Source organism: Leptidea sinapis, chromosome 3 (assembly GCF_905404315.1).
Source record: "Leptidea sinapis chromosome 3, ilLepSina1.1, whole genome shotgun sequence".
NCBI lineage: Eukaryota > Metazoa > Arthropoda > Insecta > Lepidoptera > Pieridae > Leptidea > Leptidea sinapis.
In genome coordinates, this window is record NC_066267.1 from 1,875,912 (window position 1) to 2,020,090 (window position 144,179).

At 36.1% G+C, this 144,179-nt stretch overlaps 3 protein-coding genes across 3 annotated transcripts in view; 1 reads left to right on the top strand and 2 right to left on the bottom strand.

Annotated features, from left to right (window-relative positions):
- The first annotated feature begins 19,428 nt into the window (after positions 1 to 19,428).
- Positions 19,429 to 73,638, top strand: LOC126979430 (ichor). The gene is made up of 3 exons (XM_050828734.1): positions 19,429 to 19,587; positions 19,923 to 20,089; positions 70,510 to 73,638. The coding sequence occupies exon 3, from the start codon at positions 70,589 to 70,591 to the stop codon at positions 71,969 to 71,971; it is 1,383 nt and encodes a 460-aa protein (XP_050684691.1). The 5' UTR covers positions 19,429 to 19,587; positions 19,923 to 20,089; positions 70,510 to 70,588; the 3' UTR covers positions 71,972 to 73,638.
- A 31,186-nt stretch (positions 73,639 to 104,824) lies between these two features.
- On the bottom strand, positions 104,825 to 121,610 carry LOC126979440 (uncharacterized). Its single transcript, XM_050828746.1, has 9 exons — positions 121,545 to 121,610; positions 116,080 to 116,167; positions 115,506 to 115,607; positions 114,549 to 114,746; positions 113,833 to 113,964; positions 111,597 to 111,710; positions 109,977 to 110,122; positions 108,363 to 108,543; positions 104,825 to 106,400 (listed from the first exon to the last, which is right to left on the bottom strand). Exons 1-9 carry the CDS (start codon positions 121,596 to 121,598, stop codon positions 106,195 to 106,197), a joined length of 1,221 nt encoding a protein of 406 aa, XP_050684703.1. The 5' UTR covers positions 121,599 to 121,610; the 3' UTR covers positions 104,825 to 106,194.
- Positions 121,611 to 130,000: 8,390 nt separating this feature from the next.
- LOC126979477 (peroxiredoxin 1) overlaps positions 130,001 to 144,179 on the bottom strand; it is a 20,641-nt gene continuing 6,462 nt past the window's right edge. The window contains exons 2-5 of the mRNA XM_050828802.1: positions 137,923 to 138,063; positions 134,722 to 134,861; positions 131,333 to 131,501; positions 130,001 to 130,439 (exon numbers count right to left, since the gene is read on the bottom strand). Coding sequence (XP_050684759.1) covers positions 130,292 to 130,439; positions 131,333 to 131,501; positions 134,722 to 134,861; positions 137,923 to 138,053 — 588 coding nt within the window. The 5' untranslated portion in view covers positions 138,054 to 138,063 and the 3' untranslated portion in view covers positions 130,001 to 130,291. The remainder of the gene's footprint in view (positions 130,440 to 131,332; positions 131,502 to 134,721; positions 134,862 to 137,922; positions 138,064 to 144,179) is intronic.

The window sequence follows — 144,179 nt, forward strand, 5'->3', positions numbered from 1 at the left end:
AAAGAAAAAAAAACACTCATTAAATTTTATGAGTGAATTTTTTTCTCACTTAAGGTACAATTTTCACTGCTAGGTTTCTTAAAAATATTGTCAGTCACGCGTCCGGCTTACATAATTAATACGTCTACATATATATTCCACCTTCGCACGACACGCCACAAGTTAGGATATCATCCATAGCATACCATCTGGATGTGTGGCGGTCCTCCATAGTGCGGTTTTCAAGGAGCTTTCTTCCTCGTACTACGAAGCTGTGGAACGAGATTCCTTGTGCGGTGTTTCCGGGACGATACGACATGGGTACCTTCAAAAGAAGCGCGTACACCTTCCTTAAATGCCGGCAATGCTCTTCTTCCTCTGGTGTTGCAAGAAAATGTGGGCGGCGGTGATCACTTAGCACCAGGTGACCCGTACGCTCGTTTGTCCTCCTTTACTATAAAAAAAAATTATATAGTATCTTGCTTGTTAGACAACCGATAAGAACAGGCCAGGAATATTAGTTTAGTGAGCGTGACAAGCTATGTCTTACATTCGCGATTTGTATGACACTTGTTGTTTGTAGGCGTTGCTCAAAATAGAAAATAGCTCTTAACTAAATTTTTTTTGACGTTTTTGACAGCTGTCATAGTCTATCTCGACATATTAATGATCATCTTAATGTTAGTACTCCACAGATTTAAGATTATCGTTATCTCAGAAGAAGAATTATTAATACAATTAGAATGTTTTTGTGAAGTAGAATCATGATTGACTGAGCGTCTAAAATCATTATTTACAGTCTTTAACATATTGAGTGTAAGTATAAAACACTGTTCAAGAAATGTTTTTAATATTAATCACTTTAGCCAATAAATGAACGCCGTTCAAATCGTAAAAATGAGCATATTTTCAATAATCGTTAAAATATACCTGGAGTATAAAAGTGAACGCAATATTTTTTAAAACCATCCTAGTTAATCCATACCAGTGGGAGGCTCCTTTGCACAGGATGCCGGCTAGATTATGGGTACCACAACGACGCCTATTTGTGCCAAGTAATGGGTAAGCATTATTGTGTTTCGGTCAGAAGGGCGCCGTAGCAAGTGAAATTACTGGGCAAATGAGACTTAACATCTTATGTCTCAAGGTAAGGAGTGCAAATGTAGTGCCGCTCAGAATTTTTGAGTTTCCCGTTGTGGTACCCATAATCTAGCTGGCATTCTGTGCAAAGGAGCCTCCCACTAGTATATATTCATTATTTTTATTGGTTTAATTCTAAATTAATTAGTCTAATGAACAAAGCAACGTCTGTCGAGACAGTAGTTATTAATAATATCGGAAGCCCCAACGTATTGGATGATAACCCGTGACTAAGAAGCAATATTTGAGATGTTACTCTATCACACAAAATTATTTTTAACGTGCCAAGTCTACTTGAGCCGACTGGTATTGCAAGTGACGATGGCAAGAGACCTGACGGTATGAGTTTGATTCCATGAAGATGGGACGCGTGCTGGTATGGGATGCGACCTGTTCAGACACGCTGACCCCTTCCCATCTACATGGAACCAACAACAGAGCTGGTGCGGCTTGTGAAGTGGCTGAAAAAGCTAAAGCATGCAAATACAGGAGTCTAGGCTCCAAATATGATTTTGTCCCATTCGGGGTCGAGACCCTTGGTGGTTGGGGTCCTAGCGCTATAAGGCTTTTTAATGATATCACATTTTTAATTGATATCACAGGAGACCGAAGAGCTGGCAGCTACCACGGACAAAGAAATAGTATAGCTATTCAAAGGGGGAACGCAGCCAGTATCTTCGGAAACTAAAGGAACTCCTTTCGTTTTAGGTTCATCGTTCTTGTAGATTTTTTTTTATTTCTATATTAATAAATGCATTATTAATTATTAAATATGCTACGGTGCGTCGTAGTGAGTATATTATTTGCATCCGCTCATGTGCCGGGGCGAGGGACGCGGGGTGCAACACGCGCGTTCTGCTCGACCAACCGCGTGATATTCTCGCGCATCTTGCAGCGGTGCAGCGCTGCACACTTACCCGCGTCCAACCATAGTGTGAGGCCCAGCGCTGCACCGCAACTACATATCAATCGCTACGTGCTATTAATCTGTAAATATCATTTCATTAATGCAGTATCGTGCATTAGCGATGTTAAGCTATGTTATGTGCCAAGCAAAGAATAACCGTAGCAATATAACATAAATGGGTTTTGTATTAACAATTCTTCGTAATTATTGTATTTTGCGGGTAGAAGATGAACGTAGCATTTAGAGACATGACACATTACTTGTACCAGATAGAAGATGTGTATTAGAGGCTTAAGTAAGAAATTGCTTTTTTCACATGACAGTTAAAAAATTCTGGACTTAAAAGATGTTCAAATTTCAATTTTAATTTCATTCGGTTTTAAAAGAAAAAATTGACACACTTTGACACACTTGACACACTTTTTACACAAATTATCTTGCCCCAAGTTATGCATTTATAGCCTGTGTTATGGGTTACAAGACAATGATATATTTAATACAACATACTTACTTAAACATACATAAATTCATATAAACATACATAAATACATATAAACATCCATGACTCGGAAACAAACATCCATATTCACATATATAAATGCTTGCACCTACCGGGATTCGAACCCGGGACCTCTAGCTTAGTAGGTAGGGTCGCTAACCACTCGGCTATACAGGTCTTTATTTTTGTCTCTCAATTTGCTCTTTTTTTCTCAGTTTTTTTCTCGTTTGCGTCTCAATAAAATATTTTAAAAACGGCCTCGTGCGTTGTGAAAAAGTGTAAAATCGATATTGATAAGTATTTGTGGCCATATATGATTATTTAAGGGAAAAAAAAAATGTGTAAGTAGTATCCTCCGTAACCGCACATACACTAGCATAACGGTGCTTTACTTGCTAATATCACGGCGCGGAGTCCTTCTTCTTTTACTCGCCCGTGGCAAAATACCCCTAACTTTTATAGTTGCAGCCATATTAATCTTTCGATCTGTATAAAAATTGTATGAAAAATTGTTTACTTTTTACCAATACTATTTATTATGACGTAGTTTTATTATTTTTGTAAAGAAAATTGTATTAAATTTGTAATAAATAAAAAATGATTCTAATTATGAGTTAAAACTATGGCGATCTTGTGCGAGAGAGGTAACCTAGCTCCGCTCGATTCCTCAAGGCTGTTGGCTCGGTACCCAGCATTAATTTCTTCCGTAGAGCTTCAATTTCATAGTTGAACCCTGACGCAAGTCAGCTATTAAGGTAGGCAACTAGAAGCCGATTCCTGAAGTACCTACTGTGAGAGAGATGAATGTCTGAATTAATAAAGAATTGTCTGTAAGTAATGTAATTGGTGTTAACCGTTGTAATTAAAGTAAGTAAATAAATTTACCGGGTTCGAATCCCGGTAGGTCCAAACATTTATATGATGAATGTTTATAGGTATTTATTTTGTTTAAGTAAGTATATTGTATTAAATATATCGTAGTCTTGTACCCATAGTACATAGATGGGTCAAGATAATATGTGTAAAAGTGTGTCAATATTATTATTATTAAATAAATAAAAGAGTGAAGGTTGTCTTAATTCACTATTGAGACCTCTTTCAACAGTATTATCCTGTGAATAGTGCAGCAAAATACGCAAATGTGGTTGATGTCGGACAGCGAAACCTTTCTTCTGAGACCTGGTCAGTGAGATGTTCTATTATTTTAAATAATAGTTTGTATAAACAAAAACAACATTGGCGTCAACATGTGTTTCAGTTTTGCCAACAAATAGCCTCATAATTCACAATCATAGAAGAAAGAGAGTTAATGATTGTAAATCGTAACCAACTTCAAGTATTTTGAACATAGTTTAACAAAAAACATGTGTTCCGGTTGACAATGGAAGAATGTGTTTGTTGAGATACTTCTTTTAATTATTTCTGCAAAATATTATTCTTTTACGGCCGTTCCCAATATTCAGTCTATCTCTTACTTGAGATAAAAGTCGTAACTATTGTTGATTTTCGTTCCAATAGAATTATCGATGGTAACTCACCTTTTACGTTCACGCTGTCTGTCAATGGGACAACGTATAGCTTACCAGCGATAGAAGTTTGTGTGGAAATTGCAATTCACGCGTCCCATTATAAGGCGATAGAATGACTTATCAGGTATATTGGGACAGCTTCAGATTATTGACAGCTAATTACTGACAGTAAAAGGTAGTAATTTATCTCTATCTGTAGAAAGTATATTGAGAACGGCCGTAAGTCATTAGTAGAACACATTAGCACTGTTATATAACAATCTGTCAACATTGGTTTGCGCTAAAGTTAACAACTTAACAAAAGACATCAACGCGCCTGTTTTTAGCCGTGGAGCAGTAATCTATAAATTTACTGTGTATCAATCTGAAGGACGCCGTAGCTAGTGAAATTACTGGTCAAATGAGACTTTTCAGAGATATCCTTCTATTGTGGCACTTAATTCTTGTAAGTAATCTATAACATAAAATCACTCGATACCAATATATTTTGGTTTTATTTTCAGTAATAAGAACATGTACATACTAAAACGGACAGATTTTGGGATTTACCAGTGGGAGGCTCCTTTTTACTGAATGCCAGCTAAATGGTGGGTACCAAAACGGCCCGCACCTATTGCTGCTGTGAAGCAGTAATGTGTAAGCAATACTGTGTTTCGGTCTGCATGGCGCCGTTACTGAGCAATGATACTTAACATCATATGTCTCTAGGTGACGAGCGCAGTTGTATTACCGCTCAGAGTTTTTGGGTTTTTCAAGAATTCTGAGCAGGGGCTTGCATTGGTTTTCTAGCAATGTAGGCACTGTAGAGTGTAGATCGGTTAAGTGTAAGGTAAACTTACTGGATAGGTATTCAATAGAACTTTGGTTAAAGAATGATAGAACTACATTAACTTTAATACTAGTGGTACTATATGGATTACACACCTCATACATTGTAATGGGCTGGGCGTTTCAATTTCCATCAGCTGAACGCCTTGCTCGTGTCGTCCCTTATTTACGTAAAAAGAAACGCGCCTCAACACATATTAAGTTTAATATTTGTTTTTTAGGACATTCAGGCTGAGATTGACGGTAAAGGACCCTTCTGAAAACCAGTGAAAAAATTGCTCATGGAGTCCTTTTCGTCATAACACTACTACACACTAGAGTTAAGTCCGAAATTGTATCATATTTGTGATTATGTCGGATAAACTATGTCTATGTGTATTTATGCATCAGATTATCAACGAAATAATATTTTATAAATTGGTTCTTGAATTTTACAATCTAATCTATGCTTTAAATAAAAGGAATTTTAAAAATTTTAAAATTGTGATAAAATTTTCTATGGCTATAAATACTGACACAAAACTGACATAGTTCATGCACGTGGACTGTCTGTCTAAGTTAACATCAAGTCAATAAACACACCGTTATTAATAATTTATTCGTAAAACAAGTTTTTGCTGTAAAAATGTTGTTTATTTTGTATTCAATGGATTTATATTGAATTAATGGGCTTTATAAATATTCAATTTGAATAATCGAGAGCTTTACTTAGTCTGTGTCATGACATGAAAAGCTAAGCGATTAGGCTTATTTGCTAATATCATTAACAATTTATCAATGTAGATATTCAATTCTAGATTAACCCACTTTTTTGTATTTAAACTTAATGCAAAAAATCTGCAGATAATTATAAAGATTCGAGTTAATATTATGTTGACCTGTTTTTTTATTTTATGCATCGTTTCCAACATTAAATTTTTTCAGAGATATCCTTCTATTATGCCACTCAGTTCTTGTAAGTAATTTTTAACATAATTTCACTCGATTCCAATATTTTTGCTTTTATTTTCAGTAATAAGAACATATACATACGAAAACGGACATATTTTGGGATTCATCAGTGGGAGGCTCCTTTGCACAGGTTGCCGGCTAGATTATAGGTACCACAACTGCGCCTATTTCTGCTGTGAAACAGTAATGATTAAGCATTACTATGTTTCCATCTGAAGGGCGGCGTAGCTAGTGAAATTACTAGGCAAATTAAACTTGACATCTTATGTGTCAAGGTGACGAGCGCAGTTGTAGTGCCGCTCAGAATTTTTGGGTTTTCAGTAATCCTGACCGGCACTACATTATAATCATATCAATTGCCATCTGGACTCCTCCTGAGCTGAACGTCCTGCTCGTCTCATCCCTAATTTTCATAAAAAATAAATTCACCCGTACCGTAACTAAATTTATAATTATTGTTGTGTTATACTACACATTTCAGCAGCATTGTATTATTAAGACATATATTTCCAAACATTGATTCAGTATCACATCTTTCATAGTTGTAACAGTTTTTATTCACACAGGAAACCTGAATCAAATTCTCCTTGCAGAGGACTAGCATTGTATGGAGCTTGGGCCACGTACAATAAATTTGTGTCTCGATAAATGTTAGCATAAAAAAAGTTTGATAATACTTTTTTCATTTGTAAAAATTATATTCTGGTTGGAATCCCAGATTCAGAGCATAGCATATACGGAGGAAATATAATTCGTATATTAACTCAACGTAACAAAAACACAAAAGAACGGCGTGGGATTGAAATAAAATTCAAATATCCTTTGCTGTTACGAATTTCTTGTTGGTATTTAGTGTCAAGTATAAACAAAAGTACTCTGTGGTATTTAGTACGCAAAAAATACATTCAATGAAACCATAGACTCACCACATGACAAGCTTTTTTGATTTAACTTTAATAGGCAAACGAGATACTATAGTCCTAAAAAAACCGATTTTATGATAAATGTACTATGAAGATGCCACTCTCAATCGATTATGATTCCATTAATAGCAATCGATTTTATTATGATTTATTTATATATTGATTATGATCTTATTATTTAAATCATATAAAGTACCTTTAAATAAAACCGGAATATGGAGCAATTTATTTTTACTCCCAAACTGAATGTAAAAATATCATTTTAATTATAAAATATGTTATTGTCTGACACAACCATGGCCCATGTATGGTCAATCTGCTTTTATCCCATAAAATTCTACTTAGCTTCCGTTTGGTGGTGCTTTTCAATTGCGTGTGACAACTAACTAATAAATATGTCTTCAATGTTTTATTACAAAGAGAACCAACAATGTCATAACTTGCCCACAATTCGTCTCGCCTCTACCTTACAGGTGCAATAAATACCTTACTTACCTACCTGTCTTTGCTCGTCTCGGCTCTCGACGCGAGGACAGCGATAGAGACGAACATTTCGGCACATTTTATTGAGACCTCTATTGTAATTGTTTGTAACTGTCGGTAAATAATACAAATGACAAAGGCTGGATAGAAATATTTTGACTAACGGTGTAACTAATTTTATTTATTGCAGTTTGGGGCCGTCTTACAAAAAACACTCTTTAGAATGTTTTTCGGTGAATGTTACAAACTTACTTTGGTCATTTTAAATCGCAATTATAACTCAACTAGATCTCGTATACTAATTAATAATAATTAAGTTATGTTTTAGGTTCATTCATTAAAATAACTATTCACCTAAAATCGATTATATATAAATATTAACCTTTTTGATAATTAATTGAACATATCGATTTAAAAATATCACTTTATTGGTATTCATTCAAAGTTTATGTAATACAAAAAAATACCTATGTCAGTATGTTTAGGTGGTGTAGTATATTTATATTTGATGAAATTTTATTTACTATATGCTATTACAGCGTGATAAAATTATTAATTAAATAAAAACAAATTAAAACTAAGACTAATATTTGTTAGTGGTCCAGTAGAGTTCAAAGTTTTCATCCATGGAGACATCTCACGTGCGTTATTTTTTTGATTCATTTGCTCTAGGGTAAGATAACCTCCTTACATACATATATTATTTGATTTTTATTGTGAATGTGAGATAAACAGCAAATAGTGGTAGAGTGGTCGAGATAAATTGTCGCAGAATGACTTTTTGGAAGAATTTTATGTATTTAACTAAGGTAACTTGCGTCCACACTGGCTCCTTCTCATGTCCAAGTTACGTCAGTTGGTGCTGGGGCTGCTGCTTCGATTGCCGAAGACAGCAAACGTCGTAAATATGTAGGTCTCAGTGAGTCAATCATCTTTGTGCCGTTTGTTGTTGAGACACTGGAGCCCAAGAGTACGGAGAATGTTATAGTGTTATCTACGGGCCTCAATGGGGCTACTGGTAATCCAAGCGCTGGCAGCTATTTCGGTCAACGGATCAGTCTAGCTATCCAATGCGGAAATGATACCAGTATTCTTAGTACCCTTCCCCGTAATGATAGATTTAATTTAATGTTATCATAGTATTGTAAATTTAGAAGATTTGTATTTATTTATTTATTTAATCGATCAACAACATAAGAAACAGTAATAATAATTACATTGCATTAACTGTAAAATTTAACTTTTCCTACGATTATACGATATTAACCTATACTATTACGAGTTATTTATATTAATTACAGTTCTGTGAGTGCAATATTCCGAGCAATTTATTATTTAAGACTACCTGAATATTACATTCTGAGGCTGTGGATATGTCACTCTTAATGAGCTTTAATTTCAAGTTATTAAGACTATCAAAATTAATGTCAATATTTTTACTTTTCTTTGTATAGTCATTATAGCGACGGGTGTTGTGTTGTTTGACTAACGGCCGTTTTCAACCAATCTATCCTTAGTTTAACTTACGGATACATTGCTGTCACCGTTTAATAACGAGATCTTATCCATCCATAGTTATGTCCAATATAGTTATAGTCTAATGCTATCGGTCAATAGGTTATTGAAAAGTATTGTAAGCGTAAAATGATAGATTTGTCTACCTCTAGTAAGTTAAACTACGGATAGCTAGGTTATTGAAAACGGCCGTAAGAAAAGATGAGGGTTTATTTTTATGATGGCTATTTCTGATAAGTCTTACCATAAGACTCAACCAACTTGAGTTCAAGACACCTCACAGATCCCGATACACATTTCGCATGTCACTCGTGCAGCTCGTCACGTAAACTAAGCCCTTTATACATCAGCTAACTGTGAATCTATAAATGCTTAAAAATACGGACATTGCTGCTCAAATAAACAGTATATTAAAATGTCGGATTAATTTCTACCGAAATAAATAAATAGACGCTTTGACAAGCTCAGGTAATAATACATATTAATACGTTGCTTTATATACTGTATTGGAAAAAAACCAGAGAGTCGAATTAATAATTTATATGAGCTAAATATAAATGTATCTATGAATAACATATGAGTTGAATATAATAAGATGAATAGGAGCGTTATCGAGGCCAAGAAGCCTCACAAGCGAATGCTCACACCTCGAGTACGAATTTTGTAAAATAACAGAAATGTGGGTCAGTTTTTGTGGATTCTAAGAAGAGTTAAGTTGTGTTGTGCAATCAGGTCCGAGTCATAACGGGAAATGGACTGCCGTGAGAGAAGCAGTCGGATGCTGTGATAAATTATAAGTTTTATTATTTAATTTAGACAACTGTATTGGATGGATCTATTCACGCTTTTTAATTGGCTTCCACTCTTGCGGCTGCGAAATACTATGCCACAATTACTTACTGATAATATTGTTATAATGGTGGAAGAATAGGAGACGTAAAAAAACGTTAATTATTTTTTTATGATAATAAGGGAAAAGATGAGCAGGACGTTCAGCTGATGGTAATTGATACGCCCTGTCGATAACAATGCAATGCCGCTCAGGATTCTTGCAAAAATCCCAAAAATTCTGAACGGGACCACAATTGCGCTCGTCACCTAGAGACATAAGATGTTAAGTCTCATATGCCCAGTAATTTCTCTAGCTACGACGTCCTTCAGACCGAAACACAGTAATGTTTACACATTACTGCTTCACGGCAGAAATAGGCGCCGTTACCGAACTGGTAGATTTTTTAAGAATACCGAAATAAAATGTTTCATGGTAGAAATCGCTCTGGTTCATATCTAGGATATGATCACCAAAACTCACAAAAAAATAAAAGAATGCTGGAAGAGTTTCTCGCGCCTCGTCATCTCTCTCAGAGCGCCATTTGTTTCCGAAGCGGTAGTAGTATCTAGTATATTAAAAATGACATGAGAAAGAATTCTAAAGGAATCAATTTTGAGAAAATAAATGCCTTTTATGCCTTTTTTACGCATTGTTGGTAGGCCCCCATAAGATGGACCGACGATCTGGAGTACGTTGGACGAGTGCAGCGCAGGACCGGTCGTCATGGAAATCTTTGGGAGAGGCCTTTGTCCAGCAGTGGACGTCTTCCGGCTGATGATGATGATGAGGATGCCTTTTTATGCTTTTTATACCTTTTGTGATTTTTCACTTGGAAAGGTAAATGAATACCGCCGTCCACTACTCTTCCGTCTAGTACCAGAGGAGTTTTTTGGCGAAAGGTCAACTGGTGTTAAGTGATCACCATCGCAAATACTCTCTCATACTCAAACAACAGACAAATTACACGGACTTTTCAGGTAGCTGTAACAATTTCATTACCGAAACGGTGGTAATAATGATTTAATTGATGTATAATCAAAAGCAATGAATTTGCGAAAAAAAAAATGCAAATTAAGCTTATTTCACAGTTATGTTGTATCTTAGAGAGTTCCTTGAAAACCTCGTTGTGTAAAGACAAGGAGGAAAAATCCAGGTTTTGGTTTTTATCATTACAATTTGTTATGGTTTTAAAGTGATATCCCTCACTTCTAGGATTAATACACAAATAAAATTTGAAAACAAAATTTTATGAACGATGCGGGACTCAAACCCACGACCTCTGGCGTTCCGTGCCAGTGCTCTGCCAACTGAGTTAACCGTTCGAGTGACGTATCGTCATAAAATCTTGTATGCTTTGTTCGACTCTCAAGTGCATACACAACGCCAAGTGATCAAGTGGTTCACAGAGCACTGGATGATTGGAGCAACGTATTTAATTCTGAGCCCAACTGATCTAAGCTGAGAGGTAAGAGTAATATGTACAACAAACTGTGGCCGGATCTGCGCTTTGCAGAGCGCTAGAATATGGGTCGGCCTTGGTTTAATTATGACCCCCCGATTAATCAAAGCCAATTCATCTGTGTGTACCAGTGAGATGCCCCTTTGCACAGGATGCAAGCTAGATTATGGGTAACACAACGACGCCTATTTCTTTCATGAAGCAGTTATGTGTAAACAATACTGTATTTCGGTCTGAAGGGCGGTGTCGCTAGTGAAATAACTGGGCAAATGAGACCTAACATCTTATGTTTCAAAGTGACGAGCGCAACTGTAGTGCCGCTCAGAATTTTTGGGTTTTTCAAAAATCCTGAGCGGCACTGCTTTGTAATAGACATGGCGTATCAATAACTATCAGCTGAATGTCCTGCTCGTCTCGTCCCGTATTTTCATAAAAAAAAATCTTAGTTAATAGCTTAGAATCAAAAGTTCAATAAAAATCTTGGCTTGACGAATTTGTCTAACAAAGTTCTTTTAGAGTGAAATTTATTTTTCTACTAGTAATTTACATTTAAGGTAATTTAAAGAGAAGAACATCTTAACGTTTTATGGACTTGCTCAGGCATTCCAACCACATGTGGTAAAAATGTAATTACAACAAATATCGACACGCCAGTCCTAAAGTAGGCTGTGGAATCTCACTGATATCCCTCTCGCGTAGTTATTATAATTTCAAATTTATTGCGAAGAAAAATAATGCTAATTTATTGAAACGTCATTTCAGCAATGATTTAAAGAAAAAAAAACAATATGTTGTTTCAGAAGAGACGCGAGTCGAGCTCGGCTGCTGCGGAAGATGGTGGTCGCGGCGGCCGAGCACAAAGCCGGCCGATGTGTGTCAGTAGGTCACCGCCCGACCGCCGCGCGTCTATCGTAGAACGCACCGAATTCATTGCTAACCTGACTACCGATGGTGCAAGCCACGCGCCGTAGCGAGTGTTAAAAGAGCTTAGCCATCTGATCGCGACATGTACTGCCCATAACAGTGCCAATACTGGACTTACGACTCTCTTACACCTAATATAAGTATAATAACAACAAGGAAACCTATTTTTCTGCTAATATTAAGTGTTATTTCATCACGGTGCTGCCAGCGCAGATATGTTTTATGTATGTAGAGATATGTATTTTTATTAACTTATTATTATTATTATAGTATATATGTATTTTGTATAAACTACTTGACCGACTTTAATAGATTTTTCAATTGTAGAATGGTTTTTTATTACTCAGTATCATGGGCTTTGAAAATTGAGTTCGAATCGTAAATAGGAAAACTGTAAAAAAGTTATAATATGACATTATGCCTGAATAAAATCGTAGCACGATTACTCTGTCTTACACAAGGTGCCTATCTTTACATTTGTTACCAAATTAGTAATTTAAGCACCTAGGTATTTTTGCCTGTCTGGACAAGACAGGATTAAAGTATGAAGAGAAAATGGATCATACTTCATACATGGGTAAAAAATAGCTCCATCATTGTTAAGTACAGTAAATGTAAGTACCTATTCAGTGTTGATAGATCAGTACGTACGACCGCCCGATGTCCATGCCTTTCGTAATTATGAACTTACCTTTCAGTGAGATTTACTAAGTATTTAATTAACTTTTATTTTCTCTTTCTCTTCTCTCCCTCCACACAATTCGGCTCCCTTGTTCTGCTTGAGATTAGTACTGATGAAGTACAAAGTGAAACGCATAATCTGTGGACTGCATGAACACCAGGTGACCCGTACGCTCGTAAAAAAATAACTAATATGCAATTATTGTACTGTTATAGGAGGTCTGTCTATAATACCATTTTTAGTAAATATTCACTCAAAGAAAACACGACATTAGTCAAGCTCAATTTATGTTATATAAAAAGGCTACATAACCAGCGGTGGATTTACACTAGGGGCAGTTGGGGCAAGTACCCAGGGCGGCAATATTTTGAAAGTGAAATATTTTTTTTTAGTCTTATCAATGTTGCTCAATATAATTAATTAATTCTGTTAATTAATAATTGATGGTTTAATTGATAATTCAAGAAATTCAATTTATCCATTATTTGTAAATTATAATTAAATCACGTTCAGTAAAAATTAAAAATAAAACGATTTAATCAATTTATTCCCTTGGAGATTTAAAATAATAATCGATATTTTTATTATCTGGAATTACAAAAAAATTAATTAGTATGTGTTTTGATAAAGTTTCCGCAACAAATTAGGTATTTTAGTTTTGAATAATAAAATATATAAACTACAAGTTTAAGCAAAATTATTGGGGCGTTTTTTTTCCGGTGCCCAGGGGCGGCATTAAGTTTAAATCCGGCCCTGTACATAACAGTTTGTTTTTTAACACAATTTATATTACTTATTAGCGAAATTAAACACAATATTTAAGCTCTCGTTTCATTAATAGTTCTGCCCGACCTCAATCCAACCCGCGAGATCCTGTGACTTGGGACACGCAGTGTGCGAATCAGCGATCAACGAGCCTCATCCATCATGGTAATGACCGTCAGTCGGTTCTACCTGACGTGAGCTCACACGGCTGCGGGGCGCGGGGGTGACCATCTCTAGTAATTACTCGCTAAATATTACTAGAACACACTGCAAACCAATACCATCCCATACACTTTATATTGTATCAATCTAATTTAGCACTTAAGTCGAGTTGAACAAGACAAAAATTCCGGCAAACTGATTTCAGATTGCTCTCGAGTATAATAGTGAATTGATTTTAGGTGTGTAGCACGATGAATATTCAAATTAATATATGATTGTTCATTATACGATATAGGTTGATATATTTATTATATTTTCCACTTAATTACACATCACATAGATATAGAATGTTTCTGTTGACAGTCAATTTATTTTAATTATGAATGATTGGAGTTTTTGCAAATCCTGTTATAATAATGCCACGTCATATGTCAATTTACTGATTCAACGACGACTTACAGTTTGAATAAACTGTAAGTTGAATAAACCGATAGAATTATCGGAATTAATACTCAATTTAACCTAAATTTTCTCACTGCAAAACCATAATTTTGATAGTTTTCGAATTGCTTTATTTCCTGTAAATCATAATTTTTATAACTTTTTTCTTTTGTTATAAATATTGTTTCAAATTTCTAGTAAAATTTTTCAATGAGAAATATTCAAGTTAAAGTTATTTATATATTTTTTGTTAAGTTATTTAAAATGTTAATACATACTAATTAATAAGTAATTACCATTATATTGTAAAAATTACTAGTAATGTCATGGCTTGTACTGCAATGATTAAAATCGAATCAATGTGACGTTATAATAATAATTATATTAAGGTGGTTAATGCAGAGCTCGAATGAACAGAGTTTTAATCGCTCTTTTAGATAGAAAATTATCAAGAAAATTGTACGTAACCTAATTTACAATTTCTGTTAAGGTTATTATAAAAAATTGGGTTTCACCTCAGTATAATGCAGATCATAGGTAATATGATCGGCGCCTAAGGAAAATACATGCAATCAAGTATTGCTATACAATTAAACAGAAACATGGAAACAAAAAGATATAAGATTTCGTGAACGGACCTAAACCCAACAAAAGTTATAATAATTAATAAAAAGTGTTTATATAAATAACATTTGCTAATTCTTCTTAAATTAAGAATCAATCCGACTGAGTATAAAATAAGCTTTTTTAAGGAACTCGCGATGGTTACAATATATATTTTGTAACAAAGAGTTCTTATCCGTATATAAGAACTCAATGTTAAAATATATAAGGTTGGCCGTCAAGATTTGAAATATAATATTTAAAAGAGATTCAAGTGAAGCGAAGAAGAACATAATCGAATAAGAGAGATTAGAGAATGAAGTAAATTAAGAAAGGTCGGCTTTCGGCCCAATATAAGATGTATTAAGTTATTAAATTAATTTAATGAATTATAAAGTATTAGATTGTTTATAGATCCCGCGTGTGAGGAAGGACTCACGCGTTACAATATATTATACCTAGGTAACACTGAAAATGTTTAGAAAATGAAAAACGGCTTAATGTAGATAGTTGCCAATACTTTTATTGTTTTTCGAAGTAATCTCCGTTCCTCTCTACACATCGTCGCATTCGATGGAACCACTGAGAAAAGCAGTGGGGCATTCTTACTTAGTGGTCTCTTCTATGGCTTTTTTGTAGGCTTTCACCGCACCTTCAGTGCTCGTAAAGCGAATACCTCGAATTTTATCTCTAGTTCTTGGGAATAAATAAAAGTAGCAGGGCACCTGGTCAGGACTGTATGGCGGATGACTTGTTATCTCGACACCTGCCATAGTCAAATAGTCAACAGTCCGTTTTGCGGAGTGCGCTTAAGCATTGTCGTGGTGAAGGAGGATCCTGCTTCGAGGGCGCTGCTGTCGAATTTTTTCCAAGACAACAGGCAATCAGCGATTGACATACCAGTCTGCAGTAACTGTCCTTCCATCTTCTAGCACAACTGTCGCGAAATGACCTTTCCGACTAAAGAATGAGGCAATCATCTTTTTTCCTTGACTTTTTCCTTTCTTTACCTTAGTTGACCGATCCTCTAAAGGAAACACCCACTGAGCTGATTGTCTTTTGGTTTCCGGTTCGTAGCAATATATCCAGCTTTCATCACCTGTGACAATGTCAAATACAGCATTTGAGTCACCGCCGTAGAACTTATCTAACATTTGGCGACACCAGTCCATGCGAAGGTGGTGTTTCTGGTCGTCGCGTCGGTTAAAGTATGGGGAATCCATCTGGTACCAAGCTTCCTGACGCCTAAATGTTCGTGTAATATTTTTTGAACTTGACTCATACCAATGCATAGGCTTACCCGTATCGGCTGATAGGTCACTCTCTTATCTTCCTCTATCATGCGTCGCACAGCACTGATATTATCTTCAGTAGTCGCTGTTTAAGGACGTCCCTCACGCGGATCATCATTGAGATTGCTACGTCCACGCTTAAACTCATTAAAAATATTGTAAATAGTGGCACGAGATGGGGCTTTATTAAGAAATGCTAATCGCAGCCTTTCATAGTTTTGTTGTTGAGTAAGCGTACAACGAAAGTCATAATAAATCATTGACCGAAAATTTTCTCGCGTTAGGTTCATTTTAACGTGTAACAAGAGTTTTAGATTTGCCGCCAATTCACAAAAACAAACGACAAATGAATGCAATATACTACATTAGGTTACCAAAGAGTTCTTAAATTTAAATTCAAAAAAGTTTTCATTAGCAACGTTTCAAACTGGCCAGTTCTAAACATTTTCAGTGTTACCCATGTATAATTATTTTCATAAGTAGGACTAGTTTCATGTAAAAATAGAGATTTTTTTTATTATTACCGAAGAAATGCTTTAAGAGAGAGCGATAGTCTTTTTTTATGGGAGCGGAGGACAAAGGAGCGTACTGGTCATCTGGTGTTTAGTGGTCCCCGCCGCCCACATTCTCTTGCAACACCAGAGGAATCACAGGAGCGTTGACGGCCTTTAAGGAAGATGTACGCGCTTTCTTTGAAGGTACCCATGTCATATCGTCCCGGAAACATGGCACTAGGAAGCTCACTCTGCAGCTTTGTAGTACGTGGAAGAAAGCTCCTTGAAAATCGCATTGTGGAGGAACGCCACACATCCAGATGGTAGAGATGATATCCTAATTTGTGGATAGTAGTGCGAAGGTGGAATTCCGCGGCAGGAATCAGGTGAGCAGCTCTTCGGAACACTCCCCGTGATAAATGCGGTAAAAGACATACACTGACGTCTCTACGCCACGCCAAGTGATCCAGCCGTTCACAGAGCACTGGTACAATTCGAGTCACTTTGCGTTGCACGCGCGCAATTGGATCGAGCTGATACTGGCGTGCGCCAATCTACCTCGATAGTGTTGTCATCGAACATCATTAGATTTTTACGCAAAAAATACATTATATTTTTATTTTATTTAACCCGACGTTTCAAGACCTTTCCAGATCTCGATTTTCAAAACGTAATCGTTTATAAGTATTTTATTTAAATGTGTAACATTCGCGATAATCATAAAAAATACTACATACAAGATTTATCAACCATACGTCAATCGAACGGATGGCTCAGTGAAAGAGCGATCTCACGGAACGCGAGAGGTCACGGATTCGAGTCCCGCATCGTTCATAAATTTTGTTTTCATATTTAATTTGTGTAATTTATCAATTGAGGGTTATCACTTTAAAAAATAACAAAATGCTCAGATTTTTTTTATAAAAAAAAGTAGTAAGTATATACTATAGCAATAATAATGTTAAAGCAACCTAGATGAACAAAATCAAACCGCGTCAAGTGCTGGTTAACCATAATATGTGCTATATCCATCAAGCCCAGAATAACTTTCTAATGGTACATTGTTGTTAGAGCATCCTCGTCTCATGTCGCGTCTCTCATTATGTATGAGTGCAATTGTAAGCCTACCCATTAGTTTTACTGACCTCACATCAAGACATCATGAAATACAAAATGATATCTGTATTCTCTTAATGTTTTAGGAGAAAAGACATTGAGTTAGAAAAACAGATTAAAACAACGCACGAACCGGGAGGAGATAGCCGCAGCAGCGGCCAGCGAATGCCAGAACCGAATTGTAGTCGTTTCCCGCCATTTCCCTTTCTTTTCTCAACCACTTAAAAATTTGGTATGGGGGGTACCTTCCCAATCCTTCAAAATATCATAATTGGAGGTTAGGTTATGCTGATTAGGCTGATTTTTTTCTTGAATGATGAATTACCAAGTAATGGGAGTAGTATCAGGGGTGAGGAGGCGCCCCCCCCCCACTGCCACTTCCCCACCTAATGCTTCCACCCCTCATGGTTTGCACATGCTCATGCACAAGTTTGTATGTCTATACATTGTCTATGAGTCGACACTAGTTGGAGGTTGTATCATGGTATTAAATAGAGCTATGATTAACAATAATCCATTTAAGTTGGCAGTCATCATTTGGCATTTCCATGACAGATTTTGAAGATACTCTTAAATAACAACTGAATATAAACTCTACAATAATTTATTTACGAAAACGCGATTTCCATCACAATTTTCATATATCATCGAAATAGTTTATATTCCAAATTTCCTCGTACAATAAATGAACCTCGACTTATCATTGAATCTTGAAGATCAGACAGTTGATAAACATTTAGAATTAAATCGATTAATAACAGTAAAAAATCACACCTAGCGATTAATCAAAGCACTAACAGATAGGCCTGCGAGGGCCACGAGAGCCTACAAAGAAATCATTGGTGTTCTACTTACTAACTTGATCGCAACCACAGCCGTACATCCGCCGCAAGCGATAATCGCCTCTATTTGTAAGGTGGTAGTGTTGTGGGAGGTCGTAATATATTTTGTAGGTCTTTAGGCCTGCTGGTTTGTGAGTGTGTCCGTATTGCGTGAAGGAGTGTGTGTGTGCGTGAACGCATCGGAGATAGCTGCGACAGGGGTGTTCAACTTTAAGAGAAATGCGCTCCTTTGAAGAATATATTTAACACAATTTTATGGCATCTTATACAGAATGTACTTAGGATCACTTAACAACAGGTGACCCGTACGCTCGTTTGTCCTCCTATTCCATAAAAAAAGGATTAATATTATTGTATGTTTATACGTATTAGTATTAAAATCAAGATTGAATTCTATATGACGATATAGCTAAATAACTTCTTTCCTGATAAATATGGACTCCTTAGCCTTATTTATAAGCTATAAACCATCTAGGATAAATTTCGCATCAAATGGTGGTAGTTTCATGTTGATACGATCAGTGGTTTCGGCGTGATTGAGCCACAAACAATTACCATTTTCATATTCATATATATATATATATATATATAAAACAAAAAATTAATTGGACGAGTTAGCCCAGAAATTAGTGCGTTTTTTTTTAGCTGTATAAAATATATATTTTTTTAATATAACACATACGTTAGACACAATATGATAGATAGGTTCCCATTTCGAGTGTTAATTAGTTATTAGTAAATGAGATTTAATTCAACAATACCATAATTAAACCGGTACTGATAAAGCGATGATAATTTTTATTTGCATGTGAAATTAAATTGATAAATTAAAAAATAGATTCATAGTCTCCAAATAACGAGCATTTGTAATTAATTACGTAATTGACTGTAAATAACTTCATAACGACGGCTCCTTTGTTCGCAGATCCCTCCACAGTCAATGCTCATGGTATTGAACAGTGTAGCAAGCGGGCCGCGGTTTAGAAGCAGCGTGGTGGTAGAAATTTTGGTGGGAAGTGAGTGGGGTGCGCGTGCGCAGCCAGTCAGTCGACGATCGCGCGGCCGGTGCCCGCTTACCTCTCGCGCTGCGACCGTTTTTCCCGTGCCCGCAGTGAACCCGCGCCCCGTGCCCAGTGTGCGACCACCTTAATGCTGAATGTAATTGGCATTAATAAAGTGACGAGTGTTTAGTGCTGTATGGATTGTCGCCCCCAACTTGAGGTGTATCTTTTATTTTTGCCAATCACATTATTACCTCCTGAACCTTCTAAGTGCATGCATTTAATTAACGGGTAACATGGTTTCCTATTTTCATTTCTGTAAAAATTTAAATCGTCCTGTTAGACGGCCCAGCTAAACGTCTGAACTCTGAAGGTCACTCAACATGTTTTGGATAGGTTCAATGTTCTCTACGCTAAAAACATCACAAACATTAAAAATATAAACTTGGAAATATTTTTTTTCTAATCTGTTTCTTTCCTTCAACTCTTTTATTTACTAACATATACTTCTTAAGATATATTTGCATTTCCTACAGTATTCTGTCTTATTTCTAGTCTGTGTCCGACCCTTGTGTGGCTGCTGGCTCGTAGCTCTGCCCTGGCACTGGGCACCAGGCACTGCTCCGAACGCTAAGTGACGTTGTGCCAGTGGATGTAGTGTATCATGAATTGGATTTGACACCAAACCCACCGCTGCCCACAATCTTTCTCCAGCATTGCAAGTGAGTACCTTCTTTGCTTCAATCTACAGCCAATCCCCATGCATGGACCCGTTTGATATAATTTAACAAATATTAGCAAATCAATTAAAAGACACATTAATTATTGTGAAATAAAAACTTGATTTTTTTTATAAATTTATGTGATGAACAAAATTTTACTTTATTTTAATTCTACAATCTATATATTAATGTAATAAAAATATTGAAATATTGTAGTTTCGAATAAATAATGCAATATCTTAATATAAATCTATGAACGGATTTTAATGGGGATTACTTCATGGAGTGGCATTTAGTCCAACTTGAGAGATAGGATGGTTTTTATTTCGATTTGGGACCCATAATTATTTTTATTTGCAATATTTGTTTTGTATGGACATATTTTCTATAAGAGAATTTATTGACGCACGGTTGGACACATCTGCTGTGAATTTTCATTATAAAAGGGGCATATTTTACGAAATAATTCTTAATGCTATGAAATATTGTTGGCGCATAAAAAACAGTATTTTCTTTATTATGTACAGAACAACTTTAGTCGGGTCAGCTAGTATATACTTATATAGTATGTAAATTGCCAAATTTGTGAAAGAATTTGAACGGTATCGTTGTGTCGTTGTCGACGAGCGCGCGGTGCCACGGCCGGCCGGGCCTCGTCTCCGAAATCGACGTTAGGTGGCCCACTTACAAACGTGTTTCAATTTACAATTGACACCACAAAGGGACTTAGCCCACATTATAATATATTTCACCTTATTTCGGCTCTCAATCCGCTACTTGATTACGAGCGAAAAACTACCGTAAGCGTACGGTACCCACAATGGAACTACGACCTTGAACATCGCGAATTGTTTCGTCATATTTATCTAGATTTATGATAAAGTCAAGCCCACTTATTCATAAAGGTCCGCTAACTTTAAACAGCCGCTTAGGAGTGTTTTTTCTCATTCTGAATTAGGTCAATAGAAGAAGACAGAGTGAGAATTAGCAATGCTTTAAGTTAGTAGACTATTATGAATAAGGGGTAATATGATTTGAAGTTTAATATAACTACTAGCTGACGATGTTCTGTATATAATAGATAAAATGCTGTTTTTATGAATTTGTCAATAATATTTCAAAAAATCAAGAATTATTCCGAAAATGAGCATCCCTGTTGTTATAATGAAATTGTTTCACAGCAGAATAAATTCTTTCATAGAAAATTTGTCCATACAAAACAAATATTGGAAATAAAAATAATTATGGGTCCCAGATCGAAATAAAAACTATCCTATCTCTCAAGTTGGACTAAACTGCACTTCATGAAGTAATCTTCATGAAAATCCGTTCACTAGTTTAGGAGTTCACTTGAAACAAACATTAGAACACTGTAGTTATATATATTAAATGTCTTTAAAAAACGAAAAAACTTGATAATGAAGAAAGAACTAGGCCAATTTAAGCAAAGCACTATATTTACCAATAATTGTAAATTTACTAGAACATAACATTAATTGTTTCATAAATTATAAATAAAAGGGAGACGTAAATATATCTATTTTGAATCAGAATTAGCAACCATAAAAGTCGTCAAGAACGCTTTCTCAATTCATTTAGTTATTACCATATATTTATTGAACATTATCCGGTAGACAAAGTCACCAAAAAATATTTTTAGTCGGATTCTTTTCGTAACCAATGTGAACTGTGATGTTAAATTCGAACATATAATTTTATACACAGTTTTTCATACTGCAATGTTTTTTTACTTATATATTGTAGTATATATTCATGTAGCGCCTATTTCTGCCGTGAAGCAGTAATGTGTAACATTCTGTATGTGTTTCGGTCTGAAGTGCGCCGTAGCTAGTGAAATTACTGGGCAATTGTGACTTAACATCTTAATATGTCTCAAGGAGACGAGCGCAATTGTAGTGCCGCTCAGAGTTTTTGGGTTTTTCAATAATCCTTAGTGGCACTACATTGTAATGAGCTGGGCGTATGAAATTATCATTAAAAGTGTTAATATATCCGTAGTTGGAGATGGTCAGAATATAATAAAGAGGAATTTTGAAGGTAATTTGGAATTAGAAAGAGTTAGGTAGAGTGGGCGAAGTGAGACGACACGCGCGGCCGCGGGGTGAGTGACCTACAAGATCGCGTAATATCGGAACCTGTTAGGGTGTATGAATTAATTAGATAACGCGACCAATTAACAAGGCATGTTCGAATTTAGTGCAAACAGGTAGTTACTGCGAGTCACATCAGCCAACACCTTGTGTATTGTATTGTTTATTTGTTAACAATAGCTTACGTACTCGACTTTGATCGCTTGGATTCATTATCCAAACATCAGGCCAAGTTCCTTATCGACAACAATTTCGCAATTATTAAATTCGCAATCACATATTATTATAGGATATCATCCCCACCATCTGGATGTATGGCGGTCCTCCACAGTGCGGTTTTCAAGGAGCTTTCTTCCACGTACTACAAATGTACACTGTGGAATGAACTTCCTTGTGGGCTGTTTTCGGGACGATACGACATGGGTACCTTCAAAAAAAGCGCGTACACCTTCCTTCAAGGCCGGCAACGCTCCTGTGATTCCTCTGGTGTTGCAAGAGAATGTGGGCGACGGTGATCACTTAACACCGTACGCTCGTTTGTCCTCCTTTTCCATAAAAAAAATATAACGTCTTATAAATCTTATGAATAAGAATATTATCTAAAAGAAGACGGGGATTTCTGGGCCAAAATGTAATAAGTTGAGATATGGTTTAAGAAAACTGTCATATTTTTCTATTACGAAATATAGAAAATTAGCCTAATTCGCAATCTAGCACACAAGAAATCTTAAAGTTAAGTTTTCATTATCTTAAGATTCACGAATAAAATGGGATATCGATTACTATAATCGATTGATGTGAATACTCATTTTTTAAACTCTTAAACATTGTTTAAACTCATAATTGAACCCAAAACCACTTGCATCTGACAATTGATTCAATAAAAGTGCCTAAATTTATACATTTCAATTAAAATTATGTCTTCAGTTTAAAAAATTAAACATAAACTCGATCGAAATAAAGTCGATTCTGAATCACGTTCTGTATTTTTAATCTATGCTGACAGTAACAGTAACAGAAAACTTTAAGACTGGTATAGGATGTCAGTTATTGTCAATCACTCGTTTTGTAGTATCGTTTGTGCGTACGTAGCTTATAAAAATGTTTTAAACACAGTATCCAAATGAATTGTTTGTCTTAAAACAATTCAAATATACAAATATTGGCGGAATTAACACTAAGGAAAACTCAAAACATTTGGATAATTATGGATTTCCGCAAAGTAATGCCTACTTCAATAAATTTTCTTAAACATAGCAGCTTGTAGTGCATTTGCAGAGTGGAAACAAAAATTAAAAAATGCTGCCCAAAGTAAATATTGCACCCGCACGAAGTCGTGTTAAGTTAATTCCATAAAATCAATGAAATTCTTTTGCTAGACCAATAATAATAAGATTGACACACTTTTTACACAAATTATCTTGCCCCAAGTTAAGCATATATAGCCTGTGTTATGGGTTACAAGACAATGATATATTTAATACGATATACTTACTTAAACTACATAAACAACATACATAAATACATTTAAACATCCATGACTCGGAAACAAACATCCATATTCATCATATAAATGCTTGCACCTACCGGGATTCGAACTCGGGACCTCTAGCTTAGTAGGTAGGACAAAGTTACTTACCAATATGTAACTAATTCAATTGAAGCTGTGTTCAGATGACACAAGGCGTGTGGTGAGTCAGTGCTATGTGGCAAGCGATGGTAGGTGTTAAGGCGCAGTTGTTCATCATAACTATTATTGTTTTGTACCGTTATAGCTTATTTACAATTAATGTAATGTAATAATTACACAGTAATGTGTAAACATTACTGTGTTTCGGTCTGAAGGGTGCCGTAGCTAGTGAAATTACTGGGCAAATGAGACTTAACATCTTATGTTTCAAGGTGACGAGCACAATTGTAGTGCCGCTCAGAATTTTTGTTTTTCAAGAATACTGAGCGGCACTGCATTATAATGGGTAGGGCGTATTAATTACCATCAGCTGAATTTCCTGCTCGTCTCGTCCCGTATTTTCATTAAAAAAAAATTCAAAGCCATTCCTAAATTTGCTATGCTAAATATACGGAAAAACAAATTAAATATCTATAGAATAACAAAATTACACCGGAATAAGCACATTTTGGTCCAAAAATAAACATGACATAAATAAAATCATTCGATTATATATTTATTTATTTATTCAAGGTCCACCAACACAGAATACACATGTCAATTCATAAAATTGTGACACAAAGTCCAAAAATATTGTTCTTTCAATTACAGTTGTACACATCTTGCACATAAACATACAAACAATTTAGTTCATAATTATATAAAAGTAAATTGAAGTTCTATACTCTAACATCTAAGAACAATATAAAAAGATAGATTAATTCAACAAATCATTACAAGCTACAGTCACTTCAATATGATCACTAAAATACAATAAACAATATATTTTGTAAATGAGTTTTTCATTAAAAATTAGGTTCGGTTAGGTTGTGTCTAGAATAGAGTAAGACAGCTGTGGAAACGTCGAAAAAAAATATGTTTACAACTAACCTCTATTTTGAGCAATTCACGCACATTAACAAAAGTGTCATACAAACCGCGAGTTAGCTTGTCACGCACACTAAAGTAATATTCCTGGCCTGTTTTTATCAATTGTCTAACAGCAACAGACTCTATCTAGAAGTATATATCATATTAGCATTTAATATTTAATTACTATGTCAATAAACTAGTCATTTTATCTTCAAAATATGTAAAAAGTCGTTCATAGCTCAAACTGTAAAGGCGAAAACAGTTATCTGTAATATATAAAACAAAAACGTAACAAAGTAACTGTACACTGAGGACTTAAAAAAAAATACTTGCTGTGTGAACTACTGATAAAGTAATTTATAGATTTTTTGTTTTTTTGTTTGTACTAACTATAGAATAGATTTTATTTAATTTTTTTTTGTTAGCCTATAAGTTGTTCCAACAACATATAGGCTAACGAATTATCACTCTAGGTTCAGTTGGCAGGGAGCAGGTAGAGCAGTAAATAATAACAAACCCTCTCCATCTCTCATATCCTGATACAAAATAGATAAGTACTATCTCTCTTATGAGTTCTATTAATCTTAATCTATACATATAAATAAAATTGGAGTGTCTGTTTGTAATATTAAACTAACCGTTTTTTACTATATGTACTTATATGAATATATATACATTTACTATAGGTACATACACCAAAATAATATTTTTTACAATTTTTGTCTGTCTGTTTGTTCCGGCTAATCTCTCAAATGGCTTGACCGATTTTGACGGGACTATTATTGGCAGGTAGCTAATGTAGTAAGGAGTAACTTAGGTACGTTTATATACAAAAACTTTATTTATTTTAGAAAAATAAAGTAATGTTGCAATGTCCAAGACACGGTCTAACTCTAAAAATAATTTATACAATAGATTTATAGAATAGTATTTATTTCGAATTAAGACCCATAATAATTTATGTTTCCAATATTTATTTTGTATGGACATGTTTTCTATGAGAGAAGGCTAGGCCAGTAATATTATTATAGTGTGCGTGATAAGCTATATCTTACACACGCGATTTGTATGACATTTTGTGTTAGTGTGCGTGAATTGCTCAAAATAGAGGGTAGTTTTAAATTCATTTTTCACGTTTCGACGTTTTCACAGCTGTCATAGTCCATCTAGACGTATAAATGTCTGAGATTAAATGTATAGCTGTAGTTGACGCAGAGCATGTGGGGATTGACATGATGAATAATTCTCTAGGATGCCATTATGCTCGTCACAATATATCTCTGCACACGTAGCCTAGCCTAGTACGTAGTGACACACATACCCCGCGGGGGGACACCAACAGGAGGGGGGGAGGTAACTTTCACTCGACGCGTCTCGCCTCCGCTCGCCAATGACGGTGCGAATGTCAAATACGATTTATTTTCACCCATTTCTTTGGCTACAAGTCATTGAGTTTAATTGGAATAAAAAACCTTCTAGATTTAATTGCGACACATTTTAATTGTGACTAATTCAATTAAAACAGTTACTCTCTCGAGTTCCGTTTAAATCACATATTGTATATGAACTAGATGCATCAATACTTATACATCCTGCTTGATCTAGGAGCAATGATAACTTTAAATTTAGTTTGAATTACATATAAGAAATACTTCTAACATATTATATATACATGCACTCATATTTAACTCATACAAGCCTTTTCCCGTGACTTCGTACGCGTTGAATAGTTACTTTGGGCATTTTTTTATCTTTTAGGATACTTTTCAATTAATTTACATACAAACTGCTCCTTTGCAGAAGTTTAGTTTTACTTTTCTATAATACAGTACATATCCCTTGTCATTGTGGACAGTCTCTTTAATAGTATTTCCCTTTGAACTATAATCTCCTATTTCATCACCATGTAGGTCAAAGTTTCAAAACTGCTCGAACAAATGTTTATAAATTATTTCTTATCAAGTGCCTAAATACAAAGTTGCATGGTTTTTTTTCGATAATGACGAATTTCCATAGAAACTGCCATCCCCTATTTTAACCCCTCCATTTATTTTTTTGCAATGAAAGGAAATCTATGTCCTTTAAATTTTTTCAAAATCGGTTTGGTGGTTTATGTATGAAATCGTAACAAACAAACTTACATTAACATATTTTATAATATTAATAGGGATATATCTCTTGATAATCACAGGCACGGTTTAATGATTATTTTAAATGCTTTTAATAATTGACGGGTGTTAGTTCTTTTGTAAATACAATATAATAATGTATCAGTTTAGATGGGTTCTCTCTCTGAAAGTTTTAAAATAATGATAATATTTGTAAAGTCTAAAAATCTGAGTAAGTATATCAAATAATAGTTGTTGTCCATAATTTCTCTATTCAGAGATACTAACATGATATATAATAAAGTAATATTATTTTAACGTATTTTAAAGTGAAACTCTTATTACATCGTCTCAAACTTTTTCGTCTGTGTGTTGCATGTCGCGTGACGGTCGGGCAGCGCCTATAGTTCGCAGCAGCTGACCGTGTAGTGTATACTCATTGTGTCAATTTTACCGTGGTTTCATAAAACCACACAATCCTTTTTTTGTGATACCTAACTAAAAAATTTCACCTATCCTGCAGAGGAATCTAATTATTTTTCCTATAAATAACTAAGTATCTTTATTAACTCTTACTTAACTCATGATTTTGTTGTTGTGATACTTTGATGAAAAAAGGATTACAAAACGTTCACCTTGAGCACAGATATCTTAGCAGCGCTAAAGAAACTTACGAAATGATTAGTAACAGCCTTAGGGTTTGTGTCATAATTAAGAAATAGGTTTATTTTTTAAAATACTAAAGCTATTTATTATAGCGTTTTTTTAACTACCCTCTTAACGTGAAGTCCTTTGTAAAATTAACTATAGAACTCCGTTTTTTGGCTTAGGATTTAGGTCATTCGTTGGAAATTGTGGAAAAGCGTCGACTTTGCAAATAATTAAAACAAATCGTTTATTTTACCAGTGGGAGGATCCTTTACACAGGATGCCGGCTACATTATGGGTACCACAACGGCGCCTATTTCTGCCGTAAAGCAGTTTCTGTCTGTTTCGGTCTGAAGGGCGCCGTAGCTATTTAAATTACTGGGCAAACGAGACTTAACATCTTATGTCTCAAGGTGACGAGAGCATCCGTAGTTCTCTCAGGATTATTGGGTTTTTTGAAGGACCCTGATTGGCACTGCATTGTAATTGGCAGGGCGTAATCAATAACCATCAGCTGAACGTCCTGCAAATAAAAGTCCTGCTAAAATAATTTGTTTATTTTGTGTCAAAAGAAACGTAGTATGTAACAAAACCATGTATTATGTGGTAAAAAAATGTTTCAGTAGTAAATAATGACAAAGAAGTTACAATATTTCGGATTTATTTACATAATTGTACGTGAAATATGTGTTCATAATATCAGAACAAACGTTGTAATTGGATGTTGTACCAGATGGATATATGAGGTTACTGCTGGTGAGTTGCTATGTGTCATAAAAACATTGATAATTAGTTTTGTTAGCAGCGCGTGCGCACGCAGACACTGCTGAGGTTGATAACCACCACGCACCACACACGCTGCTGGTGAAAGCGACTCAGCTGACCACCGGCCACTGTCCTCTGACCAGCTACGACCACCTTCTCACACCAATTTTGGAACTACAAATGAGACTTAACATCTTATGTCTCAAGGTGACGAGCGCAGTTGTAGTGCCGCTCAGAATTATTGGGGATTTTCAAAAATCCTGAGTGGCACTGCATTGTAATTAATTGGGCAGGGCGAATCAATTACCATCAGCTGAACGTCCTGCTCGTCTCATCCCTTATTTTCATAAAAAATAATATACCACCAATTTTATTTATTTATTTATATTTTAGGACTACCAAAAATTGTAACCTCAAAAAAATACTTGAATCTATACAGTAACAAATTATTAGATGTACAACATATTATAGGAGTCTATCATTTAAAAAAAAATAACTTTATACAATTTTTTTTTGAAAATGGATATCATACGAAGTACATCTAATAATGTGTAATTGAACCAAAACGAAATAGTAACTCCTGTATTTATTTTTTATTTTTCTAAAGGTCATCTGAAATCTATCAGTGATCACTTTTTTTACTTTTAATTGAGTTCTCCTTACAACTGGGATGCTCCTTGGGCTAAGAGCGAAGTCTATAAATTATGGTATAAATAATAATAATACTTCTTTAAAATTTTTTTACACACTCGGCAAATAACTTTAATTACTTAATGTACAATATTTATTACATAATACTAATTATATACATATTTTTATTGTTAATTGTAACGATAATAACATTGAAAAACGGGTTTTGCAGTGATATTAAAAACCTCTGATCCCGAAACTATATCTTCGGGGTCAGTGATGCCATGATGAAATATGAGGACGCTCCTTTGCACAGGATGCCGACTAGATTATGGGTACCACAAAGGCGCCTATACCTGCAGTGAAGCAGTAATGTGTTTCGGTCTGAAGGGCGTCGTAGCTAGTGAAATTACTGGGCAAATGAAACTTAATATCTTATGTATCAAGGTGACGAGCGCAATTATGGTCCCGCTCAGAATTTTTGGGTTTTACCAAAATCCTGAGCGGTACTGTATTGTAATGGGCATGGCGTTTCAATTAACATCAGCTGAACGTCCTGCTCGTCTTATTTTCTTATTATTACGTCCCTTATTTTCATAAAAAAATATATCTGTTTATTTATCGGTCCAATATTATTCATTTCCTTAAAATAATAACTCCCCCTTGATCAGTCACAGTTTTTGAATGCATTACGGATATTTATTTTCTCAAAATTGATTCTTATAGAATTCCTTTTGATGTCATTTCTAATATACTAGATACTACTACCGCTTCGGAAACAAATGGTGCTCTGAGAGTGAAGAAGCGCCGCAAGAAGCTCTGCCAGCATTCTTTTTTTGCGCTCTTTTTTATAAATATACATATACAATATTGTACTGTCATTGATATTGCTTATTATAAAAATTAGTTAATTTAATTAGTTATAAAAATTCAATCCGATGGATCATATAATTCATCTACATACAGTCAACAGCTGAACTGTTTACGAAAGCGCATTACTTCACGCCAGTGAGCAATATAAGCGATCTATGAGTGTTTATTTAAAGCCGTTCACTTGAGCTGAGTATTTTAACTTAACTTGACAAAAACCAATGCAATACCCAGTTATGTACATTTACATAAAACACTACATGAAAAAAGTACTAAAACTTTGGTACCTATATACACTAGAAAAATCACAAATAAATTGAACAAAAAAACAACCCACTTCAAAAACACTATTCCAAAACAAAAGATATAATATGCAAAAAAGTATAAAAATAATTGCGTAATTTTATGCAATCTAATTTTAGTTAAGATTATTATTATTTTTGAAATTGGTACCAAAATTGCCATGGGACCACACGGGAAACACCAGCTTTCAAATAAAAAATAATTATCAAAATCTGTGCACCCAGTCGAAAGTTCTGAGGTAACAAATAAAAAAAAAACATACTGACGAATTGAGAACCTCCTCCTTTTTTGAAGTCGGTTAAATACAATTGCACTTATATAAGAAATGTACGGGCCGAGTTACTAAGCCCGTTATAAAAGACGTAATAATAAATAGAACACCAAAATAAATTTAAATCTACCCTCCGCACTAGTTTTAAAAACTATATTGCGGTAGTAGTAAGTAAAAATTTAACCGTATCCATTAGATATAAGGGATTGCTTGGAAATAATTCTAGTAGGCTTCAGGTAGGTTCTGTAGGTAAATGTATACACTTTTATTCTAAAGTCCCAGCCACTGTTCAGGCATTATTAAATATAAATTTAAATGTTTGATTGAAAAATCGCTCCGTCGTAAATCCCATTACCCACAGCCGAATATCTAAGTTATCGGACAGTCTGGGACTGAATGACAGTACATTATTGTATATTTTATTAAAAAGAGCGCAAAAAAAGAATGTTGGGAGAGTTTTTCTGCCGCTTCTTCTCTCTCAGAGCGCCATTTGTTTCGGAAGCGGTGGTAGTGTTAGAAATGACATCAAAAAGAATTCTAAAGGAATCAATTTTGAGAAAATTAATGCCTTTTGTGTCTTTAGAAAAAGAAATAAGTTTTCATTAATTTTCAACAATTCATGTAAAATGTCAAAGTCACCGGCGATGCTTACCCACTGGCCTAGTAGAGGCGGCAATGGTACTAGTTACCGCGGCCAATCTGATGTGGATTCTATGACCAGGTCGTAAGGCACACTTCAGCTTGAAAGTGAAGTGAAGGAGAAAGCTATCTGACTTGTATGCGCTCTTATAACCTAATACCGCAAGAGAAAAATGTGATCTAGTCACTGAAATACCTCGCATGGTGCTTATTATGGTATACGAGCGCAATTGTGGTGCCACTCAGAGTTTTTAGGTTTTTTCAAGAATCAAAATCGAATCGAATCAAAATCAAATCAAATAAAAATCACTTTATTCATGTAGGTCACGGAAATGACACTTATGACACAATTTTTTTTCTTATTGAATCTACCTCTACTTCGTAAAGGGTTGAGCTAATGAGAAGTAGTAGCAAGAAACTCATTGCCACTCTTTTATATCAAGATTTACATTTCCATCGATTTACAAATCATTTCAATTATAATATAATATGTAAAATGATGCGACAAACTTACTGAATCTTGAGCGGCACTGCATTGTAATGGACAGGGTGTATCAATAACCATCACTTGAACGTCCTGTTCGTCTCATCCCGTTTTGGCATAAAAAATATACTACAAGAGAAAAATGTGATGTAGTCACTGAAATACCTCGCATGGTGCATGGATTGTGGAAATAGACCTATACTTACAGATATATAGGTATGTAAATAAATTTTAAAATAATTGAGTGCCTACACTAGAATTGCGAAATTTTTGTGGAAGAAATGAGTATTAAATTAAAATTACATTTCAGGGAGAATAAATAGAATACAAATTTATAAAACAGCGACAATTATTAGCATGATTAAAACGGTTTTTTTTTCTTCAACAACTTGCCACTGAGACATTACAAAATTGGTTTGATTTGATTTATAGTACCTACTAGTATATTTAGTTCAGTAAATAGAAATTATATATTGTGAATATGCCTAAAATGTTCTCAAATGTAAAAAAGTTTTTTAGCGTAGCACTCTATTAGGGTATTAAGATAATTAAATACCTGAAAATATAGATTACAATAATCTATTTTAAAGTACAGAAGCAAGCCTAGCCTAGACATCCCTAAAACAATTACAATACAATTTCTTATTAACTAACATAGATATTTTTTAAGTGATGACACAATAATAGGTGCAAATTGAAGGTAGGCTTTGAAAGGGCCATAAACATAGGTATCAGCAAATAAACACAAAAGTATTATTGATGAAGAAAATGATTGAACAAGAGATAATATATTGGCGAGTATAACAACAACATTTTTTTTTTAATTTTAAATTACATTTCATGAGCCACTGTAACTATTAAGTATTTAAATTTTCTTTGAACAATATGTATGTCTATATAACTAATATGGCAGTACACATTGTTGCGAATTATGCATTTTTTTATTTTTCTTAATTCAAAGGAGAATGGCAAGGTTTCATATCTTTTGGGACCCACTGATAGAGATAGCGTACATGTTGGAAAAGTTTCCATCTAAGTAGTTATAGTTGTAGAACGGAATAGAAGTAACAAAAAAGCAAATGGTAAGTTTGGTGCTTCCATAAAAATAAAACAAACTGTTATTATTAATTATACCAAGACGTGTGAGTAGAGATTATTGATACCGATAACAAATTATTTTAAACCTTTTTAGTTACGAATGCTATATTAATGTTACGTCCCGGGATAACTATAATAATCTGTATATATTATGTCAGTAAACGATACATAAAAATAAAAAAATAATTATTATTAAAGGTTCATACTGAGACAGTCCGAGGAAATTCATGTACAAAATTATCATCATAATATTATGTAGTGATAAATTCAGGTTCTTCCTTATCCATTCAACTAAAGAGATATAACTTAAAACATTTAAAACCTAAAGTAAAAAATAAATTAGTATATTGATAAAATTTCATAAAAGCCCACATGTCATACGCGAACAATAAGGTTCTTCAAGATGCACATGTTACCCAAAATAAGGCCTTTCCCATGGTGGCTTTCTCCTGAGGGCCCGTGACAGATGTCCCAACCCTTCAATCAGTCAATATTTGAATATACGAAAAAAAGGCATGTGTTATTGTGTGGGAATGTTTTGTGTACCTGAGCTTGTAATTATAACCTTACGAATCGATATTATATTTGTAAACTTGCGCTTAGCTTCCGTCTCTAAATATTGGTTTAAACCTTTCATCATATTATCTCTGTCAATTAAGTATTTATTATATAAACGTCATATAGTAAATAGGGTCGCCAAAATAGGGTATTTATTATAATTAAGGAAAAATATATAGTTGAAATTGCTTCGCCTATAAGTTGTCTAAAAGTGTTAGTTTCAGTTCATGAAATACTAAATTAAATTGCATGATTAATTCACGGACTAGTAAAAAGGAAGTAATCCGCCCCGTGACATTAGCATGTGAAGCACCTTTATGCTAGCCTGTGTGCGGTTACGGGGTAAACCAGTTACATAATTTTTTCTCCCTTAGATAATCATATATCCACAAATAATTTTATAATATTGTTTTTACACTTTTTCACAATGCACAACGGCATTTTTAAAATATTTTATTGCGACGCAAACTGATCTGTCACAGACGATGGCAAATGTCATAATGGCGGCCGATCGGCTTGTTTCAGTGTAAGTGTATGCGTGGGGCTATGTATTTACACGTTTACCGGCTTGTTTACGTGCCTCACTGTTATGTAAGGTGACACAGAGTCCTTATTTTTATACTCATCCGTGGATTAATTGCTAAGTTCTCACTTTTTTCTATTTCTTGCTAAGCGAAGTTGTAGCCACCAGACTGTGAACTCGTCAAGTGAAAAAGTCATGAGACGACCAAGACAAAATTTACAATTCGTATCGCTCAGAATCAAGAGATTGAACCAAAACTCTCGCTAACTTCGAGACATAGTATGATGTTGTCAATGGCCAAGTATTCAGAAGCTACGGCGCTCTTAAAACCAATTCACAATAATGTTTACTCGTAACTGACTATCTTCAAAATTCTTTAACAATACATTTATTTTACAGGTCAAACTGACGTCATAAGTGTATAACAACGCAAAAGCAACATAAGAATTTAATTGAACCTTTTTTTTTTAATTGGTGGAATACTCTATTGAATTTCTACCCTTTTGTGATATTAAAATATCACAATATGATTAGTATCACTGTATTTCTAAATTAATAATAATTAAAAGCCTTCATTATTGTCTGTTTGTACAACATAAACTCAAAAACGATTTAAATATTTAAAAAAAAAATGATTTCATCTATAGCTACATTGTCGTTGAAAATTGCAATACCGTAACAAAAGATATCCAGAAATCGCTCGAAATAATATATTTTTTTTGTAAACCAAAAAGTAATCATCCATTTATCTAAATATATCTTTTAAATAATATTTATTCGAGCATTGTATTGACAAAAGTTTTGGATAAAGATTTTGCACTTATAATATATAATAATTATTTTGTATTATTAAAGGGACGAACCTTATTCCCACCGCTAACCTTCACCTATATTTATCCGGACATAACCCGATACGCGCCGGAAATCAGTTTAATAGACAGGAAGTGAACACGTGTTCTATCCTTCACTGTGTTACGGGGCTGTTAAGATAACCCCTAATCTATCATTACATCTATTTACCTGTAGTAGTTAACGAGAAGTTTTGCGTGGTATTAAGTTCAGTTTAAGTTAACCCGACGTTAGTTGTACATTACTCAAAGAGTAGCCATTATTTTGTCACATTAATATGTTTTACCATCTAAAAATCATGGAATCACAAAAAATAATAAAGCTTTAGTGGGGTCCACATATTGCCTAACTAGCAGATAGACTCAGCTCTGCGGCATACAACGTTAGAAAGGTATAATTAAAAAAGAATAATTATTATCTAAAACTTAATTTAAAAAAATATATTAAAAAATGGCTCCGTCGTAAATCCTACTACTCCACAGCTGAATATCTAAGTGATCGGACAGCCTGGAACTAGATTGGGATTATTTTATAGCAATAACAATGAAAGCGTTATATATTTTACTTAAAAGAGCACAATAAAAGAATGCTGGGAGTGTTTCTTGCGGTACTTCTTCTCTCTTTGAGCGTCATTTGTTTCCAAAATGGTAGTATTAGAATAGTAGCATTAGAAAAAGTAGCATCATAACGAATTCTAAGGGAATCAATATTGAAAAATATTTTTTTAACTTAGTTTTAAACCTTTGGCTCGAGGTGGATGTCCACAGGCAAACTATTGAGTAAATATGGTAAGTGTTTTCTTAAAGTTCTATCGCCATAATAATTTGCAACTCTGGGTACTTCTAGTTTACCAGATGACACCGACCTCGTGTTTTAGCTATGACTAGACTGCAATTGATTATGTTCCTGATTGTCATGGTTATTAACTGCCAAAAGGTACTTGTGTTTAAGATTAATAAACTACAATAGTTTTATAAAGACTAGGGCCTTCCAGAACCTTTTAACATGAATTAAGCGTTACAGTGAATGTTACCACGACATAAGGAGCAGGAGATTTATAACAATTAATGATGGATTTAAAAGTGTTTTGACAGCTCCAAGTGGTTTTCTATAACAATATATTGACGTTATCTGTTTAGAAGAGAGTTGCCGGGGAGCGGTTCATAAAAACAGTTCCTGTTGTTCAAAATAATAGTTCGGTTCTCGTGAGGGGTTCACAGTCATTAGACATACAATGTGATCATATCTTGCAAGTTTTCTTCCTTGTGGAATTTGTTGTGTGGCACTAAAGAATTTGTGTTGTTATTTCTTCTCAAAACTCACAAATTATATTTAAATTAAATGTTATTTAAATTAAAATTCATTTCATCTGCAGTACTGTTCAAAATGAGATCTAGAAAGGTCTTGAAACGTTAGGGTAACTAAAATAATAATAAAAATGTAACATAATGCAAAATTCTAATGTAAAAACATAATTCAAATTACACGCAGTTTAATCCTTTAAAAACTGTTATATTTAAATGTAACACCCGCGTTAAGCAAAGAAAATATTAAATGTTATATAATGCTATTAGCGCCAGTAACACAAATAAAAATACCTTTCAAAGTAGCTTAGTGTATGTAAATGTTCTAGTGGGTTTGCAACTCTATGGAAAAGGATGACATAAAACGGAGAAAAAAATAAAGCTTTACCCGAAGAGAGAGAAATAACTGAAAGAAGATCTCTATACAGTCAATTTCATACAAACCGTTAACATCATTACCGAATAAAAATGTACACGAATCGCTCTTTCCTTCTTTGCAGTAAATATTATTGCTCTTACAGGCAATGGCGAAATACAAATAATTTTAAAATTTACATTCAAATTATGCAACATATGCAATACTAAATATTTTACTAAAATAAAGTAAAATAGAAATTTATTATATTTGAATAACATATATTTTAAGTGTTAACAATAAAACAAAACATTTTAGTTGAAAATTGTCGAGAACCTATTCATAAGATTAGGGAAGGGAAAAAAATAAAGTTATCATAATGAAGTACATTAACCATTTATTATAAATTAAGTCATATAGATATATTAAATCATATATAAATAAGTCAAACAGATACCAAGGAAGCATGGCTGTATAGGTTAGAATAGGATGGTATTGTGTGCGAGCGAGATGGCACTATAGCAATGTCCTGTTTAGACAATAAACTTGACCTACTTTTCATTGAGATCCCGACGATCGCTAGCTGTACATAAGGCAGGACATATACAGGCATGTAACAACTCAATTGTCAAACTTAAACTGGAGAATTATAAAATTACATAAATCACTCCAAGTATTAATGTACATTAAGCAATACATTAAAATAAACCTTTGGGAAATGAAGAATATCTTAAGGAGTTTTTTTCCTTTCAGGCGAGATATCTATGTATAAGATACATTTTAATTTTTAAAGAAAGAATGGATCATATGAATCTTGAGACTACTAAGAGCGAATAATTCTTATTTTCACATTAAAAACGATGTTACTTGCGCAAGATTGTTTCAACTTCATTTTTCATACAATGGTATTATATTAATAAGAAATAACAATTCCAGAGACAATAAATAATATATAATAATAATTTGTTTGAAGAATAATTTTGCCTTTATATTTTAGACAGGTGTTGTTGAAACAGTTTGAGTTTCAAAAATCATTTACTAGTGTGCGTTGAGCCTTAACAAAGGTCCTTACACGGGGCATTGGCCGCGACACATAGAGCCTTGAGAAGCCTTCGTGCGTACGCGCAACCACGTGCTCGCATTCTGTTCCGTACTCGCTATATTTGTACGCCATTTATAGACACGGATGTATTTATTATACAAAAACCAAAGTATATTTTTTTCTATGTTTATACTTCATTAGCACATTGAAAAGAAGATTACGTTATAGAATACATTTATTTGCATTATACTTTTTATTCTTATGCTGAATAGGTATAGAGAAATTTTAATTTCGGTTAGACAAACAATTTTTTGATTTAAATAGAAGTCTAATCACGAGATGAATTTATTAGGAGTGCAAATACCTATAAGAGTTTAAGTATATTACCGATTATGTATTATCGCGCTTAAATAATTAACATATAATTATATATTTACAATAACATAATTATAAGAAATAAAAAATCACTATGAGTAATTAGTTCCATAGTTAAAAATAAAACTGGCAGTTATTTACTCTTCTCAGGAAATATTTGGAGAGAGTGTAAGTGGATATATTTTGCACCTATGAATACCAGAACCCTCGACTGAGGTGGAGTGGACTTAAAAACCGGAAAACCGTCTTAGAATACAAATGCAACTTAATCGAGGATCGCATTACGATATGCTTTAGGTCGTTTTGTATTGTGTTCCAACTCAGCGCATACCAACAGTGGCAGGCTCCTTTGCACAGGATGCCGGCTAGATTATTCGTACCACAACTGCGCCTATTTCTGCCGTGAAGCAGTAATGTGTAAGCATTATTGTGTTTCTTCAGAAATTTGCCGTAGCTAGTGAAAATACTGGGCAAATGAGCCTTAACATCTTATGTCTCAAGGTGACGAGCGCGATTATAGAGCCGCTCAAAATTTGTGGATTTTTCAATCATCCTGAGCGGTACTGCATTGTAATGGGCAGGGCGTATCAATTACCATCAACACAACGTCCTGCTCGTCTTGTCCCATATTTTCATTAAAAAAACCGTCTATGAGAAAATAATTTCGCTGCACATCATCAGGAATTCTTAGAAACCGCTAGGGCCTCATTTCTTGCGTTTAAGTTCTTTGACTTAAAACAAATCTAAAACGAATAGGTACAGCAAACATTTTTAGGAAGAGCAGTTTAGAATACGTTGTAGCTATCTCTTGCCTGTGTAACAACCCTCGTAATGTTCAAGGATGTCTATGGCTGCGTGTGGCAGCCCTGTCCTCGGCCGTGCGTGGCGCCCCGTGCTCGCTGCGAGCCACTGAACGACCTTGTTAGCGCTACGTCACCTAACTGTACAGACCTGGTGACGTCACGCGCGCGCGTCCACTCCCTAATGCAACCTTCTTATGATCTTGTACATCTATCATACATATAAATCGATTGCTTTTCGATGGAAAATTTAATAAATTAGGTGTTATTTTGTAGAAATACGCAATTTTCCATATGTTTATGAGTTGTCATTAACTAATTGGAGACGTGTTTCACCTCTACACGAGGCATACTCAGAAGATGCTTACTCACCGAATTCTGGAACGAGAGAGTTCAAACTCGCGTGCAAATCTTGACAAATCAGAAACGGCCTTACCGATTTGAATATTTCTTATATTTAACTCGAGTGATGTGGTTGAAGAATGTAAAAACTTAAAAAAAAAACTTAAGACTCCAAGATCAAAAAATCTAAAATAATTATGTTCGTCCGAAACTGTTTCTAAACTAGCGTTTGACATTAGTCTTACACATCTGCGGTCACTTCGTGTTTCCATAACAACTATAATTCCGTTGATATTTTCCAATAAAAATAAAATTATGAGATATTCCCGCATACGTTGAATCTTTTATTTGGACCAGATAAAGTCTTTCGGTTCCATTAGTTGGGGTAGATAATGTGAATAATCCATAATTGTTACGATTCACAGATCAATAATAGATATGGTTTTGAGAAGCTGTGAAATACAAATTGAATTATATTATCTCATATACCACTAACGTCAATAACGTGGCATCAGTCGGTATTGAACGCTGCAATGATTCTCAACAACGGGTCTGGAACACGCAATTAAAATTTAAAACTTTAGTAACAAATAATGGATCCCGATATTATTTACAGTGACCATACTGCACGCCGTATTTTAATAACTTTATGTAAAGATACAGGTGTATATTCAGGTTTTTCTTGTTGCAATATTTTGTGGGAAGTATTCTTATTATTATCAATCATTAAATTGAGTTTTTATGGTTTGATACGAAGAAATTGAATATTTTATGACTTTTCTTTGGATTATTTTCCTTTGAGTTCATTTAAAATAAAATTTTCCAAATTAACTTTAATTACATGACAATTATAAAACTATTTCCAATGACAGAAATTGACAGAAATTAGATTTTTAATTTCATATATTTTAACATATAATTATTTAATAATTATTAAAGCTCGTTGATGTCTTTTCCTTTGAGTTTTGACCGCAATCCGCACTTAGCTTAATAAGGTGGAGACACGGGGCAAGCGAATATTTGACTTATTTACGAATATATTTATGTAATTAATAAGTATTGTCGCATATTAATTGCTTGTAAATCATACAGAGCTAAGAATTTTCCTTACATTTTTTTCCAAAAAATAACGACCGTTTATTCATACTTAATAGTAGTTTTGCAAATTGAAAGTAAGTTGAAGTTTTTTGTGAAACACACGTTTGTGTGTTTCCTGTGCTGTGAAAGAGGAGGGATGGCGGTGATCACTTCTCAGGGTAATATGATTGTCAGGATGGTTCGTCCCCGGTTTCATCGCTGTCAGGTGTTAACCAGTGGAAGGTTTTCCACTGGTAAAACCTGACGAGGAAAGGAACCCCTTTGCACAGGAGGTCGGCTAGATTATGGGTACCACAAGAGCGCCTATTTCTGCAGTGAAGCAGTAATGTGTAAACATTACTGTGTTTCGGTCTGAAGGGCGCCGTAGCCAGTGAAATGACTGGGCAAATGAGATTTAACATCTTATGTCTCAAGGTGACGAGTACAATTGTCGAAAGCTGAACGTCCTGCTATTCTCGTCCCTTATTTTGATTAAAAAAAAGAACGTATGTCAGGATGGTTCGACCCCAGTATCATCGCTGTCAGTTGTTCGTCAGGCAAGAGCATCAACAATGCGTCTGCTCGTCGCGTATGGCCAGTGACCAGCTTGTCCGGCCGAGCGTGGAGTCAGTTATCCACGTCACAGGCCGACTGCACGCCTCACGGCGTCTAACTGTTGCTCCGCACCGCACGTGCACCGCACCACGCGGCCTTTGAGTCGATTTTGATTCAATCCAATTATGAATGTAATGTTATGTTGTACTTTTAAATCAATTATATAATTAACAAAAGAAATGGCACTTATGTAATGAAATGGACGTAGTTCCTGAAAAACGTTCCAAGCCACAAGCGTCACATTTTAGGGAATTCGGGCTGGGCTACTAAGTCATTATGTCATTTAAAGAGTGACAGTAGGGCTGCCATTTTTTGTCAGTCCGTTAATATGAATCACGTGACCAGTTTTGTGTTCTTAACTCAATTTCAACATGACTGTGGTTTGGAACGTTTTTCTGAAATTACGTCTAAATGTCAAAGTCATAAATTATTTATTTATCAATTATTGTAAAGAAGCATGACATAATACCGAAGTGGTGATTTACCACTTAGTATTTTCTTTGATTAACGCGAGTGTTACACATTTAAATAAAAAACCTTTTTAAAGGATTAAAACGCGTGTAATTGTTACTGTGTTTTTACATTAGATTATTCCGCAAAAGTTACATTATAATTATTATTAAGTTAAGATCTCGTTTTCAGGGAGACTGCCACATGTTAAAGTTGAACTTTAATGACAAACGTTAACAAACTCATTAGCGCTGATTTATTACCATTTCAGCATTTTTTATAACATTAATATAATCGTTGCAAAGAGCTGGACTAACAGGATCGGTGAGAAAAAACAGTAATAAAATCACACAAATTAAATTTGAAAACAAAATTAACGAACGATGTGGGACTCGGAATCGCGATCTCTCGCGTTTCGTGTGAGCGCTCTCTCTAAGCCCCAGCACTCTTTCCATCTTAGCCATCCGTCGAGTGACGCACGATCCGTAAAATATTCGTATAGTTTGTTAAACTCTCGAGATGTATATGAATTACCAAAAGTTCCATGCGGTCTAATTCAACACCTAGGCTAAGCAAATATAATATAACTTTACATCAGCAACTGCAATTAAAAATAGCAATCTCCTGTGTCCTGATGTTTATTTCCAGTGAACTCTTATCTAATGAACGGATTTTAATGGGGATTGCTTCATGAAGTGCTGTTTAGTCCAACTTGAGAGATAGGATAGTTTTTTGATTTATATCGATTTGGAATCCAAAATTATTAATTATTATTAATTAATTCTTTTCTATGAGAGAATTAATGATGCATGGTTTGACAGTTCTGCTGTGAAACAATTTAATTATAACAATAGGGAGCATATTTTACGAAGTAACTATTAATTACAAATTCATAAAAATCAGTATTCTATTTATTATGTACAGAACAACGTCTGTCGAGTCAGCTAATTGTTTATATATTGTTTAAACATGTGGTTGATCAACCGTAGTTTGAAGCTCATCCCTACCTATAATTACATCTCTGGTCTTCGCTCCAACGATAATTAATTATTATTCAGTTATACCATGTTACAGACTTGGTTTAATTATTAACTACAGATCTCGAATGGCGGGAGAACGATACTAGAGCTCATTATGGTTTTACCGCATTATTTTAGACATGAACGTAAAAATGCTAATTTAAATCATATAACTGGACTTGTTGCTGAGCATCTAGAGTATGTACACAGTTTAAAAAAAAATAACGGATAGCACTAATAAGTGAAAACTTGAACATTAACGTTGTGCATTTTGAAATATTAATATATATATATGGAATAATTTTGCACGAATTTTATTTATCAGTATAAAACTTCTAGAATTTATGTGGTTAAATACAATATTCATTTATTGCGCTATCATACACAAAAATGACAATTTATGTTACATATAAAAATTTACACTTCAGAACTATTACAATTTTTTTACATTAAATAGTTTATCGCTCAGAAAAATAAACTTTTATCCATAATTTGAACGACTGTCTTACGAATTCTCGGTCAGGACACATGTCCTGACGCGAGTTTCACATTTTATACCCACCCTAATAAAACTTTTCAACGCCGCTAAAGAAGTTTTCACTTCAAAAATATGGCATGATATGAGTATAAATATGTCTTCCAGCTAAAACTTACAAAAGTTTAAATATGAACACTGTTATTAATTAAAAAAAGTCTTATAAATGTTAAAATTATTATCATATACTAATACTTTTAACAGAAAATGAAAACAAAGTGTATTGCAGGCTTAATTGATAATAAAATTATGTTAATATTTTCGCATTAGCAAACGGAAATGTTATTTAATACTTAATTCAAAGAATCGGCGCGAACTGTCACCGACGTGTAACAGGAAGCATGTGTTCTTTGCAGTTTTATGCAAATTATTCATTGACAAATATTGCGACATGAATAGGTAGCCTTAATGTTAATTTGAATAGATATAAAAAGAAACTTTAAGCTTGGAATTAGTTTTGAGATAAGTTAGACCGTTACGTGCGTGATTGTAAGAGAAACATAAAGATTCTGATATATTTTAAATTAATACAAATAAAAAAGCGTAATTTTTTTTTTACATTTCCAAAGTAAAGTTGATGAAAAGTGTTAAGATTTCAAACATGTTAGTCGCCTTAGCCTGAAGGATCCTTTATTCTTTCTAGTGATCTGGACGAAAAATATGAATCCGCGACATGATGACCTTAAGTTTGTATTATATATATCTACGAGTATGTTATAAAAATGTCTTTCAGAAACTTGTACATGTTATATAGAACATTTCACATCATATCAACAATATATTTTCCTTGAAATTCTATAATATTTCTTTAAATAAAATAGTGAAATATTGAAACTCGTACTGGTATTAATTAATTTTTAAAATGGATTACCGAGGATTACCTCTGAAGCAAAATTCCAGAAAATATTGACACGGGAGTGGGTCAGGGATTGGAAATAATACTCCGCTTATAGGAACGAGTCTTTATTTGCGTTCACTTTTTCTGAACTTGCACTTCGCCGGTCTGCCGCTGTTCCTCTTATGGGTGGCGGTACCTTCAACGCGTCACACCGCACCGAACACTAAGTCTCTTCTATCTTCTTCCTCTTGGAACACTTCCACTTTTCACTACTTCTTCTTTTCTGCTTCTTCTTCTTTACACTTTCGAGTCAGAACCAGAACTGCCGTAGGCCACGCTTAGTACGGCTTATATACCCCCGGATCCGTTCTATTTTCAAAATGATTCTCCCATTCCATCTTTAAATTTAAATTGTACTAGAAAATTCTTTTAACTATTTTTATCCTGCTTACACATTTTCCATCCCTTTTTTTCTGTTCGATTTGATCCTGAATGAACTAGAAATTTACTTTAACTTTACAAAACCCAAAAAAATCCATACACTGGTAGGTGTATCGAACCCGGGTCTACAGCGTCTAAAGTAAACACTTTTCCGCTGAGCTACGAGTATTGCTGACGGAGCTGTTGAAATTAACAATGTATTGAAGTTTGACAACTCTCGTCATATACTTCGAAGGGTTGCTACGCAACAATATGATAAATGGGGCGGGCCTACGAAATAAAATATTTTTGATTTGATATGATTTATGAGTCAAAACTAGTAGTGAATCCAGACCACGATAACAGTAAGTATTTGAGCGAGGTTTAACATTAAACACTCGCTAAGTCGAACGAGCAATTATATTAAGCTGTCGTGTGAATCGCTTCTAAGAGACGTTTCACTTTTAGCTCCCCCCCCCCTCACGGCCCCTCCGGCGGCCCCGCGCGCCCGCACTCCCGGCGCGACCGCGAAACCTCCTTTCAAAGTCAAGAGCAACTTAGCGTTGACCTACACTCGCATAAGGCTTTATTCATGGTGATAATGTAAATTGTTAATTTCATTTTAATTAATGATAATTTGACATAGTCTTAATTTAATAATAGACGGTTATTTCTTAAATTTTTTTGTGGTTACTTTCTTTTTTTATGATAATGCTATTATTAAGCCTATATTAAATTAAAGGTTTTTAGACTTACAGTGGGCGGTATTTACTATCAAAAGAATATTAAGTTAATTTATAAGTCTGAATATATGTTTGATTTATTAAGATTTAAATTAATTTTGTCTATAAAATATACCAAGAAGAAAAAGTTAAATCCAGTTATGAAAAATATATGATTTTTTAAATAGTAGGTGTAACCAAACTTAACCATTAATAATAATAATTAACTATAAATATAGCTGTTGTAATAAAAGGAATTTCGTAAAATTATGAAACAATAAAAAAAGGGATTGCTTGTAACTAATTCTAATAGGCTTCATAAGATACATAATATGTTTAAGGGTAAATGTATACACTTTTGTAATAAAGTCCCAGCCACTGTGCAGACAGTATCTATATATAAATTTAAATGTTTTATTAAAAAATGGCTCTGTCGTTAATCTTACTACTCCACAGCTGAATATATAAGTGATCGGACGGCCTGGGACTAGATTATGATAATTCTATAGCAATAGCAATGACAGTACAATATTGTCTATTTTAATAAAAAGAGCGCAATAATGCAATGCAAAGAATGCTGGGACAGTTTCTTGCGCCGCTTCTTCTCTCTCAGAGTGCCATTTGTTTCCGAAGCGGTAGTAGTGTCTAGTGTATTAGAAATAACAACAACGATAATTCTAAAGGAATCAATTTTATGAAAATAAACGCCTTTATGACTTTAAGACAAATTCAGAATTTTATTATAGTGAAATATTCTTTGGCATATTTGAATGAATCATGGCATTATTGGCAGCAATTTAAAAATATACAAAATTTATAAAATTTGTTGGGTTGCGTCACGAACATCCGTATAGAACAAGATTGTGAGTTGTTTGACCTAAATTCAGTAAATTCCAAGAGATGCCCAATAAGTGAGAGCATTCTGATAATATTTGGAGGGAAAGACCACCTGTCACGTGTGATGCGTAATTTCCTGCCGGCATTTATTATTTATTATCTTATATTGACACATTTTTAGGTTTATAAATTATCATGCCCCAAACTAGGCAGAGCCAGCAACGATGTGTGTAAGAAAACGATGCATCTAATACGATATACAAACTTAAACTTTTATGCTGTCATAAAAGTTAAAGTTTGTATATCTATCTATATATAAAAGAACGAGACGAGTGGTAATTGATACGCCATGTCCATTACAATACAGGGCCGCTGAGGATTCTTGAAAAATCTACAAATTCTGAGCGGCACTACAATTGCGCTCGTCACCTTGAGACAAGATGTTAAGTCTCATTTGCCCAGTAATTTCACTAGCTACGGCGCCCTTCAGATCGAAACACAGTAATGTTTACACATACTTATTACATACATTATATATGCCCTAACGCAGTTGCTTTACGGCAAAAATAGGTGCCATTGTGGTACCCATAATTTAGCCAGCATCCTGTGCAAAGGAGCATCCCACTGGTAAATACCGACACCTCTAAGTATTCTACTATTGTGACTGAGATATAATTTAGTGAGTTAATGCTTATTATTTTTTACTTTTAATGTTTCCTTCCTTCGATAAAAGCTTTAAAAATAATCAAAAAAATATTATTGTTATACAGAAAAGTCTAAATATATTTATAATGCACTCGACACTAATAAAAATATGAAGACTGCGTCAGAAAGGCCAGCTACAAAAAAGCATTTTTGAAGCAGTACGCTAAGAAATTTTATATATAATATTTAACTTACTAAGGAAAAAATATTTATAATCGAGCAACATTGTTACAAGCTGAGTAACCGAGTTAAGGCTCTATAGAAGCTTCCCAATTAGTCAGCGGAGTGGGTAACGTAGGCGTTACCCGACTTCAGAGATGGTTTGGTGTAGTGTTATTTATAAAGAATTAATAATGTATGTTCATAGAAACATGAGTGAATTTGCTAGAAACTGTCATAACCATAATGTTAACACCAGGAACAGATATACGCTTATAATGCCTACTACTCGGCTATCTCGAGTTAGTAAGTCTTTTGTGTGGCGATGTATATGCCTTTACAACAAGATCCCAGAAAATGTTCAAAAGTATAACGTTATTCAAAAGAATTGTTAAAAAAGTTTATGTGGTAAAGGTTACAATAACATAAATTACTTTCTTAATGATACCACAAATTGGGAATGGAGCGATCGCCCTCAGGCTATTAAATAATAAGTTTAATTGTACAATGTTACTTTGTAAACATATTTTTTGATGAAAAAAAAAGCCCGCTGAGTTTGCTGCGCCCGTTCTTCTGAGGCCTGAGGCATTCATTTTGGAATGGGTGGTAGTTTTTTGACTTTCAATAAGTGATTTCACATCCTATTTTGTATAAAAATAATTAAATTTGAATTTGAAAGCCACATAAAAAAGGTGTCTAAGCATCGACACAGTAGCTAATAAATAAATGATTGAAAGTAGATACGGTTATTGAAAAGCCTGGGACTAGATTATGATTTTTTTCTAGCAATAGCAATGACAGTACAATATTGTACATTTTAATTAAAAAGAGCGTAAAAAAAAAGGCTGGGAAAGTTTCTTGCGCCGCTTCTTCTTTTTCAGAGCGCTATTTGTTTCCGAAGCGGCAGTAGTATCTAGTATATTAGAAATGACATCAAAAAGAATTCTAAATTCTAATTTTGAGAAAAATAAATGCTGTTTAAAAGGCGGTTAAGTCTCTTAGCAACACTTTATCCCAAAACCATGTACAGTCCTCTCAGCAAGACTCACCACCGAGTTATAAAGAAATCACACTTACTAGATTCAGAGAAGCGTGTTTAGAAGACTGGCCGTCATCTCTCTTCTTCTTCGCATTCTTCATTTCTGAAGGTCGCGTCCGTACTTCAAAGTTTCATATTGATCACTAAAGCCTTCCACACCTTGCGGTTCTCGGCTTTCCTTATTGCGGTCGTAAGTGGTAGGCCAGTGAGTGTCTTGATCTGGTCCGACCAGCGGGTAGGTGGTCCTCCCCGTGGTCTTTTGTCCTCCACCTTGCCTATGACTATCAGTTTGTCTAAATAACTGGGAAGGCGTCGGTCAATGTGGCCAAGATCTTCTATATACCCCAAGGATCTATTATCATCAGTCGCCATCTAGTCTCATAGTTATTTATCGTAAGTTTTAGAGAATATGGCATGCTCGAAGTGAAGAATTTTCCAAAGGAGAAACTACGTTTTTTAATTGATAACTAGGACTGGACGTTTTAAATATTTAAGACCAATGAAATGAACCTCTTTTTTTCAGGTAATAATAAATAAATATGTGTGCATGTGTGTGTATATAAACTAACGGACAAAACAGTAATAAATATTATAACAAAGATTTTTCACTTCTTAACGCTTAATAACGTTTATATTTTGCTCTTAGAAAATAATATTTTGTAGTTACGGCTTTTTTATTTAATAACCTTAATTAGAATTTGTTTATTGTAGAAATAAAATCTTTGTATGTATAAATGCTGATATTGACGATAATAAATTAAAGGTTATCTATAAGGTGCCCTAAGAAATAAATGTCAAATTTATATATATTTAATGTTGGTAATGTCACGATATATATGTTTTAAGAAACATTTGTTTCGGGTGCCTTTAAGTATAAAATCAAAATCAACTTAGTAAGATTCTATATATTTATATCACACTAAATACGGAATCGAATCGTTTCAAAATAATTTAGAATAAAAAAGAATTGATTAAATATTTAAACCGATCTCCTTAAATCTGCGTTATCATATTGTCATCTTATGATAATGTAGATGACAATAAGTTTAAAAAATTTACAAGCCTTGCTTTAGTTTGTAAGTGGATTCCCTCACTAGTCGGAGACTATATCATATATATTGAAAATGATAGCCGAGATGAAAAAATAATATCAGAAAAGATAAAATGGCATCAAAATACCAAGACACTAGCTGCTACAGTAGTATTAAAGTGTACATTTAAAGCGAGCAGGAATCTTGTCAAGATTGTCAGCTTCCAAAAACCGTATTGAGGTCAAATGGTCCCGTTACTAAACCTGTTTCGATCCACAGGACACTGGCCCTTAGATCATTGTGTGGTATGTTATTGTAGCATTACTAAAACTTATATTTCACTATTAATAATAAATGATTACCGTTCTTTTAAATTTACTTTTAGTGTATATCGAGTTATTAATTACACATTTTTAAATTATTGTCATATAAGTATATTATACTGTTAATAACATACATCAAACGGTGTTTTGCTTTTAATCTTAAATAAAAATCTTTCGCTGCTTGACAATTCAAAATTCAATTTAAATTCTATTTTTATTATGACAGTTTCTAGCAAATTCACTTATGTACCGAATATATTGAGAGACAACAGTCAAGATGTTTATTGCTTTAAATATTGCTCTCAATGATTCTTTAGGACCTAGGTTATAAATAGCGCGAATAGCCCTCTTCTGCAGTACAAAGATGGTATTGATATCAGCAGCATTGCCCCATAGCAATGCACCATAGGACATAATACTATGAAAATAACTAAAGTATACTAGAAGCGCCGTATCTATGTCAGTTATTTGTCTAATCTTTATAAGCGCGTATGCTGCAGAACTAACGGCCGTTCCCAATATTCAATATATCTCTTACTTGAGATAAGAATCGTAACTATCCCGTGTTGTATACTTACGGCCGTTCCCAATATTCAGTCTATCTCCGGTTGTGGCCTACTTGAGATAAAAATCGTAACTGTCAATGACTTTTCTGTCCCAATAAACTTATCGACGGTAACTTACCTTATCTGTACACGCTGTCAATGGGACGACGTATAGCTTACCAGCGATAGAAGTTTGTATGAAAATTTCAATTCACGCGTCCCAATATAAGGCGGTAAGATTGACTTATCGGGTATATTGGGACAGCTTCAGATTATTGACTGCTAATAACTGACAGTAGTTGGTAGTAATTTATCTCTATCTGTAGATAGTATACTAGGAACGGCCGTTAGTCTATTAGCCAATCCTTCAATATGGGGGCCCCATTGTAATTTGGACAATTTGGAATTGACAATCTACATTATGATTATAGTGTAGATTAGATCGTTCAGTATTTAATACTCTAGACTTCTATCCCGTGAATGAAACTTCATATTTTCTGGGATATCTCTTTGTACGAGTTGTTAACTGTACATAATGTTGTTGTAAACATTTTTGTTGTCATTTGCCGCGATTCATAAACGCGTGCATTTAATATTCCTAATGAAATAAAGAAAGTTATCATTCATCACTCAATAGGAACGGTTTTATTTATCATAACTCATCGTTCCACTTTATCATTTACCATTTTATACCAAATGTATGTTAAAGCATTAGCCCCTACACTCTTTATATCATTTGGAAACTCGCAGATTTCTCTCATTGTTTGTTATATTATTTTCATTTCCGCCGTAAAACTAATTTTCTTGAACAGTTACTCTGGAGTAAAAATAAATCACATATTTATATAGAGTTCACATGAATATGCTGCGACTTCCACCTATTTCGTTCAATCAGCATCATTAAATATTAAATTTTTATACTGAATATATTATTTTACCGACTAACTAGCTATATTTGAACTGAACTAACCAACAAATATTGAAAATTTTCACTAATCACTGATAATTATCTCCTCTAATTTCTGCACCAGAATTGAGCTGATCATATCATCTGGGGACATTTTTTTCTTAAGTTTTTTTTCAACCTAATTATTCTCACAATTTTTCATAAAGCTCTTTTACCAGTGGGAGGCTCCTTTGCACAGGAAGCCGGCTAGATTATGGGTACCACAACGGTGCCTATTTCTGCCGTGAAGCAGTAATGTGTAAGCATTACTGTGTTTCGGTCTGAAGGGCGCCGTAGCTAGTGAAATTACTGGGCAAATGAGGCTTAATATCTTATGTCTCAAGGTGACTAGCGCAATTGTAGTGCCGCTCAGAAATTTTGGGTTTTTTGAGAATCCTGAGCGGCACTGCATTGTAATTGGCATGGCGTATCAATCACCATCAGCTGAACGGCCTGCTCGTCTCGTCCTTTATTATCATAAAAATAAAAATAAATAAAATATAAAGTCTAGTAGGCTACATCAAAACATGTGTAGTTTTTATATATGGTAAAAGAAAATGGAACTATATATTGGCCAAAATTGTAAATGACTTGCCACATTCTATTAGAGACACCAGTAAAACAAAATCTTTGTTTTTAGGTCGATTTAAGAGACATTTCTTGGAAATGAGTGATGCTGATCAAGGCCATATACTCTAGGAAATGCCTATTACTAATAAGTATAGTTTGGGTGTCTCATTGTCTAATTTTTTCATAATTTCTATTGGTTTTCTTTGTTTTTATTTTGCTTTGTCGCCTTTGCTATTTAATTCAGTCATGTTATAATTTGTAATTTTTTTTTTCCACTTTAATTGGATATTTTTAGATTAATAATTATTTAATATTAAAATGTTTTAAGTTTAGAATAAGTGGACTCGCTATTCCTCACATAAACACTTAAGTTTCATGAGGATGGCTTAAATTGTTTAGTAGTTTGTTTCTTGTATATTTTGAACAATAAAAAAAAACACGTAAGCACGTTTATAAGTGCTTGTATAGTTTCCCGTGATTTGTGCACTTACCATAGTAAATATAATGTGCCCACAAGTGAAACATCGTAAACCTACATTAAGTGAGGTTTACAACACAACGGTATACCGTTCATTACCCATTCTACTCGGAGTCTCTTGAAATTAGCAAATTTTGTGTGGCACTGGTTTGAAAAAGATAGTAATCATATAAAATATGAAACAGAGAAGTAACCGTTAACTAGGACGTAGTATAAATGATTTAGCAATGAAAAACAAAACGTGTAAAAAAGAACCAAGTCTCGCAACTCAGTTCTTCTACGGTAAGAAACAATTATCAAAATCGGTTTCCCCAGTCCGGTTCTGAGGTAAGTAACGTAAAAAAACATACTGACGAATTGAGAAACTCCTCTTTTTTTGAAGTTGGTAAAAAAGTTGTGAGATCCATGTAATACCAAGTCGGTTAATTTATTCAGTCCCTACTAAAGCGTCCTTCTGTATTCAGCTATTACGTAATTAACTAACCTAACAACATCTTATAGTGACCATATCAATATTAAAAGTCTTTTATGTTAAAAATAAAGAGATTAATTTAAAGTTAAACACTTAGTATAACCCACAGTCTTGAGCTGAATCAAAGAAATACAAAATTTACAAATTCATTGGAAGAAGAAATTAGAATAAATAAATTAAATTTGAAAACAAAATTTATGAACAATGAGGGACTCGAACCCATGACCTTTCGTGTTCCGTCCGAGCGCTCTTCCACTGAGCCAACCATTCGAGTTATGTAACGTTCGTAAATCTTGGTGTATCTTTTTCAACTCTCAGGTTGTGGCTCCATCTACAGGATCTACTTTACCTGCTTAACCCCAAAAATTGCATACTACGAAATCGAATTGAGATGTCACTTATTTTTTTGTCGCGAATTTCATAAAATTAAGGTTACAAAAATTTTATTAATCCCAGACGTTCGGTAAATCACTTTAAAAAAAACTAAATGTTTAGAAGATATTTTGTAAAATCATATCTATTTTTAATAATAATATTATAAAAGTTTGAATATATTTAGGTTTTAAAAAATATTTGCTTTTTACACTTAAATATTGATAGTGGGTCAATTTTCATTATTGAGATCAATCATGCCTTTTCGATTAAAGAACCTAGATAGCTTGATTTCAAGTGAGAGAGCGTGAAATAATAACTTATACAACTGTTATTACAGTACTAGGGTAACATAAGTATAGCTTTACTTATTGTTCCGCTGATACTACATCAAGTATCAACTGCAAGTCTCAGGCGGCGTGACACTAAAATAAACGCGCAGCCTCAGCCGTGAACTCAATTGAAAGATTTATCGACAGATAGGAGCGGGCGAGGAGTGCCCACTCAGAGGTGACTCGCTGCACTCAGGGCTGCTCACCGTAAATAAAAGATTTATCATATTATACGTAATTTCTTTTTTCACTTCAGATTAAAACAAAGTAGATTAAATCTTATATCTATAAAAGAGTAATTCTTGTATATATAATCTGAATCTCGGAATCGGCTCTAACGATTTTCATAAAATTTAGTATGCAGGTGATTTCAAGAACAATAAATCGATCTAGCTAGGTTTCAATTTAATAAAATGTAGCTTTATCCGTGTTTTAATGAGAAACAGCTACAATAACATTCCAATACAAAGGTAAATTTCGCAACTATATACAAGACTATAATAGCTCAGATTATGATTGGGTGATCCGGAAAGCAGAAGACCCCGGTCCGAATCCAGATGTCCTATTAGTTTTTTTTATTCTAATTTTGTACATTCTTAAAAATCCGAGCAAGGCTCGGTCGTCCGTATATTGTTACCCTAAGCGGGTCAATTATTATTAATTAAATATTTTTATGCTCTTTCTTTCCATGTGATCTAGTCGTTCACAGAACATTGGAATTCCTTCGATTCGAGCAGCGTTGCAGGAGGTCAAATAGTTCGAACTGATACTGGGTTGCACGCGTGAGAGATGACAGCAATACTCCATATGCGCTTTGTAGAATTATTATTTTATGCATACGTGACAACCCTGAAATTTGCCGATATCTCTCGATCTATTCCGCTAGCAACTTACCGCTTTGTCTAATGGCTTATAAACTTACCAGAAATCTATAAAATTTGTTTACGTCTATTTTTGGCAATAAACAAATATAGTGTATATTTGTTCATTCAATTTATACATTGAGGCTTAATAATTAAATATTTTATAGTTTATTTTTATTTCTCTATTAGGTTTATTTAAAATCAATAAGTGATAATACACACAAATATTATGAGAAGAACTAAAAACTAGGAACTAAGTACACCGATTTTTTTTATGTTCTATGGACCTGCAACTTGAAAGCTCGTCATTATAGAAGATTAAGTTTATCGATGTTGGTTTTAAGCAACGTTACTTATCTTAAATATATTGTTTGCTTGATCTTAAGAATATTAAGCAAATATAACTAGTACATCAATAAATTATACCATTGTTAAGGACTTTAAGGATAATACATGAAGGATGTCCACTGAATTATTGATCAATGAATGGTTGAGTGGCTACGCCGTAGGCATAGCGTAGTAATTGTTACAGTCTATACGACTTGAATATTTGTTTTGTAACGTTTAAGAGTATTTAACGTAATACAATAACTAGGTATACATATGTCAATTTAGTATACTAGATTTAAATGTATCCAAAGAGCGATGACATCGTTGGTACTCGGTATTACTGTGGACTATCGAAGAATGCGAGAAATACCAAAAATATTATATCAATGCTAGTATTGTATTTATATTTATTAAATTTAAATAATAATAGCAATTGATTAAAAAATGTACAGGTATATGTGAGCCAAATTCTTTTTTTTGTTAACGTGTTTTTCTTGGACTACTAATTTTCGCTATGAAATGTAACAAAAACTTTAATAGCAATTATTTTCGAAATATTTATAACTCAGTCAATATGTGAGCTCCTCACTGATCTCAATCTAGCTCTTTCCAGAAGTTCAGACCTGCGATGTTCATAGACTTCTCGAAGCGATCTGTTATTTTCGAATATTTTGCCCATTGTTTTGCTACTCCAACAAATTATAAAACCTTTTCATCATCGAATAGACAGCCTCTGTACTAAGAGGTGCCCTCTATGCCGGTCGTTAAAAATGTTTATTGAGTGGTATATGTCTTCATTATCATCTTCGTCATCATCAGCCGGAAGACGTCCACTGCTGGACAAAGGCCTCCCCCAAAGATTTCCACGCCGATTGGTCCTGCACTGCCCTCATCCAACATATTCCGGCGTTCTTGACCATATCGTAGGTCCATCTTGTGCCTACCATCACTTCGTCTTCCGGTACGTGGTCGTCATTCGAGAACTTTACTACCCCAACGGCCATCTGTCCGTCGAAATATATGCCCTGCCCACTGCCACTTCAGTTTCGCAATCATTTGGGCTATTTTGGTAACATTGGTTCTCCTACGGATCTCCTCATTTCTGATTCGATCTCGCAGGGAAACTCCCAGCATAGTCCTCACCATTGCCCTCTGAGCGAGCATGAGCTTTCTCATAAGGTATGTGATTTGCTAGGGTACAATTTAGAGAGACTACAACACAAACTATGGTTTCAGAAGCAGTTTTAGCTCTAATGATCACGGACCACCAGTGGAGCATTGACGGCTTTTAATTAGGCAGGTGTGCACGTGTATTGTTGCAGATACTGAGATAGTAATACCTGGCAACACCTCGCAACATAGTTGATCCCAACGTTTTGAATGTGGAAGGAAATTCTTTGGAAAACAATCACTGTGGAAGCAGCAGTTTAGGACGTTCTTAGAAACCATCCCCGTGAATCGACTCAATGAAGCGACGTCTCTACGTAACGCCCCATGTGTCTTTTTTTATGATAATAAGGGACGAGAAGAGCAAGGCGTTCAGCTGATGGTAATTGATACGCCCTGCCCATTACAATGCAGTGCCGTTCAAGATTATTGAAAAACCCAAAAATTCTGAGTGGCACTACAATTGCGCTCGTCACCTTGAGACATAAGATGTGAAGTCTCATTTTCCCAGTAATTTCACTAACTACGGCGCTCTTCAGACTGAAACACAGTAATGTTTACACATTACTGCTTTACGACAGAAATAGGCGCTGTTGTTGACCCATAATCTAGCCGGCATCTTGTGCAAAGGAGCCTCCCACTGCTAAAAGATATCTGATACACTTGCTATGTTTATTAAATTGCACTTGTCTGAATTTGTGTAAAAGTGAGCACAAGATCGTGTTATCACGTGTCTGTGAGATGTAAAAGTTGCCAAACAACTCAATTGTTATGTCGCTACGAACCATATGTGCTGCCACTTGTATTTACGCGCGGAATTTCTATTTGCTGAGTAAAAGTTGTTGAAATATGAGATTAGGAACCGAGTGGCACTGCGATGATGACTGGCGGATTATATACAGCTGTGTCGTACATTAATTCTCGTTGTCACATCTTCGCATATGTTACGTAACGTTACATTGTATTAAATTCGATAAGGCGTGACAACTTATTTCATCTTAGAAGATTGTTAGATATTAAAATAACGCTACATCATTTTATACATGGTTTTATACCGACCCGTTTCATAGTTTTCGCGGAATCGCGAAGTACATTACTTTATAGTACCAAACTCTTCTAATATCTGTTTATGATTTAGCAAATTTATTTTCTTATGTTTTCTGTGACTAACACGAGTGTTTTTTTAATAAATGTCACTGACATTTATTCCCCTGAAAAGGTGCCTCTAAAGTCCCGAAAAATTGGGTTAAATAAATAAATTATAAAAAATGTAAAAATACTATCTATCTAATTATTTATCCTTTAAAAAGTATTTTCTTTAAGCGTTTATTGCAACATTGAAACGAAAGGTTATTCCTTTTTGTATTCTTTATAGTCTAAGGTTTGCCATTATAATATTTTTTTGGGTGTAAGTAATATTAAGCAAAAGAAATCAACATCACGAGCGATTTTCAATTTCGTGGTTATCTGGAAGGCAGAGCTAAATAGGCTTCTAATTAACTGGTAGTCGTCATCGAACACTTCGTCAAGTCGGCTCTACAGAGTGCAGGTTCTGCTACATCTGGAGTTATTGTTTTTATATCTGATCTCCTGCACCCCGGTATCAACTTGCTCCACACAAAGCAACATAAACGCTTGGTATTACGTACAGATGTCACTTCATTGTATTTTTCTTACTGTTAGTTATTTTACTTGACTCCTAATAATATAATCCTCACCGCTTACTTGTATGTGTTGCGTTCGTCCACAGTTTTCACTCACACACAGTTTTCAAGGGACTTTCTTCCACGAGCAACGAAACTATGTTATGAACTTCCATCCGTGGATGATGATACGACATAGTTACCTTCAGTCACCAGGTACAACTAAATGGCTTGAAACGCTCCTTAGAGTTTGCTCATAGATATATATATATACATACATATATATACATATAATAACATAGTTTGTGATTCTCCCTGATTTATCAAAATAAGGAACGAGATGAGCAGGACGTTCAGCTGATGGTAATTGATACGCCCTGCCCATTACCATGCAGTGCCACTCAGGATTCTTGAATAACCCCAAAAATTCTGAGCAGCACTACAATTGCACTCGTCACCTTGAGACGTAAGACGCTATGTCTCATTTGCCTAGTAATATCACTAGCTACGGCACCCTTCGGACCGAAACACAATAATGCTTACGGATAATTGCTTGACTACAGGAATAGGCGCTGTTGTGGTACCCATAATCTAGCCAGCATCCTGTGCAAAGGAGCCTCGTGGTAAAACTGATACTCCCTGTGGACGTTCTAAGAAAGTAATGACGTAAGTTATAGCGGGTCAATTGATAATTTTGTAAATGAATACATTAAAGAACGCACGTTTTATTTTGATGTTACAGGTGATTGTTTACGCTTAAAAAATAATTTAGGTGTGCACCTGCCTTTGAAGTTAATCAGATTGAAATATTTAGTAACAATGTTTGTGAGTCAACGACCTTACCGGCGCAAGGTTGAATGACAAATTGTAAAACCTACGTTTTGTGTACAAACTTGCACAACATCTATTATTAGTTTTTCTTAATATCTTTTGTAAAAACCAATTGAAATGAATAAAATAGACAGGGACGGACTTTTTTCAAAACTTGCAGATTTATAATTGACCCACATAAATTATATAAATAAAAATTTAATGGTCGTTTGTTCAAAATCGCAAATATCCTAATGTTCTCTAATGAATTTTTACTACTTTTTTTTAATTTTTTCACTTTTTTAAATTACCATAAAAATCAACAGATGTAAATTAACATGTCATACAATTGTTCCATTTTTTTTAGAAAAAATAATAAAGTTTGGTATACTCGAAAAATAAAAATTAAGATTAAAATAATTTTAATAGTATGAGTACTACAGCCACCAAAACTTAAAGATATACAGAATGCATGATTATATTATCTCCTAATCTACATCCCATATCATTGGTCAAATAAGTTAAGATGCGTTTATGCGATGATAAAGTTTTAAAAATTAACCTTATCTCCTACAAGTTAATGATCTATTGCAGATCATAGGGCTATGAATGATAAACCCTCCACGCAATTATCAATCAATGCATAAAATGACAAAAGATTCATTTATAAGATTCATGATTAAGTCGCTTTGATCTTGACGCGAACACTTCTCTTATTAAGTTCAAAACGACCAAAATCGTGAAATGTACCTTAATATATCAATAAATATTATAATCATTTTATAAATAGGAAAAACAATTATAATTGCGCTTATACCAAACAGTAATTTTACAAGTGGTATCTTTAACAATCTCAACGCTCTAAAGCATGAGTCCTCAAATCAAATTTTGAAGGTCGTGACGTCACGGGCGTGGTTCACTGACCCAAATCCCGTTAGATGTGAACGAACACCCGGGCTATCCCGGCTACAGGACGATGACCCGGTTTTTTATCTGAGTTTGTTGTTGGGTCAACAATTAGTACGACCGCGGCGTGTTCAACTTAAAGGACTATTTTTTACCCACGATTTTGAAAAGAGACGAAGCTATATGTTTGGTTTTTATTTCGCGTCGAAAACCTGTAGATATTGTGTTATTTAATAAAACTTAAATACGTTTAGTAAGTATTTTAATAATCGCTTTGTCAAAGCGTGAAATAAACATACATTTATGAATTCAAGAAACTGGAGCTCCTTGGTGAGAGAAAATGGTTCAACCATTTGCTTGGATTTTTTATCATTGTACCGGAGGACGAAGTGTTGGTAGGCCCCCCACAATATGCACCGACGATCTGGTCAAGATCGCCGGAATACGTTGAATGAGGCCAGCGCAGGACCGATCGTCGTGAAGATCTTTGTCCAGCAGTGGATGTCTTCCCGCTGATGATGATATAAGACACTTGTTATCGTTAAAAGCAATGAAGATGAAATAACTCTAAACGTCAGGTTGTATTATAATGTCACGTATGCCTTCACCGCGATGATGATATAAGACACTTGTTATCGTTAAAAGCAATGAAGATGAAATAACTCTAAACGTCAGGTTGTATTATAATGTCACGTATGCCTTCACCGCGATGATGATATAAGACACTTGTTATCGTTAAAAGCAATGAAGATGAAATAACTCTAAACGTCAGGTTGTATTATAATGTCACGTATGCCTTCACCGCGATGATGATATAAGACACTTGTTATCGTTAAAAGCAATGAAGATGAAATAACTCTAAACGTCAGGTTGTATTATAATGTCACGTATGCCTTCACCGCGATGATGATATAAGACACTTGTTATCGTTAAAAGCAATGAAGATGAAATAACTCTAAACGTCAGGTTGTATTATAATGTCACGTATGCCTTCACCGCGATGATGATATAAGACACTTGTTATCGTTAAAAGCAATGAAGATGAAATAACTCTAAACGTCAGGTTGTATTATAATGTCACGTATGCCTTCACCGCGATGATGATATAAGACACTTGTTATCGTTAAAAGCAATGAAGATGAAATAACTCTAAACGTCAGGTTGTATTATAATGTCACGTATGCCTTCACCGCGATGATGATATAAGACACTTGTTATCGTTAAAAGCAATGAAGATGAAATAACTCTAAACGTCAGGTTGTATTATAATGTCACGTATGCCTTCACCGCGATGATGATATAAGACACTTGTTATCGTTAAAAGCAATGAAGATGAAATAACTCTAAACGTCAGGTTGTATTATAATGTCACGTATGCCTTCACCGCGATGATGCAGCTACTGTATCATCGCTCAATAACTTCTGTTTTGTATTAATTTACATTTACTTTTTTGACTTACTTGTGTAAGGAAATGACTATTTTACGTCTGAGTATTTTTGTTGCATCACTTTACATATCATATTGTAATTGAAAGTATTTGTAAAACGACCAAAATATAAATCTGGATTTAAAAGAGTGGCAATGAGTTTCTTGCTACTTCTTCTCATTAGCTCAACCCTTTACGATGTAACGGTAAATTCAATAAGAAAAAAAATTGTTTTTGACATTCAAAAGTGTCATTTTCGTGAGCTTCATGAATAAAGTGATTTTGATTTGATTTGATTTATGGAACGAAAGCACTAAGTTATTGCTACCTACAAAATATATAGATTACAAAAGAATTACAATTATTCAACGAATCCTCTTCAAATGCAAATCGTTAACAACATTTCATTTAAAATTGTTCCCGAGCGTTCCTTTTCAAAATTAGTTAACAATAGATGTGGCTGCAATATGCGTAAGGTTATTAGCAAAGGTTTTTACGGCTTAGAACTTTTAAGATTACATAGCAATTTCGTAAAGTTATCTTTTAAAAGTAGCTCGTCCAAAATTTTTATATATAATGTGTATAACAAAAATTTTTGCACCTTGATAACAAGACCATACTTAAAAATGTATTAAATTAAATTATATTTATTTTATTCTATAGTTACTTCATAATTAAGGGACTTTCTCACATCATCATATAAATGAAGGCTTTTAGGCATGTCTCACCCACCAATATTATTTTCAAACCAATGATGAGATTGAGACATTAATTTTGAGCAAATTGGACTTTAATAGTTAATTTACAATAACGAATGAAGTAATTTCACGATTTATATCACATATAAGTTGAACCAACCTTTTAAAGCCGTTGTTATTTTGAAATTATTTGATATATTCCAATCTGGCTTAACACTAAGAGTTCCTCGCACGTAAATTAAATTGTAAATTCTCATTTTTAGCTAGTCACGAGGCTTGTAGCACCGTTGTAGTAACGGACCCCGGCGCGGGCGGACAGCCTGTGCTTATACTATATGAGGCAATTAGGACCAAACAACGACCGAACAATTATTGTTGTACCGCCAAATAGTACTGCGGGACCTTCTTCTTATTTGTTAAGCTTTAACAATAGAGCAATAATATGTAAATACAGTTAGTCGGTACCGCCATTAGGACCGCTTTGATCGTAATATAATAAAATATTTAGGTGATCGTTAAGAAAATTTATTTAACATATAACATTGTATATAATAATCTGAAATTAATATAAAACTTCCATAAAACATATTAAACTTAAGAGCAGCATTGATACCGTTGAAATCTTTTTCTAAGAGATTTTGCAAGAGCAATATTAGATGCATGCTCAATCCTTTATTTTTAAAAATTATACAAATTTTAATTTTTCGTTATAATTTTTCGTTACAATGACATAATGGCTGTAATATATACCTATTTTTAAAAAAGTTTTCTTTTGGAAAGATCTTGCACTCTTGGCGAGATTAAAATAAAAATAGAAAGGATGCGGCTCTTTAACAATCATTGTACTTTAAGAGTTGTAGAAAATATTAAAATATTGATAAACAATACTAAGATAAGAGACGAAACAGTTTTTGTTTTACGGTAAGGTAGCAAAAGGTTTTATTATGGTAACGGTACTCGTTTTTGGTATCTAGTGCCAAAACATCAGAGGGTGCCGCCTATTATGAACAGTTTTGTGCATAAAATTAGGCCATTTTATGATTTTGAGACAGTGTGCTATGTGATCTGTCCGTCTGTTTCAGTTTGTGAAGTGCTGTGGACTTGTGAGGATGTTATTTGGATTGATTGGAGTTTTGTGTTGTCTGCACTATTTTTATTAGTTTAATTGGATACATAAGGACAGTGTTTTATTTGTGGAAACGAAATTCTTACAACAAAAGTGAAGTATGTAGGTATTTCTGGGAAATTATTTTATTATTTTTTTTTTAAATAAGATATGAAATCACTTCGTAAAACAAAGTTCGATACAGTCAATTTCCAGCGGTCGATCTTTTCTCACTTGTGGTATCATTTCGTTGAAATATTGATGTTCATATGTTTTGTGCTAAGCGAATTGTATATTTTGTATGATTCAATGACTGATATCTGATACCGTGGCTCCGTTCATCTGTTAGTGTTGGTGTACTGCTGTTTGGTCCATAGTGCATAGGCGTGGAGATTGCCAAATTGTGAAGCATCATCTACGTCCTTTTTTTTATGAAAATAAGGGTTGAGACGATCAGGACGTTCAGCTGAGGGTAATTGATACGTCCTGCCCATTACAATGCAGTGCCACTCAAGATTCTTGAAATACCCAAAAATTCTGAGCGGCACTACAACAACGCTCGCCACCTTGAGACATAAGATGATAAGCCTCATTTGCCCAGTTATAGTAATAGTAATTATATTCAAAAGATTTTGGAAAGGCTTTCCTTGAAGAGTTTCCATAATAAGTGGCAGCCCTGGTATGCGTGCGTGCATGCTCGCGCCACGGCCCGGGTTCGCCGCTGCCTGACCTGGTGACATACAAACCGACCCCCACTCGATTAAGTTATTCTTAAAAAATCCTATCACGAACAGAATTTTCGGGCCAGCCCACCGCTGCGCCCGCATCAAAAATTTGTCGCACGCCACTCGAGATAGCAATACGAAAACAAACAAGAGTGAATGGGACGGAAGAACGGAACAGGGCCGGCTAACGGTACCACGCGGAAGTGTGTCAGTAGCGTACTGAGCGCCTCGATACCCATTCGTCGTATCTGCCGAACTTGTGCACAGAATATACAACCTTGACATTGAGCCGTACGCGTCATTATCCTGTGCGCCGGCACGAGTTTTCGATTTCCACGGTACTGAATTACAATGGTGGTTGATAAATGTCTAAAAGTCTAACATCAAACCTACCTCAAGGCAAGCAGACTTATTATAACTTGTTGAGATTTAGAGGAAATTGTACTCGTTGACATATCGGCTCGTATCGCCGAATGAAAGCTGCATTCGGATTCCTTGTCTCTCTAGTTTAGCATAAGTTTCAATGTAAGGGTTTGCTCGGATGACGTTGATTGGCTGACTGTTTTCTTTCAATCAATCTTGACCTACCTCGTCATTTGCAGGCGCAAGGCAATATCGGGTTGAACAAATAATAAAATTTAAACATTTATGCAAACGAGTAATGTTAAAATATCACTTATAATAAACACGCGTTTTAATCAAACAAAAATAGTTAAAAAAAAGTTAAAAACTGAATATAAGTGAGTAACTTATGAAGGTTCTGAATTTTTTGATCTTTGCTAAGATCTATCTAACTTGTATATAATTATTCCCATACATCAAGTATTATATTGTCCTAAAGGAATTATTTAAACTTTACGATCTTATCATTGTTGTAATAGGAATAGTTGGTCTATCGGATAAAAAAATATTTATAACTAGCTGTCCCATAGACGTTGTTCCGTACGTAATTAATAAAATACAGATTTTTATGAATTTATAAATAATATTTTATAACTTCACGAATTATTTCGTAAAATATGCTCCCTGTTGTTATAATGAAATTGTTTCACAGCAGAACAGTCAAACCGTGCGTCAATAAATTATCTCATAGAAAATAAGTCTCTATTAAATATCTTTTTTATAATTTATTAAGTAACAAATGTTGTTAATAATATATTTTATTGTAAATACTGCTTTCCATACTGAAAAGAAAATTCAAATAGATACTTTGTTAACATATTTTCTCACACCTAATAAATTCGTAAGTTTCGAATTTTATATTTAAAAACCTGGCGAATATTGAACATCGACCAATATCATATTTAAAGACATGCAAATTACAAATTAATGTTAATATTTGTATAACTCTCGTACATAAATCATGTTTTATTTGATCTAAATATAAATATTTATAAATAGAATACACCGTTTCTTTTTTCATTTATAATATAAAATTAGTGCGTTTTCTGCTGTTGTAATATTAATGTAATTTTATACGTTATTCAGTCATTAGCAATAGTGTTCATAATGCTTTAAAATTAAATACTAGATACTAATACTAATAAAAACGGGTTGCACTCCGGGAGTGCAGTGCCAGCAGAAGTGAAATCTTGAACATTAACGTTGTGCAGTATTTTCGAATGGTTATGGAATAATTTCGATCGAATTGCTGTATTTATCAGAATAAAAACTAAGCTAGTAGCATTGATGTGGTTAAATACAATATTCATTAATTGCGCTATCGTACACAAAAATTACAATTTGTATTACATATAAAAAAAAACAATTCAGAACTATTACAATTATTTTACATTAAAAAGTTAATCTCACAGAAAAATCGACTTTCATCCATAATTTCAACGAATGTGTTAAGAATTTTCGATTAGGCCACGTGTCCTGACGCGAGTTTAACATTTTATACCCATCCTAAGAAAAAGAAAAGTGCTCAACGCCGCTAAAGAAGTTTTCACTTTAAAAAAAATGGAATTCCGAAATATTTTACATATCATAGAGGTTCGATATTAATTATACTTGTGATATAAACTGGTTTATATTACCTGCAACATTGGCTTGTTTTATATTATTCACAATAGTTTTAATCTCTACAACTTGATTAAGATTCGATAAACCACGTTAGAAGTCACTTAAGATGCTTTGTAGATACTAGATTTGCATTGAGTCTTTTTTATGAAAATAAGGGACGAGACGAGCAGGACGTTCAGATGGTAATTCACATGCCCTGCCCATTACAATGCAGGGCCGCTCAAGATTATTTAAAACCCCAAAAATTCTGAGCGGCACTACAACTTCGCTCGTCACCTTGAGACATAAGATATCTCATTTGCCCAGTCATTTCACTAGCTACCTTCAGACCAAAACACAGTAATGCTTACACATTACTGCTTCACGGCAGAAATAGCCGCCGTTGTGGTAGCCATAATCTAGCCGTCATCCGGTGCAAAGGAGCCTCCCACTAGTAAATTCTAGTAATATTATTAGAATTGTATTTCTTCCTTTAGCACCAATATGAAGTTATCATTCTCATGAAGTTTGGGAAAATGATAAAGTAAAAATTTTTAGCTTCACAACTAAACCATGAAATCTCTCAAATATTTCGTTATTTTACAGAGTACATAGTTCATCTGCTTTCTTCTTCTCAGTGGCGAGTGAACTCTTGACTCTTGAGTAGTCATGATTATAAGTTGTCCTTTTCGTTGGCTGGTATTATGGCGATGTTTTTCCATTTTCGCCGGCATAGCCTACTATGGGTACAAGACAACGATGTATTTAATACAATATAGATATATACTCGGAAATAAACATCCATATTCATCATATAAAGATTGCACCTACCGGGATTCGAACCCGGGACCTAGATTAGTAGACAGGGTCACTAACCATTCAGTTATATGGTCGTCAAATGTACATCGTTATTATTACATTTGTTACTTATAATCAGATGATTATTATTAAAAATAACAACATAGTATTTTCTTTTAATGACGCGAGTGTTACACATTTAAATAAAATACTTTTAAAGGATTAAAACACGTGTAATTGTAACGGTTTTACATTAGATGCTTGCGTAAAAGTTACATTTTTATTTTAGTTAATCCGACGTTTCAAGACCTTTTGCAGTTCTCTATTTCAGGGGGACTGCAGATGAAGTGAGTCAAAGATAGTATTTGTCATAGTTGTCATTATGAAGTTTAGCGCCATTTATTTCCTAGGAGGTGTTATTTGCTGTACACAGATGGTTTTTGGCAAAATTTACTGACAGTGTCCTCTTCTTTTTGGGTATGTGTAATTATGGGTTTTAATTTAGAGATTATTGGATCCCAGGTGTAAGATAATTTTAGACCATCTTCTCTAATGAAATTTGGGTGACTTTAACTTCATCTGCAGTCGCCCTGAAAACGAGATCTGGAAAGGTCTTGAAACGTCGGGTTAACTAAAATAAAAATGTAACTTTTACGCAAACATCTAATGTAAAACCGTTACAATTACACGCGTTTTAATCCTTTAAAAGTGTTTTATTTAAAAAATAACAACACTAATTCTTAAATTAATATAGTTACCGGTAACTTCACAATTCAGGTAACTCGTATTGATAAATTTCGAACATTTGAATTGATACTAGGTTTGTATAATTTTGATCGTGGCGGCAAATCAACAGTCTACAATCAGGTCTACAAATGATAGCTGTGAGCAGTTGTAATAGTTGGACAGATGTCGCGGTCGCGGAGGCTCTATTTACAGCAACTTTCACTGCGGCGCGACCGTCGGCCATGTACCGCTGGCCACCGGACCGAGCAACTTCCAACCGGACTTGAACTTTCTTTGAGATTCCTTACACCGATTGTTTGACGCTCTTCGCACCGTATCGATTACCCTACTCAATGTACACTTGTCTCTGTCAACTATAGCACTATGCTTGTAACTTTGTTCTGTTGTGACCACGTTTTTATCAGTGACCACCACCCCCAGTGGGAGGCTTCTTTGCACAGGATGCTGCTAGATTATGGGTACCACAACGGCACCTATTTCTGCCGTGAAGCAGTAAAGTGTAAGCATTACTCTGTTTCAGTCTGAATGACGCCGTAGTGATATTACTGGGTAAATGAGACTTAACATGTTATGTCTCAAGGTAACGAGCGCGATTGTAGTTCCGCTCAGAATTTTTGGGGTTTTTCAAGAATCCTGAGCGGCACTGCATTGTAATGGGCAGGGCGTATCAATTACCATCAGCTGAACGTCCTGCTCGCCTTGTCCCTTATTTTCATAAAAAAAGTGATGAAATGCCTTCGAATTACTCTTTTACTTCAAGCATTAGGTCAAATATTTTTACACTTATTGAACATCAAAACCTACCTATTTGAAAATGTATTCCTCAGACCTGATTAAAATCGGGCGCAATAAACTTAGTGAGCTTCTTCTTTTTTTTTTAATACTTAGACACAATTAAATTTATGATTTTATTTAAATCATAAATTTAATAGCCTAAGGCTAGTCGCTCCATCTTAATCTGTGATATCATTATGAAAATTATTTATGTCACAGTTATCTTTACCATATAAACGTCTTTTATCAATTCTTTTGAATTTCGTAACATATTAATTGTTTTGAACGTTTTTTTGGATCATATTGTAAAATCATTAATAGTAATAAGTATACGTCTTCCCTCAAAAGACTTACTAACTCGACTTAACTGGCTAGTAGGCATAACAAGTTTATGTTTATTCCTGGTGCCAACATTATGATTATCACAGCTTCTAGAAAATTCGCAAATGTGCTTATGAACATATTTGATTGTTGATTAATAAAATGGGACCTAAAACATTTCAAACGATAAATCATTGCAGAGTAGGTACAGGAGCTTTGAATGCCGTTCAAGTGGTTTTTCGTGCTTTTTAAGCCACCCTTTATAAGCCCAACTTTATAACTTATAAAGTCGAAAAACCGCCAAAGGAAGTTCATTCCTACGATTGGTAAAGATGAGAATAAAGTTTGTCGCAAATATTCCGAATATTTAGTTGGGGACAGATACGATGCTATATTAAATGCGGTGAAGACACAACATGAAGCAACGTCACCACGCAGTGCCAAGCGATCAAGCCATTCACAGAGCACTGATCCCCCACGATTTGAGCATTACCCAGAGATGAGCACGATACTGCTAATGTGGTCAGACCTGCGTTATAGAGTGCTAGAATGTGGGCCGGCTTGAAGGAGTGTCTTGTTTAATTGAACACCTTCAGCTTCAATATAGCCAATTTGCCTTTGTTTTTCCGATGACCGCTGAATTAGCAATCATTCGAGATGTCGCGACTCAGTACTCCAACACTAGGCAAGGCATTAAGGGAGTCAGTGAGTAAGCTGGTCTACTTGCGAAATCTCTCGGGAAGCACAAATTATGGTAGTTTCGACAGAAGCGCCTTGTGTCTTATACAATAGCCTACACTACATCCAGACTAACTGCTAAGCTTTCTACTTTGTTTTCCCCCCTATGTCAATTTACCAGAAAATCAATGGCTATAGCCGGATTGTCGTTATAGCTGATCAACTGATATCTCTCAAGTCGCTAGTTGGTATAGGTTCGGATTGACGAGGTTTGACTTCCATCAGTTCGGGACTATGCCTTTTGAGTTTGATCGCCGGAATAAATGCGTTAGCAATGAAGTGACTTTATACGTTCTGTGCACGATGGCAGAAATGGCGCCTGGTCCACTTGACTTGTAAACCTCCAATAAAAACACGCCTTATATTTTTCTATCTGCTTTAAATATAATGCTCTGACATCGTGACATTGTTGTAAAAGCGAGTTTGAGGTAAAGGGAGTACCCAGAAAATTTCTCATCTATATGGGTCAGAAAGTCGGCCCATGCTCACCTTCAGCCAAGTTGCATCAGGCGTTATAAGATATCCAAGCGACTCACTTGGCGGCAAGTCATCACGTTGTTGGTATTGCGTCGTGAGACCTCTTTTTAATTTGAACTTTGCGTATCATAGAGAATAATAAACTAAGCCTGAATCGTCGAAATCCGCACTACTTATATGTAAATGGTACGTCAGAATTCCTTTGTAGTTAGAACCATTCTTGCTACCGGGCAGCACAGCGGCCGCGACCCGGTACCATAACACAGTTGGCTATTTAATACTCGTATACAATTCGTCATAGCTTGTATTGTACAAAAGTTCCCCAGAGTCGATCACGTTCAGACAGCAATCAAAGTTCTTGTAACATTGGCCACGTTGCGTCACTCCTCCTAGAGAGTTGCGGCCGATGTCGACGCGACGGGACAACGACCGAACTCTATTCAGAATTTGCGAAAACCCTCAAGGTTACGCTCTTGAAGCCGCGACAAATTTTTATAATAATCGATCCATTTTTTATGCCGCAGTTGCGAATGATTGCGTGCTGATGGTTGGCTAACTGTGCGTGTTGAATGTTCACAGTCCTTAATACTTGAACACTTGTTGCCAACATTACTAAACCGATATTAATTTAGTGTTGCCGACACTATGAGCCGATAGTTCACAATACTCGGAAGTTGATTTTTTTGTATTTTGCAAACTTTTATTATTAAGCTACGAACGTTGTGAATGTCACAATGGTAATAAAGCTCAGAAAATTACAACACTTTATACAGTTTTGTTCCTGAATAGAATAATAACATATAAACCAACAAATAAAATGAATTATCACTCTAAATAATAAATAAATCCTCCACCGCGACCGTGCGGTTTTCAAGGAGCTTTCTTCCTCGTTAGTACGAGGAACAAAGCTGTGGAATGATCTTCCTTGTAAGGTGTTTGCGGGACGATACGACATGGGTACCTTAATAAAAGCGCGTACGTTCCTTAAAGGCCGGCAACGCTCCTGAGACTCCTCTGGTGTTGCAACAGAAAGTGGGCGGCGGTGATCACTTACCACCAGGTGACCCGTATGCTTGTTTGTCCTCCTTTTCCATAAAAAAAAAATAATTAGTATCTCAACAAATACCCTTTAAATAAGCCAAATTTTTTTATTTAAACTGTTCACTTAATACTATGATTAAGACTAAAAATGATTTCTTAATTTTCTAGTGAAGTACTTAGTACATCAAGAAGTTGAAAACTTATAGTAATTTTGTCTCTGAAGCAATTCAAATCAGAGCGCCATTTGTTTCCGAAGCGGTAGTAGTATCTAGTATATTAAAAATGACATCAAAAAGAATTCTAAAGAAATCAATTTGGAGAAAAATAATAAATAAATGTCTTTTATGCCTTTTTAAATAAAGAACAATTCATATTCCATTCTGTATAACTGTATAAGTTATTGGACATCTGCGATACCTACGCGAGTGTGTAACAGATTCACAATAATTCAGATGCTCTGTCGTTTTTAAATTGTTGACCCAAATGCAAACTGCAACATTAGGCATTCAGTTTTGCAAGGAAACAACGAAAATGGGCCGTGAACGAACATGAATGTTAAATAAAAATATAAACTAAGTTAGCACCGATGGCTAGTGAAGCGAAGCGCCGCTCGATCGCTGTACGGACTCTATTTAGCTTCAATATCTCGATTTCGTATTGGTTTTTATTAGTGCTGCCCAATTTAATTACATTTTGTAGCTATGCAACAATGCGGTCGATATTAGTCGAGAATAATAATACAACATGGTGCGGTGATTGGAATATAATACTACGGGTACTGTGGTTGTTTTCCTTATGACAATAAGGGACGAGACGAGCATTCTTGAAAAACCCAAAAATTCTGAGTGGTTCTAAAATTGCACTGGTCTCCTTGAGATGTAAGATGCTAAGTCTCGTTTGGCCAGTAAGTTCACTAGCTACGGCGCTTTTCTGACCGAAACACAATAATGCTTACACATTACTGCTTCCCACTGGTGTACAGGAAACTAAACCATGCTTAGTTTTTTTAATGAAACAACGCTATTTAAAAATTATTTAAGAGATAAGAGATTTAAAGAGGTGAATACATATTTGTATGATGACAAGTAAATAAAATAATTCGTATATTTTGTCAACAACTAACAGTGAATATGAAGGAGTTTGTAGTAAGAGTTTATCTAAGTCACAGTACTCTTTTATTTAAAACATACATACGGTTACGCCTGTTTCTCAGAGGTCACGACTTACTCGCCAGATTTCTTCCGCTACTTTCAAACTTCTCTCTTTAATCAAAGCACTTCCTCATAAAAATATTTTAATGTTCTATATGTGTCCGATTACGTCTGAGCACCCTTACCTGCATTATGAGACAATATACGACCGAGCCTTGCTCGGATTTTTATGAATGTACAACTTGAACAAAAAAAACTAATAGGACATCTGGATTCGAACCGGGGCTTCTGCTTTCCGGATCACCGAATGTCCCATTTGAGCTATTATATAGTCTTGTCAGTTGTAAGTGGCAAAATTTACCTTGGTATTCTAATGTTATTGTAGCTGTTTCTCATTAAAACACGAATAAAACTACATTTTTTTTAAATTGAAACCTATCCTAAAGCTGAATCGATTTATCGCTCCCGAAATCCCCTGTATACAAAATTTTATGAAAATCGTTGGAGCCGTTTCCGAGATTCGGATTATATATATATATAATCCTGCTCGTTTAAAGATATAAGATTAACCAATGGTTTTTCTTTGTTACCAGACAACGCGGCAGGGTGGCGACTTCTAAGTATGGCAGCGGCGGGGTGTCTCTCGGGTCCGGCGTGGCGGTGAGGCGCGGCATGAAGAGTGGCGGCGTGACAGGCGGCGGGCCTGGCTCCAGCGAGCTGCTGCTGGGCGCGTGGCTCGACCCAAAGCACGACGGCTCGTCCCCGCCCTGCCACGAGCTGCTCGACTCGCTCCTGGCACCTCCGCCCCTCGCCGAGCTCAAACCCCTCCCGCCCTTCACCGGCTACACCGGACATCTCTCTATCAACGGAATCTCCGGTCACCACTTTCACGCCATCGCCCAGCGTCTGCCGGAAGAAAACAACAACTATCCCACTCAGAGCGGCTACGGAGATAATGAAGTAGTCTCCTCATCGACTTGCGCTACAGATTCAGAGCCACCCGATTTGGAAGATGTTAAGCCGTTTCCTCTAGATGCTCCGGACACAAAACCTTTCGCTGAATCTACAGTGCCGGGTGCGGCCGACTCTTGTGCTCAATCGTGTTCTCCACCAAACAAACTATTTGATGATGCACCTAAGCAAGAAATGTATGATTTAAGTTCTATTGAGGATATAGCGGCTATTATTGGTTCTGCAATAGCAGACACCACTGTTCCTTCTCAACCAGAAGACCCTGAGAGAAATGACTCCAGAGATAGTTGGATGGACATAGACATGACGTGGATAACGAGTGCAAACAGTCATGGCGAAAAAATTGTACCTCAAGACCTTTCTGAATTTGGTCTATCGATTTCGCCTCCCCCTTCTCAGAACCATCAAACATCTATAGACTTTCATGGCAAGAATAATCAAAAGTTTAAAACTCAAGAGTTCTTCCAAAACAATTTCGGACAAGCCGGAACAACTCTTCAGAATTTACTCAGCCAGAGCTACATGCCATTGCTACAGAACCGCCTACAAAATGGTCCTCCAGTGAAGCAGGAAGCACCGAGCTCGACAAGTTACGGCATGGATGTAATCTCGACATCCTCTCCTCCTGGCAATGCCGTTTCCACCACAGACGGAGTAGGTGGCTTACTCAATGGAAGATACGCTCCGCACTACGCGCTCAGCTTAAAACCTGATGGGCTCTGCAGTCCCGATAGATTACTAGGATATCCTCACGCTCATACAACGACAATCACACCGTCGAACAAGAGCAAACGAAGTAGAGCAAAAGCGAAACAAGGAAACAATGGAAATCTACATGGCGGTTCTTTGTCATTTTCATCGGCGACGTCCGCCGAGCTAAGTGGACTCCTCGGCAAAGAGAAACCAGTTCACAGATGTGGCATTTGTAACAGAGGGTTTTTGAATAAGTCAAATATTAAAGTGCACCTCCGTACACACACGGGTGAAAAACCGTTCAGGTGTGACGTGTGCGCTAAGGCATTCCGTCAGAAGGCGCATCTTATAAAGCACCAACAGATTCACAAGCGGATCGGAAGAGACTGACGACCGATCTCGCTCGCTCAACAAGCATTTGATAGCTCGTAGTTGTGTGTGTGCTCGTTTACATGTGTGAGTGCTGCCCCTGTGTCTCAACTAGATATTGTATATTGGACTCTTTGATCATTGTCTTCTAACATAGTTAAGAGCGATGTCGTGACCCCGTAGATTAGCTCCTCCGAAGGAAAAGTGCAATGTTAACTAGTTGTAAGCTCTTCAGATTTATTATGTAGATACATTGTTTTATATTGTTGTGTACTGGGTTATTGTCTTGAGTTTGCTGGTCGTATTTAGACAAACTTTAAATTATTTAGAGAGTATGGTTATGTCTTGATATATCACAAATTATGATCGTATAAATTTCATCAGAATCTTAGATTATGGATTGGTCTCCGATGCGCTCCGACTAGATATCGCACTACCTGAGAACCATAGCTTTTTTATTACGGAAACTTTTAGATGCTTGTGTGCGTGGCATCTTGACAATCAACGGCATCTATGAAATTTTGTAACATAACGCTTCGTGTTATTTTACATTGAAATTAATAAAATACAAAATACTTATTGATGATATATGATCCCAGTGTCTTTCTTATTTCTCGTAGTATTATTTTTACAATATATTACTGCGTAACCCGGCATTTCAGTTTCAGTTATAAGCAAAGTTAAACAGAACATGCGGCACGTCAACGTAACACATTGTTCTAGACTGGCTCGAGTACGCCCACTTGGATGTAGTATAAGTTGCCGCAATTTCGCGGTATCTAGTTGACCAATCCTTAATTTTATTAATATTTTTTGCATTGTTTAACAAGCTGTGGTAAAATAACAGCTATTGTAAGCGCATCTCCATCTCCTCTATCTTCCTCTATATCATCATTTATTAGTTACATATTACATATTTAATTAAAACACTTCAACGAACGAACGATTAAAAAGCGTGTAATTGTAACTGTTTTTACATTAGATTTTTGCGTAAAAGTTAAAATTTTATATATTAGTTAACCCGACTTCAAGACCGTTTCAAGACCTTTCCAGATCTTGTTTTCAGGGGGACTGCAGATGAAATGAGTCAAAGATAGTATTTGTCATAGATGTCATTATGAAGTTGAGCGCCATTTATTGCCTCGGAGGTGGTATTTGCCGTAGACAGATTATAGTTACACGCGTTTTAATCCTTTAAAAGTGTTTTATTTAAATAGTTACATATTTCTCATTATTATTCCCTCTTTAAGTGTGAATGACTACTCCGATTACCTATTTATAGTCAAATTATTAAAATTTTAATTAGCTTTATAATGTAAAATACTAGAATAATTATCAAGTAATTGTACTTAAAAAAGGACAAAGCTTACGAGGCTAACGTATCACTTCCAGTTATGTTATAAGTAGTAGGTTATTATCTATTCATTCATTCATACCACGGCATAAATAAATACGGATGTATTGAATTAAAGATGAGGATTCATCTTTATATCTATGTCACAAATTGAAATGACAGATTAGCAGGAAAATTAGTACCTATCCACATATTAAGCTGTTTATGAAAAATATAAACAAATTTCTGTAATACACAAATCAAATTTGAAAACAAAATGTTACGAACGATGCGGGTCTCGAACCCACGACCTCTCGCGTTCTGTGCGAGTGACGTATCGTCATAAAGTAGATCCTGAAGAGACATGGAGATGAAGCGACAACCTGAGAGTTGAACAAAGCATACAAGATTTTATGACGATACGTCACTCGAACGGTTAGCTCAGTTGGAAGAGCACTCGCACGGAACGCGAGAGGTCGTGGGTTCGAGTCCCGCATAAAATATTGATACCAAATTTTATTTGTGTATTAATCCCAGAAGTGAGGGTTATCACTTTAAAAACATAACAAATTGTTTAAATTTCTGTAATATTAAATAACAAGGTATGTTTGAAGTCGATTAACAATAATTGATAGCAATACATAGTGAGGTGTTCAAACGCACGCGAGCGGATTCGCGTCCGGGAAACTAATCGAAAAAAATAAAAAACACAATGTTTTAACAACAACGATCCGTTGTTACGCAACCAGACGCTATATTCAACCTTATTTAGGACACATCGACTTCATTAAACGGATTCGTAATTCACATTCAATAACATTACTAACATATTTTATTTTCATCAACAACACCTTCCATTTTATTATAAAACACACACACATAGTATAAATTAAAACCTAGTAAAGTGACATATGTATTTTTTTTATTATTCAACATTTGACTGATAGACAATTTATTGTATACAGTGTGATCTTATAACTCTTTTTTATTTCTCTTTTTTATATCAATTGCTCCTAATGAAATAGCTTTATATTGATATAAAAAATATAGAATAATTTGGTCCCACTTTTTTCACTGTATACATTTAAGATTGATTCAATTACTAGCTGTTATGTTATCCGATTTGACGCAATAAGAAGAAATAATAGTTTTTTTTAGAGAAGGAAAACACATTTTCGTATTGAAACAATCATGCACATCACAAAAGTAATACCCCCTCCCGACAAAAAACCTGTGCTGATAGTTCAAAAGGCTATTACAGCGAAGCTGGGTGGGGGGATAAATAGTATAAATCTGCATCTAACGTGATAAAATGTAGCCTATATGTTGGCCTGACCTTTGGTTAATATTCATGCAAAATTGAATCAATCTATTCAGTAGTTTTTCCGTTTTGCCCGGACATGCTCTAGAAAATCAAACAAAAATTCTTGAAAGTGTTTTTTGGATTCGAAATAGCTTAACCACAGCTTTTAGTATTCTTTTAAAACATATTTAATGTACAGTTTTATATTGTTATGATTTTGTTATATGTAGTATGATTAAGTAGTCAATATATTTTACATTCCTACTGGAAACTTAAATCTCTACATCACTACATATTTTATAAAACAAAGTCCTCCGCTGCGTCTGTTCTGTTCGCGATAAACTCAAAAACTACTGAACCGATTTTCATGCTGTTTTCACCAATGAATAGCGTAATTCTCGAGGAAAGTTTTAATATATAATTTGTTTAGTTTTTGTGTATATTTTGTATACATTAACGCTATTTGTTGTCGGAAATGAATAAAAATGGAGCTTTCAACTAAAACGCTATCGAAACCCATTGAGATAAACCAACAAAATAATGTATAGTGGAATTGTGTATTTTATATAGTTCTACAGAAAAGTCTGCCATGGCATATGTCTTTCTCTTAAGGATAACAGACTATATCCATTTTAATACTTTAAAAATTAGCAATCATGAAGCGGTACTGTAAAAGCTGTTTACACAAATATAATATTAATCCTTATCAGTTTATTACTATATATCATAAAAGTCATTAATTTCCGATGGCTTTAGACTACATTATTCCCGAATACTTAGGTAGTCAGCTAGTATATAATATAAACAATATGTATCACCCACTTATGATAGTCGCATTAGGGTTATCAATATTTAGTACCAGCCAGTATTCATTATGACTTTGAACATATTTGTGAACGTAAGCTGGCTGTGTATTTATCCGTCCAACATAGTATATTGAAAATCAACAATTTAATCACCCATGCTTTCGTTCATTCCATGTATTAAATACTTACTTTACTTAATATGTTTCGCTAAAGGAAGGTTTCAGTTGAATCTAAGATAAAGGTCGCTCTACGTACTGTGGGATAAATGCATTTGTGAAACGCGCTTATAATTAATAATAATTTAATATTTTGTGTAAATGTGTTTTGTATATATTGGCTAATACTGGCTAATGAATAATCAATGGAAATTTTCTGGAAAATATAAGGAGAACAAACATGATTCTTATATCCCAATAAATTAACTTGTCTTGTATTTTGAGATCACTAATTGAACTTTAAGTTACAGTTAAGTAATCTTGTTTAATGAAATCACTTTGTACAACTTAAATTGTGTTTCGCATGTTGCATTTCCTACAGTGGTCGTAAAACTTAACACAGTACCTTTTTTAGAATTAAGATTATTAGATCTAAGTATTTATTGATAATTGTAATTTTGTAATATTATACTATTATATTATATCTCGTAGACGACACTGCGAGTTGGTCTTGTATCTAATAAAGTATATATTTAACTTATGTGATAGTGTTCTACGTTCTGTTTCGTACTTATTAGTGTAAGCAATTATATTCCACGAATATTCCCTAAGTGTAAATTTATGTAAAATAAAATGAGATTTTTGTTACCACGGCAGTTTTATTTGAGTCAAGGTCGTGGGAGCCACTAGATCTGGGTCATCTGAACAAAGCTCACTCGGGAGAGATGGCTTGAAAGTCGGATGTGAAACATAGATTGTGAGGAGCGGGTTTTTGCAACATTAAACACCACACTTGTCGCAGAGGCGGCCGCGGACACAAGAGAAAATGCTCACAAGCACGCACTGTGTCAACATGACGCTATACCGTGCGCATATACATCACCCTGCATTATTTTATAAAATTAATGTTATAAATTACAGTAAAGTATTTATAGATTCCAATGTTTTAGAGTTTTGACTGTAGTTGTTGTGTTAATGCTAAATTAGTAAAAGGTGATTTGTATATAGAAATCAAAAGTCAGTGTACCTACTTAAATAGGTATACCTAAATTTAAATTTTTTACTGTGCTAAAATGATTTACTCTATGCTGAGTATTATTTTTAATTTTCATAGTAATAATAATTGATTAAACCTCTACTTAGAAGTAGAGTAGAACGAGTAAGTAGTCTAAAATACAGCAATTTTGTTAATTTATAGAATTTACGATGCAATGTACTTTTGCAATTTATAAATTTAATATAACCACACACAGCACAAATGTAACAAACTTCACTTACTATATACGTATCTCTAACACTCACCCACACACTTCACCCAAAACTAAACACATAATATAATAATAATGATGTATATATTTCAAATCACATGTCCTGTATTATTTTTTAATGTCTTTTATTAATAACCGTACTCTGTTTACTATTTAGATCTTTGTGCATGGAACATCATTCCTTATTGTATTCGGAGAAGGGCGTTGTTAGCTGCGCTGCAGTTTATACTTTTGCAGCTATCATCGTTTATACTTGTTTTATTATCTTTGTTAAATTGTTCCAAATAAAAGTTTTATTATTTTATTATTTATTAAAGTTTTATTATTTTATTATTTATTAAAAAAAAATATTAGTTCATCATGCTTGTATTTGTGAATAGAATCCTAGCAAACCAATTTACATTTAAAACGCCCCAAATATGAAAACAGACACTAATAGGCCCCGGCCCCCAGTCCCCGGTGGCCCCGCTCGTGGTGGCCACGGTAGAAACCCCGGGTTCTGCAAAACTAAACCAACGAAGGTTGGTAGGCCCCCCACAAGACCGACGATCTGGTCAAGATCGCCGGAGGAGGTTGGATGAGGGCAGCGCAGGACCGATCGTCAAGGCGATCTTTGGGGGAGGCCTTTGTCCAGCATTGGACGTCTTCCGGCTGAAATGATGATTAAATACCAAAGAATCATTTAACAAAATAATGTTAATTTTATTAATTTTAAAGATACAGGCCATAGTGTAACTGAAACTGTTTCACAACTAAAGTTGAGCAAAAAAATGGCACTCCGAAATTGCAAAGCTGATTACATTTCAGTTAAGAAGTTGTTGCACAATAATTGTTAATTATCTGTAAACGGATTCTAATCATTAGTTATGCGGCTAATTACTCTCTGTATAAGTTATTTAATTTTACAGTTAGGAAATACGAACAAATTCAGATTTTTTCATTTAAACGATTATACGGTAATGCAATTTCAGCAGGTATGCTATGTATCAAAGTCACCATTACGAATTAATAATTTCGAGATAAAAATAGACTGAAGAAATTGTATTAAAAAAATATCTACTGATAAGAAAATATATATCCCAGTAATGTGCCCAAAAAGCGACGTTCTTTGCATTTCTAGACTAATTGTCTGACAGTAGTCCACACCTTGATGGTGGTGCAAGGTCCATTTGACAGGTGGACCAAGGTACACTTTGGATCACCTGTCAAATCTGTAAGGCTCCCCGACAACTCTTTTAGGAGTGCTTTTGTGTCGAGAGTTTCATAGCTTTTAGTTCTCATTTTACCTTTTTGATAAAAGTAAGAAGTCAATTTAAAAAAAGTTACATATTAGTAATCTAACAGATTCATTCTTCATTTATATCATTCTGTTGCTATGTTGGTTATATAATTAACGTGTGGTGTATATGCGCACGGTACCGTCGCATGCGCAGATTCTTTCTTCAACCCACTTACCGAGGAGACTTGATTTCACTTCGCGACGCGCGATTGCTGCGTCGCGTCGTATTATCATACGATACGATATAAATACACCACATGTTGCTGAGTTCACACACGAGTCGGTAAGGGGGCGTCCACTTATAACGCGATATGTTCTTCTATAATATGCATTCCTTCTGATAACTCCGCCCCCTCCCTTGTATTTGAGGTTAATAACAAAAAAAAATAAACAGGCATTATTTCTTGGTTGTTTGGTTCTCTTCGCAGTGCGCTTAAAATTGTATAATATTATATTAAAATTCACACAAGCTTCTTTAAAAAAAGTATTTAACCAGATTTTTTTAAACGAAGACCTAGTTATATTGAGATGCCAATAAGTAAGAAGTAATTATGGCAAAACAGTCAACAATCCTTTGAGGCAGCTCAGATATACAGGATGTCCCAGAACTCAACGTCAAGCCGAAACAGGGTGACAGGATTGATTGTAACCATCATGAGAAAAATCAGAAAAAAATCTATTGAAATTTGGTCAAACTGTAACCATCTTCGGTTATTTTGGTTAATTTTTATTATCAAAACAGTGACTTCTTTTAAGGCGAATCTTAAAGGCATATATTCAATAATTGTGAAACGTTTCAATAACATACTCGTAATTGAGTAATTTTTTACTTATGTATTTGCAATTGTATTGCATTGTATACTTACCAAAATCATTGTTGTAAGCAACTACTTTAATTGTTAAAATGTTAATTTCTCATGTAAGTGACAATAGGTCTTAGTGAGAATAAAGATATTTAGACCATGTAGTGCCGCTCAGGATTCTTCGAAAACCCAAAATCTGAGCTCCATCGCCAAATGCATTCTTCAGGAGATATGAGATATTAAGTGTCATTAGCTTAGAAATTTCAGTAACTTCATAAAACTGAAAGATAATAATAATCGTATATTAATTACTACTTCACGACAGACAAAGGTAGTAGCACGTAGTTGGCGTCCTGTGCCAAGAAGCCTGGTAAAATGTTGTGATGTCTTTTTGAAGTTATGTTAGTTAATTCTTTAGGCACGTTATGAAAAAATGATGGGAGTGAAATATTAAGATGCGCGCGCATTACTGTAACACAAAAGTAAAAGGTTGAAGATGGTTCCTAAAAGTTTAAAATAAAAGCTGATCTTACTCATATTTCTTCTGTTGATGGAGCATTGGGTCAAGGAGCAAGATTCTCAAAAAATTACAACAAATTTAACTTGAAGCAATTGCCAATGATCTCGTCAAGAGTGCAGACATTTAATGAGTCAGACTGTTTTATCACGCAGAAGCATAATATCAATGTGTTAGAGATGTCAGTGAACTAAGTGGTGAATAATTTCACTGAATCCGGAAGAAAATGGGGCATCAATCGTAAAAAACTCCTGAGAATTCTCCCTAAATTGCCACACATTGATCGGCTTACATGGAGTTGATATTTCGAGCGACGTTGACTTTCGAACATCTAGGAATGGAAAGACTAAGATGGCCTCTAAAAATCTTGTTGTGCTCATTAAAGCAGTATTTCATTAAAGTCTTTGTTTAACGACGCAAATTCAGCCTTACATGGAGTAACCAATGGGAGGCTCCTTTGCACATGATGCCGGCTAGATTATGGGTACAACGGCGCCTATTTCTGCCGTGAAGTAGTAATGTGTAAACATTACAGTGTTTCGGTCTGAAGAGGCTAGAGAAGTTACTGGGCAAATGAGACTTCACATCTTATGTCTCAAGGTGACGAGCGCAATTGTAGTGCAACTCAGAATTTTTTGGGATTTTTCAAGAATCTTGCGTCGCATTGCATTGAAATGGGCAGGGCGTTAATTCACACGTTCACGTCCTGCTCGTCTCGTCCCTTATTTTCATAAAAAAAAACATGGGGGTGATATTACGAGCGACGTTGAGTTTCGAACATCTAGGAATGCGAAGACTATGCTAGCCTCTATAAAGCCTGGTATGCTCATTAAAGCAGTATTATACGACGCGAATTCAGCCTCACATGGAGTTCTATTCTCATCGATGGGCTGGATACCAGCCCAAGTAAATGAACGTAGGTATATCATTCCGTATACATACTTAATTTTTGAGTCAGAAAAATGTCATTTAATTTAAGCAAATGTGATACATGCGGGAGTGTTACACATTTAAATAATATAGTTTTCAAAGAATTAATACTCGTGTAATTAAAACTGTGTTATTACTTATTACAAGTTTTTGTATAAAAGTTTTTATTACATTTTTAGTATGATACTATTACCAAAATATTTTACTTCACCCAAAGTTTCGTTACCTTTTCAGAGCATGTTTTCAGGGAACCCCCTGCTCAGTGATTTATACGCAAAAACCTTATGTAAAAACACAGAATCAGTTACACGCGTTTCATCCTTTAGAAAGTATTTTATTAAGGTACTGTTAATGCCCACTTCTAGGCCAAATAAATTCAAACGATCATTAATCGGCAATGGGGTTTGATTATTATTCGTATTATGATTATTATTCGATATTAAGCTTCCTGAAAATACATATATTGGAAATGTTTTTCAACCAATTCAAAGCTTATATCAAAGGAAAACTTATTGAGAAGTTTTGCTATTATAATTTTTAAGATTATTTGTATTAAATAGATATGAAAACTTAAGTATGAATTGCCCTAAAGGCTTTGACCGTTAATTATGGCAATGAGATTATTGCCACTTATTCAATAGTATGAGATGATCATCAAACTTTAATTTCATTCATTATTTTCATAATATCTGTATTATCAGTTATTTCGATGACCCATATAGCCCAGTGGATAGCGACACTGCCAACCGAGCTAGGTATCCCAGGTTCAAATTCTGGTAAATGGAAATATTTATATGATGAATATGGAAGTTTCTATGTTTTATGTATGATTCAGTAAGTATATTGTATTAAATATAACGTTTTCATGTACTCATAGTACATGCTATGCCTAGTTTGGGGCAAAATAATTTGTGTAGTTAAAGTGTGTCAATATTATATTATAGACTAGCTGATTGCTGACCCGACAGACGTTGTTCTGTACATAATAAATAAAACACTGCTTTTATATAAATTTTTCAATAATATTTCATAACATCAAGAACTATTTCGTTATATATTCTCCCAGTTGTTATAATGAAATTGTTACACAGCAGAACTGTCAAACCATGGGTCAATAAATTATCTCATAGAAAATATGTCCATACAAAACAAATACTTAATAGAAATAAAAACAAGTATGGCGAAATAAAAACTATCATATCTCTCACCAGTGGGAGGCTCCTTTGCACAGGATGCCGGCTACACTATGATGGGTATTCTATTCACATCTTATATCTCAAGGTGACGAGCGCAATTGTAGTGCAACTCAGAATTTTTAGGCTTTCAAGAATCCTGAGCGGCACTGCATTGCTGCATGGGCAGGGCGTATCAATTACCATCAGCTGAACGTCCTGCTCGTCTCGTCCCGTATTTTCATACAAAAAAATCTCAAGTTGAACTAAACTGCACTCCATGAAGTAATCCCTATTAAAAGCCGTTCATTAGTTTAAGAGTTCACTGGAAACAAACATCAGGACACTGGATTTATATATATTATGATCTATGTTCCTAATATTGCATCTTAAAGCGTTCGCCGTTAAATAGGCGTCTACCTTATTGTTGATATTGGTTGTAGATACACGTAGCGCCACATACATTCATTGAGTTCACTTAGATAGATTCTCCAAGGTTCTGTATTCATTTGTTTAACTCATATCGAATGGCGATCTCACCAGCCTTATCCGAATGTAACAATGCGGTTAGTAAAAAGTGTCTTCTATAAATAGAGAGAGCTATCTATGATAGTTGTGAAGGAAAAACATGGCTCGTCTGGGAACTAGGTTTGATTCTCTCGTAGCTTGTGTTCTGATGATGAGATAAGTAACGCGCTTTATTCAAGAACAATTGATAATCTAATTACGATGGCTTTAATTAACAATTATACCTTACTTATGATAAACACAATGTTCTTAAACTTAATTATTAATTAAGAATAAGATTAACCTGTTCGTTAGTGAGAATGCATTTTGGTAAAATTAGATTTTTTGTTTTAACATCTTTGGACACTAGGACGAATGGACAACGTTATATTTATTTATTTATCACACATAGCAACTATAATTACAGGTATTACCTAATGCGACAGTTAGAAACAAACAAGAATAACAAACACAGCAAACAACAAACAAATCAAACTAAAACTAATCATACAATCAAACATTACATTACAAATAATATATCACACCAGAAAATACAAAAAACTTGAACATACTACTATTTACCATAACAAACTACATATAACAATACCCTTGCGAGTTCACTAAGGAAGGTAATTTAAAAATAAATATAGCAGAAAATAAGTTGTGAAAAATAAACTGAAAATAATAATTTAATTATTGTTTTTAATCATTATGAAATTTCAAATTTTAACATTAAAAGTTCTAAGTTTTCACTTATATCGGCAGTCATTACAACTGCCAATTTTTATTTGCATGTAAAAGTAGGACCAGCGTCGACTCTCCAATTCGAACCTTGATATCTGATAGTAAATAATTCATACTACTAAAATCATTAAATATAAGCCTTTTAAAACTGATGTCACCACACTGTAAGAATGCTATTTTGTAAATAATATTTATGGTTAAAGAATTTAATTTAGCAAGTAAGTTTGACAAAAGCTCTTTGACTAATGTAATGTAGTATACAGGTGAAAGGTCCAACCCAGATCCTCACATAAAGGGCAGCGCAACCTTTGAAGGTCCTCAAGTTCAAGAGAAATGTGCGAATGGTGCGGCACAATGTCGCGCCCTTCACTGTTGAACCGCGGACACCCGCTGTCTGTTTGTGTGTGTGCCGAGAGATTTCATAAGATTGAAAAGTCACATGCGAATTTAACTCGGAAAAGCGTTTTGTACAATTCTTGATTACACAAGAGGTAGAACTGTTTTTTCAGGCAAGAAGGATAGCATTTATAACTCTTTTCCATTTTATATTATTAAGTTATTGTAAAATTTAGCTCTTTTTCAATTATTATTCACGGATTGACGACACATATAGCCAAATCGTAGAGGTTCCAGATTCAAACCTCAGTAAGTGCAAACATTTGGTCGATGATTGACGGAAACATGTTTATTTCCGAGATATGTTGGATGTTTATATGTTTATTTTTGTATGTTTAAGTAAATGTACTGTAGTCTTGCAGCGCTTCCATTACTATTATATTTAAAGGAACGCTAGCGTCCGCACCTCTTTTCGGGTTTGGGTGTGGTTTGTTGCTCCATGTGGATCCAACGGCCGTTTCCATCCAGTACAAGTTGATCGAAGAGTTCTTCAGGCTAATGATAAACCAGTGCAAAATCTTTAATTATTTTCATGTTTTCAACAACTCAAAGTTATACAAGTTGATATTATAAATAATTAAGCCATTATAAATAGAAAAGTTAATAAACACTTAAGAAAAGATAATAACTGCTTAGAATGAAAAGTATGTGATTTAAGAAGAATCTAGTTAACGAAATCTAATATAAACAAGCCACCAAGTAAATAATTATACCTTCAAGCATTGAGCATACTCCCACCTTAAGGGCGGCAAAGCATCTCCTGGTTTAGCGGATGTCCATGGGCGGCTGGTTTTTCACTTAGAACCACGTTAGCATCTTGGTGGTTTCCCCACTCTGATATTATAAAAAAAATAGAGTTGTCCTTCAACAACAAAAACTATTGAAAAGTTTAAATTTTGCAAATAAATTATTATAAATAGGCAAATTTATATATACTTTGGATTTAATTTATTTTATTTTCAAGTGATTACCCTTTATATAATAGAAACTTTTTGTTCGCTTAGATCTCAATGGGTGTTACCGCTAAGTAAGTCACAATAGGGGAGTAAAACAAAAACAACTTATGAAAGATGATATTAAATTTGGGCTGAGCGGTAGTGCCTATAAGTAATGTCTATGAATACATGAGTTTGAATATGACATTGTCCTTAAAGTATTCACATTGGCACTAGAATGTCCACAATCTGCTATCAAAAGATCTTGGGATATTTTGGCCACACTGCCCACCTTCCCAGTAATTCAGACAAACTGATAGTCATAGGCAAGGTGGAGGACAAAAAAGCACGCGGACGATCACCCAGCCGCTGGTTGGACCAGATCAAGACACTCACTGGCCTACCTTAAAGTATTCACATTGGCACTAGAATGTCCACAATCTGCTATCAAAAGATCTTGGGATATTTTGGCACACTGCCCACCTTCCTAGTAATTTAGACAAACTGATAGTCATAGGCAAGGTGGAGGACAAAAAAGCACGCGGACGATCACCCAGCCGCTTGTTGGACCAGATCAAGACACTCACTGGCCTACCACTTACGACCGAATTAAGGAAAGCCGAGGACCGAAACGAGTGGAAGGAATGCTTTAGAGACCATCGTTACGAAAACTTTAAATTACGTACACGACCATTAGAAATGAAGACCAAGAATTATTTGTATTGAATGTGTTATTTAATATTTTCACCAGTCAGACGCTTCATTTCATAGAATGCCAGTTAGATGGACACAGCCGCGGCGATGTGGCTTATGTGAATGACGACTGTTTGAATGATGTCGCCGTAGCTAGTGACATTAACATATTGTGTATAACTATAGATGACATTTCGCACCGTCACTAGTGAAATTACTGGGTAAATGAGACTTAACATCTTATGTCTCAAGGTGACGAGAGCAATTGTAGTGCCGCTTAGAATTTTTGAGTTTTGCAAGAATCCTGAGCGGCACTGCACTGTAATGGGCAGGGCCTATCAACTAGCATCAGCTGAATGTCCTGCTTGTCTCGTCCCTAACTGTCATAAAAATTTAAAATAAATGAAAAGCTATAGATGACATTGACATATTTTATATAACTATAGACGCATTTGACTTAAAATGTTATGTCTCAAGGTCACCGTTCAGGAATTTGGGTTTTCAAGAATCTTAAATGGTACTGCGTTATAATAGTGGGGCGTGTCACCACCAGGTAAGAGTCTCGCACATCCCATCATTTCCTATTCTAACATTAATAGTATCCTGAAGTTTGAAACATTTTACAAGTGCAAGCTACTACTGTTGGAAGTAGAACGTTAACGGTGATCTGAAATACAGAAGAGCCAACGAACACAGAAAACAAAACTGTCGTAAATCCTATTACTCCACTGCTGAATATCTAAATGATCGGACAGCCTGGGACTAGATTGTGATTATTTTATAGCAACTGTACAATATTGTATATTTTTATTGAAAAGAGCGCAAAAAAAAAAGAATGCTGGGAGAGTTTCTTGCGCCGCTTCTTCTCTCTCAGAGCGCCATTTGTTTCCGAAGCGGTAGTAGTATCTAGTAGTATAAGAAATGACATCAAAAAGAATTCTAAAGGAATCAATTTTGAGAAAATAAATGCCTTTTATGCCTTTTAAAAACTGAAACAGGTGACAAAATCTTGGTAACCCATAACCTTGACCGTCAACCGTGGAACAACTTCCGTTTGCAGAGGCTGCGTGCAAGCGAGACGGAGCGAGAGCATCGCACGACAGAGCGAGACGGAGCTAGTGGAAAGTGTGTCAGTATGCCAGCATGAACTGATGGTCTACATCCGCAACCACTTCGCTATGGGAATATCTGATGTACCACAACGAGCAAATGCACTATTTTAAATAAATATATTTATTTAACTGTTTTTATTTTAAAGTCTCTCAGGACTGGTTCTACTCTTTGTTTTACGAGAATACCGTTCGTTTGTCGGCAAAATTTAGGCTCGGGTACCAGCTAAAAATATAACATTGCATTCATAATCCATACATCTATATAAAATTGGAATGTCTGTTTGTAATAATGAAATAACCGTTTTTTACTACATGTATATCAATAATTATACGGTACATACACCTAAATAACATTTTTTACAATTTTTGTCTGTCTGTCTGTCTTTTTGTTCCGGCTAATGTCTGAAATGGCTGGACCGATTTAGACGGGACTTTTACTAGCAGGTAGCTGATGTAATAAGTAGTAACTTAGGCAACGTTTATTCTAGAAAAATCTTTTATTTAAGAAAAATAAAGTAATGTTGCAATGTCCAAGAAACGGTCTAACTCTAAAAATAATTTATATGGCATAACAACGTTTGCCCGGTCAGCTAGTATAAATATAAAAATAAAATTATCGTCCTGCTGCATGATTTGAAATTAACTTGAAAATTCACTTAACTGGGAAGAAAGAGACAAAGAAAAAAAAGACGTGTGGCACTCGGGGACTGCCGCGGTAAAGCTATTGCATAGCATTTTTTATCAACTTATGCAATTATAATTATTTATTTATTTTATTTATGCAGTATTTTTTTTAATACAATTAATTAAAAAAAAGCAAACGGGAAGTGAGTAAAATTTAACTTGCAAGATTTGATTATAGACAGATAACGGGACAGGTGACACTAAATAAAAATGCTTGTCATAATAATAAAAAATATAAAAACGTGATAAAAAAAATAAAGAAATTAAATAAAAATCAAGATGAGGCTCGAACCTGGGACCTTCTGCACAAAAAGCATACGTGATAACCGCTGTTCCACGGCAACTGATATGACCGTGGCGAAATATCTATATACATCTAGTAAGTAAGTGTTAGGTTATTTTCGTTACGGAATTTCTGGATTCGGTCTCCACGCTCAAGGCCCGCGATAGAAGCTATGCAATAGCTTAAAAACAAACAGAAAAAATAAAAATAAAGATAAGAATTTAACTCTACTGGACTATTACATTGGGCCCATGTACTTTATATATCCATTCCAAGTTACCTACATCTTTCACTGGAACTTAAGTAGTGACTAAACTTTTAAAGAAACTCTGAAATAATTCACAGACAGGGCGGATTTGACAAAACTGTAGGGTACATACCTCGTTGACAATGAGTCAAACATTTTTATTCAGTTCGGTTCATAAAACATTTTTGAAGAAAGAATGCTCTTTTAACAAAATTGAATCGATTGTGAAAGACATTTGTAAGTCTGCTTATGCTATGGAGAATCGGTGACAAAGTTATTAATGGCTCTTAAAAATCATATTACATCATATTTTCCATTTTAGTACAAAAAAATATGCGTTCCAGTAGGGCACTTCATTTTTATGTATACCATCTAGGTCTATTTAAATGTATATGCGTTACGAAATCTTTGTAGGTGGACAGCGCCTATTTCTGCCTTGAAGCAGTAATGTGTAAGCGTTACTGTGTTTCGGTCCGAAGGGCGCCGTAGCTAGTGAAATTACTGGGCAAATGAGATTTAACACCTTATGTCTCAAGGTTACGAGCACAATTGTAGTGTCGCTCAGAATTTTCGAGTCCGTTCCGTGCCGGTGCTCTAACCAACTGAGCTAACCGTTCGAGTACCGCCTCGTTATAAAATTTTGTTGAACAAAGCAAACACAATTTTATAACGAGACGGTAGAGGTTAGAGCACCGGCACGGAACGCCGGTCGTGGGTTCGAATCCCGCATCGTTCATAAAATTTTGTTTTTCAAATTTTATTTGTGTATTAATCCCAGAAGTGAGGGTTATCACTTTAAAAACATAACGAATTGTCCAGTCCCTTATTTTCATAAAAAAAGACAATGTGGAGAGTATTTAAATACTACCAAGTAGCACATATTGAGTACATTTCGCACAAGCATCATTAATTCTATCTCGCAATATCAAGGGAAGACAACTTTAACATAATCCGCAGACGAACAAGCTGTAACTAACTGTAACTGCTGGTTAGCATATTGCTGGAAGCTAATATGTTATGTATTCTCTAGAGATATCCAGTCAACAACAGTATATCCAGACAACTTTGATTAAATTAGAAAAGGCATAAAAGGCATTTATTTTCTCAAAATTGATTCTTTTAGAATTCTTTTTGATGTCATTTCTAATATACTAGGCACTACTACCGCTTCGGAAACATATGGCGCTCTGAGAGAGAAGAAGCAGCGCAAAAAACTCTCCCAGCATTCTTTTTTTTTGCGCTCTTTTTAATCAAATGTACAACATTGCACTGCCATTGCTATTGCTATAAAATAATCATAATCTAGTCCCAGGCTGTCGGATCACTTAGAATTTAGATATTCAGCTGTGGAGTAGTAGGATTTACGACGGAGCCATTTTTTTATAAAACATTTAAATTTATTTATAGATAAGAGTGAACAGTGGCTGGGACTTTATTATTATGTATACATTTACCCTTAAAGCTATTATGTATCTTATGAATCCTACTAGAATAAGTTACAAGCAATCCCTTATTTCTAGTGTTATAATAGTTAATTAGTATTTTAGAACGATATTTAATAAAGTCTATATTATTGTATGTAAATGAATAGTAAAGTTTGTACGCTTTCTTTTGTGAAACGCACCACAATTCATTTAATTGAAAATAATCATAAAGTGTTAACATTAACGGCCTTACAAATAAACTGGGTATAAAGTTATGCCTGAGAATAAACCAAGAATATGCAAAAGTTGACTATATCGCTGACAACACTGTCAATAAAATGATATTTCTGAAGTTTACCGAATGTCAGGCAGCCTAGCAAATAAACGCGGGAAACGTTATATCCGAATAAACCAATCATAAGCAAAATGTTTTCTTTGTTTTTTTATTCTCAATTTGAATGGTAAAAAAAATTGAATTTGAACATGAATAAATATTCTTAGGTATAACATTGTAAGGCCGTATATGTTTTCAATTATCCTGAACGTTGCGTTAGAACAACCCGTGAATATATCTATATATAAAATTAGGTAAATGTATGTGAAAAAATCGTGCAAGACTGTCAACCACTTTACTAATTACCAACCAACTTTATAAATTATTGTAATTTGTAATAGTTACTAAAAAAGTTAATGGCCGAAAATTTATTGTAGTAAGTACGTAATACATACATAAATCCAGTGTCCTGATGTTTATTTCCAGTGAATAATTACTAAACTGATGAACGCATTTCATGGAATGCAGTTTAGTCCCACTTGAGAAATAGGATAGTTTTTATTTTGATTTGGGACCCATAATTATTTTTATTTCCAATATTTGTTTTGTATGGACATATTTTCTATGAGAGAATTTATTGACACACGGTTTGACAGTTCTGCTGTGTAACAATTTTATTATAACAACAGGGAGTTTAATTTCGAAATAATTCTTGATCTTATGCAATATTATTGACAAATTTAATAAAAACCGTATTTTATCTATTATTTACAGAACAACGTCTAACGGGTAAGCTAGTAATTATATATTAATTTTCGCTATTTAATGGAGTATAGTAATATCCATAGTAAGTAGAGTAATAGATTTTTCAAGTTGTATTTTTACTTGAAAATGATTGCTAAATAGAATGAAAAATATTGTAATTAGCTTTGAATAAGGTTTAACATTGAAAGCCTCACAGCGGCGTTTGTCAGGCTAACCTGCACAGTACAGCTACCCAAAAGCAATGTTTACGAGCGTTCCATTTACGATCGCGAAGTGTGTCAGGCAATCTGTGAGGTGAGAGCGAACGCGTTTACAGTTACCGCCAACGACATGACTTTTACTTTTAAAACACGGGCTGCGGTGTGTACCACATGCGGGATACGCTACTAGATTAGGAATACTGATCGCTACACTTGCTTTCATAATATGGCTCGGGAAGATGACGAGTTGGCCGATTACATAATGGCTGACAACTCATTTAACTCTACTGAAAAATGTTACAGTGCCACAACGAACATTCATGTAATTCTACCAGTCAAGGCTTATTTTATACCATACAACCATATACATACTTAGTCTGGCCATAAATACTGTTACAATTAAAAATAAACAAAATATTACATTTGAATTTGGAATCTGTCATTTTATATGGTTCATTGAGTTTTCGCATTTTGGCGCCAATACAATGTACAATATTTTGCGATATTAAAATGGAGTGCGGTAATAAAGAGAACCGAATCGCTGTGATTGCATTACACAAGAAGGTATGGAGCCTTATGCGATTTTTAAAACTCTCCATACGCTTCGTATTAGTAAAAAGTTTGTGTACAGGGCTACTAATAGGTATTATGAGACCTCCTCTGTTTGTGACAGAAAAAGATCTGGCCGTTCACGTAGTGTTCGTACGAAAAAGGTGGTCAGCAATAAGGGGAAGAATTCGAAGAAGGGAGATAAAGATAGACCATAGAACCATGTTGCATATTTTAAAAGATGACTTTGGACTTGCAGCCTATACGAGACGTACTGATCATTTCTTAACTGATAATTTTAAAAATAATAGGGTTTTAAAATCGAAACAACTACTGAAGCGTTACGCAAAGGGAGGTCACAGAAAAATGTTGTTTACAGATGAGTTTGTTTTTACAAATTGAGCAACATTTTAACAAACAAAATGCCAGAGACAGAGTTTCGACAGAGTGCAACGTGGGCACTATCCGAATTCAGTGATAGTTTGGTGGAATATTAGCTATGAAGGAGCTGAGCCAAACTATTGTGGCAAAGGTATCAAATCGGCACAAGTGTATAAAGATACCATTATTTTATCAGTATCCTGGATTTCCCCCCACAAACCATATGTATTAGTTATAAGCATAATAAAGTGTATTGCACACACATCAGACATCATTCTTTATTATTATTATGTGATAATGTTTCTTATACGCGTAAAAAAAATTGAAGTGGGCGTTACTTTGTGGAAATCCATAATTATACCTACAAATGATTTAAGTTTTCTTTATTCCGCCAATATTTGTTTTTAAGCAATTCGACACGTGTTTCGCCTCTACACGAGGCATCCTCAGGACGTGTTGTCTCACCATAATCTGGCACGAGACTAAACTGGCTTAAATCATTTGTATCTTATATGCGTATTTGTTTTTTTCAGGCTTTATTTAAGTACAAACACCGATGTTTCACCGCAGTTCACCGCTATAAGTCTGTGTTACGTGAGAATCCTCCACGTGACAATATTTTCATCGATTACTTTTGATTTTGGATAGCGAATACCCTAATTAAAGTTCAGACGTTATTTACTCTTGAAAAAAATATGAGCAAGTTCATGGTCCGGCAATGGTGAATGCTATGATCGGAGTTTCTCTGCAAGATCAGAAATGAGGAGATCCGTAGGAGAACTAAAGCCAACGGCATAACTCAGGTGATTGCAAAACTGAAATGGCAGTGGGCAGGGCACATAGCTCGATGGACAGATGGCCGATGGGGCAGTAAAGTCCTCGAATGGCGACCACGTACCGGAAGACGCAGTGTTGGTAGGCCCCTCACAAGATGGACCGATGATCTGGTCAGGATCGCCGGAATAGTTGGATGGGGGCAGCGCAGAACCGATAGCAATGGCTATCTTTGGGGGAGGCCTTTGTCCAGCAGTGGACGTCTCCCAGCTGAGATGAAGAATAAAATTAAAAGTTCTATAAAAAAAACTCTGCTAGATTTTACTACTCAACTGTTAGTTGCTATTTATTTAAAAGAGTTTCTTGCGCTGTTTCTAAAGGTACCGTAACGAGTAATCATCATAATTATATAAATTTTTCGAAGATTTTATTTAAATTTTGACAACATTGTACTTGTACAAAATCCAGTAAGAAGGCAGGGCAGTGTTAATAAAATATAATCACGCCAGCCCTGCTATGATCTCACCTGAACTACTTGAGCATCTCAAGCCGGCGGCGGTACAGCGTCAGGGTCATAAATCGTAAAGGTGGGAGGAGACTGAAGGAGATTGGGCTCGGCACCGTTAGCGGCATGAATGACCAAATCACTGACTCAATAACCAGCTATAACTGTATGCAAACACAGTTAAACTAGGTGCGCGTATTCTATATTTATCTTCGATTCAATTGCTTTAGATTTTAAAATAACAAACCAGTCAGACTCGAGTCGGATAAACTTATCAGCAAGCTAAACAAGCGAAGCATTAATAATCTATACGTGTAGATAGAGCCTAAGTTAGCATGACAACAGGCCAGGCTTACTATTTTAGTGTGCGTATGTTGCTCAAAATAGAGGCTATAAATAATATTATACAATAACTTTTTTTTAGTGAATATACGGGACGAGACGAGCAGGACGTTCAGCTGATGGTAATTGATACGCCCTGCCCATTCAAATTCAAATTCAAATTGAAAAATATTTTTATTCAAAATAGGATTTATAATCACTTATTGAACGTCAAAATCTACCACTTACAATGCAGTGCCCCTCAGGATTATTGAAAAAGCATCTTGCGTTATCGAAAGTAGATATTTAGTTCAATTTCAAATTTATCTATGAGTAAGGATTTAGTAGTGGTAACTGGGTATCTGTGGTGCAGAACTCGATCAATTACGATATTTTATATAAATTTATTATGATAATGTAAGTAATACTTATAATAAAAAAAATCTTACTGGGTCGCTTTTGGCTTAGCTGAGTCAAAAGTTATGTAAATTTTAAGACAACTTCTTTTTAAATATATTTGTTATCAGTCGGTATTTAGGTATGTCGATAAAAATAATTATCCTAGCTAATTCCGAGGAAATTTGGGAGCCAAAGCAAAATTCGCTTCGAAAAAAACTAGGGTTTATAAATTGTACAAGGCATTAGGTACTTTAAGCCGGCTCCGATTCTAGCGCCCTACAAAGCGCAGGTCTGGCCACATATAGAGTCTTGCTGTCATCTCTGGTCTGGTCATCACCCCAGTAACAGATCTAACCATTTGTCAGCGTAAAACATTGAGCTGCTCGAATTATCACCTGGATGTGTGACGTTGTATTTTCTTTAATTAACGCGAATGTTACACATTTATATTAAACACTTTTAAAAGGTTTAAATGTCGTGTTATTGTTACTGTGTTTTTTAGTGAACGCATGGTCTTTTTACATTTGATTTTGGATATTCAAATTCATATTCAAATATTTTTATTCAAAATAGGATGTGACATCACTTTTTAAAAGTCAAAAAACTACCACCCATTCCAAAATGAATGCCTCAGACCTGAGAAGAAAGGGCGCAACAAACTCAGCGGGCTTTTTTTTTCATCGAATTAATATGTTTACAAATTAATATTGTACAATTAAACTTATTATTTAATAGCCTGAGGTTGGAATGAGTCATATCAAACAATTTGTTGCCTCGGAGGTGGTCTTTACTGACTTTTTTTAGGTTTTTGGCAAGATATTTCTTACTGTCAGTAAATTTTGCCTCGCACAAAAAAAATGTATAATAATAATAAGACAACGATACGTGGTTTCGGAGTTCCGATGCCTTTCCGCCGGCTTTATCAGTTCAATTTGATGGTAATGGAGCCCTTACAATTTGATTTGCTTATTAAATATATTAATTATAATTATATTATTTATATTTTTATATTATTTATTAATCTTATTTAATTATTAAGTACTGTGATGTATACAATTTTATTTTTAAGTACATCTTATTCAATTTACTGTAATGGGTTTAAAATGCCTGAAATAAATGACATATTATTATTATTATATTATTAATATAACCAAATTTAAAACTAACTATATTAATAATTTTCGGTAGTCATCAACATCTTCTTCGACTGTTCTAAAACAACGAAGGGTTACGAACTCTAGTAAAAGCAACATGGCTTATGAGTCATCAGATTGAGATAGAAGTTTGCAGTTGATTTTTCTCCCGAAATCGGTAAGTGCAATATTGCACTAGATTTTTCAGATACACCAAAATGGAAAGTGCCGTACGGCTCACTACGCCCCGACCAAGTTCTGAGCCTTATTTTGTTTATTTTGCACGGTCTTATAGCTTGTTCCAATAGCTTTCTTATACATTCACTCAAATCATCATAATTATAAGCAGTCTATTTATACAAGTAAAATAATACGCATTGACAGGCCGCTGCGCACGCGCCATTTCGCGCAGATATATCGCATATCGCGGCGCGGGGGCACTTCCCGATTACGGAAGGTTTATACGCCAAAATTCAAAACTAGAGTTACAAATGTATTACGGCGCATTAAGGCGAAGAGTAAGCAGAAAACAGGCAAACATGGTGTTTTTAGACAAGTTTTGTGGTGAAACTATAGCATTTCGAGCTATGAACACTACTTAATCTTGTTACACATATCCTTAAGTCTTATTTGTAGGTTGCTTATGCTTGCTGTTAGTTATAGTTGACACTGCCGAGCCTTTATGAACTACTACTTTTCTTTGAAGTTAAACAAGTTTTTTGGCATGGCGTGACGCATTTTTTTGGTACTTCTATCATAAAAGTTAGTCCTATAGCTTGTACTTTTTTTTGTAGGTTCATTTATTCAGATTAGTAGTAAATAATGAGGATTGTAAGCATATAAACTGTTTTCCTCGCAAGAATTTTGAAAATATTGGCTTTGCTACAAAGATGGCGGGCCGGCAGCGGTGAACTCACATCGCTCAAGGTCGCTGGCATTTAGTGTCGCCTTAAAGTAATGGAAGAATCATTGAAAATATAATTTTGAATCTATATCACCCGATATTTTACCCGAACGGTAATTCAAACAGTAATCCACTAAAATAAATATAATTAGAATTAAATACTAAATAACTAATAAAAATAGATAGAGTTACATGTCTAATAAAATTAACCGCGTTTTTATGAACTTCTTACTGTAATTTGTATGAAATAAAATAAAGTTCTATTAATTGTATTATTATATCGTTATATTAATGCGTAAAGCAAAACTTTGTACCCCTTTTGAAAGAAAAATGCGTGAGCTACGTGAAATTTAACAGAAATAAAGTTTAAATGAAGAAGAAAGCGTTTTTACATGTATAAAATGTCTTATAAATACATTAAATTAATTAAAAAACCGTGTGGTGTCGTGGGACACCGGATAGGAAAAAGTTCCCTATTATATACTAATTTTACAGATTTACTAAAAAATACGGGCAGTTTCCACTGAATTCCAGTGTATAAAATAAAAAAAAGTATGTGTATACTTATGTATGCACGCAAGAAGTTATATTTCTTTGAGGTAACAAAACAAATCCTTAAAACTATTTATTCGTCGTGCTATTCTACGTTTGTGGAAAGAACAATATTGTAAAAATCGTAAAATAAATTAATGAATATTAACGAATGCTGTATTGTCTTGAAAACTTTGCCTGTCCTAATAATGGACGAAGAAACCAAAAAAATTAATTAATGTCGCAAACATCAGAAAATTTCTAAAACCTTTTATTTTTATGTCATTATGCGCGCGCAACGTAGGTAATAGTCAAAGAAATTTATCTTCAATAACATCAAAAAGGTACAAACATCATTATATTTGCTTTTAGTCAATGTAATTTTGCAGTTATAAACCTATTTAAATACGATTTAAATATTCGTTTAAGTATTGTATTTTGGTCTGATTTGGCCTTGTTACCAATACTCTAAATAAATAAAATAAACAATCAATGTCATTTGTCAGAAATGTGTCAAATGTCAATAATTGTTACTTGTCAATTATTTATTTAAAAATAATAATCAGCAAGATATTGTCGTGTAGCAAAGCTCCGACGTACATGAAGAGAGTTGTCAAACTTCATGTCTTACGTTCCGGACGTTTTTTCCCGGTAAGGGTACCCCTCCTGCATCGTCCCTTATGGAACTTCGTTCCAATATTAATATTACACACTAGTGTGTAAGCTTGAATGACACACAACATTCACACATACATTATAGAGGTGCAATTCTTTGACAAATAAGCCCTTATAAAGTTCAAACGCAATAGTAAAATGAATTATGGTCGAATTTCAAGCTCTGTTTGAATTTTAATCTGTATAAAGTAATTTGTTAGTTAGAAGTAGTAGAATATTACAGAATATAGTTGTCTCAGGTTGCAGTGCAGGTCCAATCGGAGTGGTTTAATAATGCGTACGATCAGAGACACGCTGTTATTGGTTCGTGGAATAGTTTCGTGTTGGAAAAGCGCACGCGCAGGTCCCTTGCCTGTGTGTGCGCGTGGGTATGTGTGTGTGTTTGTGCTCGGCCGCGACGTCGCTCCGCAGTAGGTCAACTAACAAGGTCGCGCCATTTCTCTTGCGCGAAGTGGGGGCATCTTCATTGCGTAGTATTTAGTAGTTGTAATGGAGAATTTTATCGAACTTTGATAGTTTACCTAGAAGAAGATAGCTTGAGGATTATCAATTGATTTTTTAGTCTGATTTGCATTCGCTCGATCCGGAATTCCGAGTGTTTCAACTGATTAACCCATTCGTTGTTATTTGTGTTTTTTTATTATGAAAATAAGATAGGAGACGAGCAGGACGTTCAGCTGATGGCAATTGATATGCCCTGCCCATCACAATGCAGTGCCGCTCAAGCTTATTGAAAAACCCCAAAATTCTGAGGAGATAATACAACTGCGCTAGTCACATAAGATGTCAGGTCTCATTTGCCTAGTAATTTCACTAGCTATAGCGCCCTCTCTGACCAAAACACAGTAATGCTTACACATTACTGCTTCACGGCAGAAATAGGCGCCGTTGTGGTACCCATAATCTAGCCGGCATCCTGTGCAAAGAAGGCATCCTATGCACACTGGTTATGTGTTTATGTATTTCAAATTTCTGTTGTCAGTGCTTCTAAACGTAAAATCCTCACTGACATTAATATTTAGTATTCAGATATTCGGTTTGAATGATGCCGTTACATGGTTGTGGGTAGGAATTATACCATCGTTGTACAGTGTTTTTTATATTATGTGTGTCCGCAATTATTCTAATGCATTAATGAATATAATGAGGGCTTCCGCTTTTTTTTTAAATTAATGTTTGACTTAACGCACCCTCAGCTTCGGAACGCAGAGGCATTGGGAGGGTCACGCTGCCGTCTTGCAACGACAGTAGGTACAATCGGGGCCGGTTCGTCCGGTTCAGGACCACACTCGCACGGAAATACATAGGAATATATATAGTACATAAAGTACGAACTCCACACCCCCTTATCTTCCAGCACAATATGAGAGGTTCTAAGACAGACTTTACTGTATAACCCGCACGTTTCTATTACAATTCGATACAAAAGTCTGAGTGATCTTTTAAACTACCATCTATACTAGGTATACGTCAATGTAATCTAATTTAATCAATATCTAAGAGAATCAGCGTGGACTTTAAGACTAGATTCTTAGATTAAGAACTGGTCTCCGCTGCGCTCCAAATAGATACCGCAGGCGTAGTCGCAAAGTGCGGAACGGAAACTAAAATGCCAGGTTGCCTAGTAAAACTTTATAAAAATTATACTTCAAGGAATATAAAGTCACTGGGATCACAAATCATCTTTCTGCCGTGGAGCAGTAATGTATAAGCATTACTGTGTTTCGGTCTGAAGGGCGCCGTAGCTAGTGAAATGAATATTGGGCAAATGAGATATAACATCTTAAATCTCAAGGCCACTCAGAATTTTTGGGTTTCTCAAGAATCTTGAGCGGCAGGGCATTTTGATGCATTTTGATGGGCAGGGCGAAATTACCATCAGCCGAACTTCCAGCTTGTCTCGTCCCTTACTGCCATTAAAAAAAAGCTACAACTATTATAAATCAACTATTCCATGACATTAGCAAATAACTGACTTTCAATCACTGTTCAATGACCGTTCTTGGGTGCGTTCGTACAATTCACATTGTTATTAATAAATCACTTAAAAAACTTGACCACTCCCCTGCCCCGTTCCCCACCTCACTACTCCTTCGCCGCCCCGATAGGATACCTACATTGATAAAACAGCACATTGTATGTATTTAGGGAGTATTACATCCATAGTTTTTGGCAGGATTTTTTAAATAGAGTAATGCTAAATAATTCTGTTACAATCCGTTACAAAAAATTCTGCTCTTAAATATTCTGTTAAATCTAGTGGTGTATAGTTATTTGGTGTTTGCATGCTTGTAGTAAATTAAACCTTATATCTTGCTTATAAAACATAGCTGTAATATATAACAGTTAAACAAATAAGCACCTTATTGCATCCTGTTACAGTTCATTTCGTCGTGAAGAGTATGTGATCAATGAAATTAAACGGTATGCCGGTTATGTAGGTTCAAGTTAAGTAAGGCAATAGTGCCAAAATATACTAGTAGGGGCGAAAATTATTAAAATTCACCTAGTTTTATGTGAACGTTCTTTGCCTGTGATACCTGGTCGACCTGTATTCACTATGTTAAAAACTTCTTGGTAAGTGGTAACCCTCACTTCTGGCATTAATAATTACACAAATTAAATTTATAAACAAGATTTATGAACGATGCGGGTCTCGAACGACTCGCAAGCCGAGCTTTGTGTATTTATCCAAAATCAATAAATAGGTAGATTTAGAAGAAAACTTATTTTGGCACAATGGCCACTTTTGGTGTTACTATCACGGAAAGAGGTTCAATTATAGTATTATTCGACAAATATTTTAGGAAAAATTTGCCTAAAATAGTGTTAACCTCTTTGCCGTCAGGCACTTGAAATTTGAAAGGAATTTATTTAAAAATTGAATTCAACTTATTTGTTTCTATACCATAAGGCTTTAAGTAGGTATCAGTTTTTAATATGATAATTGTTTTTATAATTATTTTGGATAATTGATGAAAGTCATGTTGAAAATTCATTTATTTAATGACAATAAGAGACGAGACGAGCAGGACGTTCAACTGATGGTAATTGATGCGCCCTGCCCATTACAATGCAGTGCCACTCATGATTCTTGAAATACCCAATAATTCTGAGCGGCACCTTGAGACATAAGATGTTTCATGATTCAGTCTCAATTGTCCAGTAATTTCATAAGAACGGTGCCCTTCAGACTGAAACACAATTATTATGATTACACATTACTACTTCACGGCAGAAATAGGGGCCTTATTGCTACCCATAATCTAGCCGACATCCTGTGCAAAGGAGCCTCCCACTGGTTGATTGATGTAACTTTGATTTTATTTATACGAATAATAAACATTATTTTTATATAACTGTAACACAATATAACTCCTGTATAAAAAAAATGGCAATGTTGCGTAACAGAATGTTTGCTAGTAACACCACATCTTAATAAAAAAATATTTTGAAAGTCTGTCAACGCAAAGATGATAGAATTTCTCATTTTTTTGTTAATAATGACTGGTGGTCAAATTCGGCTGCTAGTGCAATTAATCTGAACTCGCGTGAGCACTTGCCGCCATATAGGTCAGGGGAACGGATTTTTTGCATTCAAACTTGTAAAAAAAACTGTTTGGCTGTACCTGTTATATCTGGCTAGTTTCGATGACATTAAAAAGGTTACATAAACAAAACGAATTAGCAAATCTTTTTCCATGTATTTTTCAAGTGTTGTCTTTCTCTTTTCTTCATCCCAATCCACTGGCCTCATGCAGCGATAGCCTAACAACGATCAAAGGGTCAATGAAAACCAGCTCATATCCAGATGTGTGGTCAACGGAAAGTCCAAGTGAAGGTGTGACTTACCACTACCGGGATTCTCATTGACGGAGTAAAAAAGATATGTCAAAGCAAAGTTATTTGCTTTAGCGTTGAAATTGCTAAGAATCACCAGTAGTCAGTCAGTCTGTGTTACCGCTATGGAAGCTGGTGTAGTCAAATAAAAAATTAAAAATGAATATATTATGTAGAACAGTAGTTAAATCTAAAACCAAATATAGTATTTTTATGAAGCAGGCGATCTCTTCCAGACACCCATAAACAAGGTAAAAGGTTTTATTAAAACTAGAAGCATATTCATATCATGTAACATTATTATTTATTACTAATAAAGTTTTCCATCTCATCAACAGTTAATTCTTGCAATAATACTATTATAATTTAGTAGGCGTTACACAATTTCTATTGGTGTACTTCAAGTTCCTATTTGCAGTAATAAATCTATTTTTACCGAATTGATCATTAACATTTCCTCGATCAAGCTAGATGCCAAAATTTCTAGCTCCTAATCCACCTGCAACTTAATTAAAGTGGTTTTTTATGGAATAGGAGGACAAACGAGCGTACGGGTCACCTGTTGTTAAGTGATCACCGCCGCCCACAATCTCTTGCAACACCAGAGGAATCACAGGAGCGTTGCCGGCCTTTAAGGAAGGCGTACGCGCTTTTTTTGAAGGTACCCATGTCATATCGTCCCGGAAACACCGCACAAGGAAGCTCATTCCACAGCTTTGTAGTACGTGGAAGAAAGCTCCTTGAAAACCGCACTGTGGAGGACCGCCACACATCCAGATGGTGAGGATGATATCCTAACTTGTGGCGTGTCGTGCGAAGGTAGAATTCGGCGGCAGGAATCAGGTTAAACAGCTCTTCGGAACACTCCCCGTGATAAATGCGGTAGAAGACACACAATGAAGCAACGTCTCTACGCAACGCCAAGTGATCCAGCCGTTCACAGAGCACTGGGTCCCCGACAATTCGAGCTGCTCTGTGTTGCACGCGGTCAAATGGATCGAGCTGATACTAGGGTGCGCCAGACCAGAGATGACAGCAATACTCCATGTGTGGCCGGACCTGCGCTTTGTAGAGCGCTAGTATGTGGGCCGGCTTAAAGTATTGCCGTGCTCTATTAATGACGCCCAGTTTCTTTGAAGCCAATTTGGCTTTGCCTTCCAGATGACCACGAAATTGGCAATCGCTCGAGATTTCGAGACCCAGTATTCCGATACTAGGTGAGGCTTTGAGGGAAGTGTTGTCGAAGAGCGGTGATACGACAAATGGGGTTTTTTTTGTGGTAAACGCGCAAACTTGAGTCTTCTGGGGGTTAAATTGGACAAGGTTCAATTTTCCCCATTCCGCGACCTTCTCAAGAGAGGACTCGATAGAAGACACAAGTTTCTCCCGGCACTGGTCGACGATTTCCCGAGAGAGACCTGCATGGCCCGTGTATATGGCATCACCAGTGCTGTCGTCTACATAGCAATGAATGTTGGAGGTGTCCAACATATCATTGATATGCACAAGAAACAGCGTGGGAGACAGCACACAGCCTTGGGGCACTCCAGCATTCACGGGCTTCGGGTTCGAGCAATATCCGTCGACAACGACCTGCATGCTACGCCCAGTGAGGAAGCTGGAGTTCCACTTGCACAAGCTCTCGGGAAGCCCAAATGATGGAAGTTTGGAGAGGAGCGCCTTGTGCCATACACGATCAAAGGCCTTCGCTATATCCAGGCTAACTGCCAGGAGTTCCCCCTTGCTTTCAATAGCCGCAGCCCATCTATGTGTCAGGTATACCAGAAGATCACCTGCCGACCGACCATGGCGAAACCCGTATTGTCGGTCGCTGATCAAATGGTGACCCTCTAGGTATACCAAGAGCTGACGGCTAATTATGCTCTTCATGATTTTGGAGAGCAGGGAGGTAATAGCAATAGGCCTGTAGTTTACCGGATCCGAACTGCCTCCTTTTTTTTGGATCGGATGGACAAGGGCTGACTTCCATGAGTCAGGGACTAAGCCTTTAGAATAAGAGTGCCAGAATAAACGCGTTAGCACCGGCGTCAACTCAGGGGCACACGTTCTAAGCACGATTGGAGAAATGCCATCCGGCCCGCTCGACTTCCTGACGTCCAACGAAAACAGAGCTCGCCTAACAGTTTTCTGTCTGAACTGTACTTCAGGCATAGAGCTCTGACACCGCGGGATGGTCGGCGGTGTTTTTCCGTTGTCGTCAATAGTCGAGTTGGAGGCGAAAAGAGTGCACAAGAGATCGGCTTTCTCTTTTGCCGTATGGGCCAGGGTGTCATTCCTCATGTGCAACGGCGGCATGGATGGCTGGCTGAAGTTACCAACAGCAGCTTTCGACAACGACCAGAACTTGCGTGTTCCGGTCGGGTAACTGGAAAGCTGCTCGCCGATTTTGACGACGTGTTTTGATTTTGCACGGGCGATTTGCCGCTTAAAAAATCTGGACGGTTGTATTTCCTCTTAAGAACTATGCAGTTCGGATCCTTTGTGCCCAGCGCCGCAACCCAAGCTCGATACGCCTGTTTTTTGCAGTCAGATGCTGCTTTAACTGACGCATCGAACCAGGGCTGTGATCTGCCACCGATGGGTACTACAGAGTTTGGTATAAAAATATCCATACCCTGTAGTATCACATCGGCTACTGCAACGGCGCAGTCACTAGGATCATCCGAAGGGAAACAAACCCTGCTCCAAGGGTAGGATGCAAAAAAGGAACGCATCCTATCCCAATCTGCTGACTTGTAGTGCCAAACGCGGCGGGTCGCTGGTGGTCTGCGACGTTGGCGTCGGATAGGCACTACACTCCTGACCAGGCAATGGTCGGACGTTCCGTGAGGGGCGTCGACAAAGACCTGGTAACCATCGGGATGTGTAGTCAGCAGAAGATCCAATAAGGACGGCATGTGGCTATCCACATCCGGGAGCCGCGTTGGCGACTCAACCAATTGGGACAGACCATACGCCAATGCAAAATTATGCACAGATCGCCCTGCGTAGTCTGTGGTACGTGATCCAAGCCAATCGGCATTGTGCCCGTTGAAATCACCCAAGACTACGATTTCAGCGGAGGGGATCTGTGCAAGTACGTCGTCAATTGCCGCTTGAACGCAGCCCATGAGATGATCGGTTTCTGCGTTACCACTATGGGACCTGTAGACACATGCATAGATGCGGACGCGGTCCTCTAAATCTACGCGGAGCCAGAGAGTGGACTGTCAAACCGTGCGTCACTAAATTCTCTCATCCTACTAATATTATAAATGTGAAAGTTTGTATGACTGGATGTATGTTTGAACTTCTTTAACGCAAAATCTACTGAATAGATTTTGATGAAACTTTACAATAATGTAGCTTACACACCAGAATAACAAATAGGCTATAATTTATAAAACTAGAGTGTGAATTACACAAAATATAAAAGAAGTGCGATTGTTACTAATAAATACAACTAGCGCCATCTCTTATCAACTAGCAAGGAAAATATCAATACAATTTATGTGGCAAAACAACGTTTGCCGGGTCAGTTAGTATAAAATATATCCATACAAAACAAATATTGAAAATAAAAATAATTATGGGTCCCATAATAATATCGAAATAAAAACTATCCTATCTCTCAAGTTGGACCAAACTGCACTCCATGAAGTAATACTAATTTAAATCTGTTCATTAGTTTAGGAGTCCATTGTGGACAAACAACGTGTCACGTAATTTATATATATTAAGATATACAAGAATTGCTTGTTTAAAGATATAAGATTAGTCAGTGATTGAAAGAGAAGCAAGCCAATACAGTCATTGTGCCATGTCAATAAATCAAACATTATAGATAGAACATTATAAACAGAGACAACTAAAAAGTTGTCAAAACAAAGAAGCGTATTAGTATAGTTATTTATGCAACTGTTGTGTAATAAGGGGTATTAAAACACGAATGTGGATTTATCTCACGAGGCGAAGCCGAGTGTGATAATAGTATCACATGAGTGTTTTAATACCTAATTATCAACAGTTGCATACAAGACTTTATTTACACCCAGAATATGAATCCTTTAAAAGATTCTGAAACAGGTTGCTTACTGCTAACATTAAAACAGCCAGCTGTCTTAGTAGTAACCTAATATCATCCATTACTGATTATATACAAATAAACTCAAGAATTATTTATTTTAGTAGTAATTTACATTTTGTATAGAGGAATTATTAAAATTCACTTGAATATTATGTTCTTTTGCAGCGTTTTAAATATCAGGCGGTGTGCTGTCAAAACTTGAATCGCTCATTTTTTCAATAAAAATGGCGGGGTTTCGAATAACCTACTTTTTTTTACGGCGCGCCAAATTATTCGAGTGTGGAACGCGTGTAATCAAAAATGTTCTTTTTTTGAAATTCATACAGATACCACGCATCGAGCAATAAGAATGTGGCTGTATGTTGAAACTCTTTGCGCATGAAGGGATCGAAAAAAAAACAAAGGAGTGTTGTTATGAAATTCAGTACAACATTACAACACTCGTTTGGATGATGTAATGGTTATTACGACATTGTGTGTTTTAATGTTGGTAATAAGCTAACTGTTTCAGAATCTTTAATAGAGAATTTAAAGCATGGGTGTAGATAAACATTAATACAATATAACTCCTGTCTAAAAAATTTGGCAATGTTGCGTAACGGGATGTTTGCTATTATAAAATAAGCAGTAACAGACAAATTAAATGCTGAGCGACATAACCTAAAGCATAAATAAGAATACCAATTGTATGTTATTGATTATTACATGCATTGACACTAGTGACACATTAGCAATTCAACTAATATACTGTTTAAGTTTAGAGACTAAATAAGAAACTGTATTTATGTCGAAAACATTTATTATTAAACCCATCACTTTACAATTTAACCTATAAATAAATCAAAAAATACGTGAAGTATTCATATTATCTATAAAGTTACAAATATAAATAATCATTATCCGAAAAAAAACTCTTTTGCGTAAATAATCAATAAATCAACAAAATGATCAAAACCAAACAAAAATAACACAACTAAAAACTTTCAATGTATCAACATTGAGTAAGTTTTTATTTATTATTATATATTAATAAATAGATGGACAATTTCACTTCATAGAAGATATTTTAACTTCCAATACAAAACGATTACAAGATAAAATTTTCTATAAGTTGATTCCCCATTTCATTTATTCAGTCGTTATTCAATTTGGACAATATATCCAATTGTCAAATGTCAGGTGTGTGCGAATTGATCTTAATTTAACCGTACCTCGACACGTACTAGTCGACCCGGACGACTATATTACGATCGCGAACGCGACACCAACACCATCATCAACACCATCACCAACACCGACACCAAACCAACCACACTGCCCTCGAAGACGTAGGCGCGGCCGTGTACATTAATCAAACCGCTGCCACTAGTCACTTTGACGATTTCCAGCGGCCACAACCTAATATAATACGATTCACACACTTTGATAGAAGCCCGACGAGATAGTCCTCGTCCTGTAATCGTTTAACACCACTCACACTCAAATCACAAATCACACACCTACAATAACACTACACACAAATAGTCACACACTTACACTCACACATACTTACATAGATATATCAGCGCACTCGCCGGCGAGTGTGAAATCTCTTCAAACCTAGAGTCCACTGGACTAACAGATATATTAGATCGTTAGAGATCTTCTCTCCAACCAGCCTAGTGAGCAGGCGGTCCGAGGTTCGAGTCTCCTTCCGAGACGCCCCGCGCCTGTTAGCTACATTTTCGGCCTCCAAGGCCCCCGCCCGGCTTCGCTGTAAAAGCCTTCAGGGCTATCAGCACAGAGGAGGTTTTTAGTCGGTAGGGGGTGTTTACACCCGAGCCCGACATATGGGCCCCGTTTCGGGGTCTTCAATACGTAAATATATTTTACTCCTCTCGAAAAAAAAAAAGTCCACAGTAGTAATTATTAATATCGATCTGAACGGTAATACAAAAACTTCAAATCAGCATCGACGTAGAAAAAATATAAAAATGTAAGAACCTACATCGAAATAGGTGGGTAACTATTATGATTAGTTACCTACCCGCGCAAGAACCAATGGGTGAAAATAATACTTTGATCAGGATCGAAAAAATGTTGATTCTATTTCACCTTTGCGCTTTATACATATGATAAACTAACAATTAAAAAACAAGATAGGTAGACTCACAAACAACAACCCAATAATAAAACCTGATATATATTTTTAAGTGATCGATTTTTTAAGTTGCGGCCATGGGTCTTGGAGTAACTTAAATATTTATCAAGTAATTTGAATTTGCGTAATCTATTCTCATATACTCTCGGATCACCTAAGCCCTAGAATCTAGATTCTAGATCATCAATTTCTTCTCCAACTCCGACCAGAGCGGGTCAAGGGGCGCCGTCTTGAGCGCGGGTTCGCCACCGGACGGTCGCGGCGTGGGTTCGCCGTACACCACGTGCTCGGGCGCGATCATAGATGTCGCTCTCGGGTACAATCGGCGCGCCGACGACCCGAGCCGAACACTCTGCATCAATGCGACCGAGTTACGACGTTCTGTAATCAAATAGTGAAACACTTAAATGATGATTTGGACTCTTTTTTATTTTTATTTTCTTATGCCAATACGAGACAAGACGAGCAGGACGTTCAACTGATGGTAATTGATACACCCTACCCATTACAATGCAGTGCCGCTCAGGATTCTTGGAAATCCCAAAAACTCTGGGCGGCAGTTTGCGCTCGTCACCCTGAGGCATAAGATGTTCAGTTTAATTTGCCCAGTAATTTAAGTTGCGCCGTTGTGTTACCCATAATCTAGCCGGCATTCTGTGCAAACGAGCGTCCCACTGGTCTATGTGTTCGTGCAATGGTCATGAATTATTAATAATAAAGATTGAAGGGAGTTTCACATGGATAAATTACTAGCTTAATAATTTTCACTTGCTCATCCTGACAGGAAAAGATACTAATGTTTGTACTATCACTACTATTACTATTGATACGGATTACGGAGTACGGACGAAAAGAGAGAGAGAGAGAGTAACCGTTAAACACTGGTTCCCTGGTACGAGTATGTTGTGGTATGATACGTTCTTCTAGTACTTATTTCGTGTAATGTTTCATTCCGTGCCTGGTAGAGGCTAGCACGGTCATCGTTAAAAGGCATTTATATTCTCAAAATTGATTTTATTAGAATTCTCTTTGAAGTCATTTCTATTATACTAGATACCACTACAGCTTCGGAAACAAATGGCGCTCTGAGAGAGTAGAAGCGGCAAGAAACTCTCCCAGCATTCTTTTCTTGCGCTATTTTTAATATACAATATTGTACTGTTGATTTAATATTTGATGAACGACTTGATAGTTAACCATTCTATCATCATCATTCATCATTTCAGCCGGAAGACGTCCACTGCTGGACAAAGGCCTCAAAGACGATGACGGTCCTGCGCTGCCCTCATCCAACCTATTTCGGCGATCTTGACCAGATTCGTCGGTCCATCTTGTGGGGGGCCTACCAACACTACGTCTTCCGGTACGTGGTCGCCATTCGAGTACTTAACTGCCCCAACGGCCAGATATGTGCCCCGCCGAATGCCACTTCAGTTTCACAACCAACTGAACTATGTCGGTAACTTTGGTTCTCCTACGGTCTCTCCTTTGGTACAGCCTCAGACCAGAAAGATCTAAATATTACCCTTACTGTCTGGATGGAACTTTCCACCGCATCGTACTTCCCACCTGTGTGATGATCTTCCTTGCGCTATGATTGATCAATTTAGATTTTAGATACGGCATGGGTACTTTCAATAAAAGCGCCTTCAACTCTCAATAAGGTCGAGACCCTGCAGAGATTCCTCTACTGTCGGTATGGCGCAGTTTGGGCGGCGGTGGTCACAAACCATGAGATATCACAAGCCCTTGGTCCATTTTTTTTATGGAAGCGAACGGGTCACATTCTCTTACAACACCAGAGGAATCACAAGGGCGCTGCCAGTCTTTAAGGACGCTTTTTTTGAAGGTACCCATGTCGTATCGTCCCGGAAACACCTCGGTGCTCGACACTAACCTATGTGGCGGCACTATAGGCCGCTACTTAGACGCCGGTATTCTGTGCGAGGGTAGTTGTTAACGTGGACGAGTCTGGCCCTTTCCTTGCTGACGTCATAACGGCAGCGTGACTCTCTCACTTCTAAAAGCCCTCTTACGTCACTCTTGGGTCTGGGACACCCCTATTTTTTTACGCCCCGGGGATACCAGTGGGAGGTTCCTTTACACAGGTTGCCGGCTAGATTATGGGTACCACAACGGCGCCTATTTCTGCCGTGAAGCAGTAATGTGTTACCATTACTGTGTTTCGGTCTGAAGGGCGCCGTAGCTAGTGAAATTACTGGGCAAATGAGTCTTAACTTAACTTAATCCTGCATTGTAATGGGCAGATGAACGTCCTGCTCGTCTCGTACCTTATTTTCATTAAAAAAGCACAGGGCAATCTATTAAAGAAGCAGGTCATACCGTCGGCGCTGGTGAGCGGGCAGTATTTGATGGTATGCGCGTGGTCCCCGCTGGCGCCGCACTTCTGGCACGTGAGCGCGCGCAGCACTGGGCACTCCACGAGGCCCGCGACCCGCAGAGAATGCGAGCGGTAGTAGGAGGCGCGCTCACCATTGTTCTTGCAGAACCGGCACTCCTCCTGCTACCGTCATACCACCATCATATTCCGATCACCACACAGGACACTACATGTATATGTATGTATTCGGACAACAATTTCTCCATACATATGTATTCGGGACCTAGGAGGGTGCATTGCATATCAAAAATAAAAAAATAAATCAGAACTTTATTTATTTAGCATTTTAGTAAATAGAATTTTAAGGATTTCCCTTTTAAGTTCGTAGAACCTGTGTTAGGGAAGACCGCTCTTTCCAACGGATAAGAATGCTTACATATTTAACAAAAACATATAAACTAATCTTAATCATAAAATAAACAAACTATAAATGGTTTCAATATTGAAGGTAGTTTAATATTTGCGTGTCTCACACTAAACTTGTAAATAATAAACCTACATAAAAACACTTGTCATCGTCAAATGAATGTCATGAACTAAGGTAATTTGTAGTTTTACGAATATTTATTTAACAAGAAAACGTTCAAAGTACGATATTTAGTTTACAATCAAATTACAGCAAGCGAAATTAAATTATCTATTCATATAGACAATTAATTACCTAAATTAATATATACCACTAGTGTGAAAGTTAATTTAGTTCCGTTATTCTATAACCAAATTTCTATTGAACACTCACCTAGTATGTTATGTTTGCAACACCAAAATTTCTTACTGTACTTCTTACATATTAATAGGCACTTGTAGCTACAGCTAGAAACCAATGCACGCCCCTGTTTCCCCCGTGACCATCCTGATAATGCCTCCACGCAATCGTTCTTATCTTCATGAAATGGATTATATCCATTTCATCTATAGGGACTAGGGACGACCCAGTCATGTTGCTTTATCCAATATCTTTATTAGGTTCACAGGAAATCTAATAAATAAATCTTTTCCCAATTTTACGATATTATTAGATTTCAAGTTCGATATTCAGTTGAAAATCAAATATTTGTTTTCAGAATAGTATTTTAAATGACTTATTTATTGAACTTCTAAAAACACGTATATTATATTATGAATTCATATTGGATGAGGTGTGGCGCGAGTTGTCGCGAAAATTTAAGAATAGCGATTATCGCAATATAAACACAAAAGGTAGAAAAAGTCTTGCTGTTCCAACTTCTTCTTTTCATTCATGGAGAAATGTATACAGATATGTAATGAACTCCCACATCATGTTACTGAATTTCCGTTATACGAAGCATCATAGTAAGGAAACTTTAATGAACAAAGCGTATTATAAAGTTTAGGAATATATAGACGGTATAAATGTGTGGATCCTGTGAAATCTGTAAAGGGAGGATAAAACTTGTTGAGTTTCTTGCTGATTCTTCTCAGAACAAGGCCTCCTCCCCTCCTCTTGAACCGATGGCGTCAAAATTGACTTTCATAATACCTAAATCAATAAAGAAATTTTATCTCATTTCATTATGTACGGATGTCATGTATACCTTCCGACGTGGCTTGTAGTTGGAAGCTTGGGCCTGCGTGATGATGCGCAGGAGCTCGTGCAGCACAGAGCCGGGAGGAAACGAGTTGAGCAACAGCTGCTGCTGCTCGCTCTGCAGACTCTGTTCTCTCGGAGCTGGAGCATAGCCTACGGTTAACAAAACTGATTGATATGAACTGTAACCATAATTTTTTTTATGATTGTAAGGGACGAGACTAGCTGGACGTTCAGCTGATAGTAATTGATACGCTCTGCCCATTTACATTTCAGTGCCGCTCAGGATTATTATATTAGATGTTGTCTCATTTGCCCAGTAATTTCACTAGCTACGGTGCCCTTCAGACCGAAACACAATAATACTTACACACTGCTTCACGGCAGATATAGGCGCCGTTATGGTACCCATAATATAGCTGGCATCCTGTGCAAAGGAGCCTCCTACTAACTATATAATATTATTGATCTATATTCTATAAGTTTACTAGTAGCGGCGTAAATCAGTACTTATTAGTACTACTTTTGATAATATTATTCGTTTTATCTCTCTGTACTTCTGCTCTATGTATGTGCCCTGTGGTTCCCCGGGACATAAAAAGCATAGGGATATCCTAGGCCCAATGGTGACGTAAGAGGCGGAGTGCACAGAATATTGGCTAGATTATGGGTACCACAACGGTGCGCTTCTCTGCCATGAAGCATAACTGTGTTTCAGTGTGCAGGGCGCCGTAGCTTGTGAAATTACTGGGCAAATGAGACTTAACGTCTAATGTCTCAACGTCCTGCAGTGCAATTCTCTAAGCAACACGTCCTCCAGCTCGACGCTGCGGTAGCGGCGAGTGTCAATTTCATATTCACTAACTTGGCTCACGCAGCACTAGCGCAACGAAATTTACGGCTTTTTATGGAACTACTAAAGGTTGAATAGTTTGACAATTCTTCTATGACAATCAGTATTCGCTAAGCAAAAAACGCCTAGACTTCGACGACCGCCTCGCTCACAGCCTCGATTTGAGTAGTCAAAATTAAAAGCTGCTATTTTGTAGGCGATTCGCTGCTCTATTCCTATAATGTACAGCATAGCCCCCCCCCCCCCCCCCGCTTTCGCTGGAAACGCTTTTTTTTAACCGGAAGTGGATTTTGATGTGAGTCCGACACATTACAGATCCTGGAAATGTATTTTTACAAAGAAACAAAAACAATTCACAACAGTAGGTCAACTCTGGTTGTAATTACGGATTCGCAATCTCTTTGGAATATATTATAAGACTAGCTGACCCGGCAAACGTTGTTTTGCCATATAAAGTATTTTCACGCGATAGTTTTATAAGTAATAAAATATTGCCTATATTATAGCATGTACATCATTTTGTTCTATTGTCAATAGTTTTTGCAGCGCACGCAAAAATAGGTTTTCGATTTTACACCTTGTGTTACAAAATAGCAATTTTATTACGGATCCCTAATTTTGAAAAAAAAAAACATAGCCTTCCTCGATAAATGGACTACCCAACACTGAAAGAATCATTCAAATCGGACCGGTAGTACCAGAGATTAGCGCGTTCAAACAAACAAACAAACAAACACTGCAGCTTTATAATATTAGTATAGATGCGGTACTTACCAGAAGTCGCTTGCAGCAATAGCTCAGCAGTGCGTACTTCAGCACTGTCTGGGGTGCGGACAGGCCATGGCGTCTGAGGCATGTAGGTGCCGGGTGTGCCCATACCAGGTATATCTAGGACATACATCGTGTTTAATAATAACAACGATCCACAAAACTGATAGATATAATTTGAAATCTACTACTACCCACATCTTAGACCAGTCCTACCATCCTTTGTACAGGATGCCGGCTAGATTATGGGTACAAGCGGCGCCTATTTCTGCCGTGAAACAGTAATGTGTAGGGTGCCGTAGCTTGTGAAATTACTGGGCAAATGAGCCTAAACATCTTATGTCTCAAGGTGACGAACTGTAGTGCCGTTCAGAATCATTGAGGTTTTTCAAGAATCCTGAGCGGTACTGCATTGTAATGGGTAGGGCGTATCAACTACCTTCAACTGAACGTCCTGCTCGTCTCATCCAATATTTTCATAAAGAAATAACTGATAATATTCCGTACTAGCACAAACTATACTTCTAAATTAGATACTATGATGATCTACATTATAGCTATAACTATTCTATCGATTATTTTTATTATTTGTAATTTTCTAATTATTTGTAGATTTCTCCGATAATATATACTGTTAATAAAACTTACAGAAAGCACCGCCGTGACTTTTCCCGTGTTGTTTAGATACTTTAATTATTACCTGATCAAGTGATCACTTTCAAAACAGTCTATGCTCGTTTAGGTTCGAGATTTTATAGAGTACTTATACATCATACCGTAGGTGGATCAAGAAGTAGATAATCAAAATTATTTCGTATAAAAACCGTGTTTTTAATTAATGTCAAAATTAGGAAATTGATTGGAAAATACAATCTGACCTCTGAATCGGATTTTATTGATTATTTCATCGGTTTTATGTGCGGAACCCTTCTTGTTTTCTAAATAAATCTGAATATGTTTCTCCACATAACGTAAGGTATCTGTCAGTGAAATTCCTGACAAAATAGGTCCAGCCCACAAGTTTAACAACATATTTTGCATTCAGTGAAAATAATATTACAAATACCAACACAAAAAATAAACACTTTAATTTGGAATCCCAACCGATCCGATATGTTTATTTTTTATTAACACACTCTTACACAAATTATCTTGCCCCAAACTAGGCATAGCCTGTACTATGGATACAAGACAACGATATCTATCTATATATATAAAATGAATTGCTGTTAATTAGTCTCGCTAAAACTCGAGAACGGCTGGACCGATTTGGCCAATTTAGGTCTTGAATTATTTGTGGAAGTCCAGGGAAGGTTTAAAAGGTGAATAAATAGGAAAATGCTGCAAAATTAAATAAAAACAACAAATTTGTTTTTCCTTTGATGTGTCTATACATAATTTCTATGAGAGAATTTATTGACGCACGGTTTGACAGTTCTGCTGTCAAACAATTTCATTACGACAGCAGGGTGCATATTTTACGAAGTAATTTTTGATGTTATCATATATTATTGACAAATTCATATTAAAACATTATTTTATTTATTATATACAGAACAACGTCTGTCGGATCAGCTAGTATTTAATACAATATACTTCCTTAAACATACATAAATACATACAAACATCCATGACTCTGTACATACATAGTCATTATATAAATGATTGCACCTACCGGGATTGGAACTGCGATGTTGGAGGTTCGGGTATTCAAATGATTATAGTCTGACTACGATAATAAGCTCCTTTATTAGACTATGCGAATACTTATATACTAGTTGGAGAGATGAGTGTGTGTATAGGTGTATAAAGGTGTTACACACACTACACCTGCCCCCTAAAAAGAAAAAATATATACATAATACATATATTTTTTATATATAAATATGTTCAATTTATATGATCAACACGTTAGATATAAAAATAAGGAAAATACTTCGACATAGTTACTGAAATAATTCAAATAGCTGTTAAAACGTACACTAATTTACAAGTAATTTTCAGTTAATGACAAAAAACGAATTCAATTATTTAAAGTTACAATTCCAGATGGGTACTTGTTAAAACTATTACATTTTTCATTACCAAAACTTGTTAAAGAAAACTTACCCGGGACCTCTAGCTCAGTAGGCAGGGTCACTAACCACTGGGCTATAGGGGTCGTCGAAATATGTACAGTTGAGTTCCATCCCAAATAGGAAAACGTTTGGCTATTCTACCATGGATCAAGATAAAGTTGTACCTTCTCCAGCAGTGGCTTGCAGCAGCAGGTCAGCCGATCCTGGAGAACGATACGAAGCTGCAGGGCTGCGGTCAGGGACCGGCCACGACGACTGGCGCAGGTAGTTGCTGGGTGCACCCAGCCCAGATACATCTAGGATATACAGTTATACTATTGTTAATCACTAATAAATTAAGTTTTGTTCAAAAAAATTATTTATTCCTCGTGCTATTCTACGTCTTTAGAAAGAACAATTTTGTAAAAATCTTGCAAAGATGGCTTTGACAATTATTGCTCACTGAGTTTCGGTTCCGATGCCGCAACTCGTTTAGTCCACTGCGAGCAAACGAAAAGATCAGTGCACTGTATTGTAAGCCGTGAACGTTCTTTGCAACAAACTAACACCGATTTTGTTTAAAATGACCAATAAAACATTATCAATATTATTACATCTGCGTTTGCCAGGCTTATTAACCATGCCTGATCCCCTCTCTGCCCGCCGTAGAATACATAGAAGTCTTTGGTCGGCGAAGCAATATTGTAAAATTGAATACCAAGACCAATGAAGAAGCCCCTAACGCTAGCTAACAGGGCACGTACCTACAATTTAGTCATTCTTCTTGGATTGAATTAATTCAAATCACAATTTTTCTTGAATTCAGTAATGTTCTTTCTAGCATACATTATATACCTACATGTGTAATGACGCATGCAAAAAAATAATAAGCCCGTATTACCTGCATATCTTTCTGTTGGTTTGGTGTTCCCCATGTATAATGATGCAGTTCCTTCTTCAGGGTTAGGTTGCAGTAATAGTTCTGCGGCAACTCGGGTGATAGCATCAGAAATGGGGAGCGCTAATCCAGGCGTGCTATCGGGGGCCGGCCACGACTTCTGTCTCAAATAGTTGGGTGGTGGACCCATGCCGGGAAAAGCTAGAGAAACGAATAAACTTACATTTTGTTATGTGAACAATTAACGGGCGAAAACAAGAGGATCTCTTTACAATTGATGCTAGGCTAGTTATGTATCAACCATTCTCACTCTATTTCTGTCTCTCTCTAGTGACTCATGACTAAGGATCCTGGTCATCAACAAGTGCTCCAAACTTAGAGTTAACTATTTGTTTTCATCAGCTTCTGTCCAACGCGGCTCAGACGGCGGCGCTAAACCTCGAGGGCCTGGAGTCTTTTATTTTGTCGGTCCATCTGGTAGGACATCGGTCTCGGGCTCACTTGCAATTTGTGTTCCCAACTACGATCAATGTCTCCAGGCTCTCATTACCCCTTTGGATTATGTGGCCAAAATACGAAAGAATTCGTCGGTGGAATTAAACCATTAGGAAATGAAATACACTGGCTTGACGAGAGTGGTGGTGTGTATAGTGACTGGCTCTCAAGCGAGGTTCGTACGAACACTCAGAAAATTATGAATAAAAAAAATATTATGTTCTATGGGTAACTTTTTTTTAAATCAAATATTTACAAAGATGAAGCATCAATACAAACTTTTGAATCAAACACTTTTTCCAGTCCGGTTTGATTCCTCTGTTATTGCCTTCTTAAACGCTAATAGCGCACCTTCCGGCGATAAAAACTTATAATTTATAATGTTTTTAAAATAAATTTTAACTGACCAGTGTAGCCATACATAAAATATTTTTAGTTAGAAACCACTCGTCAAGCACTACATACCTGAATGTTTGATAGGGTCAGCTTCAGGTACGTACGGGGAGTCTAATCCGTTGAGCTGAAACTCCAGCATTACTGCATCGAGGCAACTGCTACCCCCTGCACCTGCAGAGGGAGGTTTGAGTTTGATGGTCAATTTACGTTAAAATCTTACAAACGGCCTGGTTGATAGTATTTTTTGTTACGATTACTAATTCCATTGTATTTGTTTGATGCGATTACTAATTCGATTGTATTTGTTTGATGCGATTACTAATTATAACAGTAATCACGACCAGCATGTTCACGAAGCATCCTTACACAAACAATGAATTCAAGCTCTAAAGGTTGATGCATCCAATATATTTATTTATTTAAAACATCACAAAATCCACAGAACATAAATTAGGTTATAATAATACTATTTTGTATGACTTACATCTAATAACGGATTTACAATGGGCGCCTCCCACTGGTAGATACATAATTACCGTCATCCACCAACAGTGAGTTCTCTTCTCGTCTTTAGACGGTTAACATAAAAATGGTTTTTATTTATTTTCTTATTATAGACTCAGGTATACTTAAGCGTTGGTACCTTCTACAAAGCTTGTAGACCTCCGCCTCAGGGAGAAGTCATCTTGCTGCCAAGCGCTCCATGAAGATTTCTTGATGGACGGCAGAAACTGGAAAATGGCACTCAATTGTAGGTAATGTATATTTATCTGAGAAAAAATAGTCATAGATAATACCTAGGTACTAAACATAAGTATTGTAGAATATATTTTTTTGAATTAGGTTATTTTGTGGGTAGCCATAATTATGCAAATGTTGTAAGTTTTCTTGAGTGAAAACTCCGTTATGCGTTATACGTCTTTAATCAAATCAGCGCGTTTTGGCCTCTACACGAGGCATCCTCGGGAGATGTTGACTCCCCAAATTATTTTCAAGATATTTCAAGAATATCTTAACAAACTTCAGTGTTACCGATGAGTGTCTATGTTAAATATGTGTGTGTTGTTACATACTTATTTTTGACTGAATCATTTTACAAAAATATATATTAGCGAAAGGGTTTTAGCAATGCGGGAAAAAGAAGCAACAAATGTGAAAACAAGAATACTCAATACTCAGGTTAGGGATTGGTCTCCGCTGCACTCCAACTAGATACCGCAGGCGTAGTCGCAAAGTGCGGCAACTAATACTACGCCCAAGTGGGCGTACCTACCAACTCAAACAATGTTGACGTGCTACATGTTCTGTCAAACTTTGCTAACAATTGAAACTAAAATTCCGGGTTGCGTTATTTTGTAAAAATAATACTACAATAAATAAAAAATACACTGGGATCACACATGATCAGTAATTATTTTGTATTTTATTAATTTCAATGTAAAATAACACGAAGCGTATGTTACAACATTTGAAAGATGCCATTGAGTGTCAAGATGCATTTACGAGAAAAAAATAAGGACTCCGTGTCACCTTACATAACAGTGAAGCACCAAAACAAGCCGGTAAACGTGTAAACTGTAAATACATAGCCCCCACGCACACACTTACATTAATACAAGCCGATCGGCCGCCATTATGAGATTTGCCATAGTCTGTGACAGATCAGTTTGCGTCGCAATAAAATATTTCAAAAATGTCGTCGTGCGTTGTGAAAAAGTGTAAAAACAATAATGTAAAATTATTTATGGATATAATATGATTATTTAAGGGAGAAAAAATTGTGTAACTGGTATACCCCTGTAACCGCATACACACTAGCATAAAGGTGCTTCACTGGCTAATATCACGGCGCGGAGTCCTTCTTTTTTACTAGTCCGTGATTTTGAATATGACATTGAACCATGGCATACTATTAAACATAAACAAATGCCTTGCCTGAACGAATCGATGACCATCAAACATATAAGCGTAGGTAACCTATAGCTAGGTAGGTACTTAAATTATAATAACACTCTCGTGTGAAATCGAATATCTTGTTCGTAAACAAGTGATTTAAGCCATGATAAATTATTGTTTAGATATTACATTTTATTATGAGTGCACTTTCAAACAAGAACATTAAAACGGTTACAAGACCAATTACATTGCTATTGCTAGACCCTATTATGCGAGGACTCACAAAGTTGGAGCAGCAACTGCACTAACACCTTAAGTCTGTTAGTAAAAACCAGTGGGAGGCTCCTTGGACAGGATACCGGCTAGATTATGGGTACCACAACGGTGCCTATTTCTGCCGTGAAGCAGTAATGTGTAAGCATTACTGTGTTTCGTTCTGAAGGGCGCCGTAGCTAGTGAAATTACTGGGCAAATGAGACTTAACATTCTGATTCAAGCTGAAGAGCGCAGTTGTAGTGCCGCTCAGAATTATTGGGTATTTCAAGAATCATCAGCGGCACTGCATTGTACTGGGCAGGGCGTATCCATTACCATGAGCTGAACGTCCTGCTCGTCTCGTCCCTTAATATCATAAAAAAAACCTACTACTTCTACGAGGCAATACAATTTCAAGACTCGCGGCAGTGCGTGCTACCGTGCGACATTATTTATAATAATTAAAAATAAATCAAAATACGAACAACGCCTATCACAACTAGCCATAGTTGCCTTTTTTTACTTGTTACAATTTACTTCAGAGGGCGCACATAGCTAGAAAAAATTCTGATTTCACCCGCGCGCTTCACACCATCCCGCATTCATACAACGGATCGAAAACGTCACCGCGGGCCGCATCGTGCTTTGTAAGAAAAAGAAGACGCAAAAAAGTCAGATAAAACTTGGCTAAGTGCGAGTCGGATTATCCGTCTGTACTTTAGTTACAGTAAATTCACCATGAAAACAAATATTGGCGGAATTAACACTAAAGAAAACTTTAATCATTTGTATAATTATGGATTTCCGCAAAGTAACGCCTAATTCAATAAATTAACAGTATAATAAATAAAGCTATTATTATACTGTTAATTTTATTTTTGGGTAGGTAATAAATAGTTAACCTCAAATCTTTAATTACAACAGTACGTTTTCTTAACATTCTTTACTTGTAATAAAATTTGAGACTTACATATAATGTTATACCTATATTTAAAAGAATAAACCATTTGTGGATTATTATCGACTGTAAAAATCAAATCTAAGATCGACAAAATACCTTTATACGCCTTCTTAAGCTACAGTTTCGTTGGCGGCATTTAACTTTTTTAATTCTTAACTTATTATATATAATACTTACGAGTTAAATTAATTAGTTCTGTGCATGCTGTGTTTATTTGTAAGTAATCACTACATTTAGTTCCTAGTTTTAAGTTTTACTTTTTATATTTGTGTGTATTATTGTAAGTGATTGTAAATAAACCTAATAAATAAATTACCACTTATATCGCTTATATTATTTATACGTATAAATTATCTAAGCGCAAACCCAATTATTTTCTATTAGCCATAAAAAACTGTTCGTCCGCAAGCTAAATTATCTCAAAAGAGCAATAGCGAGGTAGGTATACTAAAGTTGACATTTTGACAGTCTGCTCCTGCCGCTATAACTAATTAAATAAATACGCCAACTTAGATTAAGGATTGGTCTCCGCTGCGCTCCAACTAGACAACGCACTACCTAAGAACAATACAACTTTTGTATTACAGCAACTATAGAAGCTTGTTTGCGTTTGATCTTGACACTCAATTGCATCTTTAAAATTTTGTAACATACGCTTCGTGTTATTTTACATTGAAATGAATAAAATAATAAATACTTACTGTTGTTGATGATATGTGATCCCAGTGTATTTCTTATTTCTTGTAGTATTATTTTTATTATGTAACCCGGCATTTAAGTTGCAATTATTATCAAAATTTTACAGAATATGTGGCACGTCAACGTCACACATTGTTCGAGACTGGCTCGAGTACGCCCACTTGGGCGTAGTATTAGTTACCGCACTTTGCGACTACGCCGGCGGTATCTTTTTTTTATGGAATAGGAGGACAAACGAGCGTACGGGTCACCTGTTGTTAAGTGATTACCGCCGCCCACAATCTCTTGCAACACCAGAGGAAGCACAGGAGCGTTGCCGGCCTTTAAGGAAGGTGTACGCGCTTTTTTTGAAGGTACCCATGTCGTATCGTCCCTGAAACACCGCACAAGGAAGCTCATTCCACAACTTTGTAGTACGTGGAAGAAAGCTCCTTGAAAACCGCACTGTGGAGGACCGCCACACATCCAGATGGTGAGGATGATATCCTAACTTGTGGCGTGTCGTGCGAAGGTGGAATTCGGCGGCAGGAATCAGGTTAAACAGCTCTTCGGAACACTCCCCGTGATAAATGCGGTAGAAGACACACAATGAAGCGACAATATCTAGTTGTAGCACAGCGGAGACCAATTCGTAATCTGAATGCGCAAAATTCTCAGACAAAATTCAAATTAAAAAAAGCTTATAAGTATAGAAATGTATTTAAAATGTATCTACGTAGGTACGAAACCCTTCGCGAGCACGTCTCACTCGCACTTGACCGGGTATATAGTTATTGTATAGTATTATTGGTATTAGTACCGAAAAGGATAACTTCATAGAGGACTCTATAAGACATTAACCGAAAATTGGTATATGATGATGAAGTATATGAATGTGAAAACAAAATTTTGAAATGAAAAAATCTATAAAAAAAGCAAGCACTCCGGGAGTGCCGACAGAAGTGAAAACTTGAACATTGACGTTGTGCATTTTTAAATATTTTGTAATGGTTATGGAATAATTTCGAACGTATTGCTTTATTTATTCGTATAATACTTGCTAGCAATTCATTTATTGCGCTATCATATCCTAAATTGACAATTTATATAATACTAGTGGACCCGACAGACGTTGTCCTGTACACACGTCTTAAATTTGAAAAATCAGTCCAGCCGTTAGGAGGTAGTTCAATTATGAATCTAAACCATCCTCGAATCCCCTTGAACTCACACAAATATTTCATTAGGATCGGTCCAGCCGTCTAGGAGGAGTTCAGTGACATACACACGCACACAAGAAATATATTATATATATACTAGCTGACCCGACAGACTTTGTTCTGTATATAATAAATAAAATAATGTTTTATATAAATTTGTCATGTTATCATAACATCAAAAATTACTTCGTAAAATATCCACCCTGCTGTCGTATTGAAATTGTTTCACAGCAGAACTGCAAAACGTGCGTAAATAAATTCTCTCATAGAAATTATGTATGGACACATCAAAGGAAAAACAAATTTGTTGTTTTTATTTAATTTAGCAGAATTTTCCTATTTATTCACCTTTTAAACCTTCTCTGGACTTCCACAAATAATTCAAGACCTAAATTTGCCAAATCGGTCCAGCCGTTCTCGAGTTTTAGTGAGACTAACGAACAGCAATTCATTTTTGAATATATAGATAAAGATAGAAAAGTTTACACTTCAGAACTGGGTAAGTATTACAATTATTTTACATTAAAAAGTTTATCTCTCAGAAAAATCAACGTTCATGCATAATTTCAACGACTGTCTTACGAATTTTCGATAAGGCCACGTGTCCTGACGTGAGTTTAACATTTTATACTCATCCCAAGGAAAGTGTTCAACGCCTCTAAAGATGTTTACACTTCAAAAATTTTAAGAAATCATAAACCAAAATTCACCATTATACTGCGGTGGACTAGCTATTTGAAACGAAATTATTATTTTTACCTTAAGTAGGTATCTTCTTAAATTACTGATTAACATATCCCTCTTACATTCTGTGGACAGCGACAAAAATTATTATACTTTTAAATTCAAACATTAATTGCTAACTTTGTTAAAAAAAATATCAGTTTATTTACTCGCAACTCGCAATCAATAATACCTATTCTTTAAATACCCTCATTATATTATAAACTAAAACTACGTATATTATGTACAGTTTACATCTACATCGAACGACAATTCAAAAATGCTTTTAAAAACAAACTTTTCACTAACTATTATTACATTCCTTAATAATTTATTTATTCCTAATAAAAAGGTCAGTAAATAAAAAAAACTTACAGAATCTGATGATCCAGTGCTGTAATCGTTCGTATACGTTTGTGTCTGAAGCATTTTGATGTTACCAATAATATATAATTGTTTCTGTAGAGTGTTAGACTCTTTGTGTCAATTCTCGAACGGTCCGCTTAGAATACAAAACAAAAGACGAATGAATTGATATTATTTTAAAAAGCTGTCGTTGCGTTGCCCGTTGGCACATAAGCAAAATGGCGACGGAATTGTTTTAAATTAGGCTGGAAACAATTGTGACCAAGTAAATCTAATATTAAATTGTAAAAATATAATTTTATAAGATTTCGCATTCGATTTTGGATCTGGACTGCTTTTAGCATTATATATTTTATACTATATTTTTTACTTTTAAATAAACAAAACGTTTCTGTAAATTTTAATTTTAATTTGCAGTGCCTTAGTAACAATAATATAATATAGTAATATATATTTATATATATATAATTAATAAATGTACATAAAGTTATTATTCCTTTCATTAAATAAAATAGCGGAGTACTCGCCTATACAAAAAAGTTCTTGCTTGATAGAGAGCTCCAGACTTTTGTTTTGAATGAAGGTGATTTCAGAAATAGAAATATATTTATATGTACCAGACAGTCACTTACTTACTCCATTTGTTATATTTACAACAGAGAAAATGTCCAGTCCAACCTCATTTTGGTTGACCAATGAGTGTTCAGTGTATCTGTCTGTTACGTTTTACGCCTTATGTCTGTATTAATACTGACATTGACATTGACTGACATTGTCTTTTAGTTTAAACTTCAAAATGCTCCTTTCCACGGCTCTCTGAGTTTTAACAAGTTTGTCCGTATGTTTTTTGTCAAAGCCCAGGTTTCGCAGCTATAAGCAATGGTAAGGAGATTACAGGCTCCAAAAGTCTTTTTCTTTAGCATTTTTCTATGTTCCTTGCTTTCATGATTTCTTTCAAAGCCCAAAATCTATTCCGCCCAGTTGCAATTATTTTATTAATTACTTTCTATTTAGCGATACAATCTTGCATACACATATACATACACATATTCCTACACATATTCCTTAACATATTCCAGTTTTAGACCATGATTTTATCTGCAACCACTGAGTTGGTCATCATCTTCTGTCTGCTAGGGACTCTATCAAGGATTCCAGTACTCTTGGGCTTTTTTCCCAATATAAGTCAGTAGGTTATCAGCAAATCTTAGGAAGTTTCAATCACAACCATTTGCCATATGAATTCGTATTTAAGGCTGTCTTAGATAGATTTATTGTACTCGTTATATTTTATATATGTTATAGAGTGTATATTATCAATGGGGTCATAGTTTTTTTCTTTTCTCTTCTCTAATCTATTTCGTTAGATAGTCTTTTATAACATCTGCATCTTCATAACATAAAAGTATTTTTTCTGTAGTTGGATTTTACGATGGGACTTGCAGAAAATTATGACTTTTAAGAGTGACACCAAAAGACCGAATTCCAGTCAGACCTAACTGTAAACAAATGCTGAACAACTGAACTCGACGATCAGCTCGTTTATGTATAAATTGAAAAGCATAGTGAGCTTAACCCTCATCTCACCCTATACTCCAACTCTTCAATTGGAGTTGTAGGAACGTAGTTGTGCGATGTAGGAACATGTTAAAACGGCTTTTTATTCATTCATAATACGTACCTAAAGTAGGTACAATGATACCTAAAAATATATAATGATACAATAATTATTGTTGATGTCTAACATCCCGTGAATAATAAATGTTCATGTTTGTAATCGCCCTTAATATTGGTAAATTTGGTCATTAACAACCAATTATGAACCTTTTTCAAAAGCGCTAAGCACTAAAATAAAATCAATTTTTATTCATCTATGATTTGTTTTCAAGTTGCAGGTGGTGCGTAGAGTCGCACACAATCATAACTCGATAGTAATTATCGTCCTAAATTATGATTACACTGTATAAATTTTAAGCTTATTATTGCTTGTTTAATAACTTGAGTTTATACAATGAGTTTTATCAAATTACAAAGTAATATTGGCCGTGTTCATTTTATAGAGATGTTTATACTCGTAGGTATATTATATTGTTATATTTGAAATTATTAAACCTTTCAGTTGACGTTTCTTATAAATTATAATATTGTAGTACTTAATACATCTAACCTCATCTGGGAAAGCCCTTGGCGATCAGAAGAGTAGGTAAGCGATCTACTTACCTACTTAAGAATTTTAATATGAGATAAGTATAAAAAATGGAAAACGAGATATTATTGTCGAAAGAAACCCAGATTACTTTGTAGTCTGGGTTTCTTTCTGGTTCCGGTAAGTGATGAAAATATATTTTTTAACATTTGAGTGTGTTATTTAAATAATTTGCCTCTCGTTGCCACCTGAAGATAAGTAGGTACATATTTGGCATACAGACTATCTAGTTTAAATTAAAACCTTCTTGGTTAATGATTTCTACACTGAATCTTTCTTCATATTATGGCACCTAGAATGTTCTAGATTTAAAAATGTACTACATTAATTGATTATTTTAGTTTCAGTTCGGTTTTTTAAGTAAAATTAGAACTAACGAAGCAAATCACAACAAAATGCTGTTTTTGAAGACTTACCAGTGGAAGGCTCCTTTGCACAGGAAGCCGGCTAGATTATAGTACAGCGGTGCCAATTTCTGCAGTGAAGCAGTAATGTGTAAGCAGTATTGTTTCGGTCTGAAGGACGCCGTAACTAGTGAAATTACTAGGCAAACGAGACTTAACATCTCACGTCTGAAGGAGACGAACGCAATTATAGTGCCGATCAGCTTTATGGGATTTTTAAGAATCCTGAACGGCACTACATTGTAATCGGCGGGGCGTATCAATTACCATAGTTGCTTAAAATTTAAAACGTAGTGGATTTTGGCTATATTCATTTTTTACAAGAGTATAGCCGTCATCTGTCAATCTATCAATGACTCCACGTTTCATATACAATCAAGATCGAATGAATCGCTTTTATCAATGAGAGTTTCGCTAGGCTGATGGACATTCGCAACAAAATGTTATTTAAAAAAGCGCTTATGTTCATTACTGCATTGAAAAATTTAGTATACCTTTCTACACATATTTAGACAAATTTTTAGTTAGTGTACTTCAAATTCACTAAAAATAAAAAAATACTTAACAAAAAAACAACAGACTTCAAAAACACTATTCCAAATCAATAGATACAAGAGCGGCACTGAAAATTCCGGGAATCAATGAAGTGACACAACATTACTATTTAAAAATTTATTTATTGCTTTTCGAAGTATTCTCCGCGAAATTTGACACATTTTTCCATACGATGGAACCAATCATTGAAGCAACCATTCCATTCGTAAGTTGGGGTCTCCAAAATGGCCGTTTTGTAGGCGTCCGTAGCTTCTTCAGGTGATGAAAATCTCTGGCCACGCAATTTATTATTTATTTTAGGGATTATTTATTTATTTATTAATAATTTTTTATTTATTTAGGTCGGGGCTGTACGGCGGATGGTCTAATAATTCTATGTTTTCTTGCTCTAAAAACTCTTTTGTTCTGTGCGCGGTGTGAGAACTCGCATTGTCGTGATGGAGGATGATGCGGTGGTTGCAGTTCTCTTTACGGAGTTCAGAAACGACCTGTGGCAAACAAATGCTAGCATACCATTCTGCATTAACCGTTCTTTGTCCCTTAAGAGGAATATTCGCAACATGGCCGGTTTTGGAGACAAACGTGGCCTCCATTTTTTTTGCAACACTCCGTGAACGAACAATTTTTGTCGGCTTCAGCTCATTTTCGAACACCCAAGCTCGTGACTGGTTTTTTAGTTCGATTCAGGCAGCCAAACCGAGCACACCTGTGCTCCGTTATCTGTCCTTATTCGAATATTTTATTACCTTGCACTACCTGCTCTGGCCACCTGTGGCCACGGGCGAGTTATTTGTTATCGCACTCTATTGTTCGGGATTCCTGCACCTGCTCGGTCCCTTCGCGGAACGTCGAGCGTTTATTATTAAGTGTTTTGTTTGTAATAATGATACGGCACATTAATTGTGTGTTGCAGTTCTGGTGATAGTGTCGGCTCTCCGGAGGTCGGTCCTGATTGCACCGAAACAGCAAAGACAGCTGTCGGCGCAGGATAAGAGCTAAGTCTTAGTAGTAGTCTTTTTATTATTACTCTACTTTTGTTTATTTTCAGCGATTTGCAGTAACTCGTGTAACGGCCCATCAGGGCAAGCCCCCGTCGCGTCTTATTAATAAATACTTATTCATATATTTAACATAGTTCGTTGTTACCGACTCGCGTATTGTTGTTTTTATTATAATTGTATCTCCCCTCTGCCTCGGGCAGCGGGGATTCAATGTACCGATAAACTAAATAATATGGCTGAACAAGCCGAAAAAGTAAGTTGCCTCGGGAGCTACATATATCTTAATTACCCTGAGGTATATGCCGCATATGAAAAGGGGCAGCTCGACACAACGGGCGGCTCCAAATTGGTACTCCAACCGGAAAGGAGATACGGTATCTTCATGTCTGACCCGGAGTCAGACATGGAACTAGAGGTGCCGCGTGATAGCGCCCGGGCCGCCTCCGTAGACCTCGCGTCCATCTCCGCACGCAGATGGCGATGATGACGGCTTCTTAGAAGTCGTCAACCGAAAAAGAAAAAGCGCGGACACGTATCGCCTTCTTCTTCGCCGGCGTCACAGACCCCACCGGCAAAGCGACCCGCTGCCGCTTGCTCTCCCACTCCCGCTGTCAAGCCAGTGGGCCCAAAACGTCCCCCGCCCATCTTTATGGCCCGCTGGATGGCCTTTAAAAATAAAATCCCGAAATCGCTCTCCTACGCAGCGAGACCGTATCAATCATTAATAAAGGTGGAGAATAGGGAGGTAGCGGATCACCGCACCCTGACCTCTCTCCTCCGAGATATGAGTGTGGGCTTCCACACTTACAATCTCCCGGAGGAGAAGCGACTAAGGGTAGTCCTCCGAAATGTGCCCAAGGAACTGGACACAGCAGACGTCCTTGAAGACTTCAAGGCACAGGGCTTTCCTATGCAAGAGGTACACCGCATGCGTGGACACGTGTCCAAGAAGCCAATGAACCTGGTGATCGTCATCCTGGACCTCACCAAAGAGGGAAGGCCATTTTCGGCATTAAGGCCGTATGCTCCTTACAGGGCGTACGTGCCGAGGTGCCATATAAGAATAAAGGGCCCGGTCAGTGCCACCGATGTCAAATGTACGGGCACTCAGCGCGAAAGTGCGAACACGCCCCGCGGTGTGTCAAGTGCCTGGGAAGCCACGGCACTGTCGAATGCCCGCGCCCTAGCCAGTGTGCGGAGCCACCAGCCTGCGTTCTGTGTGGGACCGAAGGCCATCCAGCGAGCTATCGCGGATGCCCCAAGGCACCCAAGCCAACGCATCGGGACCAGCCCAGGCGCCGCCCGCCTCAGGGCACTACGTCACGGACGTATATTCCCGCTCCGCCACCGCAATTCAATGTGTGGTCCAGGTCACCACCAACGGTCGTTACAACCAAGGTAGCCCTGGTCACGCCTACTGCGCTTGTCGCGGCCCCTGCCCGGCGGCACCGGCCCCGCGCCACGACAAAACGGCGCCGCTACCGATATAGCGTTTATGTGCAATCTCTCTTGACAAATAAACATCTCGGAGCTGCAGGCCCTCGCCCGCGAGATCAGGGAAGTTCAAAGCGACGCTCAAGCCGTTCTCGAACTAATGTGTGAGAACATCGACATGTTCACAGCGTTGTCCGACTTTCTGTATCGTAAATAACATTCGCGATGGCTAACAGCGGACGGCTTAAACGCTTACGGACTCAAACCGCAACTAGACTTGGTCAGGGATTTCGTTATCGAACATCAGTTAGACCTTTTCTTGATTCAGGAGACGCCCCTGAAACCGAACGTTCGCGATCCGCGTATCGCAAATTACAATCTAGTTAGGAATTATCGTGCCACGCAGCGCGGTGGTGACACCCTCATATACTTCAGGAGGTCCCTTCACTGTATTCCTATCGATCCTCCAGCGCTCACCAACTTTGAGGCGTCCGCCATCCGAGTCAGTATGGCGAATCACCAGCCGATCACTGTGATATCAGCTTACTTACCACCTAGTAAATTAACGTTTTCACAACCTAATATAATACGATTCACAGACTTTGATAGAAGCCCGACGAGAAAGTCCTCGTCCTGTAATCGTTTAACACCACTCACACTCAAATCACAAATCACACACCTATAATAACACTACACACAAATAGTCACACACTTATATACACTCACACATACTTTCATACACATATCACCGCACTCGCCGGCGAGTGCGAAGTCTCTTCAAACCTAGAGTTCACTGGACTAACAGATATATTAGATCGTTAGTGATCTTCTCTCCATCCAGCCTAGTGAGCAGGCGGTCCGAGGTTCGAGTCTCCTTCCGAGACGCCCCGCGCCTGTGAGCTACATTTTCGGCCTCCAGGGTGGGGGTCCGGCTTCGCTGTAAAAGCCCTCAGGGCTATCAGCACAGAGGAGGTTTTTAGTCGGTAGGGGGTGTTTACACCCGAGCCCGACATATGGGCCCCGTTTCGGGGTCTTCAATACGTAAATGTATAGAAGAAGCCGTGTCGTCCGCATATTGTGCAATTTGCACTTTCTGAGGCTTCGGGAGGTCACTCGTGAAGAGTGAGAAGAGGGTCGGGGACAGAACTGAGCCCTGAGGCACTCTCGACCTGATGGGTCGGGGCGTGGATAACGTGCCTTCTACTCGATAGCGGAAGCTTCGATCAGTAAGGTAGGCTCGTAGATGATGCGCACGAGCCTGTCTGGCATACCCAGTTCATACAGCTTAAAGATTAAGCCGTTATGCCATACCTTGTCGAAAGCTTTCGCGACATCGAGAAATACGGCCGCTGTAACTGTACGGTATTGGATTCGTTTGAGAATATACTCAGTGAGTCGGTGGGCTTGTTGGGGACACGAGTGAGCAGTCCTGAAACCAAATTGGTGGTCGGGTATCATGTTCTGCTCCGCGATATAATATTTGAGGCGCGCGAGAATCAGACGTTCGTATAGTTTACCTAAAGAGTTAATTAAACTAATGGGTCTATAACTACTGGGACAAGTTTTACGTTTACCAGGCTTGGGAATACCAATAACAATGGATTCCTTCCATTGTTCGGGGAACGCGCAATGTAATAGCAGTATATGAAGAATTGCCTAATAGACGTAGTTCTGCACCATACGCGGTTATATCATAAACTCTCCATGATGTGTTCGAGAACCGTACATTACGCCTATTATAAAATAATATACTGTTTTGTAAGAACAAATTTCTTATTTTTAAAAAATATGTGATTATTGCTACAATAACATCGATTTCGAATTGGACTTGAGCTATTTTAATATCAGTTGAGATAAAGATGGGCAATTTAAAATAGATAAGAATTTGATTAATTCACAATGTATTTTTGTGATTTCATTCGTGATAAAATATACATACGTACGGTTACGAATGAGATTATCATTTTTTTTTTGTTGGCAGCACTCGACCTCGAGCCGCGGATCCAATGTCAAATCACAACCACCAAGCTGCGCTTGCGATATCGTATATTTTATTGGCATTGTATTCTTTTTGTTTTTTTTTCTTTTTTTTTTAGGGGCTTTTATATGTATGTACATGTCAGCTCCATTATAATCTAAGTACATTAACACTAAAACAAAAGAAAAACAAAATTTTTAACTTAACAAACTAAACAAAAAGTTAATAAAAGGAAAAGCAAGTTATACAGTCTTCAACAAATAAGACTTATGGCATCCTTAGATGCAAGACGGGCAAGTAGGTTTATTTACAAACATGCCCGTATCAAATCTGTTCCAACCCATAAGTCCTACAATTTCGTCTCTACTAGACTGAAATCGGACACATTCATTAAGTGTTCAACATTTTCAATTATTCCACATAAATCACAAAGAGGTGACTCCGCGATTTTCATCAAAAATTTAATCTTATTCAAAGGCATGTCCGGATCTGTCTGTGAGCAATAACAATCAACCTCCTTTTATTCTTTACATTAAAAAACCACGGTATATGAGGAGGCTGAGACTGCAAAGTTCTATACCAAATTCCTTTTTCTAAAGATTTTGGTAAGAATTCAGTAAAATCCGGTTTAATCTTTTTACCCTTCAGCGTTGCTTCTTTAGCCAGTCTGTCAGCCTCCTCATTGCCCCTTAAACCAATATGCGATGGAACCTATTGCGCGTTGTATTCAAAGCGCGGTGAAATCACAACTGAACCAAACTCTGCCTTATAGAAGCAAGTTTTGCTTCAATTTTTGACCTTAATAACAGTAATATAAAATATGGAACAACAACGGCTTTAAGAAGGCTTCTTGAAGCAGATTAACCATACAATTAAAACATAAAATCTTCTTAACAAACGTTTATTAAATACGATTAAAAAATCACAATAAGTAGCGCTATATTAAAGGATAGGCGAGACCATTGCTGGTCATCGGAGCATTCACACCAACACACGCCCACGAAGTATTGTTATTAATAATTTTCAGATTGTTTGAAAAATACTGTAGACTATGCGGGAAGTAGATTTTTCCATTTCTCCAATGCTGAAACGGTTGGTAATATATTGAAGGCCATGTGACATTCTGTTCGTGAAGTATGTGTCAGGTTGGTGTGGTGATGGTGCTCGGTCGCAGCCCACTAGTTGGCGTCCACGAAGTATTCCTTCGCTGCCTTGGTGTCAGGCTTGATGGTCTTGGAGCCAGGGTGCCAGTTGGCGGGGCACACCTCACCGTATTTGTCAGTGTACTGGAACGCCTGCACCAGCCTCAGGGTCTCCTCCACGGATCTGGAATGGGATATGAGAATTGTTTAATTCAGATTCTCAGATGCTCAATTGATGGAAACTGATGAATTAACCGCCCATGGACATCGAAGAGATTTATCGCCGTCTTAAGCTAGGAGTATGTTAATCTGAAGGTCTGAGGACCTTAGAAGTCGCGTCGGCTCGGGAATACGGCAGCCGGTAGCTGATTCCACAAAGTGGCAGAGTGAGGCAAAAAGTTTCTAGCAAAACTCGCTTTCGTAGAAGGCAGATGGCTTATAAAATACTGATAATTTATACGTTTATTGCCGGTATTTTTTTCGACGAATTCAGTCACTGCAGTCTACGTGCAGTCAGAGAACGGAAAGGTCCTGTCCCTCAAGCACATCTCCCGTGACGTGAACGTTCAGTTTATACAAACAGCAGGTAAGAGAGGTAAGATATCAGGTAGATAGAGATAAATATCTCCTATATTTATGTCTCGGACAAAAGGAAGCAAGGACTGCTTCGCCGTCTCCAGTGGACGACATTAGAACGGCGAACGTGGAGGTTTGAGCCTCTTATTCTCGTTGCTCCAAGTTAGCACAGGTTTGCCCTCTCCAGAGTACGCAGGGAGCCCGCGCACAATAAGGTACAGGTCCTCATTATGGACGTCCAGGGACGGATTTCCTTGACCGTACCGTATAGTCTGGTACCATCCTGAAGTTTTTTTGGGATTGGTGCTGTTATTTGTCTCTCTCGTTAGGGTTTCTAAGAGCCCACAAGCCGAACGAAACACAGCAGCAGCAGAAAAGCAGCTATTTTACGTTTTAAGTGGGACAGTACTACTTTCTCGCACGCATAATAGCACCACCTAAAGGTAAGCTGTCCGAGAATACTTCCTTTTTTAACGTTTGTAGTGTGTAGGGTATAGTTACCGTCCAACAGGCAGGTCGTTGATGGTGATCTGGCGCAGGTTTTGCTTGGGGTCGATGATGAACAGACCGCGGAAAGGAATGCCGGTTTCCTCATCCAGCACGCCGTAATCGCGGGCGATGCGGTGCGACTTGTCGCTGATGATTGGGAGGTTCATGGGCCCAAGACCACCTGCAATGTGTGAGTGAATATAACATTCCTATTGTAGCTATACCAAGGCTAAGAAATAATGTAACATTTTAAATACATCGTTTTTAATAGGGCTGAGTAAGCTGAGTTTATATGATTTAATAAAATATCAATTAAACAATTTGTTATTTTGTAAGGTGATAACCCTCACTTCTGGGATTACTTACACAAATTAAATTTGATAACAATTTATGAACAATGAGGGACTCCTAACATAATGTACACAAATAACTAGTGATTTCCGTGCCAACTGCTTTCTTCCATGTACTACAAAGCTGTGGAATAAAATTCCTTGTGCGGTGTTTCCAGGTCGAAACGACCTGGGACTCCTCTGGTGTTGCAAGAGAATTTGGGCGGCGGTGATCACTTAACACCAGGTGACCCGTACGCTAGTTTGTCCTCCTTCTACATAAAAAAAATTGGAACGCGAGAGGTCGCGGGTTCGAGTCCCGGATCGTTTAAATATAATTTAGACTTGTGGAAAAATTACTATTAAGTTTCTTGTATATTCTATGGAGAGAATATTTTGTAACAATTACACAAATAACAAATCAACACACTTTCGTCAATAACAAAACTTTTAAATATCAACAATACTAACACACAAGGCTGACAACACCATAGGGAGAAGTAGTTGAACTCAATTGAGTTGAAGTTCTATGGCCAAAGCGACAGCATTTCATTTATACGTAATATTCATATTATATCATCATTAGTAACATAGTTAATTAGCATCTATATGCACATGTAGGAAGCTGGGTTAAATAGAATATTTATTTATAAAACTTCTGAAAAGATTTATTTTTAGGTTTATCCAAAAAGTTTTATGTACGCACAGTCAGCATGCATTTCACTGGCTTTATTATAAAATCTATGGCTCTCTGTGAATCTATGAAGATCCAGATCAATCTAACATAATAAATACAAATAAGTAATGATTTCGATAAGTTTTTTTTATGACAATAAGGGACGAGACGAGTAGGACGCTCAGCTGATTATGGTAATTGATACGCCCTGTCCATTATATCACTGCTTCACGGCAGAAATAGGCGCCGTTGTGGTAACCATAATCATCCTTTGCAAAGGAGCCTGCTACAGGTAATATTAAAATATAATATACTAAAATTCAGATATATTTTATGCAAGACATAACAACAAAACAACAATACAGAACTACTGATGTAACTCGATGAAATTAACATTAAGCATGCGAGTCCCACCCTAAGGCAACCACCAATTTCTCAACTATAATTAGTTTAATCACTTTACTCCAAATAAACAAACAACCAACATATTCCTCTACTTTGGGTTCAATATGTTTAAGTAGACCATTGTATTATTAGCTGATATGAGCCAGAATTGGTAAAATTCAGGTTGAGGTTGTTTGGTCATGGTGAAACAATGATGAAAGCAGATTAATTTTATCCAAACTTATAGAGGAAAAATGGAAAAGGTCGAGCCATGTGCATATTTCATCAGCTATTTCTAATAAGTGGGCTTGGCTATAAATTGATACAAGTCGATGAAGCCAGAGAAGTGTGTAATCACCATGACAGATGAGGTTCTGGGCAGTGATTCATTTCAATTTCAAAATCTTTACTAAAATTTAAAGGATCTATAAATTATGTACAAAACCTGTGTAGGTAGATCAGTATATTCAGACTGTTCCTGTATATTGCATAGTGGTGGATTGTGCAAATGTATAAAACTAAAATAGTAAACAACTTAATGTACGGGTCCTCCTGGTGTTGAACTTGAGTCTTCTGGGGATAAATTGGACAAGGTTCAATTTAACCCATTCCGCAACCTTCTCAAGATAGGACTCATATACGGCATCATCACACTGTCCTCTGCGTAGCAATGTGTATGGGATGTGTCCAACATATCAGTGATATGCAGAAGAGACAGTGTAGGAGATAGCAAACAGCCTTGGGGCACTTCAGAGTTCAAGGGCTTCGAGTTCGAGCAACAACCGTCGGCAAAGACTTTTATGCTGTACTCAGTTCGGAAGCTGGAGGTCCACTTGCATCTCGGGTTGGAAGAGAGAATTGTTGTGCCATACACGATTGAAGGCCTCAGCTATATCCAGGCTAACTGCCAGGCCTTCTCCCTTGATTTCGATAGCCGCCCATCTGTGTTAGGTACCCCAAAAGATCGCCTGCCGACCGACCTGGCGTTTAAATTGGAGTGGATTCCCCTAACGTTGCAAAAGTCTACATTAAGTGTGGAATGGGGTGCTGTGGTGTTGCTGCCTTGTTTGTCCTCGAACATGCGCGGTTCTGTGCCCTCCCCAGAATATATCGGGCGGCCCGAGCTAGAATGCTCGAAATCCCTTTAAGGACCGGTGTTATATTCTGGTGGAGTTGGGGGGATGGGTAGCGGCACTAGGCTCTTTCTACACGCCGATCTTCTGTGCGAGTGTGGTAATTACCCGGACGAGTTGGACCGATTGTGCTGACGTCATAAGATGGCAGTGTGCTCACTCTCCCACTTGTGCACACAACTATTTTTTTCATGAAATGGCAAGACAAATGAGTGAAACACCACAATAATCACAGAGCGTCAGTCAAGTCAGCTCACACGACAGCCCGATCAAATGTATCCAGCCCGCGCCCCACTCGTCACTCACTGCGGGCACCCAAAGAGGCGGAGCGCGGACGAGACTCTGGCGCCCGAGGTCGCCGAGCACAACAGAACAACACAAATCGCGAACGGACTTCCTCCACTGACGCGCGGCGCCCGCCCTCACCTGCAACAACTACACGCGCGACCTGATACCAAGCCCTAACTACTGCCACGACTCCAGTTAACTTCATCAACACTTGAACTGTCTTAACAGAATTTCAACGAAGGGAAAAAATCTGTTCGATAAATTTGCAACTTCGCAACTTTTAAAAAGGCATTTATTGTCTCACTGGTACCTGGTGCGGTAAGAGACACTTGACTGTAGTATAGGCATGGTCCTTACAACTCAGTAGTATTCTAACAATGCACACAATTTAGTTAACCAACTGATATGAGCGGGCGAGAGGTACTGAATGCAAATTGATCAGGTAACGGTCACAAGTCACAACATATTATCGTAAACTTCTGCTAATGGCTGCTGTGATATAAGATCTGTGTTAATAATGTGCTATCTGGAAGGTTCAGCCTATTATTAAGCGTCTGCGGGGTGAGAAGGTAGTCTTCGTGTGGGGCGTACCTTGCTTCCTGGGAGTATTGATCCAGGCCAGGTGAGTGAAGTGTGAGTCTGTGGAGGCGGCGATCACCTCGCAGCCAATCTTACGGAAGTCGTCGGCGCGCTCAGAGAACGCGATGATCTCCGTGGGGCACACGAAAGTGCTGGAACACGAAATTCACAATTTTAAGCTTCTGAGATCATTCACAACACCATCTTATTCACAATCACGCTATCCGTGTTTTTATTTTAATAAAAATAAGGGACGAGACGAGCAGGAAGTTCAGCTGGTGGTAATTGATACAATTCGTCCTTTACAATGCAGTGCCGCTCAGTATTCTTGAAAATCAAAATTTCTGCACGGCACTATAATTGCGCTTGTCACCTTGAGAGACAAGATGTTAAGTCCCGTTTGCCCGGTAATTTCAGTAGCTACTTCAGCGCACTTCAGACCGAAACACAATAATGTTTACACATTACTGCTTCACGGTAGAAATAGGCGCCGTGGTGGTACCCATAATCTAGTCGGCATCCTGTGCAAAGGAGCCTCCAACTGATTAATTGGTGTATGATTAAACATTTTCAGCAATTTAACTCTTTTGCCCCTCCCTGTCAACGGTAGTTTGAACGGTTTATCGAAAATGAGTAAGTCTGCATACATGTCAAAATGCTTGAATACATGGTGGCGAATAGATCAATTCCTTGTTTGAACATCAAAATGTGATGAAACACACGTGATCATTTGAATTTTACTAATTTGCAAAAAAAAAGACTCCTAGCCTACAACAACATAAAATATCTTTGTCAGATTAGCAATGTCATGTCATATGGGCATTTTTTTTATGGAATAGGAGGACAAACGAGCGCACGGGTCACCTGTTGTTAAGTGATCACCGCCGCCCACAATCTCTTGCGACACCAGAGGAATCACAAGAGCGTTGCCGGCCTTTAAGGAAGGTGTACGCGCTTTTTTTGAAGGTACCCATGTCGTATCGTCCCGGAAACACCGCACAAGGAAGTTCATTCCACAGCTTTGTAGTACGTGGAAGAAAGCTCCTTGAAAACCGCACTGTCTGGAGAACCGCCACACATCCAGATGGTGGGGACGATATCCTAACTTGTGGCGTGTCGTGCGAAGAATTCGGTGGCAGGAATCAGGTTAAAATAGGCATGCAACAAAATGTGGAACTACATTTATGATATAGCAAAACCCATTTATTTCTAATAAGAAGCAGGTACATGAAATATTGTACCTACATCTTACGTTAAAAATTAATGGCTTCTTTACTACCGTTCATGCCTTATTTGCCAATTAGTGGCTAAGTTCCCTATAATCCCAAGTTTGTAGACTCAGTCAGTGTATAAATTAGTGTCATTTTAAAACGGGTCTCGGTTGCCTATTATTATATAAATTAAATATTGTTTGTGAAGCACTATCTTTGTTATTATAAAAGTATAAAAACAATACGTCAATCAAACTTGTCTTAGCGACCCTTGATATATCTGCTGTCTATATTTTATTAAAATAAAGATATTATTTTATGGGCGATAGATAATAAAGAGCAAATAAATATGCATAAAAATTGTTTGAATAACACCGGCATGAGAGTCAGTTTAATATAAATAATATAAGTGATAACCTTGCCTCGAATACAATGTGCTTCGTGAAAAGTTCACATCTCACAAGGTATCTTCACAAAAGACTACAAACAAATTGAATTAATAAAACCTATATAACTAAAGCCATGTTTTCACTGTGAAATATTCTTTGTTATAAAGTTCACATTTTCGTACTAGAGTAGACGAAATATTTTTTTTTATCTGTCATTTATACAGCCACGATCACTACAATAGGCACATACTTACTTTATAGAGTCGCCAAAAAAGCATACTTGTTGTGGTGCCACAGACAACTAAATCTAGGTAAGGTATAGTAGGATAGACTATACATTTTATTGTCAAATTAAGAAAAAAAATTTGTTAATATAATTTGCCAAGATGCTGCCAGGAGTATTTTGTAATTTTAAATTTTCTCGCGTTGGCTGTATGGATGTACTTTTGCCATGGCTTAAAGGAAAAATTAAACCACTCATCAGAGATAAGTATGTAAACGATACATTTCCCGCTCGTTTAACCGGCAACTCGAAAACTTGTGATATCTGATTATTTAATTTAGAAAAAATATTGTATGCCACACGTTGTATAATAAACTAGGTCAAAACGCTCGTGGCGTCATCAACCCGCGCCACTCGTGTTTTTTAACCCTAATTATACAACTTTCCTATACTTGCTTACTAATCGGTACAAATTGCAGGACAAACAAATAGAATTGTTTGCAAATGATTGGACTTTACATTGCGATGTATTATGTTAATTTATTGATCAACAGCACGATTAGTATTCAAGCTAATAAATATTTCACGGTTTATTTAAATGAAAAACTATTTAGGAGTGTGCCTCAAAACCGGTTCACGTTACTTATAACATCTAAGCAATCTGTAAAGTATGTCTGTTTGTATAACTATTAAAATTTAAACGACATAACTACTACTTCAATGATAAAAAAAATGCTTATTGTTCGAAACGCTGTCGTAATATTTGGTGGTCGCTCAATGCCGTTTATACCACGGTCTGTTGTTAGGATGAATTTATACAGTGTTTTATCTATACCTACACCTTAATATATTCTGACGTCATGCGGTCGACGTATTACTACATACTCACCAGAAGAACATAAATATGGTAGCGGTGATAGGAATGTCTTTCATAGCGGTTGAAATCATGTGTCATGCGCGCGTTTTAAGCAAAGGATTCTGTATACTACGGTTATCGCGCGCCTTGTTGTGAATTTAATATTTAATAATGTTTTTGTATGAGTAAATATAGCAAAAAGATAATAAATTATTTTGATCTTAAGAATGACTAATCCGAGTCCATCAGGTCGTCGCCAAGCATGAGAAATGGCTAAAAAATTTATAGATGTCATGTGTGCTGAAGAAAAGCAGAACAAAAATTGGAGATTTAATTATTAAGTTAAAATATTTTCGTCATTTATATGGTACACTTGAAGGATTGTTTAAATTTATCGACATACTCATGATCATCGATAATAATTAGTTCACAGCACTATCGCATTCTTCTGCATTCAACTCGCGCGTGTCTGTAGATTGTGATTAATATTACTTCTACATATTGTTATTAGAAATCCTTTGAGAAAATACTCACAAGTCGAGCGGGTAGAAGAACAGCACGACATATTTTCCCTTGTAGTCAGCGAGGGAGACATCCTTGAATTCTCCGTTCACGACGGCGGTCGTCTTGAACTGAGGCGCGGGCTTCGTCAGTTGGAGTGGCATCTTGTTGAAACTGAACAGATACAAATATACATATAGAAATCAAGTGCTGTGTATAGTGTAATATGTTGCTAAAATGATGATGGATTGATGCAGTTACTTCAATAATGCAATACAAGAACAGAGTCTACCAAAGAGAATGTAAATACTACGTAATAAGAGCCTAAGTAAAAATTTGAATTTTAGTTTAGTATGAAACGTGCAGTCATTTGACATAAGTTTGAAATAGTAGTGATTACAGTATTCCGATTGGCGACGAAGTATAATCCGGCTAAGTTTGAAAGCGAACAGTTGCTTAACGGCCGTTTTCAACAACCTATGTATCCTTAGTTAAACTTACTAGAGATTTACAAATCTATCCTTTTACGCTTATTTACATTACAATAACCTATCGACATAAAGCATTGGACTACAACTATATTGGACATAACTATGGATAGATAAGATCTTGTCATTAAACGGTGACAGCAATGTATCCGTAACTAAGGGTACGTTATTGAAAACGGTCGTAAAACGTAGTGGATTTAGGTTATCTCAGTTTTTTACAAGATTAAAGCCGTCATCTGTCAATCTATCATTGACTGCACGTTTCATACAATCGAGCGAATCGCTTTTTTTAGAGTTTCGCTGGGCTGGAGTCTACAGTTATTGTTGTGTGTATAACTTTTTGCTAAACAACTTTTCTGTTTCCTCCACAGCTCAAGTCGTAGATACAGACTACAGATACACGTTATAAGATCGCAGATTAATTTATGGATTAATACTGAATAATCATTGACATAATATACAAATGATCCTAGTACAAATACAATATTTATAGCGAAACTAATGCAATATAATAATATATAGTTAGTAATAAAGAACTTATGGTATGCCGTCTTATCAATTATCCTTGATAGTCGATGATTAGAGATTAGATACATGAATATGTACAGATAAACTAAGACACTCATAATAATTATTATATAAGTTATAAGAGCCACTCTGGGTACCATATTCTTTTAAGTTTTTGACATCGTGTGGGACACATTTGAAAGACCTACGCGGCTATCATCAGTACCTAACTAAGACTACTTCAGTCTATCTCTTGATTGAGATTAAAATCGTAACTATCGTTGACTTTTCTGTCCCAATCAACTTATCGACGGTAATTCACCTTATCCGTACACGCTGTCTGTCAATGGGACGACACATAGCTTATCAGCGATAAAAGTTTGTATGGAAATTGCAATTCGGCGTCCCGATACAACGCGATAAGACTGACTTCAGATTATTCACAGCTAATTACTGACAGTAGAAGGTAGTAATTTATCTCTATCTGTAGATAGTATATTGGGAACGGCCGTTAGAGGACAACCTATCAATGTCCGGTTATTAATTTGCCGTATTGTAGATGTCCAAGGCCGGGTGGTGTTTCACTTCCCATCACATGAGCCTGTTGCCAGTATAAATAAACTAACAGATGTACTTTAAATAGTATAATTATTATGTAGGTAATGTGGGTATAATAGATATCCAGTCGCTAGCGAGTCTTTCCAATCAAATCTGTTGTAAGAGGTATACATACATCCATACTTATACATACATACAGACTTACGGACACCATCGCGGGGATAGTCAACGAAACTTCCTTGGACCTTAAAACGTCGAGATCTGATAAAAGCTCGATTTGAAACGGGGTAGGACCAATAACTTCCCCCATATTTCAAAATTGTCGCAGTTATTTGAAAAAATCATTCTGAAAAGCATTTCTGATACTATTTAATAAAACACAATTTTTTGAAGTTTCGAACAGCAATCACTTTTGAATGAATGAAAAAAAAATCTTTGTAATTATCTATATTATTTTAACAATTGGGACTTTATTTAATTATGAAAGTATGATTTATTGATGAAAGAGTACAAAATGTTTCTGGGATTCCCCCATTTTATTTAACTGATAATTGTTTGCATTTTATATTTTTTTATAATTCATTAATACCACTTGCACGTTTTAAAATTTACATTCATTAAAAAAATTGAAAGTTAGATTATTAATTACCACATATGAATATGTTGTTCGTTGTTATTGAATATTAACGGTTGTATGGCTCGAACCCTTTGCCTGTCCTAATAATGGACGAAGAAACCAAAAACCGGATGGTACACAAATGTGACGCCATCTTCCCGTAACCGACTTCCGTTGCATGTCGTCCAGTAACCACGTAGTCGCGCCTAAAGAAGTTTTACTTCAAAAATAGAGACAAGAAATACTTAAAGCCCAAACACATGGGCCGATCTGGTACAGCAGGACCATCAGACGGTCTGGTGGGCGTGGTTCGGCGCCTCCAATTGGTCCGTTGTCGTACTTAGGACGATCCGGACGATAATAATATTTTTTTGCGATGGACGATGCGCTATACCATCGAATATGTTCCGGTACCGAATTGCGTCCGATCGTTCAGCAGTTCCAAATCAGACCATGTGCTTAGGCTATCAGCGAAACCACAAAGTTGCAAGGTCGTTAGCACCGGAACAACAGCTGAGATAACGATTTATGACTAACAGCCAAAGTGTAGACCAACTTTACGTGGTGATTATAAAGCCTTGATCTAGTATACTAATATCGGTATGGGTACCTGAGGTAGGTGAGGAGGAAATGAGAGCCCGGATCGTTACAGTTATCGGTACTATTCAGTCTGACATGACGGTGCTACAACGGATCCGTACATTGCACAAAATTCTAAGTCATATTAAGTCGGTGAAAGTCACATCGATCACAACTTGCGATTGAAAGACGCACGGCTAGTGGTCGTAATTGTGAATTAAGTGTTTATCGCCCCCCTTCGCAGGTAACATGAATGAAATGGGTGCATGTGTTCAAACTTTTATGATTGGATGTGTTATAACTTTTTTTCAGTTTTTTTAAAATGCTTGTTTATTAACTGAAAATAAATATATGTGTTCTTACTATTACGGGATTTTTTTAACATTCTGTATACGGAAGCAGTAATCAATGCATGCATTGAATGACTTTTCAAATCTTAATTTGTAGTATTTATTATCACTTAGACAAATACGTGAGAACGTACATATTAACTTAACGGTGTCAATAAGTTTAATGCCTTTCCAAGGTCGCAAGTGCTCTGCGCCATAACTTATTATATTTTTTCGTAGGTTAATGGAATTATGAGTATAGGAGCATTATCGAGAGGAGCCAGAGTACAATTTGTTTTAATGGCAGGTGAAACCACGTTGTTTACATTACATTTTCTGTGAAAAATTAACTGTCATGTAGGTACGTAAGATAAAATAGATTTGGCTTATCACCGGCGCGACACAAGTCTGTAAGCTGCAAGCTCATGGTTACTTTGTCAGATAATCTCATCGTGTCCGAATTAACTTGTCCTCTCAGAGAGCCTAAAGATGGCAGGTTTAACCTTCAACAACGCTATATATATATAATCTAAAAGTGTGAGCATCAATATAAAACTACATGTCAGCTTCTATAAGCTATAGTTATATATGGTAACAGCTAAATACCTGAAATTATGTCCATGTGTAACTAGGTGTTATATTTCCGAAACTAATACTTCATGTAAAATTGGTCCAGTACGAGTTAGACTCGATACATCATGCAAGATATAATACTATGTGGGCAAATTGCTAAGAAAACATAATGTTTAATTGGTATTTTATAAGTCGGCCCTCCATTCGACAACTTTCCAAACCACAATCCAGTTCAAAGTTGAGTTAAGAACACAAAACTGGTCACGTGATTCATATCAACGGACTGACAAAAATACTGGCAGCCTTACTGACACTCTTTAAATGATGAATGACTAGTAGCCCAACCCACATGCATGGAATACACTAATATTTATTAAACTTTCAACACCAATTCCTTAAAATGTGATGTTTGTGGCTTGGAACGTTTTTCAGGAACTACGTCTATATGATATACTTTATACATATATAATATTTAATGTATATGTCATCGGTCCTCGATAAATCTACAAAGTTTGAACGAAATCTAGCCGTTTAAAGTGGGTCAAAATCGCGCCCAAAGAAGTCGATCACAAACATACAGGTGAAGCTAATATAAAGCGTATAATAAGGACATGACATATGGATGACCAAACAATATTTTCATAATTTTTGCCCCATCTCCTGACTAGGCTGTGCAACACATTATGTAGGTTCACATACAGTCAATGTACCTACTTGTTCTATTAACTAACTAACAATGCCCCGCGGTTTCACTCGCTGAGATACCGATTGAAATTTTTAAATTCGTAATATCTTTTAAATGAAATGACTGCTTTTAATAATTTAAAAAGTATTTTAGAGGTATTGAAAAGGTTTGTAATAAAATATCATTAAAGGGGACAAGGAGAAATACGGAGCTATGAATAGTATGGTTTAAATTATTGTCTGCACTTATATGAACTTTTAAAATGTAAAAGACTAGCTATAGTGGCATAACTGACTAACCCCCTTATTCATAATAGTCTACTAACTTAAAGCACTCTGTCTTCTTCTATTGACCTAAGACAGAATGAGAAAAACAGTCTTTAGCGGCTGTTTAAAGTTAGCGGACCATTATGAATAAGGGGTAAAGGTATTGTGGATTTTTTTGTAGATATAGATACGTTCTATAATAATAATACTACTGTTGAACATTTTTTGTTCTATCATCAATAGTTTCAACCTTTGGTTTGTTTACAAATGTTTTCACACATTGATCCCTATTTTTTTTTAATGTAAGTAATATACATAGCCTATGTCATCCAGGGAAAATGCAGCTTCCTAATGGTGGAATTTTTTTTGAAATTGGTCTAGTAGTTTTTGATCATTACAAACATACATACAAAAACACAAATGTTTCCTCAAAGTTTATATAAGACACACTTTATTGACAAACTGGATTAAGAGAGGTTGAGATTTTAATTACAAAAACCTTTTAGCTTGGCTTGCTATTTAAGTGCAGGTAGTCTTTAGACTATAGTTTATTTGAAGTCAGTTGGAAATGATGTACTTATATTATAAGTAAAATTATATTATATATATATATATATAATAATATAAATGAAATGGAATCAGATATAGTAATAATAAACGCTATATCGGCTTCCACATACACTAGATTTTTTCTAACTAATATTACTAGTCTAATAACAAAATTTAATTTAAACTTGTCACATAGAGCAAACCATTTTAGATTCCCAATGAAATCTCTAGAGTGTATCGTGTGTACGGGCATTGTGATATTCTGTGCCGACCTCCAAAGGTTAACTAGTAAGTTCCCATCACCATTGTAAAAGTGTTCAGTAAGTATTCCACAGCTAAGCATGTTCTTTATAATGAGCTCGAGGTTTTTGACCCTGGGAACAATGGGCTATATTCTTGTGTGAAAAATTATGTACATATCCCTTGTGGTATTATGTTTGATGGTTTAAGAATAACTGTAATTGAAAGTTTTTTTTTAGCAATTAATTGGAAATGACCAGCAATTATTCTTAAATATCCATTTCTTTTTTTTTTTAATAATTAAGAGGGGGCAACAGGCAAGAGGCTCGCGGGATGGGAGGTGGCGAGGCAGCCGCCCATGGACATCCACAACAACAGGTGTCAAAAGATGCGTTGCCGGCCTTTAAGGTGGGAGTATGGAGTATTTATAACCTAGGTCCTAAAGAATCATTAAGAGAAAAATTTAAAGAAATAAACATTTTGACTGTTGCTTCTCAATACATTTTCGATAATGTTTTATACGTTCATAAACAGATTGAGGAATTTTCTAGAAACTGTGACATTCATAATGTTAACACGAGGAACAAACATAAACTTGTTATGCCTACTACTCGGTTGGGTCGAGTTAGTAAGTCTTTTGTTGGGCGATGTATATGCTTCTACAATATGATCCCAGAAAATGTACAAAATAAATGTGTTACGAAATTTAAAAGAATTGTTAAAAAACTTTGTGTGGGAAAGGTTATTATAGCATAAACGATTTTCTTAATGACACCACGGACTGGGAATAAAGCGAACACCCTCAGGCTCTTTAATTATAAATGTTTATTGTACGATATTACATTGTAATCCATATTTTATATTTAAAAAAAAGCCCGCTGAGTTTCTTGCGCCCATTCT

Bases quoted from the DNA above. Each gene is read 5' to 3' on its own strand.
- LOC126979430 (XM_050828734.1), top strand. From the start codon at position 70,589: ATGAAGAGTGGCGGCGTGACAGGCGGCGGGCCTGGCTCCAGCGAGCTG.
- LOC126979440 (XM_050828746.1), bottom strand. From the start codon at position 121,598: ATGCTTCAGACACAAACGTATACGAACGATTACAGCACTGGATCATCA. The intron at 115,608-116,079 runs GTACCAACGCTT...CTCCCTCTGCAG, and splicing joins GTCTACAAGCTTTGTAGAAG to GTGCAGGGGGTAGCAGTTGC. The intron at 111,711-113,832 runs GTACAACTTTAT...TGTATGTCCTAG, and splicing joins GCAAGCCACTGCTGGAGAAG to ATATACCTGGTATGGGCACA.